At 40.3% G+C, this 121,896-nt stretch overlaps 6 protein-coding genes across 6 annotated transcripts; 3 read left to right on the forward strand and 3 right to left on the reverse strand.

The window, feature by feature from the left end:
* The first annotated feature begins 5,489 nt into the window (after nucleotides 1-5,489).
* LOC115598961 (protein phosphatase 1 regulatory subunit 3E-like) lies at nucleotides 5,490-8,187 on the forward strand. The gene has a single exon (XM_030458045.1). It carries the CDS (start codon nucleotides 5,523-5,525, stop codon nucleotides 6,495-6,497), a length of 975 nt encoding a protein of 324 aa, XP_030313905.1. The 5' UTR covers nucleotides 5,490-5,522; the 3' UTR covers nucleotides 6,498-8,187.
* Nucleotides 8,188-20,198: 12,011 nt separating this feature from the next.
* Nucleotides 20,199-27,295, reverse strand: GCSH (glycine cleavage system protein H). Its single transcript, XM_030457951.1, has 5 exons — nucleotides 27,147-27,295; nucleotides 23,789-23,868; nucleotides 22,559-22,622; nucleotides 20,888-21,019; nucleotides 20,199-20,329 (listed from the first exon to the last, which is right to left on the reverse strand). Exons 1-5 carry the CDS (start codon nucleotides 27,268-27,270, stop codon nucleotides 20,232-20,234), a joined length of 498 nt encoding a protein of 165 aa, XP_030313811.1. The 5' UTR covers nucleotides 27,271-27,295; the 3' UTR covers nucleotides 20,199-20,231.
* A 461-nt stretch (nucleotides 27,296-27,756) lies between these two features.
* PKD1L2 (polycystin 1 like 2) lies at nucleotides 27,757-63,855 on the reverse strand. Its single transcript, XM_030457733.1, has 44 exons — nucleotides 63,402-63,855; nucleotides 62,690-62,854; nucleotides 59,555-59,740; nucleotides 58,768-58,878; nucleotides 58,183-58,330; nucleotides 57,538-57,767; nucleotides 56,529-56,933; nucleotides 55,369-55,467; nucleotides 54,597-54,646; nucleotides 53,370-53,487; nucleotides 52,593-52,800; nucleotides 51,763-51,883; nucleotides 51,357-51,498; nucleotides 50,666-50,866; nucleotides 50,394-50,539; nucleotides 49,731-49,925; nucleotides 48,777-48,902; nucleotides 47,265-47,447; nucleotides 46,908-46,955; nucleotides 46,101-46,225; nucleotides 45,147-45,276; nucleotides 44,575-44,709; nucleotides 43,697-43,922; nucleotides 43,117-43,310; nucleotides 42,463-42,693; nucleotides 42,143-42,244; nucleotides 41,749-41,927; nucleotides 41,235-41,381; nucleotides 40,539-40,738; nucleotides 40,173-40,399; nucleotides 39,427-39,643; nucleotides 38,236-38,458; nucleotides 37,259-37,490; nucleotides 36,707-36,803; nucleotides 35,177-35,317; nucleotides 34,310-34,495; nucleotides 33,312-33,639; nucleotides 32,971-33,104; nucleotides 32,084-32,211; nucleotides 31,568-31,728; nucleotides 30,739-30,949; nucleotides 29,343-29,444; nucleotides 28,773-28,904; nucleotides 27,757-27,943 (listed from the first exon to the last, which is right to left on the reverse strand). The coding sequence occupies exons 1-44, from the start codon at nucleotides 63,853-63,855 to the stop codon at nucleotides 27,818-27,820; spliced, it is 7,650 nt and encodes a 2,549-aa protein (XP_030313593.1). The 3' UTR covers nucleotides 27,757-27,817.
* Nucleotides 63,856-73,377: 9,522 nt separating this feature from the next.
* BCO1 (beta-carotene oxygenase 1) lies at nucleotides 73,378-87,628 on the forward strand. The gene is made up of 11 exons (XM_008491645.2): nucleotides 73,378-73,548; nucleotides 75,693-75,821; nucleotides 76,990-77,119; nucleotides 78,502-78,649; nucleotides 79,528-79,675; nucleotides 80,411-80,631; nucleotides 81,485-81,742; nucleotides 82,900-83,002; nucleotides 83,823-83,917; nucleotides 85,046-85,157; nucleotides 85,864-87,628. Exons 1-11 carry the CDS (start codon nucleotides 73,485-73,487, stop codon nucleotides 86,034-86,036), a joined length of 1,581 nt encoding a protein of 526 aa, XP_008489867.1. The 5' UTR covers nucleotides 73,378-73,484; the 3' UTR covers nucleotides 86,037-87,628.
* Nucleotides 86,527-91,909, reverse strand: LOC115598956. Its single transcript, XM_030458014.1, has 4 exons — nucleotides 91,768-91,909; nucleotides 91,580-91,668; nucleotides 89,349-89,405; nucleotides 86,527-87,409 (listed from the first exon to the last, which is right to left on the reverse strand). The coding sequence occupies exons 1-4, from the start codon at nucleotides 91,907-91,909 to the stop codon at nucleotides 86,966-86,968; spliced, it is 732 nt and encodes a 243-aa protein (XP_030313874.1). The 3' UTR covers nucleotides 86,527-86,965.
* On the forward strand, nucleotides 91,752-120,188 carry GAN (gigaxonin). The gene is made up of 11 exons (XM_030458048.1): nucleotides 91,752-92,074; nucleotides 105,241-105,355; nucleotides 106,099-106,449; nucleotides 106,951-107,168; nucleotides 108,079-108,200; nucleotides 108,692-108,804; nucleotides 109,872-110,021; nucleotides 110,319-110,455; nucleotides 110,953-111,081; nucleotides 117,411-117,520; nucleotides 118,261-120,188. Exons 1-11 carry the CDS (start codon nucleotides 91,908-91,910, stop codon nucleotides 118,440-118,442), a joined length of 1,794 nt encoding a protein of 597 aa, XP_030313908.1. The 5' UTR covers nucleotides 91,752-91,907; the 3' UTR covers nucleotides 118,443-120,188.
* Nucleotides 120,189-121,896: the final 1,708 nt, after the last annotated feature.

Consider the following 121,896-nt stretch of genomic DNA (forward strand, 5'->3'; position numbering starts at 1 on the left):
AAAGCAATCTTTCCAAGAGCCACATCTCTCTTTAGCAGAACATGCAGACCCTTGGAAACTATTCACTAATGTTTGTTTGACATCAAATGTCCTTGATCAAACTTTGTGAATCACACAATTTGAATCTTAATAGATACAAACTGTGTAGCCTGGTTGGTTGAAGATAGTATTTGGCACTGAAGTTCCATACCACTGTTCTTTAGCATTACTTTTATATATAGAAAACCATATATTCATATAAATATTTATATATATATATATACTTCACGCATAGTACCTAATTCTGCTCTGGTAGTTCTCTGAGATGTGACTAAGATATTTTCTTAGGGAGATGAATAAATTCTGAGTTAATCATTAATGTGAAATGGTGTGAGAAGGTATTTTTTAAGTATGTGCATGCAGAACAAATTTATCATGCAAGACTTACAAACTGTCAGTGTAAATACCATTGTGAGATCCGTGTTGTCATATACGATTATTAAACTCTTGGGTGATGTTCTAATTTAACACCAACATAGTTCATCAGCTTCAGAAAAGCTGCACAGATACAAACGAGAGGAGAAGCTGACCTTTCCAGTTCACAGACGAAGTCACAACTTCATCTCGAAAGCTGATGTAATTGTAATGCACTTCGCCTTTGCATCCATTTTATCTCCCTGCAATTCCCGTTACTAAAAATAAACCTGTTCTGGAAAGTTAAAGTGGACATGTGACAGTGGCCACTTTGGATAAGCCCCAGCACTCAGACATTCACTCCTATTAATGGTTCCACCATAGTTCTGCTTAATGCTCCCCAGCACAGGCATCTGCTTTCTCTTAGATTACCTGGATTCAAGACATTTGAAAGAGGCAGCAAAAGAAAGCTCCCAGTTAATTGCTTGCATCATTTTTGCCTTTTTCTCTGCAAATCATTTAAATCTTAGCAAAAGACTTAAATCTGTTCAGTTAGTTGGAAATTCTCAGGCATCAGATGGGTTTTGAGTGCAGTTTGGCACGGCAGAAATGTCAGGGTCACTCAGTGCTACATGGGCAGAACAAGAGGCTGCCTGCAAAAATTTTTATGTCAGCTGGAAGATGAAGAGACAGGTCGACAAAATGTTATTAGGACACTGTTAATAGGACAATGTTATTAGGACAAACTTTTATCCTATGAGCATGCTATTCCAGTCTGAAAAGGGAGAGGAATCTGTCGGAATTAAAACAATGCCTGAGTGACATTTCCTAAGTCTGTTGATACTTACTGTAATGTAAGAGCTTCTTTTCTTACCCTTTCTAGAGCAACACTGTATAGCTCTAGAATTTACATTATGACTGTTCTGTTTCTGCTGATAACTCCAAAATTATCTTGTCTTAAGCATAGTTATTTTCCTATTTAGCTAGGCCAGTACTAATGATTTATTTTTCAGCTTTGTTATTGACAGTATTATTGAGAAACACGCCTTAGAAAATGTCCTTAATATAGCACTATAAACAAAGACAGATTAGACTTCTAAACGTATATGTTCAAAACTCTTTGAACTAAATTAAGATATAGAGGGGGTGGTGTATGGATGTGTACCACTGCATATATTAAGCCATCATTTCTGTAGGTGTGGTAGTGCTGGCTCACTTCTAAGGATTTAAGCATTTACTGTGTACAAATATTTACAGCAGGCAAAACCTGCTGTAATTGTGGAAGAACTTCTTCCACAATTGGAGTCTGATGCTTCCCATTTTGAACTCTTGCCACAGTTTCCACATCACAGAAGGATGCACAAGGCTATTTGGAGGAATGTCAGTACATATATTTGTTAAATCCCAGTGCTCAAAAATTGTCCTTTACCCTGTATATCTTAAACTCACCAGATGAGGAAGACAAGCCTAGTAAGAAGGACACCCTCAGAAATTAAATAAATGGTTAAGAGTTCCCACAGCTGCATGCTTGGCAAGCAAGCAAGAGGGTAAAAAAAGAAGCAAGCAGCATGCTTCCCATGGTGGATTCAGCAAGACATGTTGAGAATGTTCGGACCAAGAGGAAAAAAAGTACAAAATACCCTTGTTGTGGATCCTTGTGGAGTTTACATGGTGGCAACGGTCAAAAGACAAGGCTGAGGTGCTTCCAAGTGTGCCAGAACTTGAAGTGCCTGGAGGAAAAGGCAAGTACAAATGTGAGCATCTCCAGGATTACTGATGAGTTGATGTTTTGATGGTTTTCTGATCTTCTAAGAGCCTGTAAATGGCTTTCTTCAATTCTTATCTGCAAGGATCACCTGTGAAATTATTTAGTGGACATGCATTTATATCAACTCTCTTTCTATACTCTTCTCAGTTATCCAAATGCCCATACACTCTTACCATTTTCTTTCCAGGCAAAAGAACTATCAAATTTTAATCACTTTTACCTGATGATGACAAGAGTTGAGCTCAACTGAAATTTCTGAACTGTGTTCTCATCAAGTCAGTCAGCTTACATGAGTGTCCCTCTGCATCTCATCTTGCCTTGACCTGGCTAGTCCAAAGCTTACCATGTTTGGGTAGTTTGCTTTCCTGTCACAGGATTTTAGGATTTTTTATGCCATTTTTATTCTTTGGTTTACTAACTTTGGGGAATCTATATTTTCAACTCAGTTACGTGAACTACATTGCCTACAATCACCAGTGAAGAAAAGGGTGGGTTTGCTGGTTTGTTTTTATGTTCTTAGAAATGCTATTACCAAGGTTGTGGGAGAAAGGAAGGAGCCTGAAAAAGAAAAAAAAAAGAGTGAGAGTGTTACACAAATTCATGATAGGAAGTAGTCAGGCAACTGGAGTTACCAGAAGAGGGGAATCTGAACTCTACAAAGGCACCCCTATTCTGTAAAGTACAGCAGAAGGTAAATTACTCCTAACAGTCATGCTCACCATGTATACCACAAAGGCATATCCAAAACTGACTGAAGGTGTAATCAGGTTTAAAGCAGTTTGTTAGTTTTGATAGTATCACAATAGTTTAAAAATTTAGACCTAGCCAATCATTATAAAAATCCAAATTTTTAACATCAATGAAAGCAAGTGCCAGTTCCCCAGAAAACTTCCATTATGATAGAAATTACTCAAAAATAATTCAAAAGGACTTAGTGCTAAAGTCTGCACAATTCTTTGGATGAACTCCAGATGTGTTCATGTTTTCCTGAAATACTAATTTTTGTGAGAGAGACATGGGAAATAGGCCTAATGACTCTTTATTCCTGTAGTTTGTGTTGAAGAGCAAGTCAGACAGTTTTAAGATCCCGGGAAAATAAATTAAGGTGTAATCCTTTATGCTATTACTGTTTCATTTTTCAAAACCCATTATCATCCTGTGACTGTAAGACAATGACATGACAAATCACTGGGAAGCATTATGGTGTAAAGTTTAACACTACTGGGCATATTTTTCCACTCCCTGCTTATGAACAATCTGTCATTAAAAATATTTGGAAGCTAGCAGCAATAAGCCAGGAATTATTTTATACTTATTAATAAAGGAATTCCAACCCCTAGGATTCTGTGATTCTGTGATTCTGTGAATTAAAGCTCATTCTAGACAGTGGGGAGCTTTTTCCAGTGTTGTAGTGGCTTTTATTTCATAGAATCATAGAATTGGCTGGGTTGGAAGGGACCTCTGAGATCATCAAGTCCAACTGTTGATCCACTACCACCGCGGTTACCAGACCATGGCACTGAGTGCCACATCCAGGCTCTTTTTAAATATCTCCAGGGATGGAGAATCCACTACTTCCCTGGGCAGCCCATTCCAATGTCTGATCATTGTCTCCTTCTGGACTTCTCTTGGGTTAGAAAGGGTGTGACTCCACCAGTCAATTTCCCTTTTACTGTCCTTAATACTTCTTTGTCTCTCTACCTCCTCCTTGAGCTCTGCCACCAGGCACAGCAACTCATCCCCCTGCTCGCATCACACACAGACCCCACTCACACTGTCCTCTGGTGCTAACACCAGGCTCAGACACTACACAGCCAGAGGCCTGAACAGCTACATCCCTCTTGCTGTCCCTCTTCAGGGGTTCTGCCTGTGCGGACACACCCTGCATCTTAACAACAACAGGTTTTGCTTTTTTGGAGACCATTGCTCCTTCAAGAGAGCTGGGAGGTGGCTGTGCCCCTCCTGCTTGCCCTGCCTGCCCAAACTGTCTTGCTAACTGCCGTGCACCATTCCTGTTTGCCCATTCCCATTTGCATGCTCCTGTTCAACACACTCCAGGTCACTGATGCTCCTCACAGCCCTTTATATCCCTCTGGGCAGTGCTGGGTGCCACCCCCTTATCAGCTGATTGGCCTCACAGAGACCACCAGCAGAAGGTTATTTAACTCAGGGTCCCTGTTAGGTTTACTTGTCCCTGTTTTAATCTCACCCGCCACATTTCCACTGCCTAGACTTTAGGCAGTGATGCAGATAAAATGACGAAGGTGTAAAACATCGTGCTCAGAAGCTAAATCAGAATCACGTGTCAACACAGTCCAGGCTCAGCCACTGGCGGGATCGTTGTATTTAATGCAATTTACTAATTAAAAATTAGTGCCAGATTACAGAGAGTCTGGAGTGAAGCGACTTGCTAAAATAGCGTTTCAGGTCCTTGAGCTGGCTGCACCGGAGTTTAGTTTTGATTAAACTGCAATTTATTTGAATATTGCGGCAGTTATTAAACACTCGTCTGGAAAGAACAAACGCAGCCTGCGTTTCCTGGTCAGCACTCCCTGTTCAGACTTCAGCTGCTTTTTACTACAGACGGAAAGCGGTAGCAGGGCTGCGGCAGGTGTATTTTATTCAGCAGATGTACTGTAACGGCATTACAGCAGATTAGCTGGATTTCTTCCTTTAAATGCACACTGCGAGATCCAACTTGCAAGCCAGCTGTTTCTTTATCGGCCCGTTTAATCTTCCAGAGCCCGGCTTTGCCTCTTCTTTCAGCAGCTATTTCTGTAACCAGATCGGGCGAAGCAGAGCGCCGCAATGAATTTTAATGCTTCCACCGGGGAATCCCTCCCGCCTCCTCCTTTTGGATGAGATCCTCGAGGAAAGACCCAGAACACAGAGAGAAGGAGGAGGAGAGTGACGGCGTAACCGCGGTACTGGGGAAAGCGGGAAGGGGGAGCCGGCGGGAGAGGGGGGCTGGCAGCCGGGGGTGCCATTAGGAGAAGGTGGCGAGGAGGACAGCGAGGCGGGCAGAGGGGCGGTGGGGAGCTGTTCGGAGCCATGGGGGAGGACGGATGACTCGGGGCGTATCTCGCTGCCTGACCGCGGCACGTCAGCAGCAGCCGGAACGCCGCGGACACATGCACCCGCCGGCATCCCGTGGGGCTGGCCGCTACAGGGACAACACCGAGGTGATCCCGCTGTCTCTGGGTCCAGGCGAGAGGCAGAGCCCCCGGACCGGGTGATAGAGACCTCCTCACCATCCGCACGCCCCGGCCGGGAGGAGGAACGCCGGGCGGGCGGGAGGGAGGGAGCCGGACGGCGGGTCCCGGCGGCACCGGCACAGCCGCCGCTCCCACCGGCCACCCCCATGGATAAGGCGGGTTCGCTCCACACCTCGGTGCCCACGCCGCCGCCCCGGCTCTACCTGCCGCGCAACTTCAGCTGCAGCGCTTGCCTCTATGGCAGCCTGGCCGAGCAGTGCAAGGGGGGCTGCAGCCCCGACGGCGACTCAGCGCCCCCGCCCCTGGTGCGGGAAGCGGCGGGCGAGGAGAAGCCGTCGCCGCCTCCCCCATCTCGCGGGCGGGAGCCCACGCTGCCCCCCGTGCCCCCCAGCCCCACGCAGCGCCGCCGCGCCAAATCTCTGCCCACGCCCGGCGACCGCAGCCTGCGCCCGGCCCTGCAGCAGAGCCCCTCTCGCCGCAAGACGGTGCGGTTCGCCGACTCCCTCGGCCTGGAGCTCACCTCCGTCCGCCACTTCTGCGAGGCCGACCTGCCGCAGGTGCCGCTGCCCGCACCGCCAACGCCACGCACCGCCGACCTCTTCAAGACCAGGAAGCCGCCGGCGCTCGGTGATCTGGAGCCGGTGCTCTTCGGGCCGCCGCCTCCGCTGCTGCTGGAGCCGCTTTTCCCGCCGCAGCCCGGAGCCAGCCCCGGCTTCACGGAGCGGGTGCGGCAGCACAAGGTGAGGCTGGAGTGGGTGCGGGCCGAGCCGGCGGGGCTGCGCGGAGCCGTGCGTGTCCTCAACCTGGCCTACGAGAAGGCCGTGTCGGTGCGCTACACGCTCAACCGCTGGGCCAGCTGTGCCGAGGTGCCCGCCGCCTACCAGCCGAGCGGCCCGGCGGACGGCCTGACCGACCGCTTCGCCTTCCTCCTGCCGCTGGGCACTGCCGCGGCGGCCGCCGAGCCCACGCTGGAGTTCGCTGTCCGCTACCGCGTCGCCGGTTCCGAGTACTGGGACAACAACGAGGGCGCGAACTACCGGTTGCGGGGCCGGCACCGCGTCCCGCCTGCCGCCGGACCCCTGCAGGACCCCGATAGCACCGCCTGGATCCACTTCATCTGAGGCGCGGGGGGCGGCCGCCTGCTCAGGGAGCTGCTGCCTCAGGGAGCGCGGAGCCCCTGACAGGAGCGCTCGGCACCGCTCCGGCCCCCCCCGAGGGTCCGCGGCCCAACGCAGGCCGCGCTTCCAGCCGCTTCTCTGTAAGTCGCCGGAAAGTATTTTCCCGAATTCTGTTTACAGATGGATAATTTATATATTTTAATTTCACGAGCCAGGGGAAACCTTCCAGGGGTGTCGGCAGGGAGACTGGGTGCACCGTGTGCGGCCCAGGCCCCGTTTCCCCCTCACTCTCACTGTGGCCACCGCCAAAGCAGCCGCCAGCCGGGCTCTGGCACGGGGCTGCAGAGGATCTGCAGAATTCAGCGGTCAGGACCAGGATCCACAGGTGGAGGAGGTCAGGATCATCCGCTGTCACCTCAGGGTGAGAGGGGCAGGCTCAGAAAAGAGCCAGCAGGGTCATAGGGCATCCCTCCAGCCAAGCCAGCCATCCTGTTTGCCTAATCCTGCTTAAACAAAGCCTGCGAGGTGCTTGGTCCCTGGTGACCCACTCGTGTTGATTGCCCTGCGGGGTTAAGAGCTTGATGTGGCAGGGTTAAGGGGTAGGTTGTGATTTTGAGCCCCAAAAGATAGGAGTAGGGATGCCCCCCATGCGTAGCTGTGTTCCGTCATGCTGTAGAAGTGATTGACTGGTTTAAAGCTAAGGATGTATTTATTTATTTCCAAAATTTTGAACTCTGGTGGATGTGTTTAGCATATTTAGAAAAGAAGAGTGAGTAAGTCGCATACTAATTGAAATGCAGCCCGCTGAGAGGGTTTTTTATAAAGCAAGTGTTTTGTTTTAAAGTTCACGTGGTACGTTGTTGTAAAGGCTTGTCCGGATCTGATGTTTGTTTCAGTAGGATTGGTCCCATAAAGCTCCTTGTGTTCAGGTCGGCAGGAATGTCATGGAACTCCACCAAAGGAACTAGAGATGGCAAGAGTTGAATCCATAACTTTAGAGAGCATCCCAAGCAACACTTTCACTTTTATTCATGTTAACGGTTCAGTTGAATTTCTGATCCTAATGTGTCAGGCCGAGAGCCCGCTTTCTGAAACAGCAAAATGCTTTGAATTTTTCATCATTAATGAATATTTCAGTAATTTCAGTAATTACTGCAACAAAGCTGGTTAAATTCAGTCAGACAAACTGAAGAAAGTCTTTTCTTGACATATAGAAATATATATTAGTAAAAATTAGAGCATGCTGACTTCTGCCTTCGAAGGTATGTTTTAAATTAGATTAGCAGTAAATATTTTCCTTTTTAATCTTGCTTTTCCAGGAGTTCAGCTGAACACACGTTGTGCTGGTGCCAAATCTGGGTGCTAATTTTCCAGGGTTTAGGTGTGTATGTGTTTGCAGGGGAGGGACCTCTACAGATATGACTTCTGTGAGTGCTAAAACCGTCAGCGCGATCCTCTGAGTGTGAAGGGCTTTAAAGTCAGGCCTGTAACATTTTGGATCCTCTGTAAGCAATTTAGGAATTAAATGTGACTTCTAACTGGGTTTTTCTGTTCCTCGAAAGGGTTAACTGTCCCAAACATCTGGAGTAATGTCAAGTTCTCATAAAACCTTTTTACTCTGGATGGGAATTGAGAGCACTTTTGTCTCCTGAGGGTCTGGTTCCATCAGAATAATTATGAAATTTTTAAATTTGTGGTGGGGGAAATCCTGGAAACTTGATGGGAAAAGTTTTAATTTCTCTACAACACTCTCTGATTTCATAAATATCATAGCAAGGGTAGCCTTTCCATAGGATGGGTAACTTGGTTTTAATTTCCCAGTTTTCTAATCCCTGTGTTTTTAACAGAAACAATATAAAAGAAATGTACTGTCAACACCTACTGAGTATTTCACATTTTAGAATATTAAGGCCTGGATCTTGTACCAGAGTAATCTTCTTTATTGCTAGTACACATTTATAAAACTAGAATTGCAGAACTAGTGTCTTAGTGTTCACACTTAAAGCAGAGTAAGTGGTGTATTTGATAAAGCCCAAGTGTCTTTTCGTTAGTCTTTATTTTTTTGTAAGAGCCTTAATACTGGAGAGGAGGAAAAGGACTTGTCTCCATTTGAAAGCACTTTGAAATCTGATGGAAATATAGCCAAACATCTCTTTATGTGTTGTAGCTTTCCAAAACAATTTTTGCTTGGCCTTTTTTACCCAAATAGTCAACCAACAACTGGTGGTGAGCACGCTTGGAGAAAAAATATTTACTATGCATTTTAGGCTAACTGATGTTACCAAGATTTTCTGTTTACTGTTTTAATGGCTTTAGAAACACAAATGGTGCTAAAACCATTTTTAACGGTGAGTAACTAATTCTGGAACTTCAAAATTATTTTCCAGTGAATGCCAGTTTTCATTGTTCAACTTATGCAGTATCTGCAGGTCTCCAGTTGTCTAAAAATCTCCTTATAACAACTGTGGCTTAAACTCTTTAAATATGGAATACCTAAATGGATTTGCATGCATCAAGTATGCTGGCAAGTTGTTGTATTAGCCTTTTTTTTTTTTTTTTTTTTTTACCATGACTTAAGCAGAATTGCTGTTGCTCTTGGTTGAAATTTTGTAGGCAGAACTGGGCTATGGCTTTGTATACATTCAGGTATTACTGCTCTTTTATTTATGTCCCTCTTTGTGAAACACAAATCTGAATACTAAACCTTTTGAGGATGCACCATACCAGAAGAAGAATGCTTTGCAAAAGGGAGTCCAGTAAAATTCATGGTCTTGTAGAAGGATGCATCAACACCTGCTTTCTAAAGCCTGGAGAGGTAAGGTTGCACTCAGTCAGCTTTAACTGGAAATCATAGAATCAAAGAATGGTTTGGGCTGGAAGGGACATTAAAGGTCATTGTTTCCAACCCCCTGCCATGGTCAGGGACACCTCCCACAAGACCAGGTTGCTCCAAGCCAAATCCATCCTGGCCTTGAACCCTTCGAGGTTGGGGCAGCCACAGCTTCTCCTGGGCAGGGCATTGATGATGCCTGTGGAGGAACTCTGAGGTGTTTTAATAGAAATTTATCAGTGTTGTATGTCAAAGCAGCACTACTTTGACACATTTTCACTTCTATCACATTAATTTATTTCCAAACAACATTTATTCAGATTTTCAAAAACATGTTCAGTTCCAATGACAGTGAGTGTTTTTTCCACTGGCAGCATTAATGTACAGTTTCCAGTCCTTTAGTCTGATGCTATCTATGTGTGGCTTGCTGGTAAGTGAAGATGAAATGAAAATACAAAATAATAATTAGATACATCTGAATTATGACTTTGAGGAGAAAAACCTGTGTTGAGAAGGATATTTTCAAGTTGGCAGGACCTCAGTCGTTTTAATGGAAGGGGCAAAACAACTTTTTAAAATCCTATGCCTAAAGTATATAGAACTTCCACAGGCAAAGGGAAATACTTGAAAATGTTCAAGCCAACCTTTTTCTGGACAAAATGTCAGGTCTTTGTATTTTTATTTGCATGAATAGAGCCCATGCCATCTTCCTTTCTGAGTGATAGTTGAATGGTTTAGGCCAGGCAGTAATCCCTATACCGTGTACTTCGTTTTTAACTGAATTATTCATTGCTTATGTCTCTGCAGATGTAAAAATGTGTCATTTGTTGTGCGAAGTTGTAGCTTTATGAAATGTGCCATGTTATTTTATGTGCAATATAATGATACAGTGAGTCAAATTGTAGTGTATGTCTGATATACATTGGTGGTTGCTGTGTCTCACTTAAACTCGTAGACATTTTTTTTTTTTTGCATGTGATTCTATGACTTGCATGACAGTATTTTTGAAATATACCATAGTTATTAAAAATCCCAACAGGGATCAGAGGATTAAGTGACTGTAAGCAGAATTTCAGCTAGCTAATCACACTGCTATTTATGAGCATAAAATCAGTACCTGAAACTGTCTGTATTTTCAATAAATGTGCATTATTTCAGGTAAATTATTTTTTCTCCTTTTACCATTTGCAAAGTAACTTTTTGATGTGAGTGTGTGTGCCTTGGTATCTCAGTAAACAGCAGAATAAGTGCACACTCTTTGTTATTTCAGCATATGTGAGGAGGAAGTGTATCACATGAATGAACAAATGTCTGTTCATGCATAAACATTATCTCTTTACAGATACATGAAACATTTTTCCATAGCGCCAACTGGCAAACATCTGCTAATTCTAATTTTAATGTAAAGTAACTTAGAGAAATACCCAGAACCTGCTTTTAGAAATATTTTATTAAACAGAAACTGAAATTTTTATGTGCCTTTTGACATTTCCTAGAAAGAGATCACGTGTTCCTTAGGTTTTTCACCAAAAGTTCAGTAATGGCTTTGTCATTAAAATGAATTTTTACTAAAAGTACAGTAATTGTTACTCCTGATACATTTTCAGCTGTATCTGTAGCAGTCAGAAGAATTTAATTATTTTTTCCCATACGACAGTGAAAGAAATTGCAGTGAGAAATGTCTTCCTGATACACCTCTACCGTTATGTAGTTAAGTAAAAATAAAAAACTGTGACTGTAGTTACTATAACAATTTATTTATTGTATATATTCACCTCTGACACAGATATTCTACGTATATATTCTATCTGGAACCAGAAGTCTAGTTTTTTATGAAGTCTCCTTGTAGAGACATGGTCTTCTCAGCTTCTACTCTTATTTATCTGATGCTGCCTAATGTGTATTGTTAAAACTTCTGGACAGATTTAATCTGTCTTCACAGTTTGTATCATGAGATTCAAGTGCTCTCTGTAAGGAGCACTGATGAAAACTTCTTTTACCTTCCAATTATACTGCATGGCAAATCATCAGTAATTCTGTTTCCTGTGTGCACTTCGTGTCCACCTGAATATCTGAAAGGATTGCTTACTGAGATGAAAATATTTTTGAGCACTGAAATTAAGGTTTTCCAAACAGAAATAGTTTAAAGTAAGAAGTAAATATAGTCAGTTTTGCTGTAACATAAAACCCCCTAGCCTTACGTAGAGCTGATCAGTAGGGTTTTTTTCTTCTAAATGGAAGATGGAGACATTTTTCAAAATGAAACATGTTCAGGGAAGTGTTTCAGTAGGAAGGTTTTCTCAGGTTCAGCTTAGTGTATAGAAAAAATCAGTGTATGGACTGAAATGTAGGTCTTCTATGCTCAAGCCGAATACTGATCTGTAAAACCACTGACTGTTGGTTGAACTCTTTATCCAGTTTATAAATCTGACCTTTAAATTCCTTTTCAGAAGTATTTTTTTACTCTGGGGTTCCCCATCTTGTATTAGTATCCTCCTCATTCACCTATCCTGGATGCTGTTTTAGCTTTGTTATTGAGAAAGGTCTGATTTTATTTTTATGCAACATAGGAAGATTATTTAACTTTTTTTTTTTTCTTTTTTTGTGGGGAGGAAGGCAGGAAAACAGTTTTCCTTTCAGTTTTAGTTTTATAAAATTAAACTATAGCATGCAAAAAAAAAAAAAAAAAAAAAAAAAAGAAAAAAAGAAAAAGAAAAAAGTGCTTGAAATAACATATACACTAGTGATTCCAAAGAATATAGTGAAGAAAAATGTCAAATGTGAGATGTGCTTTTTAAAAATATATGTGCTTTGATTTAGTAAGGCAGGGAGAAAGTCCCAGTGCAAGTGTGTTAATACCAGGGACTTCTTTCTATGCAATATTATGGTGTAGCTGTTTGGGGGTTTTTTTGGTTTTTTTAGGGATGAACTTGATTGGGACAATTGATGTATTGGTGTGCTGTGTATAGAATATTCTGTTGAAGTATCACTGAGAAAACTGTGTCTTTTAATAGTCTTTTTTAATAGTTATGTTTAGGCTCTTTTCTGTTCAATTGACTTCACCAAATGATAATACTTTGGCTAGCAGTAACAAAACAATATTTCAAAAATTACATGAAATACTCAAAAATATTTCAGAAAGTGTCACACATTACACTTTATCACCTTCTGGGACAAAAAAGTTATGTCACTGCTGTGACTTTTAAAGTTGTATTTCTGTATTGTAAAATTAATCCAAATTGTACTTTTAAACTCAAAGAGCTAATATTTATGTTTTTAAAGCTGATCCGAAGTAGTAAAACTCAAATTGGTTGGGATTACTCAAAAATCCAGTTCCTAAACTGTGGTATAACAAATATTTCTGTATGTCCTGTGACTGGCATAAGGGGTATGCACCCTGACAAGAAGGTCATGAATTTTAAGGTTGGTACAGAATGAGCTTTACCTGGGTGCAGAACCTGCTTCCATCTGGAAATTAATCTATATTGTAACACAGGAAAATTGCCTGTTGGGACAGAAAACTGCTCTTCTTGGGATGGTTTTAAACAAATTTAATTCCTCATTTACAGTGTTACACAAATTATTTCTCTCTGTAATGGAGATGCTGCCTGTTGAAGACAGCATCCTTTAACAAAATTCAAGTTTTTATTACTGTTTCTTTGAGTTACACTGGCTGTGTGCTTTGTTGTTTTTTCTTTTTAAAGCTGTTTCTTAATTATGTACTTAACTAGTAAATTACTTTTGCAGTTTCTGCTGCTATGTTTATATTTCACCAAGTAATGTTTGTTTCTAATGTTTGTAAAAGTAATGTAATATCACCAAAAGGTCAAAACCAATGTTTTCTAATAATGCCTTGTAATTTACCTAGCCTTACAGCATTTCAGACAATTTTCCACCAAAACAGCATCTAATCACTGGTTGTCACAATTAAGAAAAATATATATATTTATAAACCTGTAGCTTCTAGCTGTCATTAAAGATTAATGATACAAATCATGAGCGTGTGGTAAATACAAACTTCTTTTTTTTTTTTTTAAGATGAACCACGAGTTCATTCTGTTGAAGATGGGGAACACTGATGTTTCAATTCACCCATATTGCTTGTGTGAAGATATGTTGGGATATACTTGAACATCTGAAGACAAATACCTAGTATTTGGGCCAGATTTTCCACCTAACTTGCCTTCAGGCTGACTCCTTTCTGAGGGTTCCCTGGGGAAGCTGGGTTGGTGTCTGCTATTGGGAAATGTAACCCAAGATGTTGCAGGAAGACAGGGTGAGATTGCTGGGGGGTTGAAATGGATGTAGCTGTCTTCATGGTCTTGTTGTTAATGGTGTTTCAGGCAGGGTAGCAGTCTAGTTCAGGAAGAGTTCACCAGTTGGTGACTTCGCTGCTTCTCAGCTTTGCATCCTGAGGGTCAATGGTGACACTTGAGATGCTCTGAAGTGAATTCAGCACTGAGCTGTCAGCAGCCTGTGCCAGGTGCTAGACAGTAGAGAAACAGCCAGGAGAGGAGGGAGTGGCTTTCATAGAGGGAAGATGTGAGATATGTGAAAATAAATCTGATTTTTTTTTAATAATAAAAATATTTCAGTTCTGAAGGACTAGAAGGAAGGTTTTAAGCACCGTGTATGTTCAGCACTAAATGCAGTCAAGCTGTTTCTTCAGCCAACACATGCCTTTTCCTCCAGTGGTGATGCAGAATTGAGGTGATGTAGGTATTAGGTAAATGAATCATAAGGACTCTTTCAAATATTCTTTCTCTGTTAATTGAGTTCAAAATATTAGTTTCTTTGATTGTTACAATGTGCTTGTTCCATAGACAGCATCTTGTCTTACTACCTGAAGAAGCTTTCATCTTTTCTTTAATCAACACTTTTTAAACCTACTCTGTACTACAGATAAAAGCCAGATACCCTTAGGGAGAAAAAATGTTACATGTTTGTTCTTATGTAATTAGTACCACTTCTTTTTCTCTATACTCTTTCAGAAACATCTGCTTTGTTGTTTCATAATTAATTATAATAATTTTGTGTGTTTCTGTGGAAAAGCAAAGTAGTTAATATGTAGTCCCAGGTTTCTGGTTTGGGGTTTTTTTTGTATATGTTTTGGTTTGTTTTTTCCCCCAGAGGCAATGTTTCCTAATTTTTAAGGTCTATCTAATATTTTTTTCCAAGTAAAAAATTGACACTTAGCTGACAAACTCCAGAATCCAGAACTGTTTTCTTAAGGTGCCATTATATAAGTATTAGACTGTAATAATGAGAATAATAATAATAGTTTTTCTGTCCTTTTTGGTAAGGAATATGCTTTGAATTTAAAACTGTTACACTCAGGTGATCCTGAAGTAATGAGCTTAGAGTTCTGGGTGAAGATTATGATGCTCTAAAATGAAAAAAAAAAAAAAGCATAGTTTAATATTATTCTTAAGTATCAGATTTTTTTTTTTCCTGCTCTTACAGAATGAGCAAAATATGACTACAGCAATTAATCAGCATTACAGGAGACAGGAGTATTATAAATAGCAAGTGTAATGTGTATGAAGTATTTATATAGGGGTAATACTAATAATTCTAATAATACCTATTTCTTATCATCCCTCTCTGGGTGTTTCTTAGAATCTACCAACAATTTTTGGGAGTAGACAAACAAATTCCTATCAAGGTTTTGAGTAGCTGAATTTTCTTCTGTGCTGTCTAACACATTCACCAGGCCAACCTGATATAAGAAATGCTCCTTGATCTAACAGAAAGTTGAAAAATGTTTCAGCAGTAGATGAGGATGTTAAATTGCAGAAAAAGAGCTGTGCAACAGGGCTGTACACCAATTTTATCACTGGTTTTGCCTTACCAGATGAGGCACAAGAGAGGGGTTGTCAGGAGAGACAGGAGCTGCCAAGAGTATTTAAGTTCTCTGTCATTTTCTCTTGATTCAGACCCATGCAGTGAAGAAGGGAGAGGGGTGATGGCTGAGATACAGAAGTCTTGAGTCCTAACAAGTGCAGACTCATCCTTGTATCTGTGGATTTATTTTCATGGATAGAGAAAGGTACAGGTGCTGCACCTCCATTAAAATGCATCTCTAAACAAAATAGATTCTAACATAAATAATGAAACACTATAAACAAATAACAAAACAGCCTAATAGCAGAGGATGTGCTGCATTAAAATAGATGAGATCTGAAGTGACTGAATTATGCTTTGTCAGGAAGAGGAATATCAATATTGTGAGGCAAGCTCTAACAACCCCAATACCACAGACCAACTCCTCCTGCCAGGGTCTGCTCCTCTAGGACTCTTAAATAGTGTGGGGAAAACAGAGAAAAATTGAGGACACTCCTGAGCTGCTCTCAGAATGTGCCTGTGCCATCTGCAGCGTATCTTGCTGGTCATTTACACTGATGAAGATTGCCCAAGGTTTGTTTTTTTTTTAATATTGTCCTACATCCACGAGGTCATGTCCCCTGGAAATGTGTTGCCAAAGGGCATTCAGTTTTCCATCAACCTGGCCACATTTCACCACATTAAAACACGTTTGGCTCTGGGAATGGCACCGTGTTGTGTAGAGAACTTTTACAGACTAAGGCTGCTGCAGCTCTGGTAATGCAGCAGCAGCTTCACCTCTGGCTTTGGGCAAACATTTTCACCAAAGCTTCTGGCTGGTCTCTGCTCTGTTACGTGAAAAAGGCTTTTGTTGCCATAATGCCTGGCATCATGTTTGGAATTTGGTATAATTTTTGACTCTCCATGCACACCCCTACTCTGGCAGACCAAATTTCAGGTGTGCTTCAAGCAGGGCAAGAGACAAGGAGAGAAGATGAGCTGATGGGGCAATAAAGTTCAAGTTAATTCTTTCCTACCTATATTGCTGCGAGGTGGGTTTTTAAGCATTTTCGATGAAGCCAAATGTGCTTAATATTTTTTTTTTTCTGATCTTGAAGTTGACCTCGGAATTGAAATTCCTCTGGAGCAAGAATGTCACTTCAGTACCTCTGAGCCCCCCACTAGGTTGGCCCAACCTTTCCATCCCATCTGGAACGGTTCGAGTGCCACCGCCTGGTGACATTCTGCAATAATTCCTTTATTAACTTGAAAGTATTTGAATGAGAACGTCACCGTTTGACCCCCTGGGGCATTCCACCCAGCGCTGAACTCCCGTTGTTAATTAATTTAAGCACTGTTCTGAGGTTTTATTTCTCTTCTCCCAGTGCACTTCACCCAGTGCGGGTGGTACAAGTTCCCTTGCCTCTTGCTGGGTGATGTCTCCCAACAGCATCAGGAAAATCCTCACATGCAGAGTTGAGGAGCTGGGGATCATTCTTGATGGATTTACTGCTGCAGTTCTGCTTGTTCCTGTGACCAGGCTGAGGGATGTTGTGTCTTTTATGTGTCTGTGTGGAATATTAAAACTCTGATGAGAGACAGCAGTACAGGAAGATTGTGAATTACTCATTGGTATTAAGAAAAAGAATAATCTTTATCCACAGGACATCAGCTGGCTGGAGACACCAGAGAAGGGGATCATTAGATACAGATCTGCTGCACTTCTACCCTCATTATTAGAGCTGCTTACTTAATTTTCTTACTGCTAATTTAATGACAGTGCAGTTGACATTGCCCTTGTTTTATGCTTATCAAAACACCACCAGATGTCATTATGTATTTTTGTTATATATTATATATATTACATATTTATATTACATATTTATCTTATACCATTGATATTTTTTCCTCTGAGTAGCAACAGTTACATGATTCGTGCTTACATACAAGATAGATCAATATTCACAGAGATGGGCAGCAGTTCATTGGTTGAAAAACAGACAAAAGTATTCAGTATGAATTCTTTTCAGGACTGATGTTGATAAAAACCTTAGAAAACTAAGGACACATTCAAAAAATAGTTCCAAGCTTAGCTTATATTCTTCAGCTAGATAATTTGAGTGATAAAGGGATTGGTACTTGTGGTAAAGAAATGCTGGCAAGAAGAGAGGTGATGATCAAATTAACCCCTAGGAGGTAAAGAATCATAATTACTGTTTGTGGGTGAACTATGGAAATAAGTTTGCCATAAAACCAGTCTCTCTACTGAGTCCATAATGTTTAGTATCCAGTAACTATGAGTGTTAAGTCCTTAAGCTCAGAATCAAGACTAAAATGGTCACAGATAAAGTAGTTATTTTGTAAAAAATCATCTCCTTTATTAATTTTCTGGAGGAGCACACACCAGGGAACAAGTCTGATGCTTTCCCCTACAATTTATACAAAAAAATGATACAAAAGCATTTAAAACTGTGTGGTAGACAAAGCCAATGCACATCCACTCCATCTTCTTACTTTGAGGAAAGGCACTCATTATGGATTCCTGTTGGCAAGGTTGGGATTGATGTTCTTGCAGAGCCTGGTTCCAACCAGTGCATGGTGGTCTGCCTGAGGCTTCCTGCTGCTGAATGTAGAGAAGTTATGGGAATATTTAAAAGCTAGGAGCTCTGCTTGAGTAACAGACATCAAACCAAGAAGAACACATTCTTTTGACAGCATAATTCAGGCAGTTGAGTGGACTGTAGAAAAGATATAAAAATAGATGCTCCAATAGACATCCTTTGGGCTGCATAACTGCAGAACACCAGAGCTCTCAGCATAAACCACACCATAAAACACCCAAGTATTATTGTTCCCCCTTTATAGAGGAACTGGGAAATCTAATAAATCGCTTTAAAGTTATATAAAACCCTAGAAGAAATAGGCATAGAGAGATTCCTGGCCCTTCTTTTCAAGAACATCCATGAAAGAGAGGTTGAATTCTGTTTCAGGTGTTTTTTTCTGGAATTATCATTTATCCATACTCATGTGTAACCTTATAAACACTGCTTACACACAGATGAGGGCAAAGCCTGAGGAAGAAGAGATTGGATTTGCCAGTTTTTACTATTTCCCAGGTTCCCCAGGGTATTATAGAAATTGCTGTTTCATATTTCATTGATCAAAAGGAAAGTATACAAACATTTTATGGGGAAAATTGCATAAAAATGGATTACAGTAGTAATCTGGACTAACCTTTAAAGGGAGATCCACAAGAATCATGTATTATATGTCAAGGAAGAAAGGACCTATTGCTCTCTAGTACAGTGGAAAAAATAAGGAGGAAGAAACAGTTATCATATTGAAACATTTTTTTCATGCATTCCTGTGTCCATTTGCCTGCATTCATTCTGCTTTTAAACAAACTTTGTCTTTCCCTTTGGAAAGTGCACAGGGAGGTTCAAAGATCCAAACTGACACGGGGAGCCTGTAAGAGGCCAGGATAAAGCTCCCAGCTCTCTGGGCCCTGCAGGTTGTTGCAATAAATACTGTATGATACTGTGAATAATGCATAAGTACTGACAGTTTTTAAAGCATTTACACCAGGTTTACTGAAGCCTTTTGTTTATAAGCCACTGCTAAGGACTGTTAGGACTCCTGTGGAACAAACTAACACACTCCTTTCTCTTAGTGACTTTGCAGTTTAACTCCTGTGGAGGAGATAGTTTTATCTTAAATACATAGTGGAGTCTCTCTTGGCAGGGCTTTTATCTGTGACTTGTCTACAAAAATTAGCTGTTAGGATTTTAAAAAAGCCTCACCAATTACTTAGACATCCCTGCAGATTGTAAAAGCAAGCCCTACATTTTTATACAACAGAAAGGCCCCTGTGTAAGCTGCAGGGTGTTTGTACCCTTTAGAAGGGCTCTGCTTTTGAAAGGAACTTCCAAAGGATTATGAATTTTGCCTTTGTCATCTTACATAGATCAAGCCTTCCCCTGTTTCCTCTTAGGTCAACTTACAGATACTTGGTTTTTGTTCCCATTTTGTGCTTAGCTTCTAATTCATACATTAAAATTGTGGAAAAAAGTTTTAGACCACAACACAGCTGTACTTTTGTTTTCTTGAAGTGCAGCTCTGTACAAGTCAACCTTACCCTCAGATGTCACATCAGCTTTGACTGCACATTTGAGTATTCATTAAATATGAAATCTAATGGAGTCAGCTGCTTTAGTTTACTGGTTTGCAAAGTGAAAATTTTAGTTGCATTCCTGTGATGTCACTACAGCAGTGTGCCTACTTCACCTTAAAGACAAACAAACATGGATACATCAAACTATTCCTGATCACACTTCTACTCTTCTGACATCACCACAACTGCTAGGCACAAGATATAGAATCTCTTACTTACTGGAGACACAGGTAGTGTTTGCCTGGCAAAAAATACAGCCCAAATAATTCATCCCAGAACCTCAATACACTATCACTGCATGAGTTTTGCAGACCAAGAAAGGATATAAATCAGAAGACAAGGACAATACCTTATGTCTCAAAGGCACAACTATTTGACTATATAGAAAAACAAGGAAAACAAAGGATTAATTAATTCTGAATCAGAAGTAAAAGTCATGCAGAGAGGTAGCTGATAACATGGTTTCTCCTTTTTTGATACCATCTTTGCAACTATGATTAGGAAAAATATTAGGTTAGAGAGACACCACTTTTCAATATCTTGGGAGCAATAGAGAAGTATATCAGGGAAAACTGTAGTCCAGGTTACAAGAACAGTCATGTGCACACTACAGAGTTATCATATTAAGGCTGTTGTTACTAAATTTGATTGTCAAATAAATCTTAGGAAGTGCATGTTTTGGCAAATAAATTTTGTAGATAACATCCTGAACTTACATAAATCAGACAACAGACTAAAAACCCCTGCAGGTATGCAGATGTTAAACATTTTTATCACTGCTATTATTTATGGCCTTGTATACATGACCATAAGTGGTGTTTTTCAGGTTGCCAAAACTGGATATTCAGTACTTCCCCCACTGATGACAAACTACACTGAATTATTTTGTACGGATTTATTTCATTATTCCAGCTCAGTCCTCAATGGATTTTATGTATTTCTCATAGGCATCTTCACTCATCAGTTCATCAAGTTCAGCAGGGTTTTCCACAGTCATCTTGATAAGCCAACCTGTAGTTAGAAAGTTAAAAAGAAAAACAGTTGCTGATATCCTACAAGAAAGATTAATTCATGTTACTGCCTTAGAGAAGAACTCTCAGTAGGCATACAAGCCCTCTAATACTGGCAGAATCAATAGGATTTCTTGTGCAGACAAAACAATGTTTCAGTACCTTAAAAAATGAACAACCTGCCATAAGAAATGGCCTTTGAGTCAGAGTCAGCCCCATTGTCTCTGGCAGTGGCACTAAGGAGACATTGTCTAGAAAGAGCCTGACCTCAGAGTATCAGAAACTGTTAAGATTGAAAAATTAAAAAAAAAAAAAAAAAAGAAAGAGAAATGTGATCAAGGGAAAGAGACTGAAATTGAACTACAGTCTGTAAGGAACACATTAAAAAATCATTGTCAGCAAAGCCAAAACTAAAATAATATGTTCATGCTAAATTTTATTGGCCTTTAACTATATGCAGCATATTCCATTTAAGCCTCCACACCACTGAGCTGGAAGAACTAGGAATTGCAAGAATCTCTGTGGTATTCACTACTGAGAGATAAAAATGACCTCTTACCATCTTGATAACAAGATTTATTGACAAGCCCTGGATTATCTGCAAGTGCAGCATTAATCTCAGTTACTTCTCCTGAAAGAGGTGAGTAGAGTTCACTAGCAGCTTTCACACTTTCCAAAGCTCCAAACTCATCTGAAACAGAATATGAACACTGTTAAAAGGAAAACACAAAGCACTCCAGTTTTTTCAATCAGACATTCTGGTGATCACTTGCCACTGAAGAAGTGTTTTGATCTTGAGCAAGGGAAACTGTCAAAGAGATTGAAGTTACCAACTTTATGACAATGACAGCAGTATTAAAAGTTGATGTTTACACACCTGAATTATTGTGGGGGACTTGGATAATACTACCTAGTGTTAGATTCTTCAGAAGGAATGGAAATTTCTTGCATTTGGCTAATCCTTTGGCTAAAGCCCTACAGCATATCTGATAATGGGTGAGAAGGAAAATTTCAGCTCTTGCTGCAGGAGACCTGAATATGTCATTTATCTGCAACTTAAACCTTTCTGTTCATCATCTGGTTGCAAAATAGATGTAGCCACAATTTTCAGGAATCCTATTTTTATTTCAGAAACAGTATCAAGTATTACATTTGCACTCACTGGAAAACACACATTAGTATTCAGAAGCACCCCCCTGGAATCAGCAGCTGCTCTTCCCTTTTTTTCTATTTTGTAGGCAGTTATGGAAGTGGTGCCTGGAGCTGTGTTAGTCCAGAGTAACTCTAAGCAAAGGCAGAGGCTGAAGGAACACTGAGCTGTCAGAGGAGCAGATAGGCATCAGCACAAGGAATCAGAGAACACCATGTTCTGGGAAACCCTGGAATTAGACTAAGGCCAGAACGAGTAGAAAGGAGAACTAAATGGCAATTAAATTCCTTCAGATAAAACAAAACTACAAGTTGGTTAACTGAAACCCTATACAGAAAGACCTTTTGTCTAGCATTCACCATTCAATGCCATGCAACAGATTTGGCCAAAACAGTTTGATATGGACCTGTTCTGTATGGAGGATGGCAAAAGAAAGGCCTCCTACTCTACCTCAGTGATTCTGTGCTCTTTCTGCAATATTTTAAGCTAATGAAATTATTTTCTTAATATACTAGCAAGGCAGCTCTCCCTGTAGATACAGGAATAGGCTTTTCCTTTCTGGCTGTAAAAGCTCACTCTTCTTTAACGTGGAAAATTATGTAATTGAATGACCAAGAATACAGCTATTTGTACATCACTGATGAGCAAAAACCTATGGTTGCAGTTGGTACCCTAAAATTACTGAGTCTCTCTAGCCATAGAAAAATTGGAGCTTGGTATCATAGTACAACTCATGAAATGTGTAAGAATTACAAATAAGCCAGCCTAAGCACTCCCAAGCCCAAATCAAACCTTAAGTATTTAAAAAACAGAACACAAATAAAATTATTACAAGAAAAAAAAGATGATTTTTGAATAAAAGTCCTCAGTTTAACATATTTTCTGCTACCACACACAGTCTGACACTGAGAATTTGAAATTAAAGCTGTCTCTTGTAGAAATATCTGCATTTATTTTGCATCCAGAAGATTTATAATGGTATTAATGAACTTCAGGATTACTTCATAAAGTTATCTTTACAAAGTGACAGTGGGATAAGTTAGAAAAATTACTTAATTAGAAATTAGAGCTAAAACTTACCATGTTTACTCAATTTTGTCCCAATTTCTGGAAGACTACAGTAAACAACATCTCCTAGTGCTTCCTTAAAAGAAAAACAAAAGCATCAAAGCATACTTTAGAGAAAGTATTCATAGGAGAGATCTGATACAGTAGCTGTAGAATTTGTATATAAGTCATCCCTGTCTCCAAATTTAATTCTCATTCTTTTAAGGACTGCACATTTTTATTTAACTTGAAAAAAATGTTATCATACCCTAATTACTCTTTAAGTATTACAGTGTTAATAACCCTCAGGCCAAATTCCAAGGTCTACATACAGATTTCTCCAGGCAGAGTGAGAAATAACATCTGCTGATCCTCTTAGCACCAACGAGAGTAACAACTGTTTTAACAGACAAAGTTCCCAATGATTTGAGGGAATTATCCCTATTATAAAGCACAGAGGATTTACTTCCAGTGCAGTTTGAAAGACAACACAATGATTCCTTCCCAGAGACATGGACAACTGGAGAACTGTTGGCAAACAGTTTGTCCTTACTGAATTAATGAGCCTTATCACCGTTAGAATCAACTCAACTAGAACAGGCTTCTGCCTCTTCCCTGACAGATGTCTCACAAAAGACCAGGGATCTTGCAGAGAGATTACTGGAGATTCTCCTTCTCCTAAGAAACACTAATTCCACATCATTATCTGATAGCTTCTCACATCAGATTCTCTTAAGTTTTTCATACAGGGAATCTCAATCCTGAATTTGTCTGTGACTCTTCCAAATGAAGTACCTGCATGAGAACAAAACAAAAAAATCCAAAAGAACTCCTGTCCTAGAGATGTGCCATAGAAATGTATGCCACATTATACTTCTATTCACAACTGTTCTGCAGGCAGAGGGATTGCACTGTATTCATGCTCAAGGGAAATTTGGCCTAAAAGGTCCAAGATATCCTCTTCATACAGCCACAAACTCCTCAGGTCTACAAGAAATGAAGTAAATAAATGAGGCTTTACATTCTGCTGAACCATTAAGTTTCTCATGCTCCCCATGGGTTCAATCTGAACAGATTCAGAATGCTGAGGCAGCACTGACTTCACAAATATTTTGGTAGACTCAAGTCCAAAAAATCTTGCTCAGTGTATAGCATATGCAATTAGAACAATAAAATCCTGTAGCTGTCCAAAGAGCAAGGACAAGAGCAGTTTGGGCATAAATAAATATTGCCAACGTGGGTAAGGGGGGGAAGGATCAATACCTGTGCAAAATGGCTGATTCCTACTGTTCCAATGTCATTTTCAACGGAAATCCATTCATGCTTGTCTGTGAATTTGCGGGCTAAAATGTAAAAAAAAACTTGGTATTTTGGAAATAAGTGACACGTTGCTCACTTAACTAGAGTAACACATTTGCATGTTTCAACTGTGAGGTTTTTTACTGAGGTTAGTTTTATTCTTTTTTTTTTGGGACAATATTTTAAACAGCACATACAATTTACAGCATTTTGTTCTGCACGTGACATGCTGAGGGACACAGCAGAACCTCCTTAGGTGTTCTGATGAGAGTGTTACTGGTTCCTGTGCAATCATCTAGACACGGATAAAGTGGCACAAGGAGTAATTTTACTTCAAACAAAACTATAAATGTAAAGCACATATGTGTAGTTTACTCATTGCTCTTCTGTGATAGCAGAGTGGCATTTCAAAGCCACTGTTAATGACTCATTAGAGTGTCAGGATTGCAGCATCTCATTCAAAGTCCTTCAAGAGAGCTGTCAGTTGGAGTAAAACCCTAGCTAGCAGAAGTCCCCCTCACATTTATTCTGTATAGTTTTAGAACAAGCATTTGAAGACCCTGTCAAGACCTTGTTAAGTCTTTTCACAGCAATCTTACAATTCTACCTCTATTTTATATATGTAAGACTGGGGGTGGGCACTTGTGCTAACTTTTATTAGATGCAGTTCTTTTTATGAAGTCATGGGGAGAAAAGCTTCAAAAGAAGTACTTGAAACAGTTAACATTTTTCTTGTCAACATTTTACCAGAAAGTTTTCTTACTCTGAGCATTTTCAGCCTCCTTTGTTGGTTTTCCTACTTTCATAATTTCCCCACCCCTTTTTTTTCCCCTCCCCCCAAGATTTCCTCTTACTCTTCACTTGTAGCACCTACTCAGCCAGGCAAGGGGTGTTCCAGAAGCTGGTAAAGATAATTTCTTAAAGAGAGCTTCCTGTGTGCTTAGTGCCAGAGTGGCACAGCTGGACCTTTTGCATTCAAAATTCTTCTGCAAGTTGAGCTCCTTACACTTGAGAAAATGCACTTCTCCAAATCCTAATATATTTTCTAAACTTCTACATGAAGGAAAGCAGAATTGTAGATCTACTAAAATTTTTCTCCTCTAAGCAAGTCATATATAAAGTTGCTTCGACTGTGGTGATCCCCCTGTTTATGGCTGAACACATGTAAAAGATGCAAGTCTCAGATAAAATGGTTTGTCTTTGAAGACTGCCTAAATTTTATACACCTTGGTAGAGCAATACATATTTTTACAAATCCACAAAATATTTTCTAGTAAATTGCAAATATGAAGTATTTTTCCACTAATTATCACTCAAAACCCCAGAGAACTTCACCTATCATTATTAATACCTACAAAAATGTCTTGGGATAAATTCTAATGAGAAGAATAACTCAAATGCCTGAAATCATTTTAGGTCAAACATTAAACCCCTAGGAATTTTATTGGAAATGGGTAATGAGCCACAATCTCAAGCCCAAGCTAAACAGTTGTGACATTACATATGTCACAAAGAAGCTGACCTATGTCTTTTTATGTAGGATAACAATATTGCATAAGATTTATTGATATAGCAAGGTTAAAAAATACATAAAACCAGAAGACTTCCATGATCAGATTAGAACACAACAGTAGAATGTTCACAACAGTTAGAAGAACATAAGCTTCTTGTAGGACCAAAAAAGATGTAAAAAAATGAAAAATTCTAACCATGTAACAAAACCCACTGCAAATAAAGGTCAAATTAAAAAGAGTTAATAAGTAATCTCAAAATTTGAACTTTGAGCTTATATGATTTGGCCATTAAATAAATGAAATTACACAAATATGAGATGTCAAAGCATACCATATCCTTTCTTCAGAAGAGCAGCTAAATTTACTCTAGCTTCATTCATTTCAATATGACTTTGCCTGCAGCATAGCTACCACATTCTGAATTCAGACTTCCATTTGGTTTAGCCTGCCTCTATTAAATATTTCATAAATATATACCTGAAGAGTGAAGGAAAACTCACACCTCCACAAACAGGCATACAAAATCTTTCCTCTCTGCCTAAAACAAAAGCATAATTTATGTTACTCCTTTAATTTATACCTAAAGAAAAACAATGGGTACATTAAACAGTTATAATAGTGAAAAGGCTTAGATCTTGACTCACTTATCTTTCAAATAATGACTACTGTTTCTTCCACTTGCATCAGCAGGCAGTTAAACATACATTAAAATAATATCTGGAAGGAAATTTATGACCTCTTTTTAGCAGCAGTTATTTTTATAGCATCTTCTCCTCCTTCTCTCCTATCTTTTCACTATTTCTTTTTTGCTAGAGTACCACAGATTCTGTTTTTATTAGACTTCTGTGACTTTCATTCAAAGAGGGCTGAAAGCAGCAGCTACTTTCAGAATTAGTTGCATTAGATCCAAAAATCACACCAAGCAGGTGATGTCCGAGTCCATACCACTTGGGTATCTACACTGCACTGGACCCAGGGAGATGGAGCCGAACTTCTTTAGCCCTAAAGCCCTGAAAATCTGGCTCAGGTTTCCTGTCAGCCCCCTCCAACCCCCCTGCTGTGGGTGCTGCCCCCTCCAGCCACCCATTTCTGTCCCTTTCTTGCAGTGCTGCCAATGTCCCTCGGAGCCATCAGCAAGTTAGTTCTGCACCACAATGCTTGGAAAATCTGTTTTTTGGGATTTGTGCATGTCAAGTTCGCATTCCCCACACTTATCCCACCCAGGGAAGCTTGTAGGCCAGAAGGGGACAGGGCCACTTTGATTAAAAGAAAAAACAAATACAACTAGAGAATGGAGAGGAGGTTAAAAGGTTCCTGCCAGTGGAGGGAGATGAACCAACTCCTCGTGGGAGGAGGCACCGAGAAAGTGTCAGCACCGGGACAAGGCACCGGTGAAACGCGTCCAGCCAAAAGCGGAGAGGCACTAATTGCTCCCTGCAGCCACAAACCCTTGCAAAGGCTTCAGCCATCTTGCGAGGCTTTATCCCATCCACATCCCCGCACCAGCGGGAGAGGATGACCCGGCCGGGATCACCGGAGCATCCCGCTTCCCATGGCCGCGCTCCTCCGATCCCCGCCCCGGGGTGGCTGCAGCAGACACACGCCTCACAACCGGACACTTCAGCGCACCCGTGAAGATTTAAAACTTCGGGTCCGCTCCGCGCAGGCAGCGGGGCGGTCACTGCCGGGCTGCAGCCGCCCCTTCCCCTCCGCAGCCCTGACAGGAGGAGCGCCCGCTCCTCGCAGCACTGGGCCCCTCTCCCGCTGGCCTCCCTTATCCCCCGCCGTTCCCCCGGGCCTCTACTCACCGGACAGCACCAAGGAGCTGGTGCCCAACCTCCGGGCCGCCGGCACCCTCAAAGGCGGCGGGGAGAAGCGCGGGCAGCGCGGCCCCAAGGCCGGCCCGAGCCTCCACAGCGCCCGCCACGCCATCTTTGCAAGGGGCGGCGCCGCGCAGGGGTCCCGCCTGGCAGGGGCGGTGTCCGGGGCGGCCCTTACCCCGGGAGGTGTGGCAGCGGGTGGCTGCGTCCCCTCAACTGGCAACAGGGTTCGCGACAGGGACCCACGGTGTCTGACTGGGATTTGCCATCCGGCAGCCGGGGAACGACGGGGGTTGGTGGCCCTGAGGCGGGAGAAGGGGGCAGACCGGGCGGAGGAAGGCGGTCGCCATTTTCCTGCGGCGCTTGTGTGGTTAAAGCGTAGTCTGTCAGGCGAAGTTTGTAAGGACTTTATTTAACAGAGTTTTTATTAAACAGAGCAGCTAATTCTACAGGAGGTACGCGTGGGGCACTGTATCTCGGGTTTAGAGTTATTTCTTTGCTAATACTCCACAATAACGTCAATCAGCAGCAGTTTATTAGTGGAAAGCCTCAGCATGCTGGTCAGAAGCCGCAATGTCCTACATCTATCCAGTGCAGCTGATGGTTGAAAAGTGAAGCTTTCGGCCACAAACTAAGCCACTTTTCATGGTGATTATCATTTAATTGTTGGCACATTCTTCTGGTTGGTCGTTAGTGATGAGCTTCTCTTCCTTCTTGCATTTAATACCGAAGAAACTGAAAAGTTTCATGAGCATTAAATCAACGATCTCCTCTTCCTCTGAAGCCTGAAATAACCACAAGGAGCGAGTTAGGGACCAGAGGTGGATACCTGGAATCTCCTGAAGCCAAAGTCGCAAAAGAAAGCCTCCGCTTGAGGTGACACAATCCAACCTTCACTCTCAACGGAGTGGAAATGCCAAAGCAAAATTCGAGGCTAAAACTTTGAGGACAGAAGTCCCGGGTGAGCATGAGTAAGCATGGACATTACAGAAGAAATTCTGGCTCTGTGGAAGCCCATGGAAATCTTGCTAGGGGAAAGGAGAGTTCCCTTGCCAGGTACCATACAACTGTCGTTACGTACAATGAGCTGCCCACCATTTCTAGGTGGAGTACATGATAAAAAAGTAATTTTACCTTGGTTTCTGTGGAGACCATATGCTTTGTTTTCATCTCTCTTGACTTTAAAGCATAGAGGAATTTTGGACAGTGCTGTAGTACCAAGCTGGGTTTCACACTGTGCTGTCAGTAGCATCAATGGGTCAGGCACTCTTAACATTTTTAAAAGGAGCTGTAAAGTCCTTATGGACATTCATAGCAGTTTGGGCACTAATTTCAATGGAGACAGGCTCAAGTCTAAGACTTTTTTTTTTTTGGTAGAATTTAGTAGGTGAACAGCAGGCTACAAATCAGCCCTTGTGCTAAATAACAGGAACTGGTCTGAACAGGAATGGATGAAAATCTGGAAAATCTGAAGTGTGCTTTATGAGCAAACGTTGACTTCTTAAGAGTTGGACTGAGTTTTCGTGGGTTTCATCCAAAGGTGGAATACCTAAATCATGAGTAAGCACTGCACAATAAATGTTGAAAACAGCAGAAGAGCTTAGATGAACACACCTGGTAGTGCTTCTGCTCCTCACTAAATGCAACGAGAATCACCGAAATGAACAGATTCAGTACCACAAACGTCATGAAAATGATGCAGGATCCAATTAAGAAGGAGCCTAAAATTGGATTGTAGTCCAAGACCTGTAATATTCATAAGGTAAGTTGTCATATTTTTATCGTAAAAAAACCAATAAAGGCATTCATACAAGCAGTTCAGACACAATAAGGAGTTTTTATCTTTGGAAGTCCTTATGGCTAATAAATTATGCTATATATATATTAGACATATATGTATAGATTTTCTCCTTTACTCACTTTCCTATGCTGATTTGATATAGTACAAAAATTATATAATTTATAAATATGCTATATGAATATTGGCAAACTTCGAGGAGTTTTAAGTGTTTGCATTTGATTGTAAAGCAGAAAAGGTGTCTGCTTTAGGAAACTGGGGAGCTTGCAAAATTAGATTAAAGTCTACAACTAGTTTACAGTCTTTCTATTTCCTGGGTCAAAGCATATTTAATAGCTGAGATGCTAAATAGAGAGTTATAAAGTTCTCAGGATTAGAGGTGGTACCTCCTCATAGTTGAAGATTCCCAGCTGAAGACTGACCATGGTCTCTGCTGAATCCAAGAGAGTTTTGTAAGAAGAGAGCTTCCAGCCAAACATCAGGTTTGTCTGCAGACAAAAGACATGTCTTGTGTCATGACCAGAGTCCTTGCTGCAAAATCAGCCAGTGCCTGTGGTATTCAGAAAAAGCCCTCCTGGCTTATCATCAGCCATGAAGGTTTTTTTGAGAAATAGGTTTGTTTCTTTGTTTTTTTACAAACAGGGGGAACAGCAGACAAGGTCACGGAATAAGGTTAACCTAGAGCTGTGAACAGGAGTCACACTTCCTGCATGTGGTTAGCTCTAAGACCTTGTGTCATGGATATGAGATTGTCCTTTATATGCTCAGCTTGCCACTTGATATGCAAAAGATTGGCAAATACATTACCATATCATTAAAGCAATTTATTCCATCTCCAAGGAGCAGATTTATTCCTGCATAATTGAACAAATTAATTGTAGTCACAAACGCTTTCCTTTCAGTGCACTGATCCATTCCAAGTAGACAACCTCCTTGTTTGCCCTGATAACCAAGGTGTTATTTTCTTCATTTGTATCTTGTGTGCCTACTGTGTCTGATTGAAATGGGGGCTGCTGGAGTTTCTCCATCTCTCTGCCTGTTTCTTTCACAGCAGGGTGACAACAGGAGGGGTCATGGATCTCATCACTTCAACAGTTGAGTTTGTAGCCACAGCAGTGCCTGAGGCTACTCAGTTGACACAGTGGCAGTGCTGAAGGGAGAGATGAGGAATGTCAAAGCAGGTCCTATTTGTCACAAAGCTGCCCTTTACAGGGAAGTTTGGTTTTGGCTTGGATAGTTACCACTTTTTCAGTGAATTTTGCAATTGTGATAAACTGAATTTCCCACATCACTTTGACTAAGGATTTACACAAAACATTTCAGCTGAAACAGTAAATACACATACATAGTTACAGTCCTGTAATTCTTTAGTCTGATTAGATTGAGTATTCCTGCAACAGGTAGAAAAACAGTAACTTCTCACTTAAAAACTGCCCAAACAAAATGGCACTTGCTGCTCTCTCCCCACTTTAAGCTTATCCAGAAAACTATTTTTCTTGTCCCTTGTTCCTTGTCACACTTAATACACACCGATAATATTTTTTTTCAGTCTGATTTTTGTACTTAATTGCAGTTTGCAAAAAACAGACGTGTATATTTTAGCTTCTCTTTCACTTATGCTGAAGAATTGGGCTACAAGCAGCTAACCTAAGGTTTAGATAGGCAGCTTTATTCGGTTTCCCCTTTCAAAACTGTGTTGTTTTCAACATTCAGAAGTAATTAGTTTAAGCTGACAGTACCTGGATGCAGAGTGCAGGCAACATAAACCACAGTGGTACTCACAGCAATGGAATAGGCAAGGAACATGATTGCAATAACAGTGAGGAATCCAGAGATATCACCCCATGCCCTCCTTAGAGTTGAAGTGATCATGTTCAGTTTAGGGTTGAGCCTCAGGAGATGCCACAGTTTCACTGTGGAGAGAAGCACTAGGAATGCAACCAGGTAGCCAAGAACTGCATCAGCTCTTGCTGTTTCCTTAAAGCTTACACAGCTGTTGGGGGGGAAAAAAAAGGAAATGGATTTTAGACTGTGCACACAGAAGCCTTTGAAGTGCATAAATGAGTATGCTGGAAAAAAACAGTCACTCTGTCCTTGTTTTCAGGGCACAGCTAGCTTGAGTTCTAGCTTGAGTTCTTTCTTGAATGTTCTCATCTGCTTCCTGCTGTGTGCACACAAAAAACTCAGTTGTAAATGACAGAATGTTTTTTAGCAGCATTAGCTAGAGCTGAGAGAGGTTCTAGGCTGTAGCCCAAATGCTGCTCGTATTTAGCATAGTTTACAGGCAGCTAATGCAATCATACTGTCAGATTCTGATCCTTAGACAGGAACTTGGGTTTTTCTATGCATGTGGAAATAACCAAAGTGGATGGAGAACTAGGAGCTGGGCTGGGGAACTTGGTGCTCAACTCTGCTGGATTTTATGGAGCAATGTCAGAAGAAAATCCTATTGCTGACACACATCTGAAATCTGTATATGCTTCATGCATATAATCATGTAGGGTAGCATTATCCAGCAGAGACAAGCTGCTGGCTGGGAAAAGGGAAACTGGATTTTGGTTTTACATAAATAGCATCAATGAGGGATGGATTAACAGGTGTCAGTACTTACTCCTCTTTGTGTTCCTGGTAGTAGCTGATGTCTCGGGTCCCAAGGATTGTCCGCTTCACAAACACCGACAGGGCACTCCAGCTAATCAATATAATGGCTATCTCCAGGAGATTCCACTTGTTGTGGAAGTATCTCCATCTCAGAGCCTTCATCTCTTTTCCCTGTGAAAAGAGGACTTTTACTGTTTCAGTCTCAAGACTCCACATCATTCAGTACCTCACTAAAGTTTAGGGTTATCCCCTCCAGGCTGCTGCATACTGATAAAACTACATCTTGCACTCATTTCTCATTGTATTTCTCAAAAGAAGCTTTCCATCCAAATAAAATGTTGCCTTCACATTATTTAATACAGATAAAGTATCTGAGTCAGTCTTCCATGGGTGCAAGTCAGCAGCTGTGCGTCTGTAGTCAAGAACAGTCTCACTGTACCTGTGAGTTTCACTTTTTTTTTTTTTAAGTGAAATAAAAACCAGACACAAGGTGATGCTGCCTGGTGAGCTTTCCATTGGGCCTCACCTGGACTATCATGTAGTACACAACAAAGAGGAAATAAATTATTTCTGCTGCAACCACAAAGATGTGGAGGCTGCCGGTGTAGGGGTAAAGCCGAACACTTTGTAACTCTGCACTTGTGAAGAAGGCGCCTAAAAAACAAACAATATTCACCTCAGTGCTCTGTAAATTACATCTTTCTGTTTGCATTCAAGCAACTCAGTTGACTAATGAGACTTACATATCCACATTCACATCAGTGAGACTGAATCCAACTATCAAACTAAGATTTAGACTTGAGTATGTGAATAGCCTTGTAAGTGTTCCTTGAAATTCCCCTCAAAAAGGAATTCTAGGCAGGCAGTTGTTTATCTCTTGCATGATAATATCATACTCTGCAGGGCAGAGTTCTGATTGGACTACAAATGCAGAAATGTAACAGGACGTCCTGGAGATGTAAATCTGAATCTCACTCTAAAAAGAAAATGGGCTTAGCCTTGTGGTCTGGTTTGGGCATTTTCCAGTACCAGGACAGACCTGAAGGAGGCTGCTGTTCAGATTAAATGTTTTTCTATGGCCTGCAAACCAGTATCTATTTTCACTATTTTCTTTGTTGCATCCAGATTATGTATTATATGATTACAGAACTGTATATGAGAAGTCTTCTAGAACAAAAAAGACTTATTTCTATTTTTTTGTTTTAATATTGTATTGATTAGATTAAATTAAGAAACACAGTTTTTCTTGTTCTTGTGTAAATTCTGGCTATTGAGTCTCAGCACCTTGTTTCTTTCACCAGCAGATGTTTACTGAATCAGGAGTTAGGTAAACACTGACAACATCTATATCTGCACTCCATAGGTGCATTGCTTGCTGTCTTCAGAAATGTGTAACTTATAAAGGGTTCTTACCTAAAGCATTGGTTTCAAACATCAGGCTTATAATGCAGAACAGGTTCACATTGGCATTGTAGACTGTAAATTCAACAAACACTGCTCTTGTGAAGGTGTCCAGCCAGATGTTGTTGAAAAGGTACTGGAGAATTCTGCCAAAAAATGTATAGCCAGTGATTTAACTAATACAGGAGTAAGACAGTAGCATGTGGAGGGAGGATAGGAGTGTTAAAGGCCAGGCTAGATCCAGTCTGGATGAATACAGCAGGAAAACTCAGAATATGATCTGAAATAGGGCAGAAGAAAAGAGCAATCATTGACACTGCATCAGATACACTTTACAAGGATACAAGCAGTACCTGGAAGCATTCTTAGGATCTGTTCCCAGGTGGATCACGTATCCTCCTCCCCTGTAGATGGCAAGTTTACCCCAGCTGGGCTGCCCTCTCAGTTTGGACTGGCTTTGATACTGCCATGCTGAGCTCAGGTCAGAGGAGTTATCGAAGACTGAAGCATTCCAGTGTTCCCCATAATCTAATGTATCTTCTGTGTGTAGGGAATATGGAGCATGACATTCCTGAATCACATGCTGGAGCTGGGGAGAAATAGGGCAGGTGCCTCCTTTCACTCTTACTTGGCGAATTCGAGCACTACCCACCAGCTTGGAATTGCCATCTGTAATGAATCCTAAGTGGGAGATGGAGAAGAGCAGAACTGGCAAGGACAGAACTACTGATATTATTTCCTCATCTCATTTTTGATTCTCTGATGCATTAATATTTTGCTATAGATTCTTTTCTAAAAACACTGTAAGCAAAATAGTAACGAAAATTAATCCCTCGTGATGATTTGAACTGAGTTCTTAGATAACAGAGGTCAGTACATTATCTATCTGTATTTAACCTGTTTATTACTGGTTATGGCTACAGAGAAACACAAGGATGTTGCATAATTAGCCTTCAAAGTGACCGAAGTCATGATGCAAACACAGCTGTCCCGAGGGAAAGCTTTATAGTGCCACCTATGTGCCATTCTTTTGAATTAATGAAAGAAAGTGGTGTAGAACTGAGGCATGTATCTGAAGATCTGGAAAATGTAATGTAAAATGTGAAAAATGCAAAGTTGCAGTGCAGAACTTTCAGTTTATATTAAAAATAAGGAAAATACCAGGGCACATTAAACTTGGGGTCAGGCTGTGGGAGGGTTTTTTATCCACTAATATGCTTATAATCAGAATCCACACCAGTCTTACGCACCCACAGTCTCTTGGTCCTGTCAAACATGCTCGTGCAAATTAGGGACATGTATAAAAGGTAATGTTTCAGAATCTGGCAAGTGAAACAGTGTGACTCTGCACCTTCGTATGATCCATAAAGGTTTTTGATTAAGGTAGTGTTTGCCCATGTGAAAAAATCCTGATAACTGTAGACATCGTGGAATCCATCTGTAAAGCTGTTCTCAATGTGTTTGTTTAAGTAGTAGGAGTTAGGATCTCTCTGCCCATAGGCAACGAGTAACAGCATCCATAAAAACCCCAGATAGGCTGGAAGAAACAAGAGACAACACATGAGAGTTTAGATTTAACACTGCTTTTCAAAATAGATGGCACAAATGATTACTGCTGTCATCACTTATTAGGTGAGGGAGGGGCTTTGCTGGACTCTGACTGACCAGTGCTTATGAATTCATTTACACAAGCTGCTTCCATGTGCTACAGTTTCAGCAAAGCACATTTGGAATGAGCAGTGGGCAAGAAAGTGGGAAGGGAGGCTGCACACCAATAGTGCTGACAGCTCTGTATAAAAGGAGAAGCCTAACTTCATTCCAAGTGAAGTTGAGGTGGTATTTTCCATTGTTTCTGGAGGAAATAAAACTGGGGCATAAATAATTCTCTGTGGATACTATCTGCTTTTACAAAGCTGGCCTCCATCTGCTCTTTTGATTTCAGCTCCATGTAACTGTTGACCTTTTAACCTTTCTAACTTTTCTTCAACCTTTCATATGTCTCTAATGTGGTTTTTTACCATAAAACCAAGCCTCTAGCCATGCTTTTATGTCCAGCTACCATTCCCCCTTCTTTTCAGCTGTCCCTGCACTGGAGTGGCTGGCAGAAAGCTAAAAATATGCCAAAACTTTTTCACCCGAGAGAACAATATTGTCACTGATGTAAAAATACTGAAGAATGCCACTGAATAAAACAAGATAATCTACATATGGATAATACCCAAAATTTCTCTGATGAGGGCAAATGCTTTCTGCTCCTTTATGCAGCTGATTTTCATTTTCTCCACATCAGCTGCAGGGGGGGGCTGGTAAATATTGCTTCTGCTGTCCCTTCGGGCTCCAAAGAAAAGATTTAAATCACCTGTGAGAGAGAGAAATAAACCCTGGAATTATTCATCAGATCACGGATGACCTGCTTTTTGCTTCTTTGGACATTATAAGGATACATTTCTATTTCATCCTTTCCTTTAGGAAAATGGGGATGTGGCATCAAGAATCAGAATAGTAAGGCAACAGTGGGGCAGAAGGGAACTCACAGTGTGTTAGATTTAGGCCCAGGTGTAGTCCAGGTGTCTCTCTCTCACCTGAGCATCTCAGAAGATGATGTATTCAGAGCCTGAGACTGATCAGGGAGGAAGCTGTTGACCAGGAATTGTTGCTGTGCCCTAGGGCTCCTGTCTGTTGCTATCACCTTTTTTTAGACTTTTTTTAGACATGATTGAGATTGCAGAAGGCACTGTTTAGTTTATGGGAGCAATACAGATAATTGTGGTTGTGGAAAACTATGTATACTGAGGACTTTTATATCAGAAGACTTAAAGGAGGTGGAAAATTTCCTTGAGAGTGAGGACTTGAGTTTTAGGTATGCTTGTCAGATAGATCTATCAGTCCAGATAAAGAGTGCATTTTGCACAGGGTCACGTGGTTATTTCATTAGGTTGTGGAGTACTTACAGGTTTTGTTTGCAAGCCATGCCATGAATACTGAGATGCCTGCACAGAGCTAAAACAAGCCTCCTTGAATAGCTGATTTTTTATGTCTAATGGGAGAGCTACAATATTTAAGCATTCTTACTGCATACTAATAGCACTGATTCATAACTTTTATTATAATGGCTTCAGTCAGTTTGCCACATTTGATTTTCTAGGTATTCTTTGAATGTTGATGAACTGAAAAATTATCAACTATCCACTTTTACAATTATTTGCTGATCTAGTATGAATCAGTGTTGGAGAATAGGATTTTTTTTCCTGGCAAGGCAAGCCAAGGATGGAGAGAAGGAAAGATTCAAATATCAGTATCCTGTCAGCAAGTAGATCCTCCAGTAATGGGGACCAGCTCACAACAGGGCTAAGGGAGATTGTGCTTGCATATATATTTGTAGAGGTAAAAACATATGGAAAAAGATAAACAAGGAAGTATTATTCCTTTGATCCAGAACTACTTTTGTCTTTTTGATCTTGTGGTTTCTTTCTTGAAGAATTCTGCACAGCTATTCCAGCTAGCACAAAATAATTTTTCAGGGTTTTTTCCACTTCCACTTTGATCTTGGGAATGCTGATGGGTAGGCACAGAGTCACAGCACCCTTGGATTCAGTGAGTCCTGCTAACCCTGTCTGCTGAGGCTCAGATGTGTAAAGGTCACTCATGAAGTTCTCAGTTGAGCAGAGTCACCTATTTGTACATAAAGCAGTCCAAAAGCCTGGAGTTCACTTCATATTCTTTAAATTCTCACTTTACAGACAGTTACCTAATGTAGATAAAGGTCCATCAATAGGTGTGTTTTCTTCATCCTCGTGTTCCACCTTCTTCATAACCAGAGCAAAAAAAGCAGCAAATCCCAGGACCTGGAAAGAATTAGGTGTGGACTCACCATATGCCTATTTCATATAAAGAACGCCAGGCTTTAATTTGGATCCCTTTGAATCCAGGCACTGCAGGAGAACAATTGTGCTTTGGCTTTGTTGAACTCATGCAGCTGAAGCTTATGGACTAGAGAAGAGTTGTACAGTGCTGGGGTCCATCCAGCTACACTGATTTTGCCTTATGACACATCTTCCCTACTCAGGAACATGATCACCTATTAAACTCACCTATTAAGCAAGGGAGATGAAATTAATGAAGTTAATGTCAACAAAAGCCAACAGAAGCTTGTAAACCACCTACCTCTTGTTTTAAGGGCAAAGGCTTCCCATTTGATGTGTTCAAGCCTATGGTTCTTTAGAACCCATTACATTGTCTTCCTGAAATAATAGCAGAATGAATTCATATTGGCCAGTGGTTGTATTTCTGAGTATCTCACCTTTAAGGGCTGTGTGATGAAAAGACTTTCCAAGAAGGAGATGACCATGGAAATCAACCACTTGATGGAGTTCTCCTTGCCATAATGCAGCCCATAGAGCATGGTAAAGAACCCAGATACACCACTGGTGGCTGCAACAAGGAACCAAGCAATGAACACAAACCACCAAGGCAGCCCTTTGGAAGAAGAACTTTTCTTGCCATCACCAGAGAAGCTTGGAGTAAGGGACCACCTTGAGAATCAACAAGAAGAGAAAAAAAATCAATCTACAGTGGGACAGAATTCAAAATTACAGTCATTGGTTTCAGTGGGGATAGGCAGCATCTTATGATTTAAAATCTCAATCAGGACAATCTAAAGTCTGTTAATTAATACAGTTATATAGGATATGTGGAGAGCAAAAATATGAGGAAGTGTGCAGAGATCAGCCAAAATCAAAACAACTATTATGGGCATATTTACTCCTCAGTTCATGCATAACTGAGCCTCTCGTAGAAATATTGATAAATAAAATAATGAGTGCATTTTAGCTCTGTTGTGATCACCATAAAGGCCAGAGAGATAATTAGTAGTGTTGTTTTCAGTACTTCCAACTTAATGATCACATTTCATGGGAATACATTTGTCTGCTCTTAGTTTTTCTTTATCCATACATTTTAAGAGCCATCTGAGACTTTGGAGCTCAGTGATTACCTCAGCCCTTCATTACCATGTGGCATTAGATTGTAGCATTCAGCTTTGGAGGCAAAAATGACAAAGAGTGATGATCTGTCATTATGGCTTTTGTGTGCAGTTTGCAGTGCATTGAAATTTCTTTGTTGGTCCAACAATAGTGTAATAATAAAACATGTTTCTGTGGCTGTAATAATGATTAACTGGCACATATTAAGCAGTAATTATTTGAGCTTCATCATCCTGACCAGTCTTGAATTCATGACCTGAATTTACTACTGAGGATGAGATGAGGAGTAGGTTACCTCTTGCTGGTGGATGTTGCTGAGCAGATCTGGTTTTCCAGGAGGTTTTTCATGTGCTGAACCTGCTGAACAGCTTGTGTGTAACTCTGGGGCATCTGGAATTTGTGGGGCCCCAGTAATTCCAGCTCCATCTCTAGATGCTGGAGTTGGATGTACAGGCAGCGGTTGTACTCACTGCATTTCAGTCTCTCACACTTGTCTGGAGTTGGGCTTCTTGTTTTATCTGTAGGTAAAGAATTTATTTTTTTTTTTAAGAAAATCAGCACAGGAATCCCATAAGTTAAAATACTGTTTCCTACTAAGGTTGGCAGAACTGGAGCTCAAGCCTGTGAATGTGTCAGTGAATAGGAACATTGGAAGGGACATATAAAAGCAACTTTAGTACTAAAGCTTAAATGCTTTTCTGTTGGAATGGGCTGGAATTGCTGCCAGGAGGCAACTTAGTAGGTTAGAGATCCTAAAACCTTAATAGAGAAATCAGGTAAGATCAAGTGGTAATTTGTTCAGAGTTTACCTGTGCAAGTAGTAGTTTGGTACACTCACTGAAAAAACCAAATGCAAGTCTCAGTGAAATCAGTGGTTTTGATTAATCCTACATGGCCTTTTAATTGCAAAGAAATGAATGCCTAAGTTAAGAGTCATACTGAAAGGAAGAGCAGCATAAGGCCAGGAAGGAAAAAAGCAGCACAAGACTGTAACAGCTGATAGTTGTGAGACTTTATGCTATTAGGTAATGGTCTTGCTCACAAGCCAATCAATTCTACAGCATAAGAAATAGAAATTTCAGTGTCTTTACTCAGTTGGGTGCTCAGTTATGCACAGTGAAAGGACAAGACTCAGCGGGTACAAATTAAAACATGAGAAATTCTATCTGAACATAAGGAAAACTTCTGTGTAGTGAGGGCTGTTGGACACTGGAATGGGTTGTTCAGAGAATTTGTGAAGTCTCAATTCATGGGGATAATCAGCAGTTGTCTGGATGTGATCCTGGACAATCTGCTCCATCTGACCCTGCCCTGAGCAGGGTGGTGAACCAGACGATCTCCAAAGATCCTTTCCAACTTCAAATGTTCTGTGATTCTGTAGTTGCCTTTGAGTCAGAATGCAAGAAGAGATGGGGTTATCACATCCAGTATCACCATAATTTTGACTACAAAAGTTTCAACAGGCACCACACATTGTGGTGTTTACCTTGTATGTCTGTAGCACCTAATGTGACAATTATAGGGTCATCCTTCTTTTTGCTCTCATCATAAAACTCTTGTCCAGCTCTGTTCTGCTGGCAGATGATGTCCTCAACCAATGCCAAGAGTGTGTTGATGTTAGTTGACTTTCCAAGATCTGATCCTGAACTTTGAGACGGAGTCTTCAGGGCTTTAAAGAGAGAGTTGGCAATTCTTCTTATGTCCTAGAAAAGACAGCAGCAACACAGTGACTCTGGCTGCAGGGACTGAACCTGATATGGTCTGAAGGCACCACTAGCTGGAAGATTCACCAATTGCCAAAGTCTCCGGACTGGGTAGGATAGCACATCCTACAGTGCTTTATGTGACAGGCAGACTTCAATGAGGCAGATTTCAAGCAAGACATCTTTCAGGATTCCAAAATACAGCTTTATCTGCCTGAGAGCCTAGGTCTGTGGTACATTTTATCCTCACTATCTTGCTTAATGTTTGCTTTTCAGCCCTGAGCACAGTGATTTTGGTCACACGTAATAATTGTGCAAGGGCTGAGATGTACATGGGCAGATCTTGCTGAAGCTGGGGATTCCATGTGGAAGGGTAAATGAGTGCTTTGCACCAGTTTGCACAATGATTGACTTTTTGCTGCAGGCAAGCTGAAGGCCATCTGACAGGGAAGATTTCTGCTGTTAACCCAGGATCTCTGGTAGTGTGTGGCAGCAGAGGGCAGTGCAGGACTCACAGGGACTTACTTGCCTTTGTCACAGCTTCTGGAGTGAGTGGAGCAGCCTCGGGGCCCTGTGGGCTGGGAGGTAGGCTCGGGAACACTCGACCATTCTTTGTCAGCTTCTTTTCTCTCTCCTGCGTGGCTGGCCGGGGTCGTATGTTCCTGAAGATCTGCACAATGAGCAGGTTGATGGGGAACATGAGGAGAGAGCTCTCAAAGCCAATCATCACTTCTTGCCATGTGAATTCAATCTTACCTGTCAAGATCAAACCAAGGGGAGGAGATAAAATAACCCCAAGAACCATCAGTCTCCCTCCTGTGAAAAAGCCCATTTGTTAACTTCTTCTCGATGCTGTTATCTGTTTCCCTGCCCAAGCAATAGTGAGGATTGTTACCCAAATCCATTTTCTGCTCAGCTGGATCCTTTGGCACTCCCCAGAACATGATGCTGGTCAGCATGGTGCAGAGAAGCAGGGAGAAGCAGCATGACACACGCTGGGCTCGAGTGAAGGAGCTTCGTGGGGAGCGGCTGAAAACTGAGTACCAGATGTGCCCATCCTGGAAACCCTTTGAGGTCTTCATGAAAAACAGATTGCTGGGAAGAAGGAGAGAGAAATCAAATTGATACAAAGAAAGGAGAGGGAACAATAAAGCTGCAATTCAGGGTCCTGTCCTGTTCATGCCTCTAGGCACTGTCAGAAGAAATAGTAACTGACATTACCAAATATCATGGATTGATTTGCATGGAATGGCCATAGCTACTTGTGTCCTTTCCTTCTGGCCATATTGTGGAGGGAAAGCTGATAATGGATGATTTCTACATACATTGTTAGGAAAATTACACATAAAAGAAGATAAGGTGCATGCATAGTCTTGCCAGGCTATCCTCCTTTAACATTTCCAGTGTGGTATTGTTCTTAGGATAACAGTAAGACTTACTAAACCATCCTTCCTATTTTCCTTTTTCAGAGCCCTTTGAGGGCAATGGAAAGACTTCCCTTTTTTTTTTTTTTTGTCTAAGGCCTTGATCTTTTTTCCTTTTCTAGACTAATTGCTACCAAGATTAAAGAAGTCCATAAAAGAGAAGGTACCTGAACTGTTTCATGTCCTGTTCTGTAGCAACTGGAAACACTTTATCTAGGACACATTCCCCAATATCAACAGCTAGCCAAGAGTTACAGAGGAAGTACCATTTCTGATCCCATGCTAGATCATGGACCAATACTCGATTCACATACCTGTAGGAAAAACAGACAGGGCCCATTCACATATAACTGAATGGTTTGAAACTCAGGATGCAGCAGGATTGTGGAGGATGAATCCAGCCAACTAACTACTAGCAACTCAGCCTTCAGCTTCTTAGGTTGTGTCTGAACAGTAAGGCACAGCACATATCTCATCTAGTACTAGACACAGAATATGGGAAGCACTCCTGGTCCTGCACTTTAGAAAGTGATTTGATCTATTCATCTGCAAAAATGGAAAACTAACACGTTCTCCCTTTCTAGAACTGTAGAAAGGATAAATTTCAAGTGGTACAAAAGGAAAACTATTATAATTTTAAAAAGTATTTGTGGATTTTTGCTTCCCAGGATCGACACTTACCAGGAGGGACTGTCCCCTGAGTTGTCATGCCACAATCTAATACTCTGCAGTTCTCCAAGAGGGAAAAAAGTGCAGAGCAGGAAAACATCCACTCCTCCACGTTCAAAGATTGGTATATCAGGGTCAGTCAGGTGGTGTGGCTCACTCTCTCCTTCCACTCCATAGAGGGTGAGAGTCACCTGGAGAATAAGATGGCAAAATGAAGACTTGAGAATCTCAGTCCTATGTATGGTTATTGCTCTGGTATACTCTCCCTGCTTTCATCAAATCTAAGGATGTTCTGGCTTAGATGTTGCATTTGAGCCATCCTGTTTAACATCCTCAGGTGCTCCATTATTTACCCAGTTCTGTAAAGGAGTGCATGAACTCTTTTGCCACACAGTGTCAGTGATACCTTGGAGGTTGTGGCTGCCCCACGGCGGTGTCCTGTAAAAACTGTCACCAGGTAACAGTACTGAGCAAAGGGGTCATTGTCTTCCAACACTGTGATTTTCACCTGCAGAGTGACACAATACAAGCAGTGTGTTAGATAATCTGTAAGTATGGATTCCTTAAAGCTGTGGATAAGAATTGGTGTTTGCTGAACAATGCATATGCTTACCAGTAAACAAAGGCTTACAGGGAAAGGAGTAGGACTGGTAGAAGACTTCCTGTTAAAACAGGCTATGCAAAATGGCCTGAATACATGCAGTGAAGTATTAGCTGAAGTCTTACTTTGGCCTCATCCTGGATGTCTTTCCTTCGAGCCCATATAACTACCAACACATATATCAGAAAGATGCATCCCACAGTTGTGACCACCACAGGGTTGTCCACAAATGTACTGAATAGCTGTGCAGTTTTGCTAACATCTATGGCATTGGGTATGACAAAGAAGGAGCTCCCAAAGAAGGTCAAATGGTTGCAAAGGCACTGTGTCCTTCCAGGATTTGTTTTTGGTCCTACCTGAAAACCAAAAGAATTCCTAATAAAACATTTGGCTTAGAAGTACTGGATATCTTACCAAGCAAATGAAAAGATAGTGCTGAGATTGTCAAATTAGTGTGGAGAGCTGCTATACAGAAAAGTATTGCTCAGGTTCCAATAAGGAATCTTCATCTAATGTCTAGCTGGAGATAGGCACTGTAATATGATACAGTCTTGTCAGAATGCTTTTCTTCCTATATAGGAACTCATCCCAAGAAACTGAAATGGAAATGTCATTCAAAAGTTAGTCTGCTATGACTAACCCTGAGTTTATTAAAATATCTCAGAATGATCTTATTTTATAGTGTGAATTCAATGCTATCATTTTACTACAAGATTGTGGCTATAAGGGCTGGATTTGAAGTGTATATTATAAACATAACTTTGTTTCTCTCTACTTACATGACATCCAAAGCTGTTCCAGTTCCTCTGGTGCTCATCCCAGAATACACAGCGAGATGCAAAGCAAGTGACAGCTATAGTTAGACTGTCATAGACTGTGGAATCCATTCCCATATCTTGTAAAACCATAAAATAGTAGGTTCCCTCTCCAAAAATTAGTTCTTCTGGGCTAAGAACCCAGGTGTTTGTCTCACCTTAAACATAAATATTTTAGTTTCAGTGCATATGTAGAAATGCTAATTCAGAAATAAGGAGCTGTACTGCATGTAATCAAATAAACAAACTGAAGAAACAGGTATGAAATAATTCTTAGCAATTTAGTGTTCAGAGCATCCCACTCTTGGCTCCTGTTAGGAAACACTGTATAGCAGAGACTAGAACTCTGAAGCATGACAAATTGAAACCCCTTTGAGAGTTTTTTTTCTAGTTAGAAGTGTGAACTCATGGTAAATGCTTTCTGCAAATACGCTTGAGGCATTGTGGATGAGCCCTCCCCATACTGAGCCCTTATCCCTGTGGATGGTGAAAGTCTTGTGGTTACATAAACCCAAGTTCATGAGTCACTAGCAAGTTGTCTTACCTCCAGTAGTTTTCTTACAGAACAGATGATTTTTCATATCATAATTAGTTTCATTTGGATGATAACCAAATCCTAAGTAGAGTATTAGTGGAATATCATGTTCAGATTCCAGGTGGATCACTACAGATGTATTCTCTGAGGTGACATTGACTAGGAAAGTGCTAAAGTTGCCCAGATTCAACAGAGTCTTGTCTTCCTGAGTTGCTGAAATCCTTGGTAACATTATCTGGTTTTAAACAGAAAGACAATGCCTAAATACAGTAAAGCATCTTCTATTATCTATAAGCACAACACAGCCACATGCTGGATAATCTTTTTTCATAACATAGGGAAAGCATGGACAGCAAAAATAGTGGCTTCAAAGGACTTTTCTTGATGCTGTCAGCTACCCTCTGAATAGTTCATTCGAAACCTGTGTAAACTAATTACAAAATCTGTGACCCATGATGCATTTCTGAATGAGGAGCTGGGATTACCATTAAAACCCTGACAAGGCAGGGTGCACGTTGAATGATTTAGATGTCAGTTTACCCATAGGCTGGGACGCCCAAGCAGCAGCAATGGGAATATACAGCTGTTGGATGATGAAATCAGATGTTTGGGATGACTAATATCTAGAATCTTTTTCCACAACCATTAGCATTCTGACATTCATTTAAATGAAGAATAAGACATTTTTTTAAGAAAGAACAGAAATATTTGTTATGCCATTCTTCACCTGACACAAATCCCTCCAACACAAAGGCAGATACCATGGTCCCATTAGCTCATGTAATTCATTCATCACCATTTGCAGCCACCTCAGAAGATGGTAACACAAATGACAGTTCATTAACAGTGGGGAAAAGTGAGAGAAATATAGAAAATAGTGGGTTTACCTCAATGTTTTCTTTGAGATTGCTGACAGGTATGATCAAACCATCCAGACCAGTAAGACTTAGACCTCCCACTGTTCCACTGATGTCAAAACTGGTGTCACTGGAGACAAAGGGATTCACAGCAAAGCTCACCATCTATTAGCAAGACATTATCAATCAGTTTTGAGAAGAACTATACCGTAGTCATATTTCATTATATTCACTCTCTAAATTGCTGAATGATGAAAACTTGAGCTCAGACCCAAACAGTACTGGACTTGAAAGGAGCCTGCATCCAGATTTAAATAAGAAGCTGCCTTATCTCTGAAGTAGGGCATACACAAGCAACCTGGAAAGTGATTTTTATTCTGAAATGTGATATGCCTACAACAATATTTATTGTTTCCATTCACTGTAACCTTTCAGATACCAGATATCAAAATGTGATTGCATAAGACTCTTTCAAAGTAACCCCACCAAAGCTAGGCTGTGGCACCCCTCTGGGAATTAGGAACTGAAGTATATTTTAAAACCATTAGACCAAGAATATAACCTCTGTATAAGTCTGAGTCAGATAGAAGCTGTTTACTTGCCCTTATATCCACTGTTTCATCATCAAGTCCTGAAACACTGAGAGAGGAAGCAGGTGGGAGGGTAAAGCTGGCAGAGCTGGAATTGGAGATATTAATGGATGTACCATTATCCATGGTTTCTGTTTGTAATCTGTCCAGTAAGTGTCAGACACAAGCAAAACAGAATAAAAGAGAAGGAAAAAAAAAAGAAAAAAAAAAAGATGAAAATACCATCAATAGTGTGAACTTCATATCTAAAGAATAAGCTGAATAAACTTTCTCACTTCATGAAAATAACTTAGCTGGAAAAGTATTTCTAACTCTGCCAGTAAGTACTTTGTGTATTAATTGTCCCTGGTTTATTACTCTATAACCATAACACTGCCATGGAATCATCAAAAAAGGGGTGGAATTTGTGTATCTGGATAGGAAGTCTTGCCAAACCAGGACTACCAACGTGAAAGGCGTACCTGGTTTCTGTGTGAACATGCTCTTGATTTCAGTGCACAGTTTAATGTGGATGAAAGCCAGGCTCTTGGGAACAATGCAGGGATGATTATAGGGAATGGAGAATGCTCATCAGGCACTTTGTGACTGTGTTTGCTTCTACCAAACTGCTTAAAATCCTACATGACATGTCATGGTTGTCAATTTGGAAAAAAGACCCTTGACTGGCATGGCATGAGTTTTCCACGTGATTTAAAAAGTAGGTGGCTACTGCCTTGTCCAGGAAACAGTTGTCAGTTCTCAGCTGGTCAAAGAAGACACAGCACAGGAATCTCTAATGTGGCTTTATTGATGCTAATTGGAGTCCAGACTGTTCTTCCTATCAGCTAGCAATGACAGCCTTATTGCACTGTTGAAGTTGTTATGCCACAGTATTTGGATGGTTCCTTTTAAGGATAATATAATGAAAATTTGGGTCAAATTTGATTAATTGTCAGGAACCTAGGCTGGACACAGTGTTAGTGTTACCTGTGTATGTACATTGTGGCAGAAGGAGTGGTGAGGACTGTTGGTTCATCATTGGGTTCTTTCGCAGACAGAAGGGCACTCTGGAGATTTTCAACTGTATTCAGGAGCTGGTGTGACACTGAGCTCTGGAGAAGGATTAGAGGAGGAAAATGGCAACAAAGCTCTTCCTAATAATCAAGATGTACAATATTTGTGTTCACTTCTTTTAGGAACAATAATTTTTAGTTTCTTACAAAGCTTGCAAACTTGGTGATGTGCTTCTTGATCTTGGAGAAAGTTATTCTCATCAGAATTTTGATTTATTTAATTCTCATTAAAACATTTCATACAGCAACTAAATGTATCGTACAGCCTTGACACTTGTATTCTGTTATTTATGGTGTCTACTCATTGAAATTTGAAGCACTAGAAACTTGACGTCAACTTGATACACTATATTCATGATCTTCTGTACATTAATGCTCTTCAGCTGCACATAACTTTGGTGCTTAGTTATGTGCAAAAGCAAGACCTAATTGCATGTTAATTGTGTGTTATTAGTGTGTTATCCTGGGGATGCTTGAACAGTTCATAACCTTTTCTCTCAGGTTAGATTTATTTCATTCCCTATTGCTTTGCAGTGATGAAAGTTAAAATATGTTCAGCCCAGGAAGCACACAAAGGCAACTGTGACAATTCACACAGGATAGGATAGGACAAAATAAACACATTGCATAATTCTGAATAATCAGAGTGGACTTCTGAAAAGAAGCAAGCAGAGCTGATTCCAACTTGGAAGTAGTGGAGCCAGTCAGGAATAGTGAATACCTGTGGCTTCCTTGAAATATGTGGCAAAAGGAGGGGAGAGAATGGGATCTGAAAAAAATCTGCATGTGCTTGTCATCCATTAGAGATTGCACACTGATGCTGTGTTCTCCAGTGCTCTGTCCTGTGCAGCAGTAAATGCAATTAGAGGCTTCTATCATGTTAATTACTAGACCATTCAGTCTAACAGGTCTAACTGGGGAGAGGTTTCCTTTGATGTTTCAATCCTTAATGGCATCACAATGAATTCTACCCAACACCAATTTAAAATTATGAGAAGCAGCAGAACTCTTAAAAACCTTCCAAAGCAAGCAGATGTTCACACACAGCCCAGTACCAACTGGACCAAATGAAAATTACCTGTTTGCCTTCTGATACTGAAGTGTTTGTAGCTCTGGTTTCTACAGAAGCTTTAAGGACATTGCTTACTGCATTAAATAGGTGGTTGGCTGCATCTTTTAGCTTCTGCTCATCTCTGCTGCCCTCTGTTTTTACAGAGAGCAAGGAAGCACTGACATCTTTCAGAGTGCTGCTGGCTTCCACCTGCATGGGAAACAAGGGGAAGAGTTTCTATGTGTAGGTACTACAAGTGAAAGAAGTGACACTCGTGTGATTTACTGAATATTGTGACATGAGAAATCTCATGGGACTATTTGAGGCTAGTGCTGGTTTTACTGTCATTATGTGTGGGGGTAATACCTCAGATGCCAATAAAGATGATATACTATCTGATATACTAATTTGTAATAATAGACCTGGAAAAAGCACCCTGCTTCCACAGATTTAACCTATAAAAAAGATGAATAATTTCTGAAGAAAGCTTATCAACAGCTGGGCAAGGAGACAGTTTAGATGTACAGTAAGTAGTAAGTCAGGTTATGCTTCTGGGTGACGTATCCAGAAAATAAACAGTATTTCAAGCACACATGCATTTCAATCTTAATTTCTTAATGTTGGATTAGCAGCAGATAATAGCTTTGGCCTTGTGCTGTGCTAAGTGCAAAAGGAGAACGAGTTTTGAAATTTTTGTTTTTTGCCCACATGCAGCCAGTGATGGCTTTGTGACTGTGGAAGCACTGATCAGCTATCAGCCCAGCCTGATAAGGCAGCCAAGCAAATTCATTGCAAACTTGGACAGATCCATTCCCACAGTCTGCAAACACTTAGCAGCCTTACTGGAGGAGGGGGCTGAATGTGAGCGTTCTTGCCTTGCCAAAATTAACCATTTTCTGCTGAAATGCTCCCAAGCCATTGGCTGCAACTGTATAATAATCAGAAACCAGGACAGCTCTTCTTATTGCTGGCATATTTGGGAACCTTCCTCAGTGACAACATGTTCTGTCCTCCCATGTGCTCAGTCCTGATGCATAAATAGCATCATCTACTAATAATGTCATGTTGTCAGATAAGATTCAAAACAAACTTTTATGAGGCCAATCTAAACATTTGTGCCCAGTTCCTCTGTGCACTGCTACATCCCTGCCTGCCTGCCAGCTTGCTTACACACATTTTGTGACAGTGCATGGATCCTGGACCAGTGGATCTGGGAGATTCTAGAAAAAGCCTCTGCAGGAGTTTTTCTTCAGGTTTCTAAGAGTATTTTAAAAGGTAAAATGTACATCCTAACGTGCCTCTGGCTTCAAGTTGAGGTTTCTATTATAAAACATAACTGGTCAGATAGTCATAGCCTGAAATGTAGTGATTACTAAAACAATATCTGAGTCCAAATCTTACTCAGCAAATGTATTCTCTTCTGGTCAAAATGCACATGCTGATACAGTTGAAAAAATGGGTAAGAACTGTTCCAAGGTCAGTGGGGTGCAAGAGTCTATGCTGTGAATGTGAGGAGATCCAAGATGAATTACTGCTTACCTGTGCGGAGACAGATAGCTCCTCACTCCTGTAAGTGATTTCTTTCAGTACTTCTGACATCTTAAGAGCAGTCTGCACTGATGTTACATTAACAGCAGAGAGAGTTGTCAGCATCAGTTGTCGGAGCTGGGGATAAAAAGGGGTAATTAGGCAAAGGAATAAGATGCTAATAAGAGCTGTGCAATTAGTGTTGTATATTGACAACCAGGTTTGCTGTAAATTATGTGGCAGAGTAAGAGAAGGATCATTTGAATTGATATTAGATGCCACTTGCCTTAGTAACTGTACAATCATGAGTTTTATATTACCTCCCAACATAGAGAACTTTTACATTTAACATCCCTTAGTGGCAAGGAGAATTACTTGTGAGAATTTATACTGATGTATGTGAGTTACATACACCACTTGCAGAGAAAGCAGAGCCTTGTATGATTGATGTTACTCAAATAATGAATCAGAATTGAAGGATTCGTTGTATTTCTCCTGATCATTTAATCTGAGGCACTCAAAGCACTGTATAGATAAAAACTTATAGTGGAAACAAAAGCTTGTTGCTGAAAGGAATAAACTATAATTACCTGCCATCTAGTACTTTTTGGAAAAATTAGGTAGGATAGTTCTCCCCTAGGAGAGGTAATTTCATTAATATTGAAATTGTTTGTGGAAAATCATATTTATTTTTAAGCTTTAAAAGTCCATCCAAATTAGTTTAAGTTAATTCAGTAACAATTGAGAATGAAATCTTTTACTTATGGATGATAAAACGAATTATTTATGTGTGCAGGTAATGAAAAATAGCTGAAACCTGTGCCAAACACTGAGCTACCAGAAACTTGAAATCTCTGTTTATTTCAAGTGGTGATATATGAGCTTTTTGCTACTTAAGACCTGTCAAATAATATTCAGAGTCCATTGCATTGCATTGTACTGCAAGAAAACAAGTGTCAGGCTGACCTCTTTTCGCATGCCCAGCTGTGAAGACCTGTTAAAGTTTTCCTCCTGGGTCTCCAGGTTAAGGACAGATGTCACTGACTTGTACAACTGGAAAAGACTCATGCTGTTGTTCCCATCTTTTAGGATGGTGTTTGTCTTCTCAGATACAATAGCCTGCAGGGTCAGGTTGCCATCAATTGTACCTGCATGTCCAACCTTGTAAAGAAATCAGATATGCTGTTAATGTTGCTAACTCTGTTGTAATTATCCCTGAACAGCTTCCACAACCATCTTATTGACAGCTTAGCTAGAGTGGGACAAAAGGTTTTGTTCCTGTTTTTTAATTTTTTTATTTTTAATGGCCTGATAAAGATCTCCTTACTGGGGCAAAAGCAGGAATTTTCTGGGGCTTACATAAAGTAACTCCAGACTCATTTAATACAGCTTATGCTGCCCAGTGTTCAAATAGATAATCTTTAAAACTTCTATCCTAGAAAAGGACAGTGGAAGATGCTTTTGGCTACCATGAGTCCACAGAGAACAGTCTCTGTTAGACAGGAAAATAGTGTGTGTGACACATTCAGGAGGAAGTAATAAGTATAAAACAGGAAGAAGCTCCAAAATTGAATTGCAAGTTAGTTATCAGTTTGAGAGATCTTGAAATACAATAACTCTGTTGTGTACCTTCACTGAAGCATTGGTTTGAACTGTATCACCGTATCTGTTGCTAACAGTAATGGTCAGATGTAAAACAAAATTATTTTCCTCTTCTCCAAGTGGAAGATAAACTGGGAAGAGTTCAGGATCTGGGCCACAGTGCAGGAGGGAGCCTGAAACAGGAAAGAGAGCATCATCTGCCACACACAGAACAGATAATTCCTGTTCTCTAGGAACAGGGGAGCTTGTGCAGTGATTGACTCATTATTAACCTCTTTGGGGTTCACCTCAAGACTTACTTGATTTCAGATAGAAGCAGTATGTGAGCTGCCTGTTAGGACTGGGTTGGCATGAATCCACCAAACAAGGAGAGCTGCAGGAGACTCTGAAAGTGGTGAGCACTGATCCCTGCTTGGGAGCCACAGCACAGCTGGGGACACTGGGTGGAGGAATGGTGCTGACAAGGTAGGTTTCCTCTCCATAGCTATACTGAGTCATTGCTGGGAGTGGAGGGAGCAGAGCATCAGCAATAATCCTGCCCCAGCACCACTGATTTTCAGACATTAATATTGCCTGCTTAGCAGTGATGCTGTTTGTTCAGCACCAGCAATATCAGGGCAGGCCTAATCAGAAATGAAATCCCACTACTGAATAAGCCACAAGAGGAAAAGAACTGTTAAAAACACAGTAGTATTTGCATTATAAAGCAAAGCTGCATTATTTCATTAAGCATTTAGCATAACTTCATTTCCAGATGAGCCTTAACAAAGTTATTAAAAGCTTGGAGTAAGGGAACTGAATTTGTCCTGCTGTGCAGCATCTCAGAACAGACTTAGCTCTCAATTGTTTAGAAGAATCCTCACATAATGTAACAATTCTCAACTTGAGGGCTAATATAACTTCATATTTTTCAGTGTGTGCAATGCCAGTGTCATGTCAGAGTGACAGACACTATCTCAAAGGAGTCTGAAAAACCCTGCTTGCCCCTACCTGTTACTTTAATCTGAAAAGCTTCTCCCTGTGCCTGCAAGAAGGAGCTGTTGATTTTCAACGTGGATGTGTTGCTTTGAAGCAAACTCAAAGAGTTCTGCCGGAAACCAACCAGGCCACAGGCTAGAGGGAGGGTTGTAGGCTGAAAAAATCAAACAAGAAAGAAAACATGACATGAGAGGCTCTTTGCTGTTATTTATTTTGTGATCTACCAGAAGCAGGGTGGCAGTTTGGTGCCCTTAATTACAACCTCTCCCAAATCAGGCAACCCCCCTTATCTTGCTCTTCACTATTCTTTCCAAAACATTAATTTGTAAAAGTATCACTCTGAGGCCATGTGGCTTTCCCTCAGGATAGATGTTTTGTTTTGTATGTGCAGTATTTCTGGTGAATCTGATGCTCTCACCTTGGTTTGGAGTGTGTTATCTAAATACCAGTTATAGTACATGGCCTGGGTGTCATTTTGGCCAAAGACACTCAGAACAACTTCATCACTGTCATTCACGGGCTTGCAGTTTGCTTCACACCTGCAAGAAAGTGAGATGGTAGTTACAGGTAGTAACTGAATGAGATTGTTTTCCTCTTCGTTGATGGAAACCTGCAAGAGCCCTGCAATATAAGGCAGGTGACACACCACTGAACAAATAGGGAAATACTTAATTTTAAAGCAAGAGATGTAGGTACTTTAATCTCCATTTTCAATATGACTGAGGCCCAGAACCCCCAAACTATTTAGGTTGCAAAACTGATTCAGGCTGTCAAATGAAGCCTTCCCCTATTAAAGATCCTGAAATTATTACCATAATAGATCATTGGAATACCACTGTTCTTTAATGAGGGACTAGACTCTTGAAGAGTAGTTTCTTAAGGCAGTAACCTGTATCTCAGTATCTAGTAGAAATTTCAGACCTACCTTAGAGCACTTACTCCTATTGTTTCAATGAGGTTTGAGTGTGGGTATCACCCCTGTTGAAAGGACGTAGTGGGGGACAAAAGCCCTAAATAGTTTTGGCAAGGATATTACTCAGTTTATAAGAGGATTGTTTTCAGAAATGTGGACTGGAAAATGCAGCAGGACTCATTTTGTCTGCAGTTCCTGCGGTGGTAAGGTACGAGCAGATTTACAACAGTAATGATATTATCACTTTATTATCATTCTTATTGGGAACTATGGACTTGCACTGTGTTTGTAGAGCAATAATATTACCCAGTGAATATTAGGATTTAAAAACAGACCTGATTTTCAGTTGCAGTTCTTGTTTTGCAGTCACGTAGAGACATTGCTCATCCTGCCTTTCTTCACTGCCATGGTTTCGGACTGTGACCCTGACCGTCACTGCTGACTTTGGAGGAGGAAGGCAGAAGGGTGGAATCTGCACCTCACTTTGGTTGGTCAGGATTATCTGTTGCTGCACACATTCATTCCACTTAGGCCAGCAAGCTCCTGCACAAACATTTCCATTATAATTAGAGTAGTCATAATGTCCCATGTGTCTTGTAAAGGACTTTTCCTGCCATAGGTTTCAAAGAGCTCTATAGAGCAAACAAGTTTGCTGAACCCAATTTGAAGAGTGGATAATTGGAGTTCAGAGTACAGCCTGACTTCTTCAAAGTAATGCTTGAGGTCAGGGAGAAACACGGGGATGGAACACAGATGTCTTGAATGTCACTCCGGTTTTCAGCCATAAATGTTTTTACATCATGTTTGATGTTAATTATTGCTGGTTTATTGAGACACCTGTACCTTGGAAATGCCTCACTGTGTAAGTCACATGGGGTTAGTTCTTGACTATGAGTGTGAGGGCTTAGACAGGCAGATCTTGAAAAACTGAAACCTAAGAGTAAGCAACTTAGAAAACTGATTACTGATCCATATTATATACCATAATTAGTTCAGTGTCAAAACCAGGGGAAAGGTAGGACATTCTTCACATCCATTGAGTGGCAAACTTTAGAGCCAGAGAGCAAACTATCCTATAGTCAGATTTACCCCAGTTCAGGAAATGCACGTACCACAGGACCAGAGAAAACTGGAATTACTGTTGTTGTCTGGCCAGCCAAGTGTAACAGTTGTGAAAGGATCCACATGACGACTCAGGTTAATATGTATTTTGGTTTTTCTTTTGTGAGCCTAAATAGTAAGTAAATGTATCAGTTAGGACAGGAGCATGTAGAAAGACATACATGTCTTGCTTCTTTATAATGAAAAAAGTCTGAAAGCTGAGACCCCAAATCACTGTATGCAGGTGAATTGTCCCTGCAGTCAGTGGTAGTCAGGAAGTAGAAACTATGAAGAGAATGTGATGGAGAAGAGAAACTATGTGGCAAAATCAAAAAAAAACCCCAAACTCCTAAGTGGCTAAGGAACCCAGCTCCCATTTTCAAAATTAATACAGATATTTAGGAAACCAGTTCCCATTAATTTTCTACTTCTGAACCAAGACTTTTAACCCTTGGACAATCATTTGTCTTCTATTACATTCTTTTTTTATCTGACTTGGAAACATTACAGCTGTAGATAAAGAGAATAAGGAGGTAGCTGAATTTATCTTTCTGTGCAACAAACTGTAATAAAGTTAGTTTTTAATTAGATATATGTTCCTCTGATGCAATAAATTCTTACAGGCAGTTTGTAAAGCATGATGCCTTCTTGTGAAGCAGCATGTCTTCTGTAGCAGACATCTGTCTGCTAGTGTTACTGTTAAAAGCAGACCTTTCAGATTATAACAAAATATTAAATATGGCAATTCTGTGATTAAAATTTTGCAGTAATGGGTATATTATTAGTTTTTTCAGTTTGCTATAAACTCTGAAATTTCTTCTTTGCTAAGTAGTTCAAGCATTCTAATACAGAATCAGGAAACACTTAGAAAGAATATACAATATATCAAACTCTTCTTGAAGGATAGCACTTCAAAGAGAGTTTTCTATTAGCAAGTAGATAATTTAAAAACTCATCACAGCTTATTTCAACTTTCAAAACTGACTAACTATGAAAAGTTAATTTTCTCGTATTTTGTAATTGTTACTTGCAGGCTTTTACAGATCATAGATTGAAAGCTTCTACACACATTTGTCTAAGAAATTTTTTATGTTAAACCATATGGGGCACAGAAAATCTAATCCATAGTTTAGTATGCTACAAATACTTCTTTTCAATATCTGTTGCAGCACTTCTACTGCTAAGAAAAATTTCTAAGCATTTCCAATTTAAAGAAAGATCCTTAAAAAAATACTTACAATTGTCTTTTGGATATTTGTTTTGGATCTGTCTTCTTCCTTAGCAGAATCTGTTTAATATAAAAAAAGAGCAAAATATTTCAGTGCCACCTGAAAAGCTTTCAGATATCCTCAGTTATGACTCAAATAAACAGTATTTGACTACCAGGAGTTTGAAAGATAGGGCTGTAAGAATCAGACTCTAGAACTGTGATAAACAAGTCTAGTTACAATAGGTAACGTGTAATAAGCAGGTAGCCACATGCTATAAAGAAGATGCTCCTGATTCTTCAAACATAATGCTTTAAATCAAAGTAAAGTCCCAGAAGGTGGTGGAGTTTCATCAATGTACAAAGAAAAATTGATTGAAAGCACTGGAAAAGTCTCAATAGGATTAGTTAATATAACTAATATATAACACTTTATAATCTGCTTTTGCTAATGTGAGGATGAACCCTCTAAAAGCATTTACTGACAGCAATTTATGAGACTTCTATGATGCAAATACTTATTGGTTTCAGAGGTATGTCCTGAGCCATAAACTTCACTAATTATTTCTAGGACAAGTACCAAATGTGTAATATGTAACACACACAGAGTGATGCTAATTTATGAGTACTTCAAAGCCAGGGAATCTGCCTTCATCAGGAAGAAGCCTCCACAAAAGTTTTTGGCACTGTTGCTAGAAGGAAAGCAATTACCAGATGCAAACCACAAACACTCCATGAAGTGTTCTGATTGCAGAAAGACACTTCTGTGGGCAAGACCAGCACTGTCTGACTAATGCAATCACCTTTTTTATGAGAACTGTTTGACAACACAGTGATGAACCCAAGATCCAGACTCATGTTTGAGAAGGTGTTCATGGCCACCACTTTTACAAGAAAAGTACCTAGAGAAGACAAACAACCAGTTAAGAATAGCAGTGAGACAAGGCCTTAATCTTTGGCACATAAAATTCACTTTGTAATGAAAATCCTATTCATTTTTTTAAAGAACTTTATTTTTTTCTGACGTGTTTCAGATGCTAAAAAGCTTTCCAATGAATGTTCTTCCCCTGTATTTAATTTTTTAAAATAACTCATCTGTCTTTTTCCCAACACTTGCAATGTTATTATTTGTCAGCTGGCTATGATATTCCCACATAGGTAACTAAAAGTGTGTAAATACTGGAGTCCAAATGAGTTTAGGAATCTTGAGAGAGCAACTGTTTTGTTTGAAAATTTCTGCCTGAAGGTAAGGAATGTTCAAATGGGTATAGGGATACCAAATAAAACCTTTAATATTGAATAATTTAAAAACATAAAATGAAGTAATAATTAGCTTCTAGTCTTCCACTTTTGGCATGGGTTTTGAATAGTTCATTAGAGGAGGAAACGTTTCTGTCTCCTGCAACTGAATTAGCTTATGAGGACAATTTTCCTAATCCCCCATTTTAAAGGATTTGAATTCTTAATAATGGAAAGAAAAAATTACTTAAAAGCTTATTCATAAGTAGTTCCAACAAAAACTATGTGTTGGAAACTGACACACAGAAAAGCTTTCCTTTTCTTTGTTGTTTCTACTGAGAACTCCTCAGATTATTAATTACTGCAGTGTAAAATGCAGAGGAGTGTAAACTTGAGAAGTTATATATATGAACAAACAGTGGGAAGAAGACTGTAATTCAGGAAAATGTCATAATTTGTACTTGAATCATCTCATGTCATGAAAAAAAAAAAACCCTGGTTCACTTTGTCTTCTTTATTGCAAAAATCAGTCTCCATTTGAAGACCCATTTGCCAGATCAATTTTTTTGTTCACGTACAAGTCAATAAGACTGCTGTTCATACTGCTCCGAGACTATGTTTGAGCAGCTAGAAAAGCTACTAAATTCATCTGTAGGCTATTTATGAGAATCCTCTACTCATCTGTGAGTGTGTTGGAAACACAGAAGATGTCAGCATGCTGTACCTTCAGAGTGCACAGGAATGCTGTACGTTTGGGATTCCCTGTGAGGGCCATCTTCGTTGTGAGAGTGAGTTTCATTAGATCCAATCACCTCAAACCTCATCTTATCTGGGGCACCATGAGATGCAGAGACATTTATCTCCAAATTCTCCCCCAGCTGCAGAATGTGAGAAGCTAATGCAGCCTGAAGACCAGAAACTGGCTCAATTAATTGAACAGCAATAGTCTCAGAGATCTCCGATGAGGTTGTGTTGCTGGAAGCTCTGATTTCCAGTTGATGCATTCCTGGACCCAGCAGCTCCTGGGAGGCTCGGTCCAGTGTCAGATTGTGAGGGACAATTCCTTCCTTTGCACTGGATTCAGTGAGTGTCACGTTTTCTGCTCTTACAACATAGGTCACTCCATTGCCTGCAAAAAGACAGTTCCAGATTTCTCACAGCTTGCATAATAAACCATCCAGTCCTATGCAGCCATTTTTAATAAAGACACTTCAAGTGCTTTTGTGCCCCTCTAGACTAATGTCAAGTTTATCTCATGTTTTCTGCTGGGAATGCTAAGGCAGTCGAGAGAATAATAACACATGCTACTCAATTATTTTTTTTAAAAGCATATATGTGGATTCCAGGAACTTGAAGTGGGACAAAATGTACATCAGCAAATGGGACCAACTCAGCCTGGAATCCTCTTACCTTCCAGCAGCAAAGCGTTTCAGTTGATTCCTAACTTCAAATATGGAAATATTCCTACTGGCTTCGTGTGGATTGATGTGACTAAAGTTATGCTCATGGCTTGTCAGCTTTGTGTAGAGGAGAAAAAAAGGTTTATACTCATATTTGAGGTGGTACAATAGCTCTCAGAAAGAACCCCCCCAAAACAGCTGAGAACATTAATTGCAGGAATGCAACACTTAGAGGGAAAAGAATTGTTTTGCATAAGAAAAATCCTTCTCCTATTCCATGGGTAGCATAATATTTATCCTGCTGTTTAAATCATGCAGTGTAATCACCCTCACCTCCACTGACTTCAACTTGAATCCACAACAAGTTCCCATACAATGTCCGGCAGTGGGAGATGTTCCCAGATCCATGCTGGCTGTAGCACCCAGTAATTCTTAGCTGATCCATCCTGTCCAGAACTGTCACCCTCTTCTGTGCCATCACGTGCCAGTCGCTGGTGGTGCATTCCACAAAAACAGTAAACTCTCCAGGAACTGAATATCTATACGTGACGTTGCTGATCAGTCTAGAATAAAAAAGAAACAGCTGCTTGTTGTGGAAGACTTGTCCTGGAAAGTCCTTATCCCTTTGTGATAACAGTGGTCAGAGTTCCCAAATTTCTGGCCTGACTCAGCTCTCCTGTTATCACTGTAATCCCTCAATTATTACATAGAATTTTTAGAGCTTTAGTTCTAATTTGTGCCTTTGTGCCAGCTACGTTGTCATTAGGGATGTGTATCAGCAGTGGGCATTCTCAAAGCATATCTGCAAGGGTGGATCCATTTGCCTGTAAAATAGGCAGATCCAAGTATTTTGTATGCATGGCCTATTATTCAGCTACTCAGTTTTTAACATCTCATTTAAGAAACTTGGAGCAGTCAATAAAATGCAAGCAGTGAAATGGACTGGTTGTCTGATGATACAGAAAGGGTATATCTTACGTTAGAGGGTAGTAAGGATCAATAGTGTGGCCATCTCCTGTGCTAATGATGCAGGAAAGGTTGCCAGAGGATGGAGAGAGCAGCCAGTTCAAACTGACTGTGATATTTTCAAAGACAAAGCATTCATCTGGTACAACCAGCTGCAGACCTGCAAAACATAATGACAGAATCCAATGCCATTGTTTGTCTACTTTTCTTACATAATTTGATTAATTTCCATGTACTGAGAGCAGGCTGTCTCCAAAACAGGCTTGATACAACTGCTAATTTGAGTGCATTGGTAGCATGACAGGGACCTGAATCTTCTCCATATCTACCAGTCAAGGTTCTTGTTGCAACATAATTTGATTCAGATGTATTTTATGTCTGAATTTCCCGGGTTGTATCCTATCAAAACCCCTCTAGAGCTGTCAGTGAGGACAGGGAATCTACATTTTTGTGCCATCACTATTTTGAGTGGTCACAGCTCTTCCCAGGTTCTTTCCTGAGGATGGAGAAGTGATGTGTAAGATAAATATCAATGGTCACAGGGTTAGAGAGAAGAGCAGATCAGGCTTTCAGTGCTGATAGCCCTCTCCCACTTACCTTCTTTGCAGTGGTATTGAATAGATAAATAGTTTCCAGAAGCTGGACAAGGATCTCCAAAGACATTGCCATCTGCTGCCACCTGGCAGGCCTGAAGACCATGACACTGGCCTGGAAAGGAAGGTTTCAGATGAATTAATGGGTTTTGTCTTTGGCTGTGACAACAGCTGAGGTGATAGATGAATCCAGAAACAAAAAGGGGATGGGAGAGCAGTACCATGGCACTGATTTCTAAACTCCCACATCCCTTTGACTTTCATGTGTTACTTATTGCCTGTTATTTCTTACCACTGTTCCACTTCATTGGAATAAAGGTGAATTAGAGGGGCTGAGGAAGTTATCTGTTGTGTTTAATTTGGACTGGTAGCCCAAAGAGTCATCAAGAGACAGGCCATAGTCACTGTTCTGTGACTTTTCACTCCTCCTGGTATGGAGTTAGGTTTGCATGGAGCTGTTCTCTTCCATCTCTGTCAAATCTAGGGTCTCCCATAAAGTTCATCAGGGAATCTGTGTGTCCACATATTTTCTTTACACACACAGTAAGAGGAATGAGGGCCACCCTTGTTCTCCCTTTACTTCCCCTCTTTGCTCCTCACAAAGTCCTTCCTTTCCACCCAACTTCCTGTAAGAACTGTCTTGTGTCAGCAGCTCTCTGTGATTTCCTTCATTTTGGGAATAATCCCCTTTCCTATTCATTAACTCTATAGAAATTAAAAATAAAATATTTTAGAGACCAAGAACTTTGGCATGTACTCTGCTTCTGACAGGCAATGCTGTAAGACACTACCTGCTACTTCATCTTTGACATCAATCCAGCTGCAACCTCCATCTGTATCAAACTGGAGAGGAGTCTCCAGCACACAGTAGTGAGGGGTCTGCCGTCCATAGAAGCTCTCTCCAATTTGAATAACTTCTCCTGATCCACACTGTAGAGTGGCATTGTAATTATCACAAGCAATGGTCTGGCCAGATTCTAATGGGAGAAAAAAAAATCAGATTTAACTCATTGAATTTCTTCCCTTTTCTCCCTTTTAAGCAAAACAAAAAAGGAAAAAAAGAGTAGTTTTTTTTCTTTTTTTAGTATCCAGCATAACAATAAGGTTTTTACTTCCTTAAACAAAAATTTGGAAACATTTTTAATAAACCAAGGTACTTTAATGTAGAAAAATAAACATACTTTTGCAGAAAACACTTAGCATTTGTTTGACATGCTGTACTGGAAGGTTTTAAGTTACTCCTTACATCAGAAAGAGCCTTGTGGCATTGATTTGCATGATATTCAGGTAATTGCTCTGGAGAATAGTTTGCATATTAAGTATGGGACCTGATCCCATTTCTGCTACAGAGACACCTTTGTTCCTGGGTGATGTTTGCCTGACTTCATTCAGCAGGACTGCTCAAATGAGTAAGGTCATATCTTTAAATGCATGCACCTCATTCTTTGATTAATCTGGGACAGTTAATTATCTCTCAGAATTCTTAGTATCCTGTAGTAATCAGGATACTTAATACCCTGGAGAGAAGGGTAAGAAAGACTGTTCTCATATGGGAGTGTTGCAAAAGAATGTTTTTGTTTGAGCTCTCTCAGGTTTAAATACATTGCTCTCCAGCTGCTGTTATGATCATTCCCCTTAAGTACCTTGATTAACAGAGCCAATGTGTGCACACTGCAGTGACTGTGTGCTATTGTTATTTAAAGGCTAAATCTAAGCCTGGCTGTAGCTATAGCAACATGATCAGTTTACAGAGTAGAGCTCTCTAAATAAGCTTGAAAAAATAATTTGCTGTTAAAGTCTAACAGACTATAATCTCATGCATTTTTCTGTTCTTTACTTTGTACAGAGAGCTCCCATAGTATTTCCTGTCTCAACAACTTTTCCATGGAAAGATGTAGAGAATCTGTTTTGTGTTCCTATGTACAAATGCTGGTTCAATACTTACATTTTTACCACAATGAATTGCTCACCTACAGAGCACCAAAAAGTAGAATAGAAATAGTAAAAATAATAATAAGGAAAGTTTTTCCTTCTGTTGAGAAACACAACTGATGCAAAGATAGATGGCCAAAGAAAGGATGAAGGCAGAACAGTCTAGTTAGTATTTGCACATCTATTACTAACTACCTACTTTGGCACATATTACCTGCTCAAATAGGTAATAATCAGTTTCATTTGAAGTTTCAAGCTTAATGTTAAAGAAGCCTCACGGAAGCTGTTTGTGAAGGTTTTAAGTATCATTATGCTCATTCTACAAAAAGACAAACTTAAGCACTATCAGGTTGAGGGGACCTCCAAACAGTCAACACCCACAGTAACTGATGAAAATATTGCCCATTTCTTTGAGATATTAGATCTAAATCCTTGCATGCAAAGCTGGTAAAAGAAGAGTCTATACTATTACTGAAATATGTAATCTCTCCTTGGTTTCCTGGGCAATGGAATGATGGATGCAGTGTAAGACATTGTTGCTCAATGCAAACACTCTGAATTTAATAGGCTTTAATCCATCCTATGGTAACAGATGATAGTTTCCCTACAAACAGACAGTTGTCTACTGTGGTTGTAATGGAAAAATACTTTTAGTCTGTTTTTGCAAGGAAAATAAGCTTAAAGGATCATGCTGTCTGCCAGTTTCCCCTCCTCCTATTATTTCTAATGTTAGTCATCTTCAGCCAAATTTGACGTATAGATATAAGCCCCAAAACACCCTAAAACTTCATGAAAATCAATAGCTAGATAGAAAGAGATAAATCAGTTGGAGTTCTGAGGCTGAACTGCAGGGAAGAGAGCTGAGGGAAAAGTATTTGAAGAGGTGGGACATGCTGGGAATATGGGAGTGAACTGGGAGTGCTGAGAAGGAAGGTAGGGAGGGGGTGTGGAACAGAAAATCAGGACAGGAAACAGAACTTTGTTAATGTACTGATTGTGGAGTGAGTTGTTCATTATGTCAGAAGTAGTACAGTACTGGGCAGTAGCATCTGTTAGGGCTTGGGGTAACCTCTACTTGCATACTAGGGTCAAAGATTTTTCTTTTTTTTTTTTTAAGTGAGCCTGCAGCCAGACTGTCCTTTCAGTGCTTATGACCTTAGTTCTAGTTACAGTTTAAAAATGCTTGGTCTATGTGTCCAGTGTGAGGAACACAAATTCCCTTCATATCTGGTTGTGGAATGGGATGATATTGCTGGCATTCCTTTCCTGGACTGTTTGTTCCAAGTCACAGTTTAAGGGACACAATGTTTGTAGCTTTTTTGCCTGAGCACTAAAATACCACCAGGAAGTTCATGTTCCTGTCTGCTTCCTTGTCCTGGGGAAGATCTTGAACTTCACCTTAGGGAAAGGGTCTGAGAAGAAACAAGAAAAGCTTGCTCTGGCTTTTGGTTACTCTGGGATGCTAGGGGTGGTGTCTCTGGATGCCTGGCTGAATTTTTGCTTCAGTTACAAATGGAAATAGTTTTGGCACCTCTTTATGATTAAGGGTATGTTTAGAGGGCAGTCACACAGGTCTCACCTAGCTCAGGTGCTGTGGTATTGTGGGAATTTATTCTTGTACTGCTCAAACTGGCCTTAACCTGGCTTGTTTATGGACATGGACTGCTACCCATATAGATTCATTCCCAGATTAATTTCTTTTTTTTTTCCCTATTACTAACCCTGTATTGGAAATCTGGACCTTAATGGCTAATTGCTGAGCATCTACAGCTCCCAGTGTTTTAAGAATTGTTCTTTTCTTTAGATCAGGCCTTATATCAGTGCACTGGAAAAAGGAAAAGAGCACCTTCTGGGGTTATGTGCCTTTTGGTTTGTTCTCTTTAAATAAGCTTTATTAAGTTATTGCACAGCCACTTTGAAAGCAGTAAGGCAGTTCATGCAGAGGTGTGAACATAGCATGCTCATTTCCCAGTTTCAGCTGTTGTGTGTCTTACCAAACTCACAAATGAAGTCAAATTCCTGGCTGCAGTTTTCAGTCACACCCCACTGATACTTGGCATTCTTCAGGATGTGCCCACATGTGGATGAGAGGAGAGATGGCTGATCCTTGTACCAGTTGCTGTAGCTTATATTTGAAGTGTCCAGCCAAATCACTGACCCTGTGAACACAGTAATCATGTCCTGAATGTTTCTTTTCCACAGTAACACAACCACAGAGTCAGAGCTTGCAGAGCAGGACTGTAGCCCTGCTCCTACTGTAGTTGAGGTGGTTTTGTCTGCACAGGGATCTTCAGTAACATTCTGTATTTAACCTGATATAATCACCTGAGATACCACCACTTCCCCCTGTGCTCCCAGCCTCAAGATTACACCATTTCCCTTGCATCAGATCTTGCAGCACTTCCTAGTGTGATGAATTGGCTCAGCTTGTGCTTCCACTGGAGACCCAACCCAGTGATTTTTTTCACTGGGCCATCACCCTGATCTAATTCACCAGCACAAGACCAGATGGAAAGGGAGACGAATACAACAGGGCAGCAAAGCATGCAAGTAAAATGTCTTAATATAAACCTGAAGTCACAGCAAGGAAAGACAGTGACTTTTCAGCAAAGGTCTACAGAAACACTGATTGCATTTGTTGTCATGTTAAGTAAACATCATGAGCTGATAAAGCTTTAAAGAAGAGGTGAATTCAAAGCCACTTACCGTCAGTAGTTTCATTCAGCTGGGGGTTTGAGATCAGTCCTATCCACCATTCCTGATCCTCAGCAATATGTTTTTGCAAGAACTCTTGAGTTTCTTGGTTTTCAATAAAGACAAGGTGCCCCCCTCCTCTCTCACACCAGCTCTGGGCACCTGTGAAGGTACGCTGGAGTCTAACAAACTCATAACATGAATGGTTGAAAGCAAGCTGGTACTTTGAGCAGGGGATTCCTTCATCAGTGGTTGCTTCATCCCCAGCCAAGCATACAGCAAGAGAAATCAGAGCTGCAACCTCAAGCCACATTCTCAGCTCAGTACCCTGTGTGGTACTGCTCTTGCTTATCACATCACCAAGCTTTTTGCTGCCCTCTTCAAAAGCTTGAGCTGTCATCCTTGTCATGTCACCCTCATTTCTCCTTCCTCTTTGCTGCTTGCAACAATAGCAGCAATAGAACATAGAACAGATTGCTTCTAATATGTAATGGTGATTGCATCTGAGGATACACACAACAAGTGTTGATGCTTAGTCACTGCATTGGCCATTGTGAGGCCTATTGTATAAATTTCTCATTCCATGTGAAGTCAGTTTGAAGAGAAGACATTAGGGTATTGCCCTTCTCATGCACAGAGGAGATAAAGTTGATGTGTGCTGCTATTGGACACATGGAAAGTGAGATAAAGCTCTGACATCAAAGTCATCATTGTGTGAATGTTAAACCTGGAGGACAGAAAATGCAACAACAACAGAGATACAACAGTGTGAGTGAGAATGAGGAAAATGAGAACCAAAAGCACACGGTGCCCCTCTAGATACATTTAATTGGTTTGAATTGCTTTATATTTTTTATAATTAGTATTTGACATGCTTCTTTAGGATGCTAATGCAGTGTTTACAGTTACTGTGTCTGATTCATCCTGACCACCTTTTTACACACACACAGGTTCATCTCAGCTGTTACAAGCAAGCTTCATTTTGAAGTGCTGTGGCTGTTTAGAATTCCACCCCCCAGGTGAAATGCTCCCTTCTTCCCATTAAAGCTAAGCTGCTTAACTATATAGAGCTACGGTTCACACCTGATACAAAGTAGAAGGGAAGGCCAGAGGTTAAAACAGTGATTTAGAAAAGATGAAAGTAATGTCTTAAACATCAGGGCTACTTGAGAGTCCCATGTACAACATTCCAAAGGCTGCTGATGGACTTTGGGAAGCCAGCCTAGCATCATTTAGGAGCTAAAATCCATAACTGCTTCTAAACTTGCTTACAAAAGATACTCATGAGGCTTACAAGGCCACTGGATTAGCAGAAATAAAATACAGGTAAAGATCTTTAGCTGTTGCAGTCCTCCTGTCCTTGGCATTAACTCCACTGAATTAGATGTGATGATTATTAATTTATAACACCATAACCTGACACTGAAAGAATATGCTCTTATATAGATCAGTGATCCAGCTGCTGCATAGCAGGGACAGGTAGCAGTGATGTTTGCCTAAATTTTTCTGTATTGCAGAAATGCCACCTGCACTGTTGAACTGCAGGTAATGCACCTCACACAGTTTGCTGGTCCAGCTCTAACTCTCTAAAGCTTTGTTGCAAGGTAAAGTAGGTGTAGTGCATCCAGGAAGGATTTAAGGATGCTCTTCAATCCCAAGACCTTTCTGGACCTTCCAGGTGGAAGTCACCTTGCTTGGCTGGATAAAGTAGAATGATGATCAGGGTTCTCAAGGTAAAGTTCATGTGAAGAGTTTAATTGGTAGGAGAGTTGTGGGGAAGGAAAGAGGAAGAAAATACACTGTGATGGAGGGGTAGACACTGGGTTGGATGTCTCCCACTGCACTTGAAAATCAAGACTTGCCTCAGCTATGGAACCCTTGGAGCAGATCCCACATTAATTTCTGATGATTAATAGGGAGAGCTTATGGAGCAGCTGAGATGTAAATATTCAGACTGAGTTTCCCAGCTCTGGAGTAGGCGAAACCATATTCTAAGAGGCTGATGGATTTGGTCCAGTCAGCACCCAGACACTCATCCCTTTCCTAGAAGAGACCATATAACTATGATTACCAGCTGGTTCTGTTGAGAATCCCTGCAAATTAGGAGTCCTTTTGGGCTGCATACAAAACTGCATAGGATTCAATTTGGGAACCCCCAACCCAATTGTTTTATATTCAAGCTATTGTGAAAGCCAGAGCTGAGGGCAGCTGCTGTTCAGTTATTTGGACACTGTATTTTCATGACTGTTCTTTCAGATCTTTTGCTTCTTAGGCTGTGCTGACTTGCCAGGCTTTGCAGAAGCTGACAGCCAGCCCTCCCATGTTCTCCTTTTAGGTATGAGAAACAAAGCCTGGTTCTGAAAACGTAGGTTAGATGAAGGAGATGGTACTTAAATCTGGCTTAGTGATACATAGTATGTATTTCTAGTAGGTGCCACTGACTCACATTTGTGATGGGCAGATTCTATGGCATCATCCAGTTCTCTCTCTGGGACTGGAAATCTGACTGCTACCTGAACATACTGCTAAAAATGAGACAGAGCTGGAGGTGTCACAGGCTATCTCTGTCCATCTGCTCCAAAGCCATTGAAGTCAATGGAAGTCTCACCTCTCTGGCTTTGATGGATTTTGAAACAGGCCCTAAAAAAGAACAAATAATGTTTGGAAATGTCTACAAATACAGCCCAGCTCTCCAAGTGAAGCTACTGTTGGCAGTTTCTACTGCAGTGTGAGGTTTTTTTCCTGATCTGTGGTTGCTATAAGTAACTCTTCAGCTGCCTGCAGCAGATGGGAAATGGAAGAAAGACACTTTCCCTCTTTTGCAGTTTTTTGTCTCCATATATTTTAGTGCCAGCAAAGCAGTCTGTCAGTTTATTCTGTTTAGCATAGGGAAGAGAAAAGCATTTACAGACAGAAATACTGCTTTAAAAGCATCAAAATGAGGGTCTCAAGAAGAGAGAAAATTCCTGAGAGCCCTATTCACTCATAGATGAAAAATGTCTTGATTTCAAATCAGAAGTGCTCCTTGAATTTATCATTTTATAGTGCCTTTTGCACTCTTCCTCAGCAGAAAGGCTTTTTAAAAACAGTCTTCTTATGCCAGAAATATATATGGAAGCTTCACAATATAATGGTTTATGGTTTGTGTTGTTGTGGTTTTCTTTTTTTGGTTTTGTTGTGGTTTTTTATTTTTCTATTTGCTTGCTGAATATAAATAATTTAAATAGTTTAAGAGGTTACTTCTATAGTCACCTATTGTAGTGTGCAGGAAGCAAACTGGTGCATTTTGCTGTGTAATCTCATCTTGCATGTTTCAAAAGGCAGTCATGGAAGTGCTTAATTAAAACTCACTTCTTTTTATGTTCCAGGGGGGTCCTTGGAGATGACAGTAACTTCTCCTCTGTTTGCCTGTGGGAGTGTAACTGACCCCAAACAGATATTGTAAAGCCACTCAGTAATTTCAGGGAAGTGTCAAGCAAAGTGTCAGCTTTACAGATTTTGGATACACCAAAACCATTCACTTGCTGTTTTTTGTTTGCCTGTTGCACCATTCTGAAGAACTGGGCAGAGTCACAGGGAGAAAGTCTGTACATCAGCATTGTTTTTAAGGAACTGGGAGCCCTCTGCCTTTAGCAAAAACTTGTTAATCCTTGTCCAGTTAGAGCTGTCTGCCTGAAAGTCTGATGAAGCAATCAGCCTTACAGCACGTGTTCTATACCAGTGACTTAAACTAAAACATATCCCCCAGCTTAAATAAGGCTTGCAGAGTAATTGTGTTTTGCAAGCTTTGACTAGAAATTAGTGACAAAGCTTTCTCAACATTTTCACACCCTCAATCCAAGCTGTGATAAAGCTATGAATAACTCCTTTGTTTGGGAACTCTCTTGAGTCTTTTGGAATAAGTCTTTCATTTTTCTCAGAAATGTTCTAGGGGGGCCCTGCAGAACTCTTACAGAGTCCTAACTTGCCCTTGTGAGCTACTCCAGATGGTGGCCATCAAGAGAAAGTTTCTTCAGAAAAGGATTGTGCTACAGAAATCATCACAAAAGACAACGACGAATGATTTATTCCTGGTTTTCAAATGCATCTTTCAAGGTTTACTAAGGTTTTTTGTTGTTGTTGGAGGTGGAAGCTGTTGAGGTGAAGGAAATCTGAAGCAAAATTTGTTTCTGTTTTCAATGCTGTAAAAGTTAATAGGTATTAAAAAAAATTTTAAAAGGTGGGCTACATTGAGATTCTGTAAGGCAACCTTCTAGGTGATGTTCACCACCCCTAAAAATGGAACCCTTTAAAAGCAGCTCAGTTTGGTATCCATAATCATATATCTGTATAAATCTAAGCTTAGATATGTAAATTAGGAACCAGGCACTGGATTGCAGTTTTTGAAAAATACAAGCCTGAATTCTTGTTCAAAGTAATGAATAGCTCTATAGTTTAGGGCACCCTGAACCCAACTGCAAATTTCTCCATGCCCAACTGCTGCTATTGGAACACATTTGTTTATAAGACTTCTAGTTCTGAACCTTGGTGACCTGAGAAAAATCAGTTCCTGAATTTCACTTAGAGAAATTGGAGACCTGGGTGCACAAGGAGGACGGGTGCAGTGCCAGCACTGACTTCAGAGTGCTTGTGATTTGCACCCTAGTGGACCCTCCAGCTGCATCACAGCAGCCTAGGAACATCCTGTGATTCAGAAGGGCATTGCAGCTCAGCAGAACAGCCTGACAGTTATTAATAGAGGCCAGAAAGTACTAGATTTGAAGAGTTAAGGAAGTGAAGAGGTGCCAGTGGGGAGGAATAAATCACACCCCTGTTCATTTTGGCTGTTGTTCATTTGCCTTGAGGAAGAGCAAGTAAAATTATTCTCTATAGAAGCATATTACCATCTTTACATTCCTGAATATTACAGGATGAAATGTAAAGATTTTATCAGGTATAGAAATACATCTCTGTTCTGTGAATTGAATAATCATATAAATGGAAAAATTATTTATATTACTTTGACTTTGAGGTAGAAAAGAGGTCATTTTTAGGTATCATTAACTTGAGACAAGATTGTGAGCAGTGCATCTTAGTATGTCACATACATGCAATGTGCAGAATGGCCTCTTGAAAAGATCTGTTTCATTATTATCCAGAGACGTAGAACTACTGAGTGTTAAGCAGATTGTGATGGAGAAAATCTCCTAAGTACACCTACATCTTCCATCTCTCCACTTTAAAGAAAGTTCACCTGCCAATTAGTTTAAGGAGGAGGCTCACAGTCATGCTTCCTTCCTTGCTGCTCTCCTGTTTGTCCTGATAGTGAGACCCAGTTATCTGCTGCCTGAAAAGGGTTTGGTTTTGTTGTTGCTCTACTGTTTAATTTTCCATGTGGCAACACAGTGAACTTACCAGTGAGCCTTGCCAAGTTGCAATTTTGATGTTATCTTGTTTAGAAAAACAGGGAAAACAATTCTTATCTTTACAGGCTGCAGTAATTAAATTAGACAGTCATGCCTGGCATGATGGGGTCAGGAGAAAGATAAGTAGGACTACATTCAGGAGTTGCTGGGTTGGACATGATTTCTCATTATACAATGTGTAAAGTTACCTTCTGGCACAGCTGTTGCCTGGATAAGTCCCTGAGGATCTTTTCCAAGGAATTGTCCCTTTGGAAGCATCTCGTATTGCCTTTGGGCTGGTAGGTTGACTTTCTTCACCTTCCATCAGTAGATGCCTCAATACCTCCCTCTTTCCCAGCTAATTCCTGTGTTTTATTGCCTTCTACAGCAGGAATTTGACTATTAGGGAGAAGAAGATAGGTGTGCCCCATAAAAACATTAATCAAGCTAGGTTATTACTGGTTAAGTTAGCCCAGAATTCACATAGACTGTGGCAGAGCTATCTGAAGCATCTGCTGACACCTCATGTGTTCTTGTGATCACAACTGACTACATGGCACAATTTTGATGTGCCTTTACCTTAATATCTTAAAAAGAGAACTGTTCTAAGGACTAAAGGTATCATCTTTGGGTCAAACATTAACTGGCAGGTACAAATGGACTGAACTTTCCCTACCACACAGAGAGGCAAAAAAAAAATTAAAAAAAAAATGGCTTGGATCTGAATCTACAGCCATCACAACTCCACTGGTTTCTCTGCAGTCACTCCAAATTTCCTTAAACATAGGATACCAGATTTCTAAGGCAGTGTAGCTTCCACCTCTTGTTTGTTTTATTTCATTTTCTCTTACATTTTTCTCCTCCTTGTTATGATCTATTTCTGAGCTCACAGGACATGAAATCAGAAAGAAAAATGTGTTCCAAGTTGTTTTCATTAGTAATGTCTCTCATCCATAGATTGCCAACACCTTACAAAAGAGGTTGGCTTCCCAATCCCCATCATGGGAGGACTGGAAGTCCAGCAGCCTCTCCACTCAGGAGCATTGCTTTGTGTGAAGCACTCTACTCCCAGATGCCACCTGACTAAAACCAGAAAACAGTTCCTTTTAGGTTTTCTTTTATGTTCTCTCAGAGATGTACATTAGGCTAGAAGATAGGACAATGTGTAGCAGCACTAACTTCTGTCACAGGAAATGTTTTTAACACCATTTCTACACCTCCAGTCATGGAAGTTAATGCCAAGCTTTGTGTTGTCATTCAGCACACTTGCAAACACATTACTGAACTGCAGAACATGCTAAATATTAAAACATGTAAATAATCTTGGATGGTGAAAGGTGCAGGTAAGGTTATAAAAGTTTATGTGGATGCTCTGACTTTTCACTTGTTTGAATCTCCAGTGCTTAAAGGTCTGGGCACTGAGATGAGTAGGCTCAGTCAGGTTGGATATTAGTAGGGGTGAGCCAGCACTTCTGTGCCTCAGCACTTGAAGAATTTTAATACTAAGTTATATTATATTTTGATTTAAATGATCAAATCAGTATTTCTGGTGATATTTATTAAAAAGATGACTGTAGTAAAAGAAAACAGTTGTTTTGTTTAGTACAAAAAAGTGAAATCTCACCGAAATTTCACAAAAAATTAAAGCTTCATCAAGATAATTAAAGTCTCACAAAAATAGTTACTTTGATCCAAGCAATATTGATCAAATTATATTTGATCAAAACTGTTTTTTATCAAAAAACTACTAATCAACTATTTTTGATCAAAACTCTGGTGCACTGAGATACCAACTGGTGTGACTTCAGCAAGAACAGCTCCTGAGTTTGTTTCTGTTTTACTACTGGAGTCTTTATTTGGTAATAGTAGATAAGAATTGATAACAGAAAGTTCTTTGTACGGTTTAAAGTTGTATTCAGGTAATCAGACCTTTGTTAATGGGCTTTAATTAGAAGTCTAATTTTATAACAGAAAGGTTGAGATTAAATTAAGTCCTTAGATTTCAGTATAAAGATAAGGGGAATAATATTGGTATGAATAAGATATTAGTATCTTATTCATAAGGCAATAATTTACTTCTTGTGTAAGTGAACCAAAAGTACAAAGGTAGACACATGGCAATGGCATTATTGTTATAATAGCAATCTAGTTAACCAGCTCCCTGCCTTGGGAAGTCTTGTTTTGATCAACCCTAATTACCTAAATGTCATCCCCAGCCTTGCATGGTCACAGGGTAGAACCAGACCAGTGCTGGACAGGGTAATGCTTTGCTCCAGAGATGTCTTCATGGCAATTTTTAGGTTTGGGAGAGAAGCTCAAGGCACTCAAAAACTGGAGGGAAGTGAAAGCAAAAAGAACCCAAAAGGAAACAGCTTGTACCCTTCACCACAATTGTTTAAAGCAGAAATGAATGCAAAGAAAACTTGGCAGCCTTGTGGCAGGGCACTGGTAACTTCAATAATGTGTTAAACTCTGGGGAGAAATGCTGTATTTGAAGGATTCTGCAACTGGGCAGTGTAAATCAGGCCAAGGATTAGGAGAGGCTATAATTGGACCAATTCTGTTAAGGATTGTGTTTTTAGTATTTCTTACTGGGAGACTGGTTGTATTTCCTCTATGTCCTCTAGAACATGGAGTTCTATACCTTTTCCACTCTCTCCCATCTAATGTGTCTTTTCCATAAAGGGAAAGGAAATAATGTGAAATAATAAAGTCAGAAAAATCACTTAATCCACATCTATTTCCACTGATAATTGGATATTATAAGTGTAAATCAACACTTGGATATTTCTCTTGTTCAATGGAAAAAAGGAGCAAATTACACTTAGCAAGAAAATTAATCTCTCCATACCTTACTAAAATGCTTATCTGTCATTAGCATGATCAAAACAACAACAAAAAAGTGTGTTTTACTGGAAAATGAGGTGTTTTTTACTGACAAACAGGAAAAATGAACTTGGCAAGACCTCTTTATTTAAGTTGAACAAAATACAGGACAGGACTTCCAGGCACAGACACCTGAAATTAGCTACCAAAACACAATCAGGCTGATTACCAAAGTTCTTGGATATCTGCAGCTCCTTGTTCTTCCATTCAAGCAACTTTTAACAAGGTTTATTATCTCATCTTGTCTGAACCTTAAACTAGATGAACAGCGTGGTGAAGGAGGGCAAAAGTGGCTTGAATTAATCTTTTTTATTGCTTGCTTGCTCTGGGGAAATCTTATTAGTTCTGCTACAGATTACAGCACCCACAGGCCAGACAATTAGAACTGAAGTTATGAGTTCTGGCCATGGAAATGGATACAGATGCACAGAAGAGAACAGACCACAGCAAAGCAGAACAGCACAGAGAGAGAAGCTGTCCCCATGGCTTAGTGGCAATAAAGTTAGATGGGATAAATCTATAGCTGTCTGACACATAAAGTCTCTGCCCATGCTTATCCACATGTATCTGTGAATGCATTTTCATACCCTTCATCTCCTACAGCCTCCTGATTCAGTCCTGCTGTTTCTTTATCACTACTGCTGATTCCAACAAAGCCCAGATGTTTTCTTCTTTAACCTAGTTTTTTATTTGGTTATCACCTGTTTCTGTCAGTGCTTCCAAACAGAGAGAAAGGCAGGCTGGCTTGCTGAAATCCTGATGTGAAGATAGGCCATCCCACAACAGGTTAGGAAGAGAGGAGGAATGTATGTGTACAACAAGTGTGTCAGAACAGTCAAGTGTAGCCCAAATTGTGGTTTGAATAAATATGTATATTTATAAAAGATCAGTCAGTCTTAAAAAGTGATGTTAAAACAATTTGGGAACAATGGTCACTCAGCTAAAAAAATTTGAATATAAGGTAACCTTCTATGAAATTGCATAATATATAACTGTGCAAAGAATCTTTTCATCCTTCATGTTCAGTGGAGCCTATGATTTGCTCTGCAATCACATGCTTTATATTGAAATAATTCTTCTCCCAGAGGATTTTAAAATTAACAACACTGAACTCAGTTAAGTACCTTATCTAGAAACAAAAGCATGAAAATCCTCCTTATTTTTAATGGTTTCTGCCACGTTTCTGTGGAGTGGATTCAGGTCGCATATGTTATAGTGATTGTGAAGAGATGTTTGATTCAGAGGTGTGCCTCTCAGGTCACTGTGGAACAGCTTGTATACAAAAGAATACAGCACATGACTGTTCAGTGAGAAAATATTTCTAATTAATTTAATAGCCAAATGTCATAGAATTAAAAAAAAAAAAAAAAGGAATACACTCTGCTCTGAAATGTTTCTCTCCCAAAAAAACAAATTCAGAAGAATGAGTAGAGAATTCTCTTATTTTTCTTTCCCTTCCTATGCAGTGTCTAAGATTCTGTCTGAAATGCTGAAGGTGATGTTCCAGTTTCATTCTCCATGACTCCTGAGAATTCCTGGCAGCCTCAGGCAGGCTCAGAGGAGCAAACAGGCGAGTTGCATTTTTCTTACTTCCTTGAATCAGTGAAAGGGTTAATTCTAACGAGAATATGCAAGAACTGTAGTGTATGTGCTGGGGATTAACGACCAGCTATTATAAATTGTCAATCTATAAGCCACCAGCTCCCATTGCACTTTGACCTTATCTTTATATGTAACAGGAAAGAGCTGTTCTGAGCCCAGAAAGGAGGGGACCACTGCAGGAGCAGCTGGGGAGAGGACACAGAAGCTGTTGGGTGTCTGAGAGATGGATACGATATTTGGTAGAAATAAAGAAGAACATCCAGAGCCCATAAAAGCTGAGGTGCGAGGTAAGTGAAAGAAAATCTCTTCCAATAACTGCATTTTTCCTCGGGGTTTTCAAAGACGTCAGCACTGAAACACTTGTTCAGTGAAAAGGGGAAAGCGAGAGCTGTGCAGTGAGTTTTGGTTAAAGGACTCAGCTCAGATAACATTTGTGCCCCGACTGTGGGATTTTCCTCACTTAATGGGCATTTCTGTGTACTTTTCAAAAAAGTCTGTTTGAACAGGATTCACTGAAGTCTCGGGATTTAATCTGGTGACACCCCCTCCCCCATGGCTCTGCTCAGGCTTTCGGTTTCTCTTTGTAAACCTACCCTTCACCTCCCGCTGTCTGCTCACACTCTTCTTTCTCTCCTGGAAAGAGCCGATGAAATTGAGTCTTCAACAATAGCATTTCTGAGTAGAAAAGCAGCAGTAATGGATGCCACAGTGTACAGAAACCAGGATTCAGAATTTAATTCAGTAAAACCTGCGAAGTATCCTTCAGTGAAACAGTTTCAAGTGGCTCTCTAGGGATAAACACTTGATCAAGCTGTTATTTTTTCTGCTTTTTTTCTTTCCTTCTTTCTTACAGAAGGGTTTTGTTGCTACAGTTATAGGAGAGGTTTGCTGCAGTTGTAAATACATGCTGTCTTATTTTTAATATGTAGTCCAAAAACTGGTAAGAATCTAAAACCAATTTTCAAGTCACTCCCCAAGTTCAACACTTAAAAAGATGACCTTTAAAACTCGCCTGACTTTGTTGTTTAGCTTGGTGGCTGAACTGGAAAAGATGTTTCAAGTCAGATAAAGTGCTTTGTTATAATTCGTGGTGGTTTTATTCCTTGCAATATTTTCTTGTTCAAGATAAAATAATCAGTGAAACAATTGAAGTTGTTTGGAAACAAACCACTTATCAGACCTGATCTGTGTTAAGGATTGGTTTGTTTGAAGGAAGACAGCATATTTCAGTAAATAAAATGATGTACAAAACCCATCCCTTTGTTGTTGATGATGTTTCAGTATTTACCAGTTATGAAAACTAAAGACAAACTTGACCTCTTTAAACATTTTGCTGGCCCTGAGCTCTGCTAGTATTTTGGTTCCTTGTTACTCAATATGTACACTATAAATATGACCTCATACTTCTAACATCAGCCCTGATTTAACCCATGCTCTCCTAAACACTGTACAGCTGTGTGACTGTGTGACACTCTGTTGCTGTGATAGTTTATAAACTTCCAAATATTTGGAGATTTTACTGTGTCACTTTTTATCACCCTTTGGATCAGAAAAGTATCATTATTTCCACTTCAGGTCAAAGTATGAAGCAAAAAAAAATACAAGGTCCAGATTGTTTTTCCCAGGATACTGATTGGTACCTATCATGATTTATAGAAATTTTGAATTCCCCCTCAAGATGAATTTTCACCTGAAAAATCTCACAAAATGACAGTTTTCTTCATGCTTTTCATGCTAGAATTATGCCAAGAATTACACTGAATTATTGTTTTTCGGCATGTCAAATGGTAGGTAGGTGATGTATTTCTTGCAAGGATTTGATGAGGAATATTTCTCATTCAAACCTCACCATTACTTACATATTTTCAGTATAATATTCCTACCCTTTATTTGTGTTTAAAACACCAGTATTCTGGCTACTGTCACAAAAGCACTCCCAAAATGACACTACATGATGCTGTGTAATGTGATTAATAAAATTTTTACTAGAATTAATTTTGCCTCAAGTTTAAATTGATGTACTGAAGGCCAATGCAAGTCATACAACCTGTAATATATATATATATACTTCTGATAAGCTCCAGCTTTTCCTGGCATGAGTAGAAGTGTTTAAATGTATCCCTTTAAAATCTGAGTGAAAAAAGGTCAAACTTTATTTACTTTCTGATAATTAGAAAATTACATTCCAGCAATCCCATCTTCTTACAGTTACCTCAGACAACACTCTACATGCAGAATATTACTAATGCCACTTTTTGAGCAGATCATACTTTAGTTAACCCAAACTCCAACATAATGATATCCTATTACAAAGCATGACTTACACCCATAGTCTGTCTGCCTATATGAAGCCTGTGGCCAAAGAAAAATAATCAGGTCACTTGCCCCTCACCTAAATGTTTGGATACTGCTATTTCCTTTTGGTTTTCAGGTCAGTTGCCCACTTGGTTGCAAGGGATACTGCTCCGAAATGGCCCAGGGATGCACACCATAGGGGACACTAAGTATAACCACTGGTTTGATGGCTTGGCCCTGCTGCATAGCTTTACATTTAAAAATGGTAAGTTGTTGTACATCAGATTTAAAAAAAAAAAAAAGCAGAACAACATAAATCTTGATGCCTTATGATGCTCATTCTGGTTAGAGGTTTATTAGTGTTAGAATGCTGCAGGTTTTATCTGCAGTGGGGTGGGGGTGGTAAAGGTTTTGGAGAATGTCTCTCCAGACATAAATTCACAGCTCCCTCTCCACAGCAGCAGCAGGGCTATCTCTGCAGGGCCTTTATCAGAGATGGATTATGTTGTCCTTTTTTCCAGAATGCCCAAGTTCAATGTTGTCTGCACTATGGAACAGCCTGCAGCCAGCTCTGAGCAAGTACTGCAGGGCAATGTTTGCCATCCACCCAGAGGGGAAAAAAAGAGTTTTTTCAAACTGGATCAGCCAAAAATTCTGTAACATCTGGAGGTTTTTCTGTTGTGGATGAACAACCTAGTTTCAGGGAAGACTAAATTCCCCTCTGGGGATCTGGTTGCAGCTATGACAGGAGCCAGGAGAGAAAATGGGCCAGTGTGTCAGTTCACATAGCAAACCTCACTGAGGTGTACTTGACACCTCTACAAGCAGTCCTCCTACTTGTCATCTTTATGGAGGGAAAACAGGCAGCTCTGTGCAAAACAATTTCATGTTTTGTGTTCATTTAAAGCATTTTTTTATCATGTCAGCTATTTTACAGTGTGAGGCAGGATGTTTTACACCTAGATTCTTGATAAAAACAGAATGTATCTGTAAAAGAGCTGGGTTTTACTCTTGTCATGTTTACTTTTTAGTTTTCATTTCTGTGATTGGAGGCATTTAATGCAACTGCAGGATCTCCTTGCCTGTCCAGATCTATGTCCTTGATAAAATAACCTATAAAGAAATGACCATTTTTTTTCAATTGCAGATATATTTTACTTACCTAAGGCAAGCAGAACCTTGCTGGTTCCAGTGTAGTGGTCCATTAATATGTTTAGAATAGACATTGGTTGCTTTCAGCAATTTCTTTACTCTCTCATAACTAAATATTGCCAATAATTGTTTTGGATTACTGGAAGAGTTTAATGTGTTGGGACTCCAGGAAGTTGGGCAAATTGTTACCAACCTCAACAGCCACAGGAACAGTCTTGCCTTCCTTAGAGAGCTGAAAAAGCCTTCCAAAAGCATTCCAAAACCTGTTTGGCTTTTTTCAGGTGAAGTTTACTACAGAAGTAAGTATCTCCGGAGTGACACCTACAACTGCAATATAGAAGCAAACCGAATCGTGGTGTCTGAGTTTGGAACCATGGCTTACCCAGATCCATGCAAAAACATATTTTCCAAGTAAGCAATGCTTTTCCCAAGAAGATTCTTCTATATACATCTCTCTGCAGCACACTTATCTTTCTTTTTACCCTTGTATATTTACAAATAGAAAATTTGTGTACATTTACAGTTGATAAATAACAAAAAGGCCAAGAGATATACCCAGCAGTGTACTGTCTAGGGGCTATTCTAAGTTAAATATTTTAAATTCATTCCATCAGCAGTGTTGGCTGTTTTATTTACTATTGCAAGTAGATTTTGTTGAAATTTTGAAAAAAACCCACCAAAATATTTTGGTTTTCAAGAGTTTTGCAGCAAGAAAGAAAAAGATTAATAACTGAGAAGGGATTAATGTGAAGTTTAGTGAACAAAAAAGAAAAGCATTAATAACTTGAAAAAACAAAACAACAGAAAAACTTCTGAATTAAAGACCCTTTTACAAGAAAAAAATGAATGAAAATTTGAATTGTTTCTCAGTTCTCATGCAGTGCTTTGGGGGCCTGCACCCATAGGCCTGAGCTAATCTGATGCTCAAAAAAAGAACCACTTGGAATCACTGCAATAGCTGCTCTCATGCTGTTAGGAAGGGTGATAGGCAAGCTGTAAGCCATCATGTCATCACCTCTCTTGTAAAACTATCTGTCAATATTCCCTGACAAATGCAAGTAGCTCACCCACCTCTTCTTGACTGCACTCTCTCTAATGACCTTCAATTCAGTATTTGGTAAGAGCACATGCATGGATAGTTACTACAAAATAATTGATATGTTGTAAGCTGTTACCCTGAGATCAGATGCTTTTCTTCCCTCTTCCAGCAGTAATAAGGTAACACAGGCATTTTAAATTTGAAGGGGATATGAGCAACTTTGTCTTGGCTTCAAGTGAGCATAATAAAATCCTACACTAATCAGGAAAAACGCCAAGCCCCTATGTGACATTGTATCCTCTTTGAAATCATAATTGGGATATGGGATAGCATCAGGAACAAAATTATTCCATCAGGGAGTAAATGAATCCATCTAGTTATACTGGAAAACCTACCAGCTTTTGGGCAGAAACTATTAGGCCAAATTTTCACAGGTACACCTGGGAGAGTGTATTGAGTCCATCCTGATAACACCTTACAGGAGGACTGGACCTGGATATCCATTTGTGTACAGGAAGAGTTCTGTGCCTGTCCTTAATCCTTGCCCAGCCCCAGGGAATTGAAATGGCCCATCCCTGCTTTTCCACCCTTTCCCCTGAGGCACTGTAGGAGCTGGCAGAAGAGGGCACAGCAGTGGAGAGACAGACCCAGCTCCATGCCCATGCTGCTGGGCACAGCCCACACTGCCCTGGGGTGAGAGCCAATACAGCTCCTGCTGCTCTGATCAACCTATACAACATTTCCCTCTATACAGGGCATTCACCTATCTGTCTCACACCATTCCTGAGTTCACAGACAACTGCCTGATCAACATCATGAAAACTGGAGATGACTTTTATGCTACCAGTGAGACTAACTTCATCAGGAAAATTAATCCACAGACACTGGAGACACTGGAGAAGGTATAAATAATTATCTGTTATCTTGGTTCCTTATCTGCTAATGGTTACAGCTTCAGGCTGACTTGTAAGGATCCCTTAACATGTGCAGGACACAAAACTGAGAAGTCACTTTTCTTCTGCTATTCCATACTTTTGAAATAAAGGTAAAATGAAACAGTGAAGATACCACATCTTTTGAGAACTCAGGAGTTCACAATTAAAGCCCAGGTGGTTTGGGGAAAAGTGGTCTTTGGGCAATTTCTCTTATACATAATTTAGCAGGACTGCAGGGATAATCCCATGTATCGTGCTTGTGACATAATTATTTTGGATTATTTCCATTATTATGCATCTGTACTTGTCAAGTGATTTACATAATCAGCAATTCAGTAGGTCAGTTATATGACTACTTTTCAAGGATCTTATGCAAGATATTACTTAATTATTAAAATGAAATCTTGACATGTTGATTATGCAATGAGTTTTTTCTAGCATGCAGTACAACTTGAGTACAATTTCCAAGCTTTAAATCAAATAGAAACTTTTTTGCTTCAGGAGATTGCTAGACTCAGTACTATTAAATAAACTGTTGTGAGGAAGAAATGAGCATTTGCAAAGCAGCTTCTTTAGGTAATCATCCCATTATGTTGTGTGACTGCAAGGGAGAGGTGAATGAATGCAATTCAGATTCTTTAACTTGTTTAAGATTTTAATTAGGAAATAATCTGAATACCTGCATAACTCAGTTGGCTTAATTGTTCAAATTTGAAGGCCTTTTGAGGAGAAAGTACCATTAACAGGCTGCCAGTGCTAAACTGCTAGTGGATTTGTGATGTTAGCTGAGATACATTTTAGTTCTCTTCCATATCTCTAAAATCTCCTATTGTATCATTTTCCAGGTTGACTACAACAAATACGTAGCTGTAAATGTGGCAACTTCTCACCCCCACTATGACAGTGCTGGAAATATTCTCAACATGGGTACTTCAATAGTTGATAAAGGGAAGACAAAATATATATTATTTAAGATTCCTCCCTCTGTGCCAGGTATGACAAGTCTTTTATCAGTATTTTCTTGAAACTTACTAGCTATTTCTTTACTTCTGAGGCTAAGGGGTGGTGATACAGCTCCTTTAGAAACCAATGGCATTCATTTTCTTAATTTTAACTTTGTGTGAACTTAATGTTGCCTGCTTAGCCTGTCTGGACATGTTGGAACCTATTAAAATATTGACCCTGAATACTGTATGAACAGGTTCTATGAAGAACATTGCTTTTGTAGGGATTTGCTTTAGAATTCTACTTTGTATATGACTAGAGGGAACTGGCACTTTTAGGAGAATATGCATTCCCTGGATTGTGATGTGTTGAGGGAGGATGAACAGAAACAATTTTATCTAAAGGGCAGTATATATAATTTGAAGTTGTAAAATTTAATATTCTTCATAAGTAAAGATGCTGTTAAAATGCTGGTAACTGTGATCACAGGAAAGCATAATACCAAGTAATACCTAATACACTGAAGACAATAACCAGCAGAATCAAATGCCAAGAGGTATTTGTCTAAAAGGATCCAACACTGATATTACTGTGCTGCTTCAGTCAGATGCAAACTTCTGTGTTGATTCTGCAAGAGGAAACAAGCCACTTTCTTATCAGGAAAATGAAATAAAACTGAGAGGAGCCTGTTCTTTCCTACTAAATCCATGGGAGAAATCCAAGCACAAGATTGGATTGGAACTTATTGTAAATATAATTATTTTTTTTATCATTTGTGTTCAGAAACAGAAAAGAAGAAAACTTGTTTTAAGCATATGGAAGTGGTATGCTCCATCCCTTCTCGCTCTCTGCTCCACCCAAGCTACTACCACAGCTTTGGAATCACAGAAAATTACATTATCTTCATAGAGCAGCCATTCAAACTGGATATTGTCAAAATGGCAACTGCTTACATGCGAGGTGTGAACTGGGCTTCCTGCCTTTCTTATCATAAGGAAGATAAGGTATTTTTGTAACACTGAGCAATGGAGTCAGCAAGACCAGTGACCTCTTCCTCACTCTTCTGCTTTTCAACTTACTCATTACTTTCAGTAATCCCTCATTTTTCTTCAACTCCTAACTTTCATGTTGCACATTTTTTTAGAAGTTGTATTTTCTTTTTCGTATTCCCTCCCATCTCCAGAAATTTCATAACTAAATATCTGATGCTGAGGTGCTTGAGAAAGAAGATAATTTGTCACTGTGAGAAAAACTGTGTGCCAGCAGAGAAATTCAAAACCTTGCTGGCATCTCAGACACACACAGTTGCTTCTGGTCCAAACAAAATACTGTATCTTGTGGGTGAGATCTGCTCTAGATCAGCTCCAGCAGATAGGGGAGACAGAGTGGTAGAAAAGCTGCATCCAAAAAAAGGAGGGTCTCTTACTGTGCCAACTGATGAAAAAAAAACTTCTTTCTGAGGATCTTATTTCCATGTGCTCTGGGGATGCTGGGCTAGAGGGCACCAACCTAGAGCACTATAGGGACTCTGGACTAAGGCAGATTTATTTAATTTAAAAATAGAACAGGGGATTTTCCAGGTTTTACCAGAGAACTTTGATCCTCAGCCTAAACCAAATAGAAATTTGCAACAGTAAAATGAGTTTAAAGCACTTCCATTTTACTTCATTTTACTTCTGCACATTTGGTACTCAGTTTGGAACCTTTTGTCCCCCAGCAGCAAATCCTGAATTCTTAATATGTTTCAGTAGAAACAGACAATACACTAGGAAGCTGATGGCTACTTTTAGAAAACAGTTTCATAAGTAACTATTTGCTGATCATTAGCTATTCTAAATAATGTTTTCTATCTTCCAGACTTGGTTTCACTTTATAGACAAGAAGACTAAAAAGGAAGTATCCACCAAGTTTTATACAGATGCCATGGTGCTTTTTCACCATATAAATGCTTATGAAGAGGATGGCCACATTGTTTTTGATATTATTGCCTATACTGACAATAGCTTATATGACATGTTCTATTTAAAAAACCTCAAGGAAGACTTTGAGGAGACCAACAAGTTTACCTCTGTGCCAACCAGCAAACGATTTGTTGTTCCTCTGCAGTATGACAAGGTAGAAAGAAATGGCTTTTTAATCTATCCTTTGGTCAGTAATTTTAAATAAATACATCCATGCGAATGGTAGTTGAAGTGTCACATCCATGTGAAGTGATAGTTGTCAGCCCTTATGTGCAAATTTTTGATTCTTTAATATATTCACAAAGTGTGCAGGAGTTTGGGGTTCTCTTTGTGTGTGTATGATTGTGGGAAATGGCAGTGAAGAGCTGGACCTCCCGTTTACATGGGTCTAGATTCTGATACAGGGCTACTGACCATGTGTAATTTCCTTATCCATAAGATTACTTGTAAAATGCTATCAAATATAAGCAGATATATCAGCTTTACTGATGACTGGAAGGGCATGCCTGAGTTCTTGCAAAATCTGCTTCTTCCACTGTACTGGAAGACTACATATCATTTATGAACACTTCCTACTGTTGCAATGGTTTTATTAAATTTAGAAGATTTCATTCAAGTATGAGATTTACCATGAATAGGAAAGATTTTTTTTCTTTCAGTTTAATGAAAAACATAATTTCCCATCATTGTTTGCAGGGACTGCAACTGCCCAGCAGCTTGGGCAAGTTTCTGCCTGATAGATTTGGAATGGATAATAATTTTTATTTCTACATTTTAGAATCTTGCTGCTTTGTTCATCTCTCAAAAAGAGTTATGCAGCAATGTCAAAGGATGTGTTGGATCACACCAGCCACCCAAAATACCCTGCAGTCTTCAGAATTAAGATTCTCAAGAACCAAGAGTGCATAACACATATTTTTGCACTTGATTTATAGCAGGTGCAAAAAACCAGAGCTTGGTGACTGTGATACCTAACTCCTTGAAACCCATCTTCATTAATTAAGTTCACAAACTATGTAATTAATTGATTGTGCTCCTGGAACACAGCCATGTTTATCTAAGGCTTTCTAAAGGCTCAGTGTGATACAAAATGATTACACTATGATATATTAAAATCCTCTGAGTATAACAAGATTTTTAATCAAATGCCAGAATCTAATGCTCTAAGATAAACACCATAAGAATGGTCTTGAAGCTGGATTATATGTTTAATCCCTAATTTCTCTACATGAATATCAAACCAGGTGAAAGATCTAAATTAGAAGCATATTCTTAGGAGCACCTTACTTTCTCAGCATACATCTTTTTCAGGATGCAGAAGTAGGTTCTAATTTAGTCACCATTCAAACTACTGCAACTGCTGTAAAAGAGAAAGATGGCAGCATCTATTGCCAGCCAGAAATACTATGTCAAGGTAAGACATATCTATTATACAAAATCTCAAATATGTTCTTAAACACACATGTAAAATGCTTAATAACTATTCATATATGTAAACATTTTATATAGCCAAGTGGAACTTTTTAATGAACATGCTTAATGTAGATATTGGCAACATCTTTCTCTTATTTAGTTCTAACCAATAATATGAACCTGAACATCTCAGATACGTATTTGCCAAGAATTAAATCCTTTCCATGTCTGAAGTTACAACAGTTTTGTATCAATATAGGATCCCAGGTCTGATCTTATAACTATTAATATGGTTTGCAAATCTACCTGTTACAAGAGTAGTTTTAGTTAAATAGATTTGTTATAAAAATTAACTTCAGTTATTGCTGTATTTTATAATGATTGCCTTTGAAAGTGGATTTTTCAACTCTTTTTTGCAGGGGATAGTAACAGGAATATGTAAAGTATATTTTTACCTATAGCAAAAGTAATTTGTTAGAACAGTAGCCTCCATTTGCATATCAGATGTTCACATCTCATGTATTTATGAAGAAAGGAAAAACCAACCAAACAAGAAAACAACCCCATAAGCTCTAAAATAATGAATCTGCAAGAATGAAGAGTTGTAATTTCTGAACCAGCACATCTGGCTTAATTATGTTCTGTTAATATCCACCTTCAGCTTTTTAGAAATCCAGACACAGAAAATCTATGCAATACCTCTTTTAAATACAGTCAAGGTTTTTCACAGGACAAAACTTCCTGAGGACAGGCATATGGAAATGGACATTGGAGTTATTTTTCTTCTCTTGTTCCTAAGTCTTGAACTTTATTTTACCCAGGGATAGAACTGCCTCGCATCAACTATGGCTACAATGGCAAGAAATACACGTATGTCTATGCAACAGGAGTTCAGTGGAGTCCAGTTCCTACAAAGGTATGATTAACATTTACCAAGTCAGAAACTGTATTTATAGAATGCAAACTGTGTTCACTGTTGGTTCTTGTACATAATTACCACAACTGATTACAAAATAAAGCTGGATTTCTGCGTGATGCAAGAAAATTTATTGCAGCACAGATGACAGTAGCTCTAATCTGCAAGTTTGTGATTTCTAGTGCAGATAATCCTGCTTGACATAAATCTAATAAAAAATGCTGTTAGATTATTTCTTTTTTCACAACAGTTGCTCTTTAATGAATGTAGGCACAACAACAACCATGTATAACCCTTAGGTAGAGTCTGCCAACAAAATTGTTGTCACCTTGGTTAGAAGGGAGAATTTTTCCAGTTCTTCTTCAAGTAGTTTTTACAGCTTCATTTTTGTGGAAACATAATTTTTTGACTAAAGGTCAAAAGAGACAAGACTACAACTGCATCTGTATGGTTAGAGAAAAGGCCTTAATAGAACTGAAGGGGAAATGCTGTGCATCCCCACTGGTGATTGGTTTGGTCAGGCACTTGACCCATTAATGAGATGAAAACCTCTACTCTGTTCCTTCAGTAAATACCATTGCCTTAGTCTTTAGAGATCACTACTAATAAATAGCCTTTGTACTGGCATATATAGCCTACTTAATAATAGCAGGCCTTGAGAAATATTGAGATCACAATAAAAGGAAAATAATTCACAGGATAAGAAAGCAGGAGGCTTAAATTCTGTTTCCTGCTTTACTACTACAGCATCACAGGGATTTGGCAAAAGGCACTTAAATGTTCTGGGGTTTGGGCTCGTGCTCTGTATAATGAGGGCATCTTCTATAGTGAAGGTTCTCTGATCTGTTAGTATCTGTAGAACACTTAAAGCCCATAAATGAAAGGTGCAATTGCATTCTAATGAAACAAAATTAAAATAACATTGTGTGTGATTCTGCAGCCACTAACTATGACTCTCAAAGTTTAATTATTTTCCAGGTGTATCCTTCTTGTGGTGACACATGCTTTGTTGCTTCTTAACTCTTAGCATTGGCCCCCCATGCTGGCAGTTAGCTCATGTTGTGTGTTTGGTATAAACCACTGTCTGGGTCACTGACATTTTTCTTTTCTGTTCACACAATCATTTAGATTGCTAAATTCAATGTCCACACAAAGGAAATACTGCACTGGGGAGAAGACCACTGCTGGCCATCTGAGCCTGTTTTTGTTCCCAGCCCTGATGCAAAAGAAGAGGATGATGGTAAAATAGTGACAACATTCTGAAAGCTGGGGTTACATGAGTTTTGGATTAAATCTTACAAGTTTAATTGTTCTTAGTCGTAACAAGAAAGCTGGGTTGATGCTTGCACTTGAAATTAAAATTAGCACCAGACATTTTACTCCTGAAGGCAAAAAAACCAAAGGAACAACAGAGCAAAATTAGCTTGTGTAATGTCCCAAGGTAGCCATAGACAATAAAACCAATGCTTTGGACTTTGCAGAGTCACTCAGAGCTCAGTGTATCAATACTTTGGAGCAGCTGAAGGTGTGGGAAGTCAGACCCAGAAAATCTATGCAATACCTGTTTTAAATACAGTCAAGGTTTACAGACAGTTAAATACACTCATCTGTTACAGATGAGAACATGAAACGGCACTGCAAGGATCCCTCTTATCTCAATCCTGTTCTACTCTCAGGTGCCTCATTGCAAATAGCTGAAAGGATGAGTCCCAAAATGGCCAGGCACACATTTCAGTGTTGTGTGGGTTTTTTCCTTCCCAATGAACTAAAGGCAGAAGAAAAATAAAAATGCACAGGAGAGATGCAATCATTAGTTCTTTAGCACTCCCAGTAGACTTCTGGATTGAGTAATCACTTCAGGTTTGTCTCATAAAATTCTGACAGCATTAACTTTTCTGTTTGGTGTAACTAATATGTGCTTCTAATTCTCCATTTGTATGTCACAGGCATTGTTCTGACCTGTGTGGTGATGTCTGATCCGAAGCAAGCACCCTTCCTACTTGTCTTGGATGCTAAAACATTTAAAGAATTGGGCCGAGCCACAGTAGATGTGGAACTGCATATGGACTTACATGGAATATTTATACCAGAGAAAGATTTGAAGACTGAGACTGAATAAAATGCTTTTCATCCTATTATGCAGGCTGAGACAACCTTCTGATAGATGTGGGATAATATAATTCAGGAACAAGTTATGACAAAAAAATCAGTAAATATCTCTTGAATAACTATATGTAATTCTTTTAAGAGATGGCAATTATTTTTATTACAAATAATTTATGCACAACTGGTACATAACTTAAAACAGAGGAATGATCAGTATTAAGTGCTAATGTTGTATACAACTCAGGGGGCAGGGAATAGGAGACAAAGGCATCAAGAAATGTTTTTTTACAGTAGAATATAGCTTTCTGAGCAAAGGAAGTACTGTATTTATAGGGTGATGCATGGCATGAGTCACCAATGACTGCAGGTCATGTAACTTTCATGGACAATTTCAAGACTGCAGCTCATTATGAAAGTTGCCTCCTGCCAGAAACTTCATGTTAAACTATCTGCTCTGATTCTAATAATTCATGGCAATGCATTGTCTTGGTGCTTGATTTCTTAAACTCAACCATAACCAAAGTATTACACTGAGGTGCTACAACTTTCCAATTTAGAACTTAAGAAACCCTGCTTTACTAATAATGTGTATTTTTTCCTTTTATGTTAACAAACCCAAGTAACTTGAAATAGAATATATGGGTTTATGTAGCATTCAGTTATACTTCAGTGCTGTTTAGTCCTAACTACTGAACTGGGTTTGCCTGTCAAGGTTGTGGTGGTGGAAGGGCTAAAGGGCTAAAATTTCTCTTCTGTGAGAAATTGCTAGAAGCTTCTGCTGTGTTCAACAGAGCAAATTCCATCTGACTCTGAGACAGACCTGCTGCTGGCCAAGGCCAAGCCAGTGATGACATTTTTAAGAAGGGGACAAGGCCACTGCACAATGGCAACTGCAGCCAGACAGGGGGGTGAGAATAAATGGGAGAGAAAATTCTGCAGACATCAAGGTCCCTGAAGAAGGAGAGGAGGTTCCCCTGCAGATCCCCCTGCAGCTTGTGATGAAGACCATGGTGAGGCAGGCTGTCCTTCTGCAGCCCATGGAGGTTCCCAGGCTGGAGCAGGTGGATGCCCAAAGGAGGTTGTGGCCCTGTGGGAAGCTTGTGCTCTAGCAGGCTTCTGGCAGGACCTGTGGAGCCATGGAGAGAGCAGCCCATGCTGGAGCAGGTTTGATTGGAGGACTTTTGACCCCATAGGGATCCTATGCTGGAGAAGTCTGCTCCTGAAGGACTGAACTCTGTGGAAGGGGTGGAAAGGACTCACACTGGAGCTGTTTGTGAAGAGCTGTGGCCTGTGGGAGGGACTGACACTGAAGAAGTTCAGGGAGGACTGTGTCCTGCAGCAGGAACTCCTTCCTGGAGCAGGGGAAGAGTGTGAGGAGTCCTCCCCCTGAGGAAGAAGGCACAGCAGAGACATTGTGTGATGAACTGACCACAAACTGAATTTCCCCTCCCCCTGTGCTGCTGTTGGGGAAGAGGCAGAGAAATCAGGAGTGAAGTTCAGCCTGAGAAGAAGGGAGGGGTGGCTGGACGGTGTTTTTAAGATTTTATTTCTCATTATCCTGCTCTGATCTGACTGGTGATAAATTAAATTAATTTTTTCCCTCAAGTTGAGTCTGTTTTGCCCATGACAGTAATTGGTGAGTGATCTCTTCCTGTCATGTTATTCCACCAGCCTTTCATCCTATTTTCTCTCACCTGTCCAGCTGAGGAGGGAGTGATGGAGTGAGTTTGGTGGACACCTGGTGTCCTGCCAGGCTCAACCCACCACAAGCACCTTGTATTCAAATTGGTTCTCCTTGAGCAGAATACCTGAGATGGCATTTCATGTAATTAGATGATTACACTGTGTAAAAGATCCCCAAAATGTATTTATTAACATTGCTAGCACATATATATACTGTTAGTAACAGTATATATATGAAGGAGAGCAGCACATTTCTAGCAGAACTCAGACACATGTGCAGAGTGAAAGATCTAATTTAGACCTCATCTGAACTATACAGTAGCTGAAAAGACAGGCAATTGTTGCTATTGCTAAGCAGTTCCTTTATTTTCTGCTTAGGAGCATCCACCTGCTGACATGGGTTTATCATTGCCTAGAACAGATGCTTCCTAATAAAAATGCACAGCTCTCAGTCACAGGCACAGCTAAAAAGAAATGTTTCAACACAGAGTTCAAATGCCAAGTACGCCCTGGTTGGGTTTTGTTGTAGGAATGGCATTTCCTAATCCTCCGAATGTATTTCTGCTTTCTGATTTGGGGAATTGTTTTTTCCTTAAGTGAGAGCTTTTCTTTGAATTGTATTTTCCTGTTGCATGTACCTTTCTTGTTGGATGCATCCTTACAGGTGGAGAAAACGAGGTGTACATCCATGCAGTTTAGCTCTGCATCTGATCTGTTTGTATCTCCACAGTACTCAGGTATCTCTCACTCCTTATATTTGCCCTCTCCCAGTGTCCCTGCTGCTAACTGTGTTGTGCAGGTAGGGAAGGAGATGATCTCATTGTCACAGTCTCCCCATCCCATGAGAATCTGGTCTTTGGTGACTTCTTGTGATTGTGTAAGATGTTTATAGCAGAGCAGGAACTGAACCATCATCATCCTGTTTGCTTTATAACAACCATACTTCCCTTTCTCTGCTTAAGCCTTTGCAGTTTGTAAGTATAAAGAATATATAGGCTATTTTTAATGTTAAAAAAAAAAAAAAAATCACTGTGGTCATATTATAGAGTTAGAACACACAGTTTTGGGCATTGAAATGTTGATATGTTCCATAAAATGGAAACAAACACTTCTGTAAGGAGTGTCTGCAGAAATAGGCATCTTTAGTGTTTTCAAGGCACATTACTACTACTGTTTAAGAGAACTTTATCTTCTAAAAAAGAGTGAGTTCCATTTTCATAACTATTATGGAAACAGTACTGGAATGGAAGATTGAATTCTGATGTTGGCAAAAGACACCAGCTGTGTAGTTGTTTCTTTTAGTCTGAAAATGTTTGGTTTTAACAAGTCTCCACAAATATTTCTGGAATTACATGGTAGCAATGGATCAAAAATCTACCCACTACTATAGATCTCCTTTTAAGAGTCTCTGGGATTTCCTCTACAGAACTCATTGTTACGTTTTTTGATGATCATGAGTTTGGATACAGGAGTTACCTGACTTCTGAGGAGCTAATTCTTGCTGGCAGAGATGACACAATAGAGGAATATGCATCACAAAAACAATCTGCAGTCAAAGAAAGCCAATGTGTTATTTATGTTCATGTAGAACATAAGAAAATAAGTTATAAGAACTTGGGTATAATTTTTAAACAAAGAATACCTCATTCACTGCATCAGCATTACACAGGATTTGATTAACATCAAGTTTGTAGTCAACCTGAAGAGAAAAACAGGGATGTAAACATGGATTTGCCAATCCCAGTAAATGAAATCATATGGCTGATCACAAATTTGTTCAAGAATTACTATTATTATTCTTATTAGCAGTTGCAATAGTAACCTGATGAAACATTTACCCTGGTCATACACCATATGATTTCTAGGCTGACCACAGCACAGGGGAATGCAGATACACTCTGCAAAGTGGCTGCAGGGTTTATGGTGTTGGGTTTTTTTGGTTGGTTGGTTTTTTTGTTGGTTTTTTTTTGTTTGTTTGTTTTGGTTTTTTGTGGTAACACAGAACATGGCAATGGGTCTGTTATTTAGCTTGAATTTTTGCTATGAATGAAATCTTGAAGGACAAGGGTTTGTTTCTTCTTTTGCACCAATTTAAGTCGTAAATTTACCCACTGAAACTAATGGAGTTTTGGAATGGCTTAGAAATAATTAGATTTAGTAACTGCAAACAAAAATAGTAAGGATTCAAGGAAGAAATTCAAGGAAAAAAACAGTTGAGCAAGAGAATGAAGCTATGGGTATGCCTGCATACAATTACTTCAAAAGATTTTACTCCTCTAGCTGGAAGAGTGGTTTGGTGTTTTATTTTTTTGGTGGGTGGTGTTTTGTTTTTGTTTTTGTTTTTTATATCAATGGGTTTCATAAAATGGAACAACTCACAAAGCATACTAATTAATTGTTCTCTGGAAGTGGATATTATCTGTTACGCCTTCTCCCATTGCCCCACATCTGAAGCAGGAGGAAGCAGAAACACTGTTTACTGTGAGGAGTTAAAAACCAGAAATGCAACTGTGTTTTCCTACCCAACAATCTCTGCAGGAGGCAGAGAAACAAACAGGTGTTTTTCTTTTTAAATAACCAGGCCACTCGGTGACACCTTTTGCAACAATTTAAACCACCGTTTCTTTGGGTATGCAATTACCAAAGTATTAATAACAAGCCTGGAAGATGCAGGGTGCTCTGTGCTTTCATTAACCTCAAAGGGAGTTGGGGATGTGGCCTCTGGATCTCTTGTGCCCTTCCTAATGCTATCCTTGACATTCTGGATAATTACACCCAAGCCAGAAGAAGTGGCCTTCTAATATTTTTTAAATGAGTATGTTATAAAAATTAGTGATGCTGCTGGTGTTTCATGCAGATTGTTATGTTGTTAGACCTTTCCATCCACCAGGATGTGGAACAACTGCTGCTAAAATTTCTGTTCAAAGCTGCACAGCAAACCTGGAGCACAGTTATTCCTTTCTGTGACCCCTTTTGGGTCAGAAAACACTGAGCAGGGGCTGAACTGGAAACACTGAAATGGGACACAAGCAGGAACTTTTGCCATGGTTTGGCTGCATGTGCAGATGTCCCTCTGAAACCTCCACCTGGAGAAAAAACCAAAATTATGCCTGGCTGGGCAAGGACACCATTGTCAGTCCTTTCCCTTTCATATGGGGACATTTCCAGACTGATTTTTTCTTCCCAGAGGTAAAAACGATTTGGAGATCCCACCAAGCTGCATGAGGCTGCATCACAGAAGAAAATTTTAACTTGTCCACATTTCAAAGAGTGGTATTTTCCACATCAGGGATTTAAAGGAACACAAATAACAAAAGCACGTGGCCCACCACAGCTTGACTCCATCAGGCCCTCTGCAAATGGGGAAACAGAACAGGGTCTCTGGTGGGTGTTCCACAGCTTTAGAAATCCAAGTCTGGGTTGGAGTGCCAGACAGGATGCTACCCAAGCAAGCAGCAGTTGATGGAATCGTGTCAGCAACCAAGCACGGTAAATATATATTAAATATATGGCCTAGAACCTTGCGAACACTCCCAAAGGAAATTATCTTTTGCCTTTTTTTGCCTGGCAGCTGTGTAAATGTTACCAAAACGGGTCCTGCTCTTTTCCACTCTCATCCTTTAATTTTTTCTCATGATAACGCCTATCATTTTCACCTCCAGCCCATGAGAGAGGGGAGAAAAGAAAAACAAACAAAAAGCTATTTTTAGCCACATTTTAGAGGCCAAGAGGTGGTGGTGGAGTGGAAACTGTAATTTCCCAGGCGATGCTGAGTTCAGGCTCCCCGACCCGCAGCCACAGCAGACACCCCCGCCGCCCTGCCCTGCCCTGCCCTGCCCTACCCTGCCCTGCCCTGCCCTTCCCTTCCCTTCCCTGAGCCTGCGGGCACTGGGCAGCCAGTCCGGTCCGGTTCGGTCCGCTCCGGTGACTCAGTCCGCCCGCGGTACCCGGACTGCCCGGGCCTCCCCCGCTCCCGCCCCGCAGGGGGAGGCCGGCGGCCGGGCGGGGCGGCGCAGGGAGATGATGTCAGCGGCGGGCTGGCAGCCATGGTGTGAGGGCACTGATTGAGGCGGCCGGCCCGGCGCGGCGCGGTTCGGTTCGGTTCATTTCGGCTCGGCTCGTTTCGACCCGACTCGACTCGGTTCCACTCGACTCGACTCCACTCGGCACCGTTCGGCTCGGCTCGGCGAGGCCCGGCAGCATGTCGGGGCCGAGCGCTGTGTCGGACCCTCAGCACCCGGCGCGGCTGCTGCGGGCCCTCAGCTCTTTCCGTGAGGAGAGCCGGTTCTGTGACGCGCACCTGGTGCTGGAGGGGAAGGAGATCCCGGTGCAGAAGAACATCCTGGCAGCCGCCAGCCCATACATCAGGTACTGCCGGGGATGCCCCCAGCCTCCCGGGGTAGCCGCCGGGGACGGGTCCCGGCCCGCAGCCCCTCACGGGGGGAGCGGGGAACGCTGCGGGGCCGTTCCGGTTACGTAAGGAGCGGGATCGGCGGCCTCTGAGGACGAAGGGGTCGGGGGAGACCGGGGGCCGATCCTGTTCTGTCCGGTCCAGTCCTGTTCTGTTCTGTTCGGTCCTGTCCTGTCCTCCCCGGAGGAGCGCGGCCGCCCCAGAGTTTACCTCAGCGCCCCGGGGAGGCAGCGGCTCGGCCCTCACCCCCTTCCCGGAGGAGCCGCGCTGCTTCTCTGCTGCTTTTCTCAGGAGTGGAAGGCTCCTTAGCTCGCTGGGAGAGGGAAATAAGGTCCCAGGCTACTCAAACGCTTCCAAGTGCCCGGCCTAAACAAGCGACTCAGCATAAAATGAAGTTGTGAGGCTTGAGAGGGAGATGCTCGGCCAAGGGGCACCACGGGGAAGCTGCTGGGGTTCGGGACCATCAGCTGCACCCAGCCAGCACTTCAGGGTCGTTTATTTTTTCTTCTCGATGTCATTAAGCAAGACAGCACCAGGGGTGGTTATGGATTCTGAAGTACATCAGCTTTTAAGTTAAAAAAAAAAAAAAAAAAGGAATATCCTGTTTTGTTTTTCCAGCTCTGGTTCTCCTGTGCTTGTACATACTCTAGGAACATAACTCTGAAATTGCCAGAGGTATCACAGCCTGGCCATGCCAGCAGAGCTGCCTGCTCTGGGCTGTGGGTATCGGCAGGATGTGTTGTCAAAACTGTGCAGTTTGACCATGAGTGTTGGGGAGTACAAGCTGTGTCCACACAGTCATGGTTTCTGAGGTGACCCTGCAGACAGCTTCTCCTGGAGTGACCCTGCAGACAGCTTCTTCTGGACTCTTATTTTCAGTGAAACCCATTTCATGAGAGGTCCAGCAGTTGTTGGTGGTTTGAACTTCTCCATTGTGGTCAGTGGTGATGAGTCCAAGGACATCAAGTAAAAAGAGTATATACCTGCTGTGAGATTTGTATAGTGTGTATCTGCATGTCAGAGAGGGTAAATGAAACGTACAAGTGGTTAATTATGAAGGGTTTTTATTTGGAAGTCCCATCATTTTAATATTAAAGACATTGTCTTGTATGTAAAGCATGAGCAGGCAGTTTGGCATCACTTAAAGGCAGGGTTACTTTTTGCACTGGTTTGACATTCCTTCCAGTTGCAGCTTCCTGAGAAGCTGACATTAAATCTGCATGTTTGCTGTAGGTGGGGATGGGGACTCTGTATGCGCTCCAACAAAATGCAGCCTGCTTTGGTCTTGTATAATCATCTGCTTTTAGGCAGTGTGGTATTCTAGGTGACCATTGTAGTACAACTTTGACATTCTCAAGTACAAAAAGAAATATAAAAATAAATAGAATATGAAGTTGGTGATTAACTTTTAAATGGGTGTTGATTGTGGACAGACTTAAATTAACAGTTCTCTGCACTGGTTTAGCTAGCAGAGCTGATGTAGGAAATTAAATTCCCAGAGGAGAAAGATGGACAAGAATTTGCAAAAATTACACCAAGGGTCGTGTGAACTACTACTAATTTTATTTTCACTGTTTGTCTGGAGAAGCAGTTCTGGAAGACTGTGGTGAAAGACAAATGAAAGACAAGAAATTAAAAGGAGCCATTGATCCAGTGGTCTTCAGAAGGTGTGAATGCTTTTTAGGTTCTTGGTCATGATATTTTAGGTGACTATGCCACATCTGAAATCAGCATTCAGAAGAGTTGCTCTAGGTAGAATGAGGTCATATTCTTAGAAAAACTACTGTTCTTCTGTAATAAGAACATGAGTTTACACAAAATGTGCCATTTTTTACAGTGAAAAAGAGTGCTGAATTAAAAGATATTGTAAATTATTCTGTAAAGAAGTACCTATTCAAAATTTCATCCTGAAGTGTTGCATTTTGTTAATCTCTGAAAAATATACTGGGAAAACAGGAGTTAAGCATCTGTGGGGAGCTGGAGCACCAGACAGAACTGCATTAACAACAAAACTTGTACTCATTAGTCTTGTGGTCTTTTTAAACTCAAAATTGTTCAGGTTCAAATCCCATGAAGAGACTCATTAACTATGTGTGAAAGTAGGTTACCTGCATTAATATATAAATATGATTACCTTTAGTTGTTGTTTTTTGTTTTGTTTTTTTAAGCTTACTCATTTCTTAAGCTTACTCAAGATGTAATGAACCAAAAATACATGCACCTAATTCTATTATGGCACATTAAGAAATGCATTTGTATCACCTACCTCTGCCTAATTTTTACCTGCTGCCTATCTCTCTCTCTTCACACTGGGTTGAACTGATGGAGCATGCCAATGATGGAGCATTATGTCTCCAGCCAAAAGTCATGTTTCAGTGGCTCTTCCTGGAGATAAAATTAATCTCCAGCCTGTACCTAATCTAAGCAAGTCCTATTTATGTTGAGTGTTGTTTTTTCATATAAAATGAACGTTTCAGGTTTCTAGATAGAGAGTTACTGCAGGTGTCTCAAGAATTTTATGTCTCTATTTTAAGGGTAGATGATTCCAACGTGTGCTCTGCTAGCAGAGGCTTTTACACTCTCTGGATGCCAATTGATTTGGGTTGTTTTCTTTTGAAAAATTCCAATATAAAGCTCAGGCAAATCTATTCACTAATTTCAGCAGTAAAACTTTGGGGGGGGGGGGGTGGAAATTAGTAGAAAACATGATACTTGGCAGTGGAGCAGTGTCAGTATGAGCTGGTGTGGTGTTTTCTGTACCTGGTTGTGTCATTAGGTATTGTGGCTGTGGGCAAGTTGGTGGGCGAGTTCAGAAGCTGTGCAGGGTTTGCATGAATGCTTGGTTTAGGGTGTGAGTAGGAAAATAAGTAGGCATGGACTTTCTGAGGGGGTGGCTGGGTGTGAGCAGTCTCTGCGTGCTGAAGGATTTGGGCAGCCACAGTGTTACCTGTTTTTTAGTTTTGCATGGAGCTCTTTGGCTGGTTATGAGTAGAACACTTGTAAATTATAGTGATGTGGCTTCCCTCAAGTTATTTGGCAGCTGGATTGTCCATGCAATTAAAAAATGGCAAAATGGCAGCTTCAGTGGGGGGAGCTCAAAAGATGTGAAGGGGATGCAGAAGCACGTGGAAGTGTTTGTGGTGTTGCAGGGCCCATCTGCCTTTCTCCTTCACAGCCTAGCTTCTACAGACAGTAAAAAATGAAATGCCTGCTTATTTAATAGATTAATAGATTTCCAGTATGTGGCACCAGCAAGACTTCTAATTTTTTTGTGGTAGTTTGGTTCTTGAGGTGTTGCCTCAGCTGCTTGATGCCAAGTTGCTGGTAGCTCTTCGAGGACAGTGAGGTCTAGGGTAGTTGTGTGAATTCCTACAGAATTACCTTGTATGTGCAGGTTTATCTGATCCCTCTCTGTGCCCCTGGAGCAAATCCTGTCATTTAGAAAATACAGAAGTCTTCCTGCATATCTCTAACATCTTGTGGTATGTTCCTGAGCCTGAGAAAAGCAGGATTCCTCAGGAAGCAACTGCCATAGGATAAAGTGGTGTTGCTGTGCATCCCAGGGAACTTAGATTTGAGTTCATTTAGCTCTTGATTTTCTCTTCTGTAACGAATGAACCAGAAGCCTGCAATTCTTTTGGCACTTTTTTTTTTTTTTTTTTTGTCCTGGCAGTTGCCCTAATGTAGATCCCATTCTATTGCCCTGGTATAATCTGTTTAGTTTGTCAGCCTAGTGCAAAGGGTGGTGGTGCCTTCACCAGAATAAACCACACTTGCACTAGTAAGTTTGCCATAAATTGTACCATATATCCACAGACCTTTTATAGGATAGATTTGATCCAAGTATTCCTGGTATCCTCAGCAGGAGCAGCAGATGTTCTCATCTGAACAGATCTGTCCCTGTCTGGCATGAGTTGTTCCTGGCCAGCTGAAACTTGCAGCTCCTAATATTTTGCTAGCTGCCTGCCTGCCTCTGTCAAAGGGAGCATTTAGGAACTACCTTAACAAATAAGATATATAAGCTAAAATTCTTAAATGAACATGAAATTGTTTTGCAGGGATTGTGCTGCTGTATTAGCAATGAAATCGAGGTGTTTGTTACCTTGGAATGTTTTGTCTTTGGTTTTCAGGTACCTGAGTGAATGAGTGGATGTGTTCTGTGTTCACTAGGGCTTTTCTAGCTTAGTGATCGACCAGAAACCATATTTTCATCTTTTTCCAGATAAGCATAGCATAGGCAAACAAAAATTAAAATATAAGATCCATGGTGTTTTTCATTTACTTGTAAACAGCTGTGGCGCTTGTAAGTAAGTTTTGGCCAGAAATAACCTGACAGCATTTTTGTGCTGTTCAACCTTCTGATATCCCTAAATCACTGCAGACCTTGTAGGGTCCTTGCACAGCCACACAGACAGAAACCTCAAACTCTCTGCTAGTGCTGAAGTTGTCTCTGTGGAGATGGGGTGGGACGTGGCCACTGTCACTGAACTCCGGTCCTTTCCTCTGCCTGCTGGCACTTGGAGCAGTTTGAGAAGGCAGCCTGCTGAGACCCTGTCCTGGTGTAAGCATGTCTGTGGGCATCCCTGGGTGCTGGTGTGGAAAGCAGAGCAGGATCTCTCAGTTCCTGTGATCAGTTCAGCTGCAGAGGTGTGACTTGGCAGGTTTTGTTACTCTTCTTGAGACAATAAATATTACAGAGCAACGCAAGGTAGAAGCCAGTGCTTTCCAGTGCCTTCTGCTGCTTATTTCCTGATACCTGCTTGTTTTTTATTGACATTTATAGAGAGCTTTTAGAGTGTTTTAAAACTTCTGTCTGTGACAAGTACTGAAGCCACGGGTACAGCTGAAGCTGGGAGGTGTTTGTTTCCAAGCCCCTGTGCTCTCCTGCTGGCTTAGCCCAACGACGCTGTGCTTGTGCCAGGTCTTGCTCCCTCTTCACTGGGTGTGCAGGGCAGTGTTGTGGTAGCTGCTCAATCAAGGAGGGATCTAAAGCTCTGTCATCATTAAGGTTTCTTATTGGAAGTTTGCTTCTGGCAGTTTCCTGGGAACTTAGTTGCCTGCCCTGGCAGTAGGAAGCTGGGAATAAATCAGACAGAATTTTCTTCCAGACTTCTAAAGCTGTTTGTTAAATTAGGCATAGTTTTGTTATATTTTTATGTGGGGTTTTTTCTTTGGTTTGTTTTGTTAGTTTTGTTGGTTGGTTTGTTTGTTTTTAATAAAGCTAAAATGTTACTTGTGATAAATAGATTGTAAAGTCTCTGTAACCTTCAGAAGCAACAAATCAAACGAGTTGCCTTTTCCAGAGACACTCTACCTGGCATAGCTCAGAAGTGCCTCAGTGCATGTTGTGTTGGGATAAGTAGTTGAGATCCAACAGTAATAAAGGCATGTTAAAAGCTTCTGGTTTAAAAAAGAGATTTAAAACTCACTATACCGGGCTTGAATGCAGAATTGTTAATCATATTCCTGCTCCAACAAGCCCCTAAAGATGGCCTGAAGGGAGGAAGCAGTAAGTCTCTTACCCAGCTCAAAATAGTAAGAAAATAGAGTTGTGTTGCTCCTACACATCAGGAGGAGGGAGAACTGGAAATCACAGCATCTTGTTTCTGCAGGAGAGGCTGAGATGAAACATCTTGGCCTTTCTTTGGAGAAGTGCAGTTCATCTGCCTGCCCGAGGTAAGGGGCGAGTTGGGGTGGAAGGAGGTGTGGCAGGATGGAGGTGCTTGGGGTGTCTGGGTGATTTGTACTCTAGGTTGCCTTTACACCTGCATTAATTGCCTTGCATCACAAAAGTTTCCTTATTAAAATCATCAGTCAATTTTCGTGCTTGCTTTAAAGTGTATTTTGTTGCTGGAGCAAGGCTGTTGTGAACAAGCTCCTGTCTGAAGAAAGATCTGGAGTTGATGAGTCTGGACTCCTTGATTTGTGTTTTGTTTGGGGTTTTTTTGTATTGTTTTGTTTTGTGGGTTTTTTGTTGATTTTTGTTTGTTTCTTCTTTGAACCTGTTCTGTGTGTATTTGTCTCAGCTGCAGTTACAACAGGAACTTCCTCCTTGTGTGGGCTGACACGAGTAACTAATGGTTTTGAAGAAATGGTTCAGTGTCTGACCTCTTATTTCATATGTGGTAGAAAGCTTTTTCTCTGTCCTGAGCAGTGTAATGTTACCTGTTCATGGGGGACTTTCCAGTTTCCTCTTTGTCTCCCATATTTTATCTACACCACTGCTTAATATTTCCAAGAAAACAGAACAGAACAAAAAAAAAAATCACTGTTACGGACAGCTCCAAAATTGCTTGTTGCCTGTCAAGGAAATGCATTCTTAATACCATGTAGTTAGTGGCTGGTTTGTGTCCTCAGGCTCATGACTTTGTGTCCTCAGGCTTAAATGACTTTAAGCTGCCTACAGCTCTTGTTATTGTCTACAGACATGGTTAGTACTCTGAATTGTAGACTCTTGGCTTTGCTTTCTTGTGCTGGTGAAATCCGGGCTGCTTGTTCCTTCTTCCTCTTGGCTGTGTCATCACTTTTGGTGATAGTCTTGCAGATCTCCATTTTCCAGCTCTTGGCATGTCCAGAGTTCTGGTGCCTCCCTCCATTAGGCTCCCAAAGAAACACAGAACTTGTCACATCCTTCAGCTGTCCCACTGTACTGTTCCAGCATTTGCAATGTTTTTCATTTAACTTCATACTTACCAGTGATTATGAAAATCTTTCTCTGCCTGCTTCTTCTGTCTCGCATGTTCTATAAGGATAAGTGAGGTATAAAAACCTGATTAAACAAAATTTTCTCAGCAGGTTCTTTGGTGTTTTCCAAATATGATTTGAGTAAGTCACGGGAGTGTTTGGATTGTTAGAGGCATGCTACACAGCATTGCATTTCTTGAATATATTCAATGGTAAGTTTAACAGCATGGATATCATCCAGCATTTGTTCCTCCTGAAATAAGCATTTCTAACAAGTTTAAAACCTGAGTTAATTTGAAAGGTGTATTTTCAAGTAAGAGAGAATTAATTTCTTAGTTTAAAGCTGTATTCTAGAAGTGTCTTCTGTTGCTTTTTTGAGGAAGTTCTCATTCCAGCTTGCTACCTAATAGGTGTAACTCTGCTGTTGGGTAGAAAACTAAATTTTCAGCTGATGTGGACAGGAAATCTCATGATTGTCTATTTAGTGAGTGAACTTGAGTTTTGTGTGTAGCACAGGAATGACATAAATATGATACAGACTTTGGTACTTAAAAGGATGCTTGGAGTTCTGTGCGAGCTGGCCTGGTGCTTGTTCAGGAATGGGTATTGGATAGTTTTTGCTCTACCTTTTCAACACACAGAAAGAGAAAACCCCAAACTCAGGCCAGTGAGCTGCAGAGCTGACTGCTGACCCAGGTCTCCTGGGCTGCAGGCATGGCTGAGGCCAGGCTGTGCTTTGTGCCACATCCAGGTGCATGGCACAAGCCACTGGTGCCCAGCAGCCAGATCATCTGCACTGCTTGTGACTGACTTTCTAAGTTCAGCTGGTACAGTTGGTTGGCTGATTTCCAAGTTAACTAAAAAAACCAAAAACAAACCAAAAAACAAAGTAAAATGGACTGGCAGGTGCTTCCTGCTGCTGAGAGTCTGTTCTTGGGGACTGTGCTCCCATCTCCTGTGGGCTCTGTCTGCTTGGGCTAACTCACAGGTTTAGGCAGGAGGTGCTGGGTGAGGGTAGATTTCCAATACAGATTGCAGTCTCGCTGTGGATGAGCTCAGTGCAGTCAGAGTAACTTCAGATAATCAAGGTAAACAAGCTCTTCAGTGAGCAGAGCCCATGAACCCTGTGTGCTTCCCCTGTGCTGCTGCTGAAGGAATTGAGTTGTTCTCTTATAGAGGGGAAGATTTAAAGTTTTTCCTGACTGATTTTTTTTTTTCAAACATTGGGAAGTTTTCCTAGTTGTTGTTTCTCTTCAACCAAGCAAAGCAACTTCTGCAGGTTTTTGTGCTGAGCTGTTAGGTGGACTACTTTGCCCTGAGACCTGAAGCTGCAGGTACAGATAATCTTAAGAAGAGAGACACAGTAGGCACAGCCAAAATCCTCTGAGAGCTGGCACCTTTTTCAGGGTGGGGTGAAAACTCTTTTATGTGTGCTGCTATAGGCCAGGGTGTGACCTCAAAGAAAACCTTCTGATTTGGTTGTAAAATATCTTTTTGGAGGATGGCAGAGGGAACAGTGAACTGCTGCATCATGGTTTTGTGTCTGCCCTGTTTAATAATGTGATTATTAAGGTTTCTTGCACACAGAAATGTTGCAGGGATAAAGGCAGACAAATGAAAAAAACTTCACCATTAAAGTGATCAGTTTTAAGTAGGACTTAATTAGATTTAACACAGAAAGCTTGTACTCAGAAGACTCAAACCTAAATAAGGAATCCCAGATCAGGAGGAGACTAAATTGACCTTATGTTTTGCATCAAAAGCAGAATTTTTAAGTTTTCTCCTTACCAATGCAAAATCTCAAACTACTTGCTTGTTGTTTGGGGGACTGAGTCATCCCTGTGAGCATGTTTTAGGTTTGGTGCATGTCTTTGCTGGAAACATTTGTTGCAGGTATAACTTCATTTTAAATTGCTAATGCTTTCTGGAGAAAGCCAAAACCCTGGTGTGCAGGTAAAGGATATATCATCAAAACCCAATTTTATTACTCTTTGGTTTGGCACTATGGCTTTGTTACTCCCGTACGTATGTTTGCTAGTGTGGCAATATTAGTAAAGCTTGTGGAGACTTGCTCTTATGGTTAATCTGGGGCAAAATCATTCATTTGGAAAGACAGCTCCTTTCAGAAAGCCAAGTGTTTCCCTGTCTCCTGCAGTTTGGTTCCTGGCACCCTGCTGCAGCTGCCTAAGTAGGTCAGTGAGCTGTGCCATGACGTGAGAGCAGGTAAAAGTTTGATGTTGCAAAGCATCAAAACCAACACTGTCTGTCCTTTGTTTCCCATATATTTTGATTGTTATTTACAGTAAATATCATAAACTTGCTTGAGGTGAATGTGGTTTACAGCATTCTCATTAACAAAGGCACAATCTTTGCAGACAGATGTTTTCTTTACCTGTTTAGCTATCAGTATAAGGGCACTCAAAGGATTAAAGCATTCCAAGAGTTACCCTGCTGTTCTTTTTATAAACTTATGTCACCATTGTAGAAACACATGGGTTATCATTTCATAATAGTTCATAAATAAGGCAGAGGTTTCACAGATAAAAGTATTCCCACATGTATGCCTCACTCACTCAGGAAAGCAACTTTATCAGTGGTAGCTGACTTACTTGTTTGGGGTTCTTTTTGTTTGTTGTTTGCTTGGTGTTTTTTGTTTAATAATTTCCTCTCTGTCATTGGTAAAAGACAAATTTTCAGCCACATGGACCCTTTCCTATTATATGGGGTTTTTTTGTTTTGTTTTAAAATGGGAAGTAAGTTGGAAGATCCATCTTCATTTTAACAAGCACAGTGGACAGTCTTAAATTTATCTGTTTGGGATTTTTTTAATTACTTGGGTCGGGTTTATGCCATTAGATGTTTATTCTGACTCCTAGCAGGATGAACATTTGTTCTTAAGCCCTTGTTTTCATTTTAGTGATTTCCCTTGCTCGTGTTGTGCTTGCATATAGAGAAGACATATTGGAATTTTTTTCCTCATTCTACCTTATGTAGTGTCATTTGAGATGACTCATTAGGATTGTATTCCTTAAGTGATGTGGAAGAGCAGATTCTAAATTTGTCACACAGACACACAACATCAAAACACAAGATCAATCCTGCTGTTCTTGGGCCACTTGCTCAAGGTGTAGCATGTGCCAAGCAGTTTTCCTGACCGAGTACAAGAAGTTGAGTTGGATGTTATGCATTTATAGAACACTATTTATGTTACTGGCAGTTATTTAAATTTGTAAGGATGATCATCTTAATTAAAAAATGGAAAACTTCCTTTTAAAACATGTATGGAGTCAAGATGTTCAAAATTAAATCAGTTAAGAAAGCAGGATGAAGAAGTTGCCCTGATTTGTTTCCACCAGCTCTGTGTGTGTCTCAGCTGTGCTCTGTTCCTGGGCAGGGGCTTTTCTTGTTGGCTGTGGGGTTGTTTTCTTCTAAATCTTGATGTTCTGGTCTTTGATCTGAATTAAGGAAAATTGAGGCAACCTTTTCTGTCCAGGTTTGGCAACTTGGAGTGCTTTTAAGGTAATTAGAAATGTTGTCAGGAGTAGGAAGTTTTCATATGCATGTGCTTGAAGCAGCTGTGCACATCTCTACACCTTAGCTGCTGGTTGCCACTTCAGCTTTCTGCCACACAAATTTTGGGCTGAATAACTTGCCATCAGGAAGAGCGTGGTGGAAAGAGAAAATGCTCCTCCCTGGGAGAAAGACAGAGTGGAAAACTCTGCTTAAGCATAGCTAGAAACTTACTTTCTAAAGTGAGATTTGATGGAGGACTGGGATTAAGTGATTCACAGCATGCTGTCTGCTCTGCCTCTCTGAAGAGGGATTAAATGGGCTTTTGAAACTTTCTCCTGTCTGTTGAATGTGTTGTGACAAGGGTGCCCAGGCCTGGGTTTGCTGGCAAGGTGTGGGTGCAGGTGACAGCTGATGCTGGGTGATGCAAGAGGACGCATGGCCCTCTGCTTACATACCTCCTCCTTCAGCCTGCTTTCCACATAAGACTCCCAATTCCCTATCTTAAACCTTTCCAGCCCAAACCCAGTTACAGTATGGCTTTGTGGAGTTTTTTTCCTCCCTTTTTCCCAACAGGCAGTAGGCATCCTGCAGTACTTCCCAGGAGTCACAAGAAGTACCTCCAGCTGTCCTTTGGGAATGGTTCTCTTGTCATTACACAGGAATATTTGTATCAGAATACATAGTATTTTATTAGTTTATTAACTAACACATTGAAGTTGTGTGACAGATGGTTAACTGCTGCTTCTCAAGGCCAATGGCAGCAACAATAACTTAGTCTGAACTGGGATGCATTTGGATATTTGGAATCAACCAATTTGTTCTCAGGCTTATTTTCTGCTTTCAGTTTTGTTTTGGTTTTTTTTTTTTTTTGGGCTTGCATCAGTGGTTGGTTTGTTTCTTTTCAGCTTTTCAGTTTCTTAAGGCTTGTTGATGCCTATAAAAAAACAGAGTAATTAGAACACCTAGCCTGATAAGACTCAACATCTCTGAACAACAGTTTCTTGTTACTAGGAGGTGTCAGTGTAAAGTCCACGCAAGAGGTGATTTAGCTTGGGTGTGTACAGGTGATGCTAAGATGAAAGTTGGTGATAAGTAGCACTGGTCCTTTCCCTAATCTCCCCACTAGTGCTGGAATGCAGCATGTTTACTACAGGCCTTGCATCTGTTTTAAGCCCCACAATGTGCTGGACTACCTAGGATCTGGTGAGATGCTGCTGTGTATTTGACCATTCCAGATGGGGGTGGTTGGTGTGGTGGAGACACAGGATGTACAGGATTGCTCAAGCTTTACATTCAGTTTAGAAGTTTTCAGCTGGCAGGTTGCAAATCAATGTCTGCTATTGCAGCATGTGCTTTGTTGGAAGTCACACTGACTGTTGAGAGGACAGGCTTAATTTTTCTAATCTGCTTATAAATGTTAGGAAATAAACAATTTCCTAATCCAAATGAAGTTGTTATTGCTATTATAACTTGTGTTAGGAGCTGTACACATAAGACTGTACACAGAATGGAGCAGCTTAGCTACAGACCTCCTCCAGCCCAGCAGTGTCACCTCCCAGAGTTTTCTGCTCTCTGGCCACCCATCTCTTGCAGCACAGAAAAGCAATGTGAAAACAGGACCCCAGATGTAATAAACTTCCAAGTTAAAATTGCCATCCTTATTGACACTTAAAAATAGGTCCTTTAAAGACTAGGATTTTATTTGATGTGGGTCATGCCTTATTTAGTGAGGAACTGATTTGTTCTGTGAGTAAGTGAAGCAGTATCCCCCCTTACCTGTGTTCTATTTGTATCTTTACTGTGAGTGTGGATAGTGGAAGAAGGTGACAAACTGGACACCAGCAGCATAGCAAAGCCACAACTTTTCACATTAAAAGACTGTACCTAAGAATGCATTAAAATGAATATAAAAATTTTATTTTAAGGCTTTTATTTTAATGCACTGTGATACAGATGCAGATAGCTGTATATACACAGAAGTAGTGAAACAAGTTGTCTGGTCTTTGTATAATGTATTTGTTGCCTAAAGCATGGGAAATGATATTCAAAATGATCTTTCTGCCCTTGTGGCTGTTTTAAGTAGACTAGTGGACACTGCTCTCTTTTAAATGCTTAAAGTCCTCTTCCCTAGAAGAAGTGTTTGCACTAACAGATGTTGGAAAACAAAGTTTTCTGCTATATTATTATTAGTTATTATTTGTTACCTTTGTTATTATTTCATATCTTTTCCCCCAGTCCCTCTCCATTTTGTTCAGAGGCACATCAAGCTGTTCCTGGTATATTTAAAGAAATTGCTCATGAGAAGTGTCCATTGATGTAGTTGAATATCTGAATTTTGTCTGACAGGCACATGGGCTTTTTCCTGCTCCTGTGAGCACAGTTTGGTTATAGCCAGGCGTAGCATTAGGCTGATAACATCATAAACTACACAAAATGGCAATGCAATCCAAGGATTTGTGCTGCCAGTGTATATTCTGATTGCATCTGCTTGTTCACTGTAATTATTTTTTTCTTAGTAAACTGTGGAGGTTTCTTTATTTGGTTTTTTTTCCACTTTTATCAAAACAAATTCTTGTGTTTCATCTGTCAGCAGAGCTGCTGTTCTGTTTGAAGTTCTGAGTGAAGTTTTTGAATCCTTGTGATGAAGGAGCTGGGAAAAAAGTCACTTTGGCTCTTTGATGCCATGGATAGTTTGCAAGGCTGATGTATTTGTTCTGTTGGGAAATGTGATGAGCAGTATTAGAGACCATACATACATCCTTTTTGTGCTAATTCCAGAGAGACAGTTTTCTCATCATATTGTAAGGTTTTAAACATCTCTCTTACAACTCAAGCAACCCATAGGTGGAGTTTGTTTCTTCAGAAAACTGAGAGCAAACAGTGCCCAGATTGTGACCTTTTTTTTTTTTTTTCTTTTCTCTTTTAGAACAAAATTGAATTATAATCCTCCAAAGGATGATGGCTCAACGTACAAAATTGAACTGGAAGGGATATCTGTTGATATCATGAAAGAGATACTAGATTACATCTTCAGTGGGCAGGTATGGTATTTAAAAAAAAAAAAAAGATGGAAATTGAATGATTTGGGAAAATAACCTGGGTTTTAATGCTGCTATCTGAAAGATTAACCTATTGAGGTTTGAGGCTTTGTAATAAAACTTTCTCAAAGTAATTTATCACTCTGGGGCTGTGCATGTGAGGTAGAGATAAGAGGCTCTGCAGGAGTTGTGGGGGAGGATCCCTAACAGAGTCCGTGTCAAATGCTTGTTTTAATATTTGTGGCTGCCTTCAGTAAATATGCAGCTTGTGAAAGAGAACTGGTTTGATAGCACCAGAGATTGATTATGGTACATCAAGCACTCTTCCATACCGACCCTCCTGTGCACTTACAGCATGGCCCTTCACACCTTTGTGCCAGCAGCCTGAGCAGAGACTGCTGAACGAGTTTTAGCTTTCAGCAGAAAGAGAAAAAGCAGATGTGGCTTGAAGTTCTCTTCTGGACATGCATTTTAAAACATTCTTTATTTATTGCAGCAGTATTAAATTTAGGTTCCCATGTTAGATGAGTCATTTTATGGTACTTCAGGTGCAAAATTCTACTTGATACCTTCTGTCAAGCACAAATGCCTTTCCATCCTTGTATTAATTTAGAACTGTACAGTAGTCATAGCAGTGTCTTGAAATCTTTACACTGGCATTAATACTCCCATTTTTTCAGCCACTGAGAATGAGTGTAATGAATGCGGAGTGACAGTAGCTATAACTTCTAAATTAATTCTTGCAGATCAGGCTAAATGAAGAAACTATCCAAGATGTGGTACAGGCAGCTGATCTCCTGCTGCTTACAGACTTAAAAACTCTCTGCTGTGAGTTTTTAGAAGGTTGCATAGCTGCTGAGAACTGTATTGGTATTCGGGACTTTGCACTGCACTATTGTTTGCATCATGTTCACTACCTTGCCTCAGAGTATCTGGAAACTCACTTTCGAGATGTCAGCAGCACAGAGGAATTCTTGGAACTGACTCCTCAGAAACTGAAAGAAGTGCTGTCGATGGAAAAGCTCAATGTTGGAAATGAAAAATACGTCTTTGAAGCGGTGATTAGGTGGATTTCTCATGATTCAGACTCAAGAAAGGTCAGGACATCCAAATGTTTATCTTCTGAATGTGGCCCAAATCGGTGTCTTTGTTGTAATCGGTGGGAACTTGAGACAGATCTGTTTGTTCTGGGGCTGATTTTGCCATTTTAGAGTTAGCTGAATTTTACCTGAAGTGCAGACAGTGGAGTTGCAGTAAAAGGGTGGAAGCTGTGTTTATGATGTGTCATCTCCTGTCTTTATTATTTAATGGGCCTCAAGAAAAAAGTACCTCCTTGGTATTTGATGATACAATCTTGTTTTTGTAGACAGAGAGCAAGCAGCACGTTTGTAGTGAAACTTTGAAGACTTGAGGCATTTTCTTAATAGCACTGAGGCATTTTCTTAATAACATTGTGTTGTAGATTCTGTTGTTACCTCCAGACGTCAAAAACACCCTCTTAAGTTTTTGATAAATACAAAAGCACCTGTATGTACAAGTTCCTTAATGCTGTCCTGTAAAGTTTGGGGGATTTTCTGGCATCTTTTCTCTTTCTGTAGGTTCACATGAAGGATGTCATGTCAGCAGTGTGGGTTTCAGGCTTAGATGCAGGCTATTTACGTGAGCAGATGATGAGTGAACCACTGGTACGGGAGATTGTCAAAGAATGCAACAATATTCCCCTGACACCACCCCAGCAGGGAGAGGCCATGCTGGCCTCCTTCAAGCCCCGGGGCTACTCAGAGTGTATAGTGACTGTTGGTGGAGAAGAACGAGTGTAAGTATGAAGTGGGACTGCAAGTCCTCACAGTTAGTAAAATACAAGCATCTGGTGGTTTGGGGACACAACAGTGTGAAGAGAGTATGTGCACCTCAAGTGCTGCTCTAGTCTACCATTTGAGTTTGGTTTTAAGTTGGTCAGACACACCTAAAATACCTCTGTGGATGATTCAGCAATTAATAGTTATTTTGTGATAATTTTCTGACATTCAACATGTAGTAGACTTGGAGTATGGCATGTTGTTTGTTCAGTGTTGGCTGTTTTGGGTTTTATTTTTTTGAACGGAACACACTTGACTCAAAATAAGCACAGAACATTGGAGAAGCAATTTTTAGTGATCCAAAAAGCATCTATTAATACATCTTTAAAATAATGAACTTATGCTTTAGCTGTCTTAATAGTGGTGGTTCCAAAGAAAACTCCTAGTGTCTGAGATGAGAGGTGAAAATTCCTGCTCCACACAATAATCTCTCTCTTTTCCTGAGTACCTCTTACAATATAAGGGAGGTTTTTTTCCTTTTGAAATGAGTGCAGCACTTCAATATTTGCACTTTATAGAAGTGTAATAAAATACTCAAATAACATTTTGTAGTTTGTGGATTCCTTGACTTGTCCATTACTGGTACTCTCTATCAGTTCTTCTTAGTTCCAATTTCCTTCATAAAAAACATCACAGGCAGATACAGGACAAATCAAGTGCATCTGCTTTTTATGTCTCCAGTCTGTACAAAAATAAATCTACACATTGTTGATTTGGGAGTCCTCTCCTTGTCAGGGAAATGCAATGCTTTATAAATAAAATTTCAAAGCAGAACAAGCAAATTTCAGCCACAAGTTGTTAACAGTGAACTCGTAAAACTGTCTTGTCTTTCTGTTTTTGTTTATTCCCTCCCTGCCCTGTGTTCAGATCACGGAAACCAACCTCAGTGATGCGCTGTATGTGTCCTCTTTATGACCCCAATAGACAGCTCTGGATTGAACTTGCTCCTATGAGTATTCCAAGGATCAATCATGGAGTGTTGTCAGCAGGTAAAGGGGAGCTTTGTATTTGTGAAGTCAAAACTATGAAAACTTACCAGTGCCTCAAAATCTGAGATACAGTTTATAACAATAATAATAATAATACTTTTGTTTCTTAAAGACTGACTGCACTGGGGTTATTTCATGCTTCCCCTTTGTCTGCCCAAAACATTATTTTATTCTGTGGAAATCCCTGTCATCCTGGTGTCTTAAAACTACAATTCCTTTAATATTTTGTGGTAACCTGCTATGTCTGTCTCTTCAGGAGTATTTAATGTGTTAAGTAAATTCTAGCTGCTGCATCACTGAATATGTTGAAGACAGTGGTCAAGTATAAATACATAATACCTTGAGTCAGGTATAAATACATGCTTCACCTTCTTCAGACCAGAGTTTGACCTGTGACTGGTCTGAATTCCATGATACAGCTCACCAAACATGTTGCCTTGCTCACAGGTGTGAATCCTGTTTTTAAGATCACATAACATTTTGTTTTACAGAAGGATTTTTATTTGTGCTTGGTGGTCAGGATGAAAACAAGGGAACACTAAACTCTGGAGAGAAATACGATCCAGATACCAATTCATGGAGTTCCTTACCACCAATGAATGAGGCAAGATCACTATCTAACTCTTGGGATTTGATTTTTTTTTTCCTTTGGCAAAATGTTCTTTTTGTTCTGCAAAATTTTATTCTGAATCTTCAGCCATTTGCATCTTACACATTTAAAATCCTGCTACAGGCTGCCTTCTGTTTGTATCCTCTTGTTGTGCTTGTGATCTGATAATGACTTCTGAATCTGGAAAATCAAACCTCTTAGTGAAGAGCTAGATGTAAAAGTTGAACTACAAATTTCAGCAATTCCAGTTGGAATCAGTCATACAATATACTTAATATTCTGCATATACTGGCCTGCTAAAAATGCGTGTGCTTCCTTTGTACACAAGAATACTCTTGCATGGAGTTGAGCTGTGCAGAAAAGATGGACAGAGGACAAGGCCAACATACAGAACTTGGCTTGCAGACACATATTTATATTTATATTTATTTATATTTATTTGGTATGAGTGAATGTTTCCTTCATGTTTGCATTCCATCAAAAATAATGCTTTATTTTTTGGAAATGTAAAAACACAGATATATTAAAGATACTTTCTTAAATAAGCATAAGGTGTTTATTAGGAAGTGGTTGTTTGCCACAGGATTGCAGTCTCTTGTTTGGCAAAGCTGCAGTTCTGGCCATGTTTGTGGTTACTATGCAGCAGGTTTCCTTCCTACTATGAGTAAGACAGAGGGGAGCTGTGCTCCTACATACAAAATAGCAGAGCTGTCTTTTCCCAGATAATGGGTCCAAGTTTTGCTACTATAGAGACCTGAAAGCAACAGCTTCATCGTGGAGACCACTACTGTGGAAACTGAAATACAGCCAAGCTCTCATCTTAGATTTCTGTGGGATCTCTTTTGCTGTTCTTTGTTTTGTTTTTTTTTTAATACCCTTTGTCTTGCTTAGCTGCAGAGCTCAATAAATTTATTCTGGAGCTTAAAACTTCAACATTTAAATAAAAATTGAACATAATACTAGTATCATTTTGCAGCTAGGTGTGCTGAAAAGCAGATTGTATTGCTTTATTCACAGTGGCACTTGTGTTTTACAGTGTTGGCTTTATTGGTCTTCCTTAGGCACGACATAATTTTGGTGTAGTAGAGATAGATGGAATTCTGTATATTCTGGGAGGTGAGGATGGTGAAAAGGAGCTCATCTCTATGGAGAGCTATGATATTTATAGTCGAACCTGGACCAAGCAGCCAGACTTGACCATGGTTAGAAAGGTAAGAAATGCTTTGTATGGTATCACATTACTTACTGTTGAATAGTCAGTGCCAATATATATCTGGTTTTCAACCCTTTCCTTCAAGTAGAAACTGTAAGAAAGAAACCAGAGAGAGCAGCTTCTTCATGTACCAGAATAAAACTGTGGCTGAGAATGTTCATGCACAGCATTGTTTGACATGTGGTAGAAGCAGCCCAAACCCATCCCTGTGTGTATGTGCATATAGTTAGTATTGAGCTCTTAGTACTGTGCATTTCTGTGTAATTTTAGATGTACTTTTTCTTTCTTTCACAAGATTGGCTGCTATGCAGCTATGAAGAAGAAAATCTATGCAATGGGTGGAGGCTCCTATGGGAAACTCTTTGAGTCTGTTGAGTGTTATGACCCAAGGACTCAGCAGTGGACAGCAATCTGTCCTCTGAAAGAGAGAAGGTCAGTGAAAATGGAATGGGAGGGGGGGAAACTAGATTGCTGCATGCAACCTCTTTGAACACTCTGAGAGAAAGCTTTCCTTTCTCTGATGAATCCCTGAAGGCCCCATGATTTTTGCCTTGTCTTCCTGAGTCACGGTGGGTGGCCTGTAGTTAACATGTGCCTGAGCAAAGGTAAGCATCCAATGGATAAACATGAATTTTGTAGAAATATGCTCCTGATGATTCAGGCAATCCTTCTCTGGTGCAAAATGAAGTTCAGTTGTGTAGAAATTGTAGTTCAATTAGATTTCTTTCCTGATACTTTAAATACTTAATTTTGTTCATTAGCATAGTCTCAATTAGGTGCTTACAATTCATTGTCAATGACTCATTGAGCATAAAGGGGGGGGTGTATAAAACCAAAAAAAAGGGTAAGATAGGGAGAAAGTTGTGAAAGATACATGGAATGGGGTTTATATATTTTATTATTACGTTTTTTCTCTCTTGGATCCTCAGGTTTGGGGCAGTGGCCTGTGGAGTTGCCTCAGAGCTTTACGTATTTGGTGGGGTCAGAAGTCGTGACGACAGCCAAGCCAGTGAGATGGTGACATGCAAATCTGAATTTTACCATGATGAATTTAAAAGGTAATTAGCTGCATCTAAACCCACAGAAAACCTGTGTCTAATCTGCTCATCTGTCAGTCCCCACTCCCTTGCTCCAGCACTTCAAAGCATCTTAGATCTGTGCTCATCTTTACTGTTTATGCTCCTGTTACCAAATGTCCATCTGTTCCTGTGGCTGGTCCCTCTGAGACACCAAACCTAAACCCCTGGATCACCATCTCAGTCTGGGGTGTCCCTGAGCAGGGGAAATACCTTGCTCATGCAGGTACTTGGCCTGGCTCTTCCCCTGCAGTTTCCCCAAGTGCAGGGAACTGCTGCCCCCCAGATGTGCTCATGTCCAAGGTTCCCTGTGAGTGCCTGTGGAGGAATGTAATGATCTACAGGGACACTTCTCTGAGATTCAGCCCCATCTTCAGGGTTTTGCAGCTTAAGGAATTCCCTTGCTATTGATAGAAGTTTCATGCATTTTTGTTCCAAGCCTTTATAGCCTATAGCTTTTTGAACCCATGCAGGCTGTTCCCCATGGATGCTGTCCATTCAGCAGCCTCCTCAGCACACTGAATGCCTGATCTGTTTGTTTTAAATCTACTTCTGGTGACTTCATTTGTTAACTCTTGGCTCTGGTATTGGAATCCACCATGTTACATGTGGTAACTTCAAAATGTTACATTAGACAGAATTTTGCATATAGTCACCTTAGTCCTCAGTCATAACTGACAAGCTTTGGGTCCTCCAGTGTCTTGTTTGTTTGTTTTCATGAGTAGACCTATTTCTTCTCTTTTTTTATAAACTAAATTGAAATAAGACTCTGGTCAGGTGCTTCAAGACTTGTTGACAGTGGAGGAGGTTAACGTGACTGTATTACAAGATCAAGACTGATTTATGACTGTGACCTGTATAAAAGCACACAAAAATAGAGTAGTAGATGTAAGTTCATAATAGAGTTTCCTTGCAAGATGTGGATTTAAAGAGATTTTAATTTCTGTATGATGAGGTCGTCTGTGTTGATCAAAGCAGTATCTCAACTAGCTATCAACAAATGACACTGGAGAGAAAAAACATTCTTTGAAGTGGCTGTAGGAGGCAGACAGATATGGGAGGCTATTTTCTACTGATGCTCTGCAGCATTTTATAGCCCTATGGGGATGGAAATGCTAAAAGCTGATTACCTTTTTGGAAAGAGGTCTTTGAAAGGGAAAGAATTCTGGAAAAAAGTGCTCTCATATCTCCTGCTTGCTCTTTTTAGTTGATTTGCCTGAAATATTTCCAGTTCTTCAAAAGGTGGTATAGAATATTAGCTCATGATGAACCAGTGGCTGTAAACCTGTTTCCCTGGTTTGTTACAGGGTGAGTTTTCATCCACTTTGCAATCTGCATGGTTCCAGCCTGGGTGCTGCAGGTGAGTCCTTGGTGCCACCTGCTGACTGCAGTGCCCACCAGGAGTTCTGATGTGTGCAGTGGAATCTTTGCTTGGTGGCATCCCAGAGGTGTTAGGGGATTTCAGAAAAGTTACAATAAAACCCCAGATGCTGCAGGTCGTGCTCTGGCACCCTGAGGGAGGGAGGACTGTGCAGGCAGAGAGGAGGCAGCAGCCAAGAGGTCCCGGTCTGGAGGTGCTGGAGGTGGAGGGAGGGCTGTGGAGATGTTCAGACTTTGCCTTTCTGCTCTCCCACTGCACAGAATTTGAGCTTAGAAATTGAGCTCGGCATAAATTGCCTTCTGCAGTGCAGGCTGTGCACAGATTGTGTTTTCTTTGGAAGGTTGGGAGGAGGCCACCACTGCTTCTGCAACCAATAGTGGAGTTTTTGCTCTCCAGGTTATGAAGTTCCCAAGTTCCAGCCCTGCAGGGAGAGGGGATGTCACTGGCCAGAAGAGGGGGCAGTGTCACCGTGTTACCTCCTAGCACTCCAAGTCGTGTGGCCCAGCAGTTCCCCCAAATTTCAGTACCCTTAGAGTGCTGGGTGGGATGGATGCCTCCAGGGGTGGAAAAGAGAGAACACAGCCATAAAGGGACTTCTCTTCAAAATGCAGTTAGCCTGTCAAATACTGAGGCAAAATACTTTGTTGTCTGGTACTCTACTTTGAAATCTGAAATTTAATTATAATTGTGCTTCACAAATATCACATGAATACCAAATGAAGGCAGGATGACTCCCTGGAAAACATGAGAGATTTATTACCTGGGGTGATTTTAAAATAGGAGAAAACAAATCTAAATCACATCATTTTGGGTGAAAGATGAAAACTTAAACTATATGCTTCTCAAGTCTCTGAAAACTTTCTGCTAAGTATTGATGTGTGTGTTTGATTAGTTAAGCAATTCCACATGGCATATACTCTGCTGTGCATCATTACTCAAGAGTAAAGCCTAAGTGATGCTGTGGATTTTCCCACTGGTGGACAATCTCTTTCTCAGTTCCTTAGTGCATAGTTGATGTGATATATGCAAAGACTGATTCTTCATCTTAAGCATTGTGCAGTTGCTACAAGGTAATTAATTTATAATTAATGAGAGTGATTATTTCCTCAGCAATAGTTTCTGAAGCAAACATAGGTGATTAGTTTCTTTCAAACCAGCAGCCTCAAAAAGCCCTAGTGAAGGATATCAGCAACTTCTGGCTTTACAGCACGTATTCTTTTTGTAGTTAAAGTGACAAAATAAAACTGGAACTGTCAAAGCTGAAATATCATGTACACAGTGTATGTGTATATTATTGACAGAAGTCCAAAAGTGTTGGGTTAAGAGATCCTTGTGGAGAGAAGGAGTATGTCTGTAAGATCATTTAGCAGGAGTGGGTCAGAAGCACAGTGTGGACATTCTAGCAGTCTGAAACAAAAAACCTGTCCTTTTTTACTGGTTACATATCTGTAGCTCATACTTCATAATGAGCTTTTCCCAGCTATTTTTAAGTAAGTGCAGAACTCACTCGTGTTCTTTTTCTTTTAATAAAAAAAAAAAATCTTTTCCTATGAGCTGAGCCATGGATGTTGTTGGTTTACAGGTAAGGTGCAGCAATTCACATGTGTGTGATCTGCAGCATTTTTCATGTGTGTGCCTCAGCTCTCATTACCTGAGAAGACAGGACCCAGCATCATCCTAGGCATCCAGAGACTGTGAGGATCTGAGTTATGGGTGTTGCTCAGTGTTTCTGTCTCCCTGTGTACTTACATCAGTGTATAAACACACTAACTCATACAAACCTGCCTAACTCTGGCTTGAATTGCATTAAAGGACTCAAGTTTAACTTGTTTAACATTGCTCACTTTGACAGTAATGTATTCCAAAGGAACTGACAATACACAGCCTTTCAAAATTGTTATTCTTAACCATGACACAAACTTCTGAAGACATGGGGTATGCTAAGATCTTCATGCTAAAAAATAAACAATTAGACTGCTGTTAAGCTATACTGTATAAACAAGTAATAAAATAAATGAAGTGAGACAGAATAGTAGCAGACACATGAAATGTGGACAGGATAATGTAGAAAATAATTTTCATATTTGAAGTGCTTTTGTAATACATTTTTCAAATAATAAATGTTTTGTCAGCTTGTCTTTAGAGTCATGTGCATGAGTGAATTTAAGTGAACTGAGGATGGAAGATCTGTACATCAGGTTTTTCAGGATGTAGGCTTTTTTCCAGAGGCTTTGAGCTTTGTGTGCATTGTGTCCTGCTTTTTTCAAATATCAGTCAAGCTTAAAATAGATTTTAAAAAATTTCAAAGCAGGAGGTGGAGATGTAAGGGTATCCTTCACTCAGCAGCCCAGTGTTGTTGGTCTTCCCCATAGAGAGCAGGAAACTCAACTAAGACCTTGCTGGGTCAGTCTTTCCCTCCACCAGGGTTTGTGATTTAGAACGTGCCTTTTTGCATCGTGTGGAGGAATTGGATGTTGTCTGTGTGCACTGCTCCTTTTTCTTTGCAGTATGGGTGTTGGAACATGCTTAACAGAGCACAAAGTTTACTTTAGGGTTCTTGGCAAGAGCAGCTGGTGGAGCTCTGGCCTTGAGTAAACCACTGCTGACTTTCACTGATGGTTTCTAAGTGGGGTGGGCTTGCTTCCTTCTTTTGACAAGCTTCTGGTTCAGAAGCATTATCAGAGTTTGCAGGTACTGAGGGAGATAAAAGTGTGAGATATGTGTTCAGGAGCAATACTTGGTAGAAGACCCTTTAAAAATACTTCTGCTGCTGGAACGTTGCATAAGTAAGGCTGTGCTTTCAGCAATATGTATGTAGTAAGCTAAATAATCTTGTCACATAGTATGTCTAATTAGAAAGATTCTTCAACTTAGTGTGCAGGAATTTCATTAAAAGTCAGTGCTTATGCAAATGTAATGAGGAAACTAACAGGCTGACTGATAGCACTGTCAGATGAGAGGAACAGGGAGAAGAGTTTAATTTTTTGTAGACATCCCTTCACAGCTGGTGTGAGCTTGAGGTGCCACGTCTGGAATATATTGGTTCTGTTTCACATCTCTATTTACATCCTGCTTGGAAATAAAACAGTTATCATCCTGCTTGTGAATTACAGCAGTATGGATGGGGTTGTTTGTTTTTTTTTTTTCCTATCACTTTAAGACTGAAAAAAAAGAAATGAGGATTCATTCCTTTTCTTCTTCTTCCTTTTTTTTTTTTTTTTTTAATTAGAGAGGGAGCCTTTTCAGAGCAATGCTTTCTGCTGCTGCTCTCATTCAGTTTGAGCAGAGCCATCCCAGGGAAGTTTGTAAGAGTGTTGTTCCAAGGAGTGTTTTCAAATTCCTGAATATTGTGAATTTCTTGTCATGGTGTTTTTTCCATACTGTTCAAACAGCAGGCACAACCCACATTAAGCTGGAGCTTAGTCAAATTCTGATGAAACGTGACCCCCTGCCCTTCCTGTCTTTGTTCCTTCCTAGTTCTAACTGCTAAAGCTGCTGTAAGTGTTCCTGAAAAGTTGTGCCTGTTTTTAAAGTACATGCATTGAGAAAGGTTGGGAATTAATTTTCACAAGCAACTACAGATAGTTCCATGTTGTCCTTTCTTGATGTGCAGAAGGAAAATGCCTGGGTCCCACACTGTTGTGGGCTTTTTTATTTAAATTCCAAAACACTGAATAGCTAGTGCAGACAAACCCCTGAAGTTCACATGTTTTCCAAGCACAAACTTGATGAGTAGCTAGACTAAACTAATCTAATTTTGTTGGTTTTTTTTTTCCCTTCTTCAGCATGATCCAATGCTTACTCTTTAAAAAACAAAAAAATTTGCAGTCTTCCAGCATTTCTCTGCCACTTACTCAGCTTTCGTAATTCTGGGTAACTTGGTGCTAAAAAGCAGTAAAAATACTGACTGTGTCCTCTTCCCACGGTAAGGAGAGGAAGCTAATGAAATGTGGTGAAAGGTGATTTGCTCTGCAAGAGTTCCTGAGTCAGTGCAGAAGATTTCTCCTTTTCTCTGTTTTCAGTTCATCTGTTGTCCTTTGTGACAGGTACAGACCTTTCCCTTGCTTTCTGCAGTCTTGATCCCTCAGTCTGTAGCAGGCAGAGTAACAGCCTTTTCATCCGGCCTTTCAAAATTGATCTCTCCAAGATAATTGGTCTGTAGCAGCCTTTTCCTTCAGTGCCAGAGGAGAGGCTCACTTCTGAATCACAGGTTAAGATAATGTAGAATTTTCAAAGGTCAGCAGTAACTGTGACAGCATCTGCAGAAGTGCAACAGCATTTTGTAGAAATTTGTTTCAGAACCATAGAGAGGATGGTGACAGCTCTAGATCAGTGTCCCAGGTAGGTGGTGAGTGCTTACCTGGTTTCCAAAGGCTTCAACATGGAAACTTCTTTTTACTTGAGAGAAAGACCAGGCTGAGGTAGTGTTGAAATTACAACAGTCTAAAAGTGAACTCAGGGGACTTGCTATATAACAATGTTCCTTCCCCTGGTATGGACTCGTCAAACTTAGATGCTTTTCTGACTCTACTGATTTTAAACCAAAACTGCCTAAAATTTTCTCTGTAGGGAAAATTGTTTGGCATAACTGTTGTAGGAGGGGCTCTGTTATATGCCTCTTCCACAAGGTTGCCCTGGATGGCTGCAAGAAGAATTTATTCCTGATAGATTACAGAGATGAGCAAAGTAATTCTGAAATATAATAACTTGAGGATAAAGTATCCCAAGCTTTCCAAACTAAATGCTTTCCTGGCTAGGATAAGCCAAGCCTATCCTGAACTACACAATGTTCTTGACAGTTTTTAGATAACAAAATAGCTTGTACACTCTGCCTTTGCTTCAAATGTGGCAAGGTCAAAAAGAACCATAAATTATTTTTACGTGCTCAATAAAAAATAACATATTTTTTTTATTATTATTATCTTTACAGGTGGATTTATCTAAATGACCAGAATCTATGTATCCCAACTAGCTCTTCCTTTGTGTATGGAGCTGTGCCCATTGGAGCCAGCATATATGTGATTGGAGATCTCGATACAGGTCAGAATTGGAATTGGTAATCTCCTCTTGCTTGTCTTTTCCAGTCATTTAAATATGTGGCACTAATGAGACCTATTATTTTTAGAATAAAGGGGTGGGGCTATGTTCTGTTAAGTTGCTGTTGTCTTTAGGGGAATTATGCAGGACATGCAGGGGTGTTCAGGTTGGTTTTATTCATCTGAGTTCTTCAGAAGCAAATTCAGTGCTGTAAGCATTTGGCTGCTTAGCACTTGTAAGATTGGAAGAGATCAAAACTAAGAGTATGTTAATTACTGCATTTCTCCAAATAGGAGAAAAAATGGTTAGTGCCTGAGGTTGTTTCTCCCATCTTTGCAGCCGTAAGCAGGTGGGTCCAATGGTTCACCTGGATATAGTAATGGCTCTTGGCTCTAAATCCCAACTGAATAAATGTGTACAAACAAGCATATTCAAACATCTTTCAGCATCTGGCCACATATTGTAAAAAACACTTGGGAAACTACACGCTTTCATGGCTGTATGTACAGATTAAGTGTGTAACAGGGCTTTCCACAAACTATGAAAGAGCAGAATTCCAGCTGTGGGGGGTTTAAGTGGATAAAGGATGTCATTGTAGCTTCCTGTTGACAATCATTTCAACCAACTTGTGTTCTGTGCGCGCGTTTGCCGTATTAGGGGATAAACGTGGTGACAGCTACAGCACGGGCCAAGCATTTAATCTTTTTGTTTGTTTGTGTGTGTGTGTGCACGTGTGGCTGCAGGTACAAATTATGACTATGTCAGAGAATTTAAAAGGAGCACGGGGACCTGGCAGCGCACTAAACCCCTCTTCCCCTCCGACCTCCGCCGCACGGGCTGCGCGGCTCTGCGGATCGCCAACTGCAAACTCTTCCGCCTGCAGCTCCAGCAGGGGCTGTTCCGCATCCGAGTCCCTTCCCCCTGACCCCTGTTGCTGAGAGTGGAGGAGAATGGAAGAATTCTGCACAGTCCACCATAATATAGCTCTCTATATAAAGGAAAAGCTGAGAAATTACAGCTGAAACTTACACTGTATGCTGTGCTTTGGTATGGTAACTGTTTTTGTTTTAAATGCTTCAAAAAGCTTGAGTCTCAGTTCTTGTTTCGGGAACAAATAACTTAAGTATACATTAAAAAGAAGAGAGGGGAGGGAAATAAGAGGGGGGATCAAGAAAACACCTTCAGTCGTAACCAATTGGGGTTTAAACTGTGTCGTTGAAGGAGGTTTTTTTTATGTCTGGAACTGGCAGGAATTGGTATTCCTTAGGCGAAGTTTATCAAAAAGCAACAAAGATTTAAGATGTGTTTCCCCTGAGGGGAACTGATAAGAATAAATGTGCTATCTTGGACTGGATAGCTCTAATATACAGAAGCTATATGATAACCAACCTCCCTGCTATACCACAGAGACTACTGTTTGACCGTAAAGCCGTAGGAGATGTTGGTTGGTGCACCTTTTATTTCTAGTCCTTCCTCAAAAATTAAGGTCTGTGCCTAAAAATGGTGGAGGTGCGTGCACACGGTTTTTTCATTCATTTGCAATGTTTTCATTCCTACAAATATTTTTAATCTATTTAAAATGGACTAATCTGAAAGGGATACAGTATCCTCCAGAGAAGTAAACCGTGTTTTTCTGCGCTGTCGTTGGAGTCGGCTGAGGAACTGGTGCACAGATGGGTGGTGTGAGTTTCTGAGGGGGCTTTTGTGGCTGTTTCCTTGAAATAAAAAGGGAAGCAGTGTTTGGAATGGTTCATGGTGATTGCTGCTTGTGGTGAGACAACAGAACTTGACAAATTAAAGCAAAGAGGTTGTGTTCCGTTTTACTTCAGATCGCTCACAAACTAAGACCGTTTTTAAAACTGAGGATAATGGAAAGGTGCATTTTATCTCTGTTAGAACAAAGATGACATATGACAAGGATATATTAATTTTGCAGAAAAGGTGATTTTTGCTAAGATTAAAGGAAAATTTGTATAGTGTCTTTAAATTGGGATCAAAAGTTGGTTTACTAATGAATTCTGTGCTAAGGTACAGTCTTGTTTACTGCTTTCTGAAAGCTGGGTTTTATGGTGTGGTTATAGTGAAGAAATCAGTATCTTGCATTTTATTTTTTACTAAGTCTTGTTCACATCAGTAGTGATATTTAATTTACTTTTGTTCATAGTCAAGATCAGCGGGTAGAACAATTTTACCTCAGTTTTTTATTTCATTATTGTTGTGATGGGTGGGACGTAACCTGTATTTATTTAAAAGGAATAAAATGAGAGAGATGGAAATAGAAATAAGACCTCCTGCCCTTCAGAAAAAGAGATTTTGTGTAACCAGTATTATAACTACATACAGTACTTTCCACTGCAGCTTTGTGGACCTCAGACAAGGCAATCTCTGCCCTGTGTTAGAGTAAACCTTCCTCATCTTTATTGAATTATTTGAGATATGCTGAAATACAATCCCAAACTAGTACAAAATAGTCTTATTTCACTGAATATTCTTGAAGAGACAGTCTGAAACTTACTTCTGCTCAGACCTTCCATAGCTCTGATATGGTTGGAATTGTTCTGACTCTGAGCAAAGGGGCGGGGGAAATAAAAGGTGGGCAGCAGCCAATCCATTGACCATTATTTATTTTTTGTATTTTTTTACAGTGCTGAAGTGCTGCAAAACTTGAACTATATACATCAAATTTCTGGCCTATATTATTTGGCATATTAAAAAGTTTATATATTTATGCATTGCAGTAAACTTGGTATATGCGTGTATATATATATATACATATATATATATATGTCTTTAGATTTGAAATTTATATATAATGCTTTACTACAGAAATGTGAACCACTATTTCCATCCTTGGCTCTCTTAAGAAATAAATCAAGTGCTGTTAGTTTATCTGTAAAACTTCCCTTTTTTGAAAATCTTGCATTGTTCTATTTTTTTTCTTAGACAAAGTGCCAAGACCCCATAATCAGAAGTGATGAATGTTCCTAAATGTGTTTTACTTTTGAGCTCAGTTTTCTAAGTGGCTTAGAGAACTTTTGAAAATGTTATTCAGAATATTGCAGGCTGCTAACTCTTGAGTCCCTGTGGCTTCCCAGTACACTTGAGGGCATTCACCATCCAGAAGACTGAATTAATAAATGCACACAATAAATCCAAACCATATATACTCTAACAGTGTTTTGCAGGTAAAGTTATTGAACTAAATGTTTACATTTAAAGTAGGATTAACAGTAGATTTTTAATTTATTTTTTTTTTAAACGTAACAAATGTGCTGGTAAATGGGATGTGTTGTGAATGCTCTCAGTGAGATCTGACCAGGAAGTTTAAGCCTCTTCACCTGAAATGGTTACAACCTTAATTTCTTTGCATGCATGGACTCCTGTTGCTTTCTGTGCAGTTGATGACCAGGGACCAAGTCTCTAGAGGTGTTTCCTGGAGCTCTGGGTACCTGCTCAAGCCAAAATTTAAGCACTCCTGAGATCTCAAAACTGCCTTCCTTGGCCTTGCTGCCAGAGGATGGGAATTATTCCACCTGCATTGTCTGGGGGGGGGATGCAGGAGCTTCTGTGTGTGCATCAGAGGGCAAGGATGCATCTCTCAGGGGCTGACTTGTGTCTGTCTGTCTGTCCAGTTCTGGCCTGCAGGCCTTGTGGTGGGGACATCTCTTGGGATGTGCAGTAACAAGGTTTGATTGCTTCCCAGGCTGGAACATGGCTTTGAAGCCAAGGCTCTCCATTCTCCAGGGAGAACCTGACTGTACAGGTGATGGTGTAGGAGAGAGGGATAGCTGACCTCTTGTTTTCCTTGGAAAGAGGTGGTTGACTCCAGCAGAGGAGATCACCAGTTTCCAGAGCATGTTGAACATGCAAATGGCCATAATATTGAACTGGTTTCACTGGTGCATATGACCACCCCAGCTGTCCCTGCTCTCCTGGTGGCCTTCACCCCCACATGTGGTGGCTGAGCCACTTGGGAAGCAACTCATGAATTTTCTGTTTGCAATCCAGAGTGTTTAGGTAGTTTGACAGTTTGAGTTGTCCTTGCTTGTCAGAGCAGCTTTAATTCCTCCCAGCTTGCAGATCAGTGCTTAAATTAAATCTTAAATCTATGAAATTCAGCCAGTTCCCCCACAGGTAAATTTTTTAGTGATTTTCTTAGCCAGCTCTCTGTGCAATTTGCATCAGGTTCCTTCCCTGTGAGATTGCTGTGTTCCTAAAGAGTTGGTGCTGGATTTCAGGTCTCACCCTTTCTGTTTTTATAACCTGAAAAAGAGGCATCCTGAAGAGTCTTCTGGACTTCTTCAGGACAAGGTCTGCCTGTCCTCAACTATTTTATCAGCTTAGGTTTTAGTTATTGGGAAAACACTGTATCAGCTGAG

Source organism: Calypte anna, chromosome 11 (assembly GCF_003957555.1).
Source record: "Calypte anna isolate BGI_N300 chromosome 11, bCalAnn1_v1.p, whole genome shotgun sequence".
Taxonomy (NCBI): Eukaryota; Metazoa; Chordata; class Aves; order Apodiformes; family Trochilidae; genus Calypte; species Calypte anna.

Excerpts from the sequence above, each read along its gene's own strand:
- LOC115598961 (XM_030458045.1), top strand. The coding sequence starts at position 5,523 with ATGGATAAGGCGGGTTCGCTCCACACCTCGGTGCCCACGCCGCCGCCC.
- GCSH (XM_030457951.1), bottom strand. The coding sequence starts at position 27,270 with ATGGCGTGGCGGGCGCTGTGGAGGCTCGGGCCGGCCTTGGGGCCGCGC. Across the intron at positions 23,869-27,146 it reads CAGCTCCTTGGTGCTGTCCG|CCCGCAAATTCACAGACAAG; the intron begins GTGAGTAGAGGC and ends TTTACATTTTAG. Across the intron at positions 20,330-20,887 it reads TAAATCTTGTTATCAAGATG|GTTGGCTTATCAAGATGACT; the intron begins GTAAGAGGTCAT and ends TTCTAACTACAG.
- PKD1L2 (XM_030457733.1), bottom strand. The coding sequence starts at position 63,855 with ATGTTCTATTGCTGCTATTGTTGCAAGCAGCAAAGAGGAAGGAGAAAT. Across the intron at positions 54,647-55,368 it reads AAACAGTTCTCATAAAAAAG|ATTCTGCTAAGGAAGAAGAC; the intron begins GTGATTGCATTA and ends TATATTAAACAG. Across the intron at positions 40,739-41,234 it reads CAGGACATGAAACAGTTCAG|CAATCTGTTTTTCATGAAGA; the intron begins GTACCTTCTCTT and ends CCTTCTTCCCAG.
- BCO1 (XM_008491645.2), top strand. The coding sequence starts at position 73,485 with ATGGATACGATATTTGGTAGAAATAAAGAAGAACATCCAGAGCCCATA. Across the intron at positions 73,549-75,692 it reads CATAAAAGCTGAGGTGCGAG|GTCAGTTGCCCACTTGGTTG; the intron begins GTAAGTGAAAGA and ends TTTGGTTTTCAG. Across the intron at positions 85,158-85,863 it reads TGCAAAAGAAGAGGATGATG|GCATTGTTCTGACCTGTGTG; the intron begins GTAAAATAGTGA and ends TGTATGTCACAG.
- GAN (XM_030458048.1), top strand. The coding sequence starts at position 91,908 with ATGTCGGGGCCGAGCGCTGTGTCGGACCCTCAGCACCCGGCGCGGCTG. Across the intron at positions 107,169-108,078 it reads GTTGGTGGAGAAGAACGAGT|ATCACGGAAACCAACCTCAG; the intron begins GTAAGTATGAAG and ends CCCTGTGTTCAG. Across the intron at positions 110,022-110,318 it reads ACTTGACCATGGTTAGAAAG|ATTGGCTGCTATGCAGCTAT; the intron begins GTAAGAAATGCT and ends TTCTTTCACAAG.
- LOC115598956 (XM_030458014.1), bottom strand. The coding sequence starts at position 91,909 with ATGCTGCCGGGCCTCGCCGAGCCGAGCCGAACGGTGCCGAGTGGAGTC. Across the intron at positions 89,406-91,579 it reads CCCAGTGCCCGCAGGCTCAG|GTTGACTACAAACTTGATGT; the intron begins GGAAGGGAAGGG and ends TTTTCTCTTCAG. Across the intron at positions 87,410-89,348 it reads ATGCTGATGCAGTGAATGAG|GGGGAGGACTCCTCACACTC; the intron begins GTATTCTTTGTT and ends CTTCTTCCTCAG.